Source organism: Dipteris shenzhenensis, chromosome 24, assembly GCF_047967505.1.
Source record: "Dipteris shenzhenensis isolate YYH24624 ecotype China chromosome 24, Dip_SZ_1.0, whole genome shotgun sequence".
In the NCBI taxonomy this organism is placed as follows: domain Eukaryota; kingdom Viridiplantae; phylum Streptophyta; class Polypodiopsida; order Gleicheniales; family Dipteridaceae; genus Dipteris; species Dipteris shenzhenensis.
In genome coordinates this window covers 30,004,585-30,148,763 of record NC_141619.1, presented here as the reverse complement: position 1 = coordinate 30,148,763, position 144,179 = coordinate 30,004,585, and the positions used below count along the sequence as shown (strand labels likewise).

Genomic DNA, 144,179 nt, shown 5'->3' with positions numbered 1-144,179 from the left:
TTGCATAGGAGGGAGTATCACATCTATGAACTTAAGATATATGATGGTGAACCAGGGGTGAACCATTTCATGCATAAGCTTGAACAATGAGATAACTTTGCATTGTTTTGTTTATCATCTTCCCTTACACCAAGATTCCTACGTAGTCTCCATAATATTCAAACGCCAACAAAATATCTACACCAATTATCTCTACCTGTTGAAGAAGGTGTCTTGTGGGGTGACCATTTTTTCAATTCAATTGATATCAGATGTACTATTCAAGTCTTTCATTGTTTGGTCTCCACATAATACACGATAGCAATTTTTTAATAGGTTCCTTGCAGATAGCATGTGAGGACAGGCCTAGAAATGTACCACACTTTGAATTGATTGTACCTATCACAAAACAAAACTTATATATACAAAACTGCACCTTCAAGACTAATACGTTTGCTAGTGTAGATCTCAAATATCACACGCAAGTAACTTTCACAATAGCAACAACACACATGTGACAAAACTAGATATAAACCTGCACAAAATATTGAAATTCAACCAAACCTAAGTCCTTTAAAACAATGATCCAATGATGTCGATGCAACATCAACACCAGTCTTAAAAGAAAACACGTGAAATGGGCAGCTGAGAACAATATGTTACTACATGAAATGTCTAAAGAAAGAAACACAACACTCAAAGAATGATTTGATGAACACATTCTACAAGAAAAGAGTACTAGCATGAGTATAATATCACATAGGTGATTGCATGCATTTAATTTTTACATAAGAAAGATTAGCAAAAGTCCAACAATAGCAAATCAAGAGTAATTTGATTGATGCTTCAACTGTTCAAGTAGCTAAAAAGTTTACAGTACATCTTAAAAACAATAGGTTATCATCAGTGCCAATGGAAGAAGAAAACACAAAAGGGAAAAGTAGATGGTGTTCCCATAGTCCTAGATGATAACAGAACACTACTTACACTAGTGCTAGAAATACCAACAAAATCATACAAGGACACTGCTTATGCTTTTGTAACAAGCAAGGATCATAATGGTAAGGCTAAAGATCAAATCATTTGGGATGTTAAATATCTCAGCAAGACAAAAGCTACCCATTAGTCTAAGCATTTTAACTTTTAGTAAAAACAAAAGCTGTCACATGCTTCAAGAAGGCTATTGCGGATACCCCTACTTACCCATGCTACTATTGCCATAGACTATGTTTCTTGAGTCAAATGACAGAAGTAGATGATGACATAGTAGCTTTCTAGCCTGAAGAACCTATAATGTGCCAAACAATCTTGATGTTGTGCAATCAGTCCTACTTGGCCAACTAAATGATGACACAAGAATTGCCGTTGCAATGAAAAGGCATCCAGAATACAGAGATCCTTACACTATAGCAAGTGTACGTCTAAACTGTATTATGAAAGCATTACACAGTTTAGTCAATACACCTATTTTCAAAGAGGCAAAGATAACAATCTGATGTAGAATTGTTGCCATTTCACTTGTCACCTTCAATTAAAACAAAAAGTATTGAAAACAATGAAGATTACACCACGATGCATGTAGATGATTTAGATGAAATACATATCAACACACTTTTGCATGATTTCACAAGCTGTACATGCTATCTTTGATAATGAAATGTAGGTCCTAGCAATATCTCCCTCTCAAAACCAAAACCTGGTATTCACACTTGAGACAAACATTGTGAGGAACAAAATTATCCAACTTTGTTCTTTGGATATTGTGATGCCAAAAATTGATATTTTTTTATTTATTGTTTTCTTCTATGTTTGATAAGAGTTTGAGTATCAAGTGATAGCCTAGTGGCTCTCACTTATTTCTATTTTCTAAGATATTGTATGGGATTGAGAGGATGATTGGAATGGATCATTGTAAATACCATGTGTATGAATGATAAATACCTTGGTATGGAGTGACAGTTATTTATGTATGGGATATTATGGGGTTTTTAGAAAATAGGAAGAGTGAGTCATATAAAGAGGTGGGCTCATGTCCATGTGTTCCAATAATATAAGAGAGATCACATGCCAAGCATGTGGAAGACATGTGGAGGAGTGTGGAGTCGAGAGGAATCCTTCTAGAATTCCTATGTGGAATAAGGAGGATGTGGACATATGGAAAAGTGAGGGTCCCCATGGGCTTTATGTGGGGAGACTCTTGACTTTCTTAATATTTTAAAAATCTTGAGCATCTTTTGATGGGACATATGGCAAGAGTAGACAAAAAGGACATGGATGGTGACATACGGGCTTATGTGATTGATGGGGAAAGGAATCTACATGCTGTAATTGTAAATGGGTGAAGGAGGGTGACAAAATCTCTATAAAAGGAGCCCTCCTCTCCCTTGTCAGCATCTCTTTCACCATTAGGCCTCATGTTGCTGTAGCTCTAGTCTCCTCAAGCCTCTTCCATGAGCCTTCTCTCGCTCTTGTAGATATTCTCTTATGTAGACTCTTGAGTCCATCTCTGTCTAGTTCATTCTCTCTCTATGAGTAGTCTTGGAGCTTCTGCTCCCTCTTGTATGTATGAAACCTCTTCTTCTTCCTTGTGTTTATAGTATTTTGAGTTGCATTAGAGTAGACTCTCACTTTATTGGTAAAATGAAGGTCACTTCAAGTTCTCTCTCTTGAGTGTCTCTTCCCTTTTTTCATTGCTCTCTCTTCCAAAGTGCTCAGAAGTGTTGTCTATTTGGCTGCTCATTGCGCATACATGGTTTATCTATTTCCCAAGCCACAACGGGGGCTTAGGTAGTATTTACCCAAGTCAGCACCAGTAGAAGGAGTAGATGTTTTTCATGACAGTTTGACCCCCTGTCAGTATTTTGCTCATAACTTTTCACTCGGTGGTCCGATTTGGACGAAACTTATATCAAAGTGAAGCTCTCTTCAAAGAGCATCATCTTATGTCTTCAGTTATTATATTAGATGTCAAACCAAAAATCTATGACTCTCTTCGTGTGTGACTATTTCTTTTTTAGATAGTATTTACCCCCGCCCAGTAAACTGCCCATATCTTTCTGACCGCTTCTTTGTTTCTTACAAGAGTTATATCAAAGTGAAGCCCATTTCAAGGCGCATCTTGATATGTGTTTGAATATTTGATATCATGTCTCTACTGAAAGTTATAGGCCTCTATGTCTAATGACATTTTGTAGAGTGTTTTGAGCTAATTGTAAAGGTATCTATGAAGGAGGTGCAATGTTTCCCTGGAACCTACCCATCCGACCCAATCAGCCCCTTCAAACTCCTCAATATATATCAGTTCATGTCATGTTGAGCCGCAAGATCTTCTTTCAACAATGTATCGCTCTTCTCTTTGGCACAGACCGGCTTGCTGAGATTATGGCTCTGCTAATCCTTTCCTTCTCCCTATGCTTGAGTACAACGTTACTTGGGATGTTACCATTTTCATTCTCATATAAGAGAGGATAGTATGGTGTGGTCTTTTGGTATAAATGATTCATGAAAGCCGCCTACCGGCTTGGATCATTACTTGAAAGCCACCAATTGACTTGGATCCTTACGTGATACGACTAGCAGTTATCTACGAAGGTTTTCACTGGTAAGCTCGGGTATGGTTGCTTTTGTCTTGATTGTGTGTATTCTCTACGTGGTGTTGACACGACTAATAGAATTTCTCTCTTTATCCTTCCTTTGCAAATCAATAGTTTGTTCTTTTCTTCCTCCTCCTCTCTGTCTTCATTTCCATCATCTCGCTGTAACACTATCACGCACAACTCATGTATCTCACAAATAAAGACTATTGTCAAAGACAACACATAGCCGACCTGCACTATCTTCAACAAAAGACATTACAAACCTAATTGGTATCTCTTATTTCTTTGTTGAGGACCATACATGAACGTTGAGCGACCTTGAACATGATTGATTAACTAGGATGTTCGTGCATCCATTTTCACTTTCTTCTTTCTAGAGTTTTCTCTATGCATCTAAGCTTACCTTCTCTCTCCACCCGCATCTACAGTTTTGTTCTTCCATCAGCTTGGCATCTCTCGCACAAGGAACACTGACCCTTTGTCTATGTATGGAAAAAAAAAGGACTTTACTAGATACAATTGAATGTATCTAGTAAAAGTTCAGACTAGTAAAATTTGATTATTTCCTAGATCAACTATATAGCAAATAAATTCACTATATAGCAAACCTACAACTATATTAGATCTAGTAAATTTATCTATATAGAAACCCTTAGCATTGTCTATATAGTTAACAATTTAGTACATGGCAAAGGGGCTGATGTGGCCTATGATGTGGTATGATGAGGTGCCATGTGAGCCCCAAGTGGCACTAGGCAACCTACTGATGTGTCCTCAGCAGTCACGAAGGCACTGCTAAGCATTGACAAGCACACATACAAAGCAGTGCTAAAGCAATGAGACCCACAAAGCACATATGGAGTACTTTGCATATTCCATGTAAAGCTGTCAAAAAATGCAAAGTAGTGACCATCTAGTTACAAAGCAGTGCTAAAGCATTACCAAACCACTCACAAGCAGTGCTAAAGCACTGCAAAAGATCTCACAAAAGTAAGCAGTCACAAAGCAGTGCCAAAGCAATCTAAAAGCAATGACTGTTTACATGGAAACTAGTTTTAAAAGAGGAAGTAGTGGTAAAGTTGTCACAAAGGACTGCTAAGCATTGACAAGCACACATACAAAGCACTGTTGAAGGAGTGAGACCCACAAAGCACATGTAGAGTACTTTGCATATTCCATGTAAAGCTATCTAAAAATGCAAAGCAGTGACCAAGAAGTCAAAAAGCAATGCCGAAGCACTACCAAACCACTCACAAGTAGTGCTTAAGCACCGCAAAAGCACTCACAAAAGCAAGTGGTCACAAAGCACTGCCAAAGCATACTGAAAGCAATGACTGTTTACATGGAAAGCAGTTTTAAAAGAGAAAGCAGTTGTAAAGCAGTCACAAAGCACTGCTAAGCATTGACAAGCACACATACAAAGCAGTGAGACCCACAACGCACATGTAGAGTACTTTGCATATTCCATGTAAAGCTATCTAAAAATGCAAAGCAGTGACAAGTAGTTAGAAAGTAGTGCCAAAGCACTACCAAACCACTCACAAGCAGTGCTAAAACACTGCAAAAGCACTCACAAAAGCAAGTAGTCACAAAGCAGTGCCAAAGCATCTTGAAAGCAATGACTGTTTACATGGAAAGCAGTTGTAAAGTAGTCACAAAGCACTACTAAGCATTGACAAGCACACATACAAAGTAGTGCTAAAGCAGTGAGACCCACAAAGCACATGTAGAGTACTTTGCATATTCCATATAAAGCTGTCTAAAAATGCAAAGCAGTGACCAAGTATTCAAAAAGTAGTGCCAAAGCACTACCAAACCACTCACAAGCAAATGCTTAAACATTGTAAAAGCACTCACAAAAGCAAGTAGTCACAAAGCAGTGCCAAAGCATACTGAAATCAATGGTTGTTTACATGGAAAGCAGTTTTAAACCAAAAAGCAGTTGTAAAGCAGTTACAAAGCATTGGTAAAGCATTGTCAAACCACTGAAAAACATTGGTAAAGCAGTCACAAAGCATTGTCAAACCAGTAAAAAGCACATTTAAAGCATTACAAAAATAGAAAAATAGAAAGGAATGGGCAACCGATCACAAAGTAGATATGCAATACATAAAAGACAAATAAAATAGGGAGTGAGGCATACCAATTGATGAGCCTAAAACCATCAATTTTGTTGCTGTGGGGATCTTTTCCAAGCAATCAACCACCCTACAATATGTATCTTCCAAACACAGATTTCTTGCGACAAACTCTTTGGGACTCCCAACAAAGCCATGGGCTACTAGCAAAGGAGTTCCCCGAGGGGTAGTGAGAATCATCATTATTCGAAGCCTATGTATGTTTGAATTGTGACTCTCTTTTATCCTCTCTTTTCGTCTCTTTTTGTCTCTTTTCTCCCCTCTTTTTCTCTCTTATCTCCTCTCTTTTTCTCTCTTTTTTCCTCTATTTTTCTCTTTTTTCTCCTCTCTTTCCTTTTCTTTTTTTCTCTCTTTTATCCCCACTTTTTCTCTTTTCACTTTCTCTCTTTTTCTCTCTTATCTCCTCTCTTTTTGTCTCTTTTTTCTCCTCTCTTTTCTCCTTTTTTCTCTCTTTTTTCTCCTCTCTTTTCCTCTCTTTTCTTCTCTGTTTCCTTCTCTCTTTTTCCCCACGTGAAGCTTCAATAGCCTACCATTGAGCAAATAGATACAGACTTTTGTCACTCTAATTCAAAGAATGCAAGAGTCTGTAAATGCTTGCTCAATGTCAGCCTGTAGGATTCTAAGATTGCTCAATGTCTTACAGGTATTCTAAGCTGTAGGATTAGTGCCATGACTTCTTTGTTGCTTTGAAAGAGGGAAAAAGAGAAAGAAAAGGGGAAAAGAGAGGTGAGAATCATCATGTATGTTTCAGAATCATCATTATTCAAAGCCTATGTATGTTTGAATTGTGATAGGTTGCTCCAAAAGATGTTGCCTGCACCAAATACCATGCCTGCATCAAGAGATGAAGCGAAGAAGATGCTAACAATGGTGGGTATGGATTATGATACCATCCATGCTTGCCGTAATGACTATATTCTCTTTCGTCGTGAGCATGGAGATTTGGCTAGTTGTCAGAAGTGTGGGGAACAACGATATAGAGATGACTTGCAGGGTGAGCAGATACCGGTAAAGGTCTTGAGACACTTTCCCATCATTGCAAGAATACAACACATGTTCTGATGCAAATCCATAGCGGAGTTGATGATTTGGCATGCATCTCATCGGTCCATTGATGACACATTGAGGATTCCTGCAAATTGTGCAGCTTGGAAGCACATAGACAATCAGTGGCCGAACTTTGCGAGGGAGCCATGTAACTTACATCTTGGGCTCACCATGGACGGCGTGAATCCTTTCGACTGCTCGCCATGGATGGTGTGAATCCTTTTGGCTTATGCTCGACATCTTGGTCGACATGGCCCATAGTCTTGGTGAATTACAATATCCCACCATGGCTAACAATAAAGAAGGGACACCTCATGCTTGCACTACTTGTGCCGGGGAAGTACAAGGCCAAAAATATGGACGTGTACATGGCACCTTTGATAGAGGAGTTACAGATCTTATGGAGAGGAGTGCAGGTCTTTGATATTTCCATTGTTCCTAGACATACCAATGATATTTTGGTCAGGGATATCTTGATGTGGATCATGCATGACTACCCGAAATATGGAGAGTGCGTAGGTACGTGGTTGTGTCTTTTCATGTATAATATAGGATTATGCTTTTATGACTCTCTTTCACATGCATGTTTTATACTAACACATTCATGCACATGTGCAGGACTTGTTACAGGTGGGTACCATGCTTGTCTTGTTTGTGGACCGGGTTTGAAATCAAGGTTTGAAATCACTTGCACGATACTCCAAACATATGAGGAAAAATGTTTATGAAGGTCATGCTCGATACCTTCCACTAGACCATCTCGCACATGGAGGTCAGCTTAATCCACCACCACCATATTTGAAGGCAAGTGACTGGATTCACGCTTGGAGGGAGAATGGAGAGGAACCTCCTCGTGGTATGAAGAGGCTATCAATCTTTCACAAGCTTCCTTATTGGGGTCAGTTACAAATCAATCATCTCTTGGATCCCATGCATATCTTCAAGAATGTGGGGGCTACTATTTGGGCACACTTGGTTGGTTCCAAAGACTCGAGAGGAGTGTGAGAAGACTTGCGTGCTATGAATAGGATGTCTCATTTGTGGCCCCAAGTGCGTGCTTCGGAAAAAGTTGTCCTCTCGAAAGCAATATGGATCCTCTCCATGAGAGAGGAGGCAACGGTCAAGGCAGACATTGCCTCTTTTCAAACACCCACAGGGTACATGTGTTGCTTGAAAGGAGCATTTTCAAAGGACAATAAGCTTAGTGGGCTCAAGTCCCATGATTGGCACAAGGTCTTACAGGTATTCTAAGTTGTAGAATTAGTGTAACGATAATCGTGATGTGTTTGTGTAATTATGATTATGTTATATTATTGACATGACTTCTTTGTTGCTTTGATAGTTCATCCTCCCAATTACAATAAAAGGGTGCTTACAAGAAAAGAAGATGTTAGAAATGCTATATTCAAGATCAATGGTATTGTGAGGTATGCTTTTATTTTTGAAGAGCAGAGAAATGGTGGTGCATCTTATTCAGGAGGAACTTCAAAAGAAGCTATCTTCTATTCAAATGCTGGAAGAGGTAGAGGCAGAGGTAGAGCAGGCTATGGCAGAAATCAAAATATGCAGCAAATTCAAGAAAACCAGTCCTACGGAGGAGGACATGGTAACTTTAGAGGTAGGAGGAGCTAAAGAGGTCATGGTGGATGGTAGAGAGGACTTCCTAGGGGAAACCCTTATGAACTTTTGACCTTCCAAGTGCCCCGGACATTCCATGTAGAAGCCTAGTGACTCACTTCCTTCTAGAAACCACTGCAACTGCAACCTCAATGTATGAGGGAGCAGGCTTCATAGCCCCAACGTCAGTACCGACAACCCAATGGATCCTACCACTAGGTTAACTCTTAAAGCCACATCTATGACCCATTAGGCCCACAATAATGCCACCCCCACCAAGTTCCCAAACGGTGCTATTGAATGGGGCAATGCGCATCCTAGTGGTGAATGCACAAGGCTCGCACTAGGAAGGGGGGACACCCCACCCTTGGCCACTTCTGTATTTCCAGTAGGGATCACCAATCCCTTTAGGAGTCAACCCATACCCATCTCCAAATTGATAACTAAATTACTTGGGGAAGGAGATCCGGTCTCCCATGTGGAGTGGTTCGAACAAATATGTGAAGCATTTGGTGCTCCAAGAGATCTAGAAATGGTTAATGCTTTTGGTGGATGGCAAGGCATGTCAATGAGGTATAGGTCCCTCAGACTGGAAGACAAAGTCTAGGAGGTGTTACGGAATGCCTTCATCGAATCCACTCTGATGTGTGGACTACTAAAGCTGCATCGATTGGAGGCTATCATTATTTTGTCACTTTTATTGATGACTATAGTAGAAAAGTTTGGGTGTATTTTATGAGAAAGAAAAGTGAAGTGTTTGGGCATTTCAAAGCTTTTAAAGCTATGGTTGAAAAAGGAACAGGCCGGTAAATAAAATGCCTAAGGTCAGATGGAGGGGGAGAGTACCTCTTAAATGAGTTTGCAAGTTTCCTGTAAGCACATGGCATAAAGCAGCAATATTCATGCAGTCATACCCCATAGCAAAATGGACTTGCAGAAAGGAAAAACAGGCATATTGGAGAGGTATCTCTGCCCATGCTCAATGAAAAAAACCTGCCAAATTATTATTGGACTGAAGCAGTTGCTACAACAGTCTACATAATGAACATGCCTCCCATTGTAGTAATACATGGCATGATGCTAGAGGAGAGGTATACTAGTAGGAAACCAGATATTTCTTATTTGAAAGTTTTTGGTTGCATCGCCTATGTTCATGTGCCAAATGAGTTGAGATCCAAGTTGGATCCAAAAGCTGAGAAGTGCATCTTTATTGGTTATTCTATACAACAAAAAGGGTATAGATGCTATAACCCTTCTACTCTAAGTTTACAGTGAGCAGAGATGTTGTTTTTGATGAGATGAGAAGTTGGTATAAACCATTAAATGTGATTGATGATGTAGATGCACAAAATGGTAATACTGCACAGAATTCATAGCAGCAATCACAAAATATTAGTGGACCTATAATGTCCTATAGCAGTGGTTCACATACTTTGCCATGGACAGGCAGATTGAGATCAGGAGGATCTCCTCAAAGCAATGCCGATAATGGTATGCAAGTATCACAAAAGGAAAAAGAGAAAGTAGGTCAGCCCATGGTTGATGTGAATGCAGGTCACTCTTATGTGGATGGTGAATCCAGTGGCTCAAAACAGAACCTTGATGATGAGTTGGGTATTCCTTCTATTGTTACACCTGGAGTAAGGAAGACAAGGGATGTGTTGAGAGCACCTAGTAGTGAGCCTATTTTGCGCAGGTCTACCAGAGCTAGGTATCCTATGGATAGGCTGAAATATGATGGATTTATAGCCAATCACTATGCCTATATGGTCAAAGTAATACATGAACCAAAACCCACTTCTTTTGAGCAAGGCATGGGAAAAGAAAAATGGGAGAAAGCCATGGATAAAGAAATGGATGACTTGGAAGTAAATGCTACATGGGAATCGGTGCCTTTGCCTAAAGACAAGAATGTAATTGGCTGCAAGTGGGTTTATAAGGTGAAGCACAATGCAGATGGTTCTATGAACAGATACAAGGCAAGATTAGTTGTCAAGGGGTATGCGCATACATATGGCATTGATTATGAAGAAACATTTAGTCCGGTTGCAAGGATGGCAACCATAAGAGCAGTCATTGCTATGGCTGCATCAAAGGAATGGTCTTTACATCAGATGGATGTAAAGAATGCTTTCTTGCATGGTGATTTGCAAGAAGAGGTCTATATGGAGCAGACACCAAGTCATGTTCATGCTATTCATCCTGAGTTTGTTTGCAGGTTGAAGAAAGCCTTGTATGGCTTGAAGCAAGCACCCAGAGCATGGCATGACAAGATAGGACAGTATCTTGTCACTATCAGATTTCAGATTTCCAAGGCAGATTTCTCACTTTATGTGAGAAAAACAGAGAAAGGAATTATACTGCTTTTCATTTATGTTGATGATTTGATCATCACAGGTGATAGTGATGAAGATATCCTTCATGTGAAAATGCTATTAAAGCAGAAGTTTGAGATGAAGGATTTGGGAGAGTTGTGTTACTTCTTTGGGCATTGAGGTGATTAGATCCACAAGTGGGATATGGCCCTTGCAGAGGCAGTATGGATTGGACATGCTGTCCAAATATGGGATGATAGGCTATAAGCCTATTTCAGTTCCTTTGGAGCAGAATGTGAAGCTGAGCGCAGATGCAGGTGAGCTTCTGGAAGACCCTACTATGTACAGACGCATATAGTAGGAAGTTTGATTTATATGACTATTACCAGGACAAATTTGAGCTATGCTATTGGGTTGGTGAGTCAGTTTATGCAGGCTCCAAGGAAACTACATTTGGATGTGGCTAGATGCATACTGAGGTATGTGAAGTCTACATTGCAGTATGGACAATTTTATGAGACTAGTGTTCAGATATAGTTGCATGGATACATTGATGCTGATTGGGCTAGTAGTATTTCTAATAGATGATCTACCAGTGAGTATGTGTTCTCTTTTGGGAGTGTTGCAGTCACTTGAAGCAGTAAGAAACAGCCTACATTTGCTTTATCGAGCATAGAGGCTGAGTACAGGGGTGTAGCAATGGTTGCATGTGAGGCAGCTTGGTTGCATAAGCTACTTTATGATATGCATCAGTCTACAGATGGGCCAATTGTCATTTATTGTGACAACATGAGCAATATACACTTGGCAAATAACCCAGTCTATCATGCTAGAACAAAGCACATTGAGGTGCATTATCACTATGTGTGGGAGAAGTCTCTAGTAGGTTTTATTGATCTAGTTTATGTCAACACAGAGAATCAGGTAGCTGACATATTCACAAAGGCATTGGGCGCAGAGAAGCTGTGCAAGTTTAGAGACCTGCTTGGTGTGCAGGAATTGGGATTGAGCTCGAGGGGGAGTGTTGAGATATCGAGCTCCACTCGTGATATGCCAGGGTGACTATTGTGCATTTATGTCACCGACTTGTTAGCTGCAGATGTAGTTGGTACACCGCCCATGAATAATAGCTGGATGACAACTATCTTTATGTACTCTAGTTAGTAACTCAGTTAGTATGCCACCTTAGTTAGTTGAGTTTGGTTTGAGACCCACATATAGGGTTCACCTATTCTTTTGTACTAAGAGAGTTCTTTTGGCTTTCACAACTAAGAAAAGAGAAACTATTTTTAGCCTCCACCTTTGTGTATATTCCCCCATTATGTATGTGAGAAAGCTGCAAGTGAGACTCCTTTCTTCTCTCCCACTCTCTTCACAGGTACCAGGTGAGTCCACATACCTCTCCATTGGATTTGCATTATGAAATCTTTGGCATGATTTAATGAACTCAAAATATGGTAATATTGTCAACTTTGAGGAGGACTTGGTGGTGTATTATCTCTATTTCTTGTAATGTAGGAATTACTACTGAGGATCACTCTTAACTCTTTCTGTAATTTGAAAAATTTATAAGTATGAATGGGAATAATTGTGGACTCCCACTTTGATACCTTTTTTGAAGAGGTTGAATATGAAGGGATTACTCTTTGAAAAGGGCAATGGTGTATGTTTGCACTTAGATTACTATAATATTGGAAACTAGTCTAGTAGTGTAGTAGGCTAGATCGTTTGATATGACAAATACATACTCTTCCATTTTAACCTTCCTCTCAAAAAATATATACATTTTATATTCCCCCCCCCTTCTTATATCTTATGAATTATGCTCCCCCCCCCTTTTTTTTCCCTTTATAGTATGTGAACCCTAACCTATGAATTGTGCCTAACCCTAACCTATCCCTCTTATGTCTTATGAATTATGCCTAATCCTAACCTAGCCCCCACAACCTTTCTCTTGAAACCCCCACAACTCCCCCTCATTCACACTTTTAATTTTTGGATGCTTCCTAATTTTTGACACCCCGTTAAATATTTCCCCACTAACCCCTTAAATCCCCCCCCCTCTTTTTTCGTATATAAATAAATAAATAAATATATACATATATATATATATATATATAATACACACCACTCTTTCCTATCCCTTAGCCAACTGAACCCCTATAACCCCACCTAATTATTTTTGTCTCCCCATAACTACATAAAAGGGTCCCCCTCACATATAAGCCTTACTACATAAAAGGGTCCCCTTCACATATAAGACTTTGCATGTGTGTGCATGTGTGTTTCTATAGAAATTGTGAAGCTACTAAGAGGAAAGACTAGTAAGGTGTCACTTGATTAGACGAGCATGTAAAAGATAGACTCTAGAGCCTAACTAGCTTTGAAAGCCATCTTGTCCCAAGGTTTACTCAAAGTGGAAAACCTTTATAAAGTACTTTATATGCACTTTCATGTCCACAACATGGTATGCATATGTGAGGGAAATGTTAAGCACTTTCATAATGAATATCTCAACAAACCCAAAAGTAGAGATCACAAAATTTAAAAAACATACAAAAGTAGGTGAAGGCCCTATGCAATGATAAAATATAGAAAAAGGTTACTTTCAAGAAAAGATAGGGTGAGAGATAAGATTATGTTTGGGTTTTGAATAAATTGAACATGGGATTTTTAAAGAAAGGCAAAAAATATTTGTGCAGAAAAGAAGATAAGATTGAAGAGCATACCTTTAATAGGTCAACTCAAGTATCAATTATCAAGGCTAGTAAAGTTGCAAATTGGCCATTAAAAACACTTTTATCCATTACATAGTTGAGGGGGGACTTTAGCTATGGTCTTATGACACATGCATATTGAAATATTAACAAGGATTTGTTCAATCTATCTAGCCCCCATGTATCCTACTACATATTAGTATGTTGCATAAATTTAAAGCTTTGAAACTGAATATTCTATAGCACATAAGTACCCACCATATAAGGTTCTAGTTCTTTTCAAGTTTGGTCAAAATGTTCAATTGCATAGTTGGAGTGGAGGAACAATGAAATACATTGCTCATTTTCCTTTGACCTTTCCCCCAAAATGAGATGAGTTGCTTTGGATGCCTTTCTGACATACATTTCTAATATTTTTCAAGAAGCATTGGCTTCAAGGATATTGGGAGGAAGGGGGTCGGCCTTGGGAGGGATACAAACGATGCATATGTTCTTGAAAGTGTCCCCTTATTATGGAAATAATAAGTGTTGGGCATGAGAAAAGGTTTGTAATTAATGGGCTTGAAAGCACGTTGGTTAGTATAAGAGGAACCCGACATGGAAAGCTTGGTTTATTTTCATAAAATGCGATGTTGAGTGCGCTTGTCCCATGTGATGGGAAAACAAGTTGCAAGAACCCTTAAAGCTTGCGTTGGGAGTAGCGTAAAGCTTGCGTTGGGAGAAGCCAAACAGCTTGCGTTTGGAGAAGACTTATCAGCGCGCGAATCGAAGTTGCAAGAAGAGCCTAATGTCGACTTGTCTTACGGATGGACGTACGGCGTAAACTCTACCATACAATCGTGTAGCTGCCTGCGTTCGAGATTTTGAAACATCGCGTGTCACTTACAGGCGCAAACCTAGAGGACGATGGCAATCATCAAATGACTGTGCTAATGTTTATGAGTTAAACCAAACTGCATCGTGCTATCGGAGATGGCAATCCCAACTTCCCAATCCCCGATAAACTTTCACTTAAAGGGAGCCACGACGTAACAGAACATGTTTTTAACATAATCAAAGCCGCTAAGCCGCTAGAAGGAAGCGTGGACTCTCTGTTTCTTAGCTGTAAGGTCGAGCAAGCGACGAACAAGGAATGCATGAATTTTGTATAAAAGCACGTCCAAGGAAGGCATCCTGCATGTGTCAACTTTCTCAGTTGCTTATCCGCTGTCGCCTCTCACACTAATACCGCAGCTATCATGGTATTGCCCAAGCTCTTACCTTCCCCTTGCTCCACCATATTCTGTATGTCACTCTGCATCCTCCTTGCCTCCTTCGTTAACGGTGGTTCTGGTGGTCCTGTCCCATACAAGAAGCACAAGCTTCGGTACTATGTGCAACTTTACCTAGCCCTCCCTGATCTCGCAGTTCTCCTGCCTCCCATAGATCCTAACGTGACTGCCTCATTCGGGGAAATGAGAGTCTTTGCGTTTAACATCACCCGGGGACAAGATCCCTTAAAGTCCAAGCTCTTGGGGACCGCTAGGGGATTCTCCCTCAACACCAGCTATAATTCACTACAGATGATCATGCTGAATATAATCGTCTCGTACAATGACGGGATTTACAACGGAACCATCACATACGATGGATTTGATACTAGCACTAGCAATCCCGGCGCCGAACTGGCTGTGCTCGGGGGCACTGGAAGCTTCAGAGGCGTGAGAGGGTATGTCACACGAAATCTCGTGCAATTGGATAGACCTAATCTCACATATCTTCATGAGCTTCACTTTGTCTCACGGAAGTGTGAGCGTGAGGATTGAAAGGCCAAGTTGTCGTCTTAGTGTGGAGGCTTCTGTGGTTTGAATGCTGCAGCCTATCTGCAGCACGCGTAAACACTAAGCTTTCATCAGCTGAAGTCAAGGGTTTGCATGTTCTCCTGCTTCAGTTTTATTCATCCAGTTTTATTCAATTTGTCCAGTTCATCGTAGGAAATAGCGTTGTAGTTGGATGTCGAGCGTAGAATGATCGCTTAATCATATATCCTTCCTGTATTCATGAATTGCAACCCTTGGCTAAAAAGCACTTGTTCTCACTTGATCTTAAGCAAGAGTAATGAATGCCAACGATCTTGTGCTTGACAACTCGTCATTTCTCGCTGTTCCTTTTGCAACGTACTACTCTTGATTATCTATAGTTGGGTCGACGTGTTCAACAAATACTTTTCTATAGATTTGTTCATCCCAAAACATAATCTTCACATTTGTCTCTCATCCTATCTTTTGTGGAGTAACTTTGTCCCATTTTTATGATTCCAAAATATTTTTTTCCTTGTTTTCCATTTGGTACATTCGTCCAATATTGTTGTCTCCAATTGCTTGGGATCTATTCTCTATTCCGAAAATGCTAAAATAATCACATTTGGTATTCAATCTTTTTTTAAAATCCATATAAAGACTTTTATAAAAAGAAATAATGCGTAACTGATATATTTACCTAAAATAGATGTGGCTCTTGGACTTCAATGGAACATTAAAATTTATGATATTTTCTTTTAGATTTGTTAAAATATTCATAATAGAAATGCTTAATATAAAACTTGCACATGCATACCATGTTCTATATACTTGAAAGTGCATAAAAAGTAGTTGAAAAAGATTTCCATTGTGTAAATTTGGGAAAAGGTGGAGATTAATGTTAGTCATACTCTAAAGAAAGAGCATTCAACATTGTGTGGCCCTAAGAGCTACTGCAGTAGCTCGCACCTTGACAAAGAAGTTGCAATCTTCTAGAAAAATCCGAAGAAGATCACTTTGGAAAATTCTCGGTGTAAGTGGAGTAGAGTCTTCAAGAACACATGGTGATGGAAGTATAAGTATTGCAGGCTCCCATGACAACACCTTGTGTGGACACTAACATGCAAGATAGATTTTTACCTATGGCTCGAGTTCAACGAGATTGGAAATTGAGACTCCTAATTTCAAGCAGCCAACAATAGTTGAGAGCCTCCGAATTCAAGATTTAGAGAATGCACAGCATGCTCTTGGTAGATCAGTTTTGCGGTTAGGATATCCACTGAATATGGTTGATAACGATGATATGTGAGCTGCATGGAATTATATTGCTAACTATGAACCGGGCTTCAAGCCCCCTTCATACCACACATTGCGTAAAATATTGTTAGACAAGGCATATGCAGAAGAGAATGATCACCTAAATCATAGCATTTTTAAACTACTGCATAACACCGAATGCACAATTATCTCCGATGGGTGGACAAGCATAAAATGCCATGCTTTATTGAATGTGATGGTTATATCACCACGTGGGGAGGCCTACCACACATTAATTGATGCCTCACATGTAGACAAGTCAGGGACCTATATAGCTGGTGTATTACCAAAGGTTATAAGAGAGTTAGGCCTTGCAAAGGTTATGCAAGTTGTCATGGATAATGCCAAGAGTTGTAAAAAGCGGGTAGAATATTGCAAAGGAAGTATACCAATCTATATGCATCTACATGTTGCACGCTTACTTTAAATCTTGCATTGAAATTTTGGTATACATAAGTGCCATGGTTTAAAGAGATTGTTTGTAATGCTTGAGACATTGTAAGTTAATACGATCGAAGCAATGTCTCAAAGAAATCTTTATGTCTCATGATGGTTCTACCATGTTATGATTGCCAACAACCCGCGATATTTTCCATGTACTTAATTTGCACTTTGCAAACCTTGGTGAAGAATAGGAGATTTATTATAGAGACATTTCATTGTGATGCATTTGGATGATAGATGTTAGAGTTGACAGATAGGGTAACAAAGGAGAAGATGCATGGCCCAAAAGAAACATTGGGATCCCCTACACTATGGAAATGGTTTGAGGATGCTGCTAATGCTATGAAACCTACATTATATGCATTTAGGGCTTTGGATTGAAAGACTCCAACAATTGCAAAAAGCATGGATGCACTTTTGGAGTGTTAAGCAAGCCCTTATTGCTGGAAATCCCCCTACTCGCCCATGCCAATAGAATGAGAGAAGCAATTAATGCTACAAAATGCAAGAAATTGTGGAAATTGTTTAGGCCTTGATGGGAGCAAGCTCACTTGATCCCTTGCATAGAGTTGGGTACCTTTTATACCTAGAATAGTAGAATATGAGTCCCAAAGAGATCCCAATTTTTATGCATGACTTTCATAAGGTCATGCGACAATATTATCCCCAAAGCCATGATTTTGCAATGTGTTGCAATGCATTAGCCAAGTATCGATGTAAGGAGGGGTTGTTTGCATCGAGCGATGTTCAAGAATTGGAAGAAACTACATCTACTTGGAAATAGTAGATGATGAATGGTGACACGTGCAAGCTCCTACACCCAGTTGCAATGAGGGTTCTATCTCAGACATGCTCAAACTCAGGCTCAAAAAGAAACTGAAGTCATTGTAAGTACATTCATTGTACTTTACAAAATAGACTTTTACAGGATTGGGCTGAGAAGATAGTATACATCTATGCCAATCACAAAATTCTAGAGACATTAGGAGATGTGGGATATGATGAGAAAGTTCCAAAATGGACCTATGATATCCCACCTGATGTTATCCAACCTGAAGCCGTTCCTCGTTGCAAATCCCAAAACCACAAGAAGAGGGAGAAAGGGATTGACGGTGCGACATCTAAGGAGGTGATGGGGAGGATCAAACAGATGAAGACAAAGGAAATAATATTCATCTTTCACATGGGTCTGAAGATGAGGATATTGATGATGAACATGATGAGGATAGTGACTCATGAATTATGGCAATGATGGCAATTATGATGATAGTGGGTTTTGAATGTCTCATTGTACTCTAAATGTCTTATTCTTTTCTGATTGATGGTTTTAGATTTAGGGTGGGATAAGAGTTTCACATTGTGATTAGCGAATTTTGGAGCACCATCTCAAGCACAACATGCATGCATGAATAGGTTTCAGGCACCATGTTGTCGATGGGTGGCAGGATGTTGTTGTCTTATCATGCATTTTAAATATCTTGTGTTTGGGATTTGGGCTTCGAAGATTTGATTCTTCTGCATCACTATCACATAGGCCTATGGGTGGTAATGCCAATTGTCTTGTCGTGCATTTTAAATATCGTGTTTGGGATTTGGGCTTTGAAGATTTGATTCTTCCATGTCACCATCGCATAGGCCTATGGGTGGTAATGCCAATTGAAGTGCTCTTAATCAGGTCATTTGCTCAAGAGCACACCAACTAGCCTTCCACTCACCATCATATGCAATAGAAGCCTATAAGAATGACATGAATATGGGAGAAGAATATGCAAAGTATTTATTGCCTTTGGTAGCATTCTTTTTGGATCAATTTTGAGATTAGTTTTAATTGCACGCAAGAGAGAGAGAGAGAGAGAGAGAGAGAGAGAGAGAGAGAGAGAGAGAGAGATGTTAGAGCTATATATAGCTTGCCCTAACTTGAAGTAGGTCTCACCTATATATGTGTAACTAGTGATCAATATGAATCAGCCTTTGGGAGTCTATTTGGTGTGTCTATCATCTCTTCTTCTTCTCTCTCAACATGGTATTAGAGCTACAAAGGTTTTGCGATTGTATGCTCACTGTAACAAAGAAAGACACGAAGTATTAATTGTTGATTTGATTACATAGTGCTTTCAGTATCTCATCGCTTGTTTTCTCTTGTCAATTTTGACATGTCTAACTTGATGTGGCTTTTTTGGAGGTCTTCTAGTGCAAATTTGAGAAAGTAATCGGTGGCAAATTCGAGAACATGTGTCTCGTTGTGCTCTTCATTCAGAGCACTTAAACGCCCCAATCGGACTTCAAAGTGAAAAGTTACGTCAGTTTTTGTGCCGACTACTTTTTTCTTGGTTTTATGATTGGCACGCTCGTAGTGCTTTTTGCCAAGAATATTGTGGCTTCATGATAAACGTATTGGTTTCATGATCGGCATGATCATAGTGCTTTTTGCCGAAAATATCTTCATTTCATGATCGAGAAGCTCTGCTTTTCTCCAAAAAAAATAATAATCGTGGTTTCATGATCAACAAGCTCAAAGTGCTTTTCTTTGCATGTATGCTATTTCTAGCATACTCCCATCCCACATTCTATCAATTTTTGACATATCTCGAGTTCTATATTTTCAAAGGTACCATTGTATTCTCGATCATTGATGTGAGATCTAACACACATATTCTCTCGAAGCATGATGGTAATGTTTATAATCATCAACAGCTTTCCTTTGGGCCAACAATCTGTTCCTTTGTTTCAAGGAGAAGGTTTTTCTGGTTGGAAAGTGAAGACGCTATTGACACTTGAAGGCGATAATCTTTTGGATATTGTTCTTGGTGATCTCATTTGTCCCTCCCAACTTGTTGATGCAACTATGAATCATGCTCTTGTGACTCAAGGCCCTTTGTTTAAGCAATGGAGATCTGACTCTGTCAATTGGCATTCTTGTGATAAAGCACCTCGTCGGTATATTTTATCTTCTCTACATGATTCTCTTATGCTGGATGTATTTGACCTTCCTTCTTCTCATGCAATATGGGAATATCTCATTGCTACTTTTGAGAAGAAATCTGTCACATAAATTCTTTATCTTCGTAATCTTTTGAGCACTCCATACAAAGTTGGAGCTCCTATGACAACTCATATTGAGTCATTCAAGAATATCATCAATCAACTTGCTGCTATTGGTGCACCTCTTCTGTGAAATCAATTGGTGACCTATCTTCTCGAGACACAGTTTAGGATCCATTATATGATAATATTGTTACCATCCTTTCCAAAAAAAAAGATATTTATTTTGATCAAACATGTATTTCTTTGATTGAGTATGCCCAACGACATGAACATCATAAAGACCCTCATGACTTTGTCATGATAACAATGGATGATGCTAATTTAGAGACAACTTGTGTTGCTCACAAGCGTACTTTCTCCAAATATGGACGTGGTGGTCATCGTACAGAGGTGGTAATTCTTCTCATCTCAAATATCCTGAGAAACATTGTTCTTATTGTGATAAGCATGGCCATGTTATCTTATCTTGCTGATGACACTACTTGTCAAGTCATGGGTGTTGGTGATTTATATCTTAAGAAGAGTCTTGCAAGGCGTTCTCCATGTTCTAGATCTTTAAATAAATCTTCTTTCTATTGCACGACTTGTTGATCTTGGTCTCTTTATTGGCTTTGACCACACACAGTGTTGGATTGAAAAATATAGACATACAATAGCAGTTGCTCCTCAGCATGGTAACCTCTTTCAACTTTCCTTAAATGATGATATTGATAATGTGGTTACAGCCCCTGTTGATCTAGACTGCAAACTATGGCATCATCGTTTTGTTCATTCAGATTTTGTCAAGCTACTTTCTATAAATCGTCATGATCTTGTGGATGGTATGAATCTCCTAGCTCATCCTCCTCACATGGGCCTCTGTGAATATTGTGCTCTTGGCAAGCATCATCGAAAATCCTTTCATGCATCTACTTCAACTTATTCATATGCTTTATTGGATCTTGTTCACACTGATATATGTGGACCTTTTCCTCCATCTAAGTCTTTCTACAGGTATTTCATCACTTTCATTGATGATTGGTCAAGATATACAACTGCATTTCTCTTGTGACATAAGTCAGAAGCCTTTTCCGTATTCAAGCAATATAAAACTGCTGTAGAACTTCATACTGGTTTTTGGATCAAGACACTTCATAGTGACAATGGTGGAGAATATATTTCTAATCTTTTTCATGATTACTGCATTGAGTGTGGCATTCATCATCAATATATTGTTCCATACTCTCCTCAACAAAATGCTCATGTAGAGCGTAAGAATCACACTTCTCTTGATGCTTTGCGAAATATGCTCCTTCATTTTGGATTATCTTGGAGCTTTTGGGTGGAATCACTCATGACATCCATCTCTATGCAAAATCATCTTCCTACAATTGCACCTTTTGGTGAGATACCATTGGATAGGGGAGACTCCTTTTGTATCACATTTTCAAACTTTTGGTTGCATTGCTTATATTCATGTACCAAAAGAGACACAAAAAAAGCTAGATCTTCTTGGCAAAAAGGTCATATTCATTGGATATTCTCCTAACTCTAAAGGTTATAAATTTTATGATCCCTCTTCTAAGAAGGTGATAATCAATCATAATGCCATATTCAATGAGTAGTTAATGGGAGGGACATGGTCTACCGAGGATGTAGAGGACACTGAGTCCTTACTTTTTGCCTTTCCTTTTCTATTTGATAATGATTCCACTTCTAATGTCATTACTTCTCCTTCATCTAATGGCATCACTCCTACTCCATCTGCAGAGCAATGTGTTGACAATCTTGATTTGCATCCTGTACATACACAAACCTTTGATGATAGTGTTGATGTTTATTTTGATCTGCCTATTGATTTTGAACATGGTTCTAGTCATGATTGTGTTGATGATTTTGAAATCATTGATCATGCAATGGTTGCTCATGAAGACCCTACTACTTATACAGAAGCTATCTCTTTTGCACAAAAGAGTCAATGGCAAGAGGCAATGGAAGCTGAATGATCTCTAAAGGTACATGGGTTCTTATTGAACTACCTCCTGGTCACACTCCTATTAAATGTAAGTGGGTTTATAAAACCAAAACCAAAGCTAATGGTTCTTTTGACAAGTTTAAAGCTCATTTGGTTGCAAAAGGATGCTCACAAATTACAGGAGTTGATTATCATGATAATTTTCACCCATTGTTTGTAGCACAAGTATTCAGGTACTCTTGGCTTTAGCTACTCAATTTGATTTGGAGATTCATCGAATGGATGTGAAAACTGCTTTTCTTAATGAAGATCTTAAAGAGGAGATTTATATGGAGCAACCAGAAGGGTTCATACTTCCTGGTCAGGATCATCTTGTTTTCACCTTCATCGTGCACTTTATGGTCTAAAATAAGCATCCTATTCTTCGTACATGAAAATTGATAAGTTTCTAACATCTCAAGGTTTCAACTCTTGTTTCTTTGATCCCAACTTATATGCCAAATGTGATGGTGCTCTTTTTGTGATCCTTGCTCTTTATGTGGATGACACCATACTTGTTTCCAACAATCTCGATTTCCTACAACATGTCAAGAAAATCTTATCCTCAGCATTTGATATGGTTGATCTTGGTGACATTCATTCATGTCTTGGTATTCAAGTTCAACATTTTTGTGACAAGGGAATTCTGCTACTTTGACAAACAAAATTCATTCAAGATGCAATTCAAAAGTTTGGCTTGACGAATGAAACCAAGCTCAAAGCACTCCTAATGGAATACCAAGATTGCCTAGCATGGCCGTACAAGGAAATAAAATAAATTTCACTAGAAGTGGCAGTACACACGATACTTATAACGGAAGGTGCCCACCCTAAGTTATGTGGACCTGATCGAATAAATCCAAAATATGGCACCATGGTTTATGACGAACTAGAAAAACTCTTAGATGCCATATTCATCTATGAGATTGAGCACACTAATTGGGTTTCACCCATCATCATCATGCCTAAACACGACAAGAAGCTAAGAATATGTGTTAACTTGAATGTTAATGCCACCACAATCAGGGATCACTATCCCGCTTATAAAAGAAAAAGAGAGAAAAAGAGATTGAAAGAGGGGAAAGAGGGGGGGAAAGAGAGAGGAAAGGAGGAAAAGAGATTCAAAGAGGGGAAAGAGGAAAAGAGGAGAAGGAGAAGGAGAAGGAGACATATGCTCATGCTTATGCATGAGCATATATAAGCACAAAAGAAAAAGAGAGAAAGCTTAAGCATAAAAGAGAAAGAGAGAAAAAGAGATTGAAAGACATATGCTCATGCTTATGCATGAGCATAAGAGAAGGAGACATATGCTTATGCTTATGCTTATCTCGGTGGGGTCACTCATCATATGTAACCCTATCACGTGAGTTCAACAGAAGGATATTTTCTATTTCTAAAATTTACAGAAATAAATATACATAAGGGACTATTTAGAATAGTTTTGGGAAAATTTTACAGATTTGTATAGAAAAGGGGTACATTTCATTAACAAAATCTTTTACAGATAAGGGATTTTAAATATAGGCCTTGAACGCACGTGATATAGAGGGTTTATACATAGTGACCCCCCCGAGATGCTTATGCATAAGAGGAAGAAGAGGGAAAGGAAAAGAGATTGAAAGAGGGGAAAGAGGGGGGAAAGAGAGAAGAAGTGGGAAAGGAAAAGAGATTGGAAGAGGGGAAAGAGGGGGGGAAAGAGACAAGAAGAGGAAAAGGAAAAGAGATTGGAAGAGGGGGAAAGAGATTGAAAGATTGAAGGAGAAGGAGAAGGAAAGGAGGGGAAAAGAGATTGAAAGAGGGAAAAAAATGAAGAGGGAAAAAGAGATTGAAAGAGGAAAAAGAGAAGAGAAGGAAAGGAGGGAAAAAGAGATTGAAAGAGGGGGAAAAAGAAGAGGGGAAAAGAGATTGAAGGAGGGGAAAAAGAAGAGGGAAAAAGAAGAGAAGGAAGAGGAGAAAAGAGGGAAAGAAGAGGGAAGAGAGGGGAAGAGAGGGGAAGAGAGGGTTCCTACACCCATCACTGCAGCTAGCACTTAAGGTGCTAGCTACAGGCCAATGCAAATAACAAAAATAACAAAAGGAAAAAAGAGGAATCACTTTCTTACCTGGAATAGTCTCGCTCGTTGTTTTGTGGACTGGCCCTACAAAAGAGAGGAAACATACCATTTTTCAAAAACTAGGTAGAGGAAGGAGGAGTTTAAAGAAGCAACTTCTCAAAGGGATTGGATTGAGGAGACAAGGAGAAAGAGAAGGAAGAGAAATACAAAAAAGACTAGAAGAGGTAAATCTTCTTTCTTTCACAAAATCTGGTTTTTTGTCTTCAATCCTTGAAAATCAAGCATGAAAACTAATACATAGCCTTAGCAATATAAGGAGAAACATGGTTCAATACACAAAACAAAATCTCACAAAAAATGAACCTATGTTGCTCAAAGAGACTCACCTTCTTGAAAAACTTCTTTTCACACAAGCAAAGAGGGAGAAGGGTGGAGAGGGAGCGCAAGTGTTAGAAGAGGGGTGAGTAGTGGTGAGGAGTGGAGAATAGAGTGGAGGAAAGCGAGGTCATTGGATATAGGTGGGAGGAGAGATTGCTTTTCTCACAATAGAGATTGCTAAAGAAAGCACCGTGTCACGAGGTTTCGAGATTTTTAGGAGCACTAGATCCCATGTACACATGATGTCAGAGTCTGAGGTCAAAATGCAAGTTGCAATCGACACAATTGCACGAGGGTGCTAGGACATCTAAACTACGTGCTTGTCTCTCAATCTTGAATCTGCAAGTAAAGTATGGGTGGTCAGATACAAGTGTCTCGGCCTTAATGAGGTTAGCTCTTGCATTAATTTGACTCATTATTTGGACATTGTTTGTTTTAGAATCATCATGTATGGATTAATGTATCGAATTATCATTATTCGAAGCCTATGTATGTTTGAATTGTGATAGGCTGCTCCAGAAGATGTTGCCTGCACCAAATACCATGCCCGCATCAAGAGATGAAGTGAAAAAAGATGCACATAGACAATCAGTGGCCGGACTTTGTGAGGGAGCCATGCAACTTATATCTTGGGCTTGCCATGGATGGCATGAATCCTTTCGGGTTACGCTCAACATCTTGGATGACATGGCCCATAGTCGTGGTGAATTACAATATCCCACCATGGCTAACAATAAAAAGGGGACACCTCATGGTTGCACTACTTGTGCCAAGGAAGTACAAGGCAAAAAATATGGACGTGTACATGGAACCTTTGATAGAGGAATCATAGATATTACGGAGAGGAGTGCGGGTCTTTGATATTTCCAGAGCTCCTAGACATACCAATGATATTTTGGTCAGGGGTATCTTGATGTGGACCATGCATGACTACCCACAGGATATGGAGAGTGCACAGGTACGTGGTTGTGTCTTTACATGTATAATATAGGATTATGCTTTTATGACTCTCTTTTCCATTCATGTCTTATACTAACACATTCATACACACGTGCAGGACTTGTTACAAGTGGGTACCATGCTTGTCCTGTTTGTCAAAAAATGTTTATGATACTCCAAACATATGAGGGTACCATGCTTGTCCTGCTTGCACGATACTCCAAACATATGAGGAAAAATGTTTATGAAAGTCATGCTCGATACCTTTTGCTACACCATCTCACACGTGGAGGTTAGCTTGATCCACCACCATCATATTTGAAGGCAAGTGACTGGATTCAATGTTGGAGGGTGAATGGAGAGAAACCTCCTCCTGGTATGAAGAGGCTATCGATCTTTCATGAGCTTCCTTATTGGGGTCAGTTACAAATCAATCATCGCTTGGATCCCATGCATATCTTCAAGAATGTGGGGGCTACTATTTGGGCACACTTGGTTGGTTCCAAAAACTCGAGAGGAGTGCGAGAAGACTTGCGTGCTATGAATAGGATTTCTTGTTTGTGGCCCCAAGTGCATGCTTCGAGAAAATTTGTCCGCCCGAAAGCAACATGAATCCTCTCTACGAGGGAGGAGGTAGTGGTCAAGGTGGACATTGCCTCTTTTCAAACACCAATAGGGTACATGCGTTGCTTGAAAGGAGCATTTTCAAAGGACAGTAAGCTTAGTGGGCTCAAGTCCCATGATTGGCACAAGGTGTTACAGGTATTCTAAGCTATAGAATTAGTGTACCGATAATCGTGATGTGTTAGCATATTTATGATTATGTTATATTGTTGACATGACTTCTTTGTTGCTTTGATAGTTCATCCTCCCAATTACAATAAAAGGGTGCTTACAAGAAGATTTTAGAAATGCTATATTCAAGATCAGTGGTATTGTGAGGTATGCTTACTATCAAATCGCATTGATTGCATTTTCTTCAATTTAAGTTGAATAATCTGTAGACTGATTATGAAAATATCTTACATGGGCATGTGAAATAGGTGGATATCTCAAAAAGAGATCTTGATATCGAGCATTGAGAAGGCTAGGGTGGAATCCATTGAAGATGTATGCTTGCTTGAGAAGCACTTTCCCTCGAGCATTATGACAACTCAAGTCCACTTGCTTGTGCACATAGTTGATGAGGTGGCTATTGCAAGTACCGTTCATAATCGGTGGATGTTTTTTCTCGAGAGGTTTATGAAAACTTTGAAGGGATTTTTAAGACAAAGAGCAAGACCAAAAGCAAGCATGGCAAAGGGATGGCTTATGCAAGAGTCATTAGTATATATCACGGAGTTTCTTGCATCCACAGATCCTGATATGCCACAAGCTTGGCATAACATGGATGATGATCGCATCGTTGGCGAGATTCCCCAACGAAAAGTGATTGAAAGAAAGATGAGTGAAGAGCAAATGGAGAAATTCAAAAAGTTTTGTATCCTCAATAGCCCTGAGATGTAGAAGTGGATTGAGAGATATGAAGTGGCCAAAGCAGAAAGAATAAATGCAAGGACGAGATTTAGAGTAATGTACAGGCAATCGCAAACATATCCACGGGATCTGGCTCTTCTCCCCACTCACATGTCACTTGATTGGATACAACTGGCTCTACGTAAAGCCGAACACGATGGAGAGACAATGAACAAGCACGAGCGAGAGTTATCATCTAGATGTATGATGCATGTAAGTTTCTTACCTCTTGATGTAATTAAGTAATTATTTGTGGCAATATACACTACAAAATAGATGCAGCTTCATTGTTTTAATGATGCTCTTTTACAGTACAAAAAGTATAGTACATTATGGTCATATGGACGATATTTTTGCATGGAACACATCGATTCAAAGAGAGTTACATATGATTGTGGAGTCATGGCTAACTTCACACAAGATAGCTGAGCAAGTGCTTCGGATACCAATCTTCTCTCCTCACAGTTGGATTATTGTGGAACCATATGCGAAATCTATGAAGTTGATTTCAGACAATTTAGTATTTTCATTCTTGATGTAAAATGGTTTAGAACTATTTACAATGGTCCCCATGCGACACTGAGAAAAGATAGTAGCGATTTCTTTGCAATAGACTCCATCAAACATTGGACCGATGAAAGTGATACTTTTGTTCTTCCTGAGCACTGTGAGCTGGTGCATACTAATGATTTAATTATCCGAAGCTTTTGTTTTTAAAGATCCATTGATACATGTACTTAAGCATAATTTCATATATATAATTGATGACATTTGGCACCCATCTTCAATATAGGTGGTTTTTCATCCGGATCGTTTTGATCCAAGATGGTGGTATGTGATCCAAGTTCCATGAAGTAAGAAAATTTTTTAAGATAGATATGTGGATATGGAGATGCCACTACCAATGCCGGATCCAATTGATCCCAATGAATCTAGCGAAGAAGATGAAGATCACAATATGAGCCAAGAGGAAGATGTGCATAATGACATCACACGAGAGGAAGATGGAGATCATGATATTGAGGAAGAAGGCAACGATCATCAAGAATCAACACACTTTATTAAAGAAGATGATCAATACTTTTAGGTGAACGTACGATGCTAAAGTACGATGATGATATAGGAGATTAACTCGGTATAGAGTTAGAGATATACTTGTTTGGCACGTTAGACTCGGCTTAAGATGAATCGGTTGATGTAAATGCTCTTCATTGATTTTTTTCATCTCAAACTTAGACATGAATATATGAGCTTCAAAGGCTTGATGTACATGCTCTCATACTTTTATTCTCTCAAAAGATCAAACATGTATGAAAATTTTAAAAAAATTTTCATTGGAAAAAACTAACTTTTAAGGTCTATATAAGAAAAAAAGCTCTCTGTAAAACGTTGGTATAAAAAAGTATCTCAGTGTCGCTATATAGCAACACTTACAATTCTGATAAACGTCGCTATATAGCAACTTTAGAAATGGTCAATATATAGTGACGCTTGTCTAAAGTCGCTATATAGCGACGCTTTATGAGACACACTTCCAATATCAACAATTAGCGCCCCACGTGCACTAAACATTGGTACTTAAACATCACAATAGGATCCATGTGTAGTAGTCCATCACTTTAGTATTACAATGTGTAAGTTTGTATTTATAAGATGAGAAGTCCACCTAGATTCCTTTTATGAAGTATATGTTGGCAAAGTACATTGCCAATTCATTATGGTATAGTACCTTCCCATATATGTCGATATATAATTCCTTGACATTTTTTCAAATCCACTCATCTCAATAATTTTTTATCTTCCATCTACCAAGTTGGTCCAGAGCTTGGGTTGCGGTGCTTCCATATTCATCCATTGTTCTCCTACGGCTCCTATCTTAGATTGCGGTGCTTCCATATTCATCCATTGTTTAGTTAACCTTAAGCTAAGATCTAGTTAAGACTTTGCCACATGGTAGCCTCATCCATTGTGCCACATCAGTACCTTATCGTGCCATGTCTGAGTAGACCACCTACCACATCATCAGTCTACTCACCATTGCCATGCAAACTGCTACATCATCATTGGCCATCATTTGTCCCCCCTTGTCACCTAAGTAGTGACACCTCAATTTCCCACTCAGCAACAGTACAGTCAACATGCCCAATTAGCATGCCATGTGGTGCACCTTGGAGCAAGGCACAGTTGATGGCCACACTAGCACACTTTTGTAAATAGCATGTGACCCACATTGCCACATCATCACTGTGCCACCATTATCATTTTGGTCCTCTCTTGTGATCAATCCTTTCAGGAGCCATAATTTTTTTTCTCTTTCTCTCTCTTCTCTCCTTCCTTTTCTTGCTCTTCCTCTTTCTCTCCTCCCTCTTTGCTTTCTCTATTTGTTTCCCTCGTTCTCTCCTCCCTTTTTCCTCTCTTCCTCTCCACTCTTTTCCTCTCTTTCTTTCTCTCTTTCTCTCGTCTTCTTATTCTCTTATCTCCTTTTTCATTTCTTCCTTTCTTTATTTCTCGTTTCTTCTTCTACTTATTCTCTACTTCTTTTTATCCCATCTTCCTACTCTAATTATCTTGTCACTTGTCTCCTCTCTTTCACTTCTTCCTACTCTTGTTCTCTTCTTTCTCTCCTCTCTTGTCTAGTCTCTCTTTCTTTCCTCTTGCTCCCTATTCTCTTTTCCCTATTTTTTTCTCCTCTTTCTTTCCTCTCTTTTCACTCATCTTGTATTTACATTCTCTCTTCTCTTTCTCTCTTTTTTTCTCTCTTTCTGCTCTCTTCTCTCACAACTTCCGTTTCTTGCTATTCTTATTTCTCTCCTCCCTCTTCTCTTCTCTCTATTTCTTTCCCCCGTTCTCTCTTTGCTCTTTTCCTCTCTTCCTCTCTACTTTGTTCCTCTCTTTCTTTCTCATTCTCTCCTCCTCCTATTCTCTCCTCTTCCTCTTTTCTCGTTCTTTCTTCTATCTTTCTTTTCTTTTGTTCTCCTTTCTTCTTCTACTTATTCCCTTCCTATCCTCTTCTTCTTTCTCTCCTCTCTACTCCTAGTCTCTTTTTATTCTCTCCTCCCTTCCTCTTCTTCCTACTCTTATTCTCTTCCTTCTTTCTTTCCTTTCTTTCTCCGTTCTTCTTCTACTTATTCCCTTCTTGTTCTCTTCTTCTTTCTCTCCTCTCTTTTCATCTCTCTTCTTTCTATTCTTCTGTCTCTCCTTCATTCTTTTCTTTCTTTTTCTCCCTATTCTCTTTTACTATCTTTCCCTCCCGCTTATATTTTCTTTCTTTCTTTCCTCTTATTCCATCTTCTCTTGTCTCTCTTTCTTTCCTCTTCCTCCCTCTTCTTTTCCTCTCTCTTCTTTCTATTTTTCTTTCTCTCCTTTCTTTTCTTTCTTTTCCTCCCTCTTCTCTTATACTCTCTTTTCCTCCCTCTTATATTTTCTTTCTTTCTTTCCTCTTATTCCGTCTTCTCGTGTCTCTTTCTTTCCTCTTCCTCCCTCTTCTCTTTTCCCCTTTCTCTCTCCTCTTTGTCTTCTCTCTTTCCCTCTATTTTCTCTCATCTCTAATTTTCTCCCTCCTATGTTTTCCTCTCTTCCTCTCTATTTTTCTTTCCTTCTCTTCTCTTCTCACCTTTCTTATTTTGCTCTTTATCTTCCTTCCTTTTCTTTCTCTTCTCTTTCTCTTTTCTCCTTATTTATTCCTTCTTTGTTTTCTTTCTTTCTCCTTTCTTCTTCTACTTATTCTCTTCTTCTTTCTCTCTTCTTCTCTTTTCCTACTCTCTTTTCCTCTCTATTATTTATCTTCTTCTTTCCCCTTCTTTCTCTCCTTCTTCCTTCATTTCCTCCATCTACTCTTTTGCTCTATTTTGCTCCCTCTTCTTTTTTTCTCTCTTTTCCTCCCTCTTCTCTCTTCTCTCTTTCTACAGTGTTATTCCCTCTTCTCTTGTCTCTCTTTCTTTCCTCTTTGTCTCTCTCTCTGTTCCCTTTTTTTTTCTCATTTTGCATTTCCATCTTTTCTCATGTTTCATCTTTTTCGCATTTCCTTCTTTCTACCAAGGATACACAACAACACAAAGCAACTATAGACGCACTTGATAGACGTGCAAAATAGCGTGTGCATCTATAGGCATTGCTTGAATAGAGAAATTATGGGCGCGTCTAACAACGCGTCTATTTGCATGTGTATTGATGCCTCTATTAGCACATCTACATTGAGAAAACACAGGCGCATCTAACAGTGTGTCTAATAGCACGTCTATTTGTGCATGTATTAGCACATCTATTAGTGCATCTACACTGAGAATTAGATGCAAAATAGACAATACAGAAAGTGAGATTTTGGTGTAGGCTGGTAAATGTACATCACTGCTTTCCAAACATTGCCCATGATCACCAAGAAGCTCTTCATTGCGTTGGCGTTGTTTAGTGTGCTCCACATCCTCCACATGAAGTGTCTCTATAGGATCTTCTTGAACCACCACCTTGTTCCTTCCTGACTCATCTCGATCAGCACCAAGGCAAAGACCAAAGGCCACTCCTTCCACCTCACCCTCTGAGTTGGACTCCTCGGAGCTACACCCTGTCTCTTCTTCTTCATCGGTTAAGTCAGAGCTTGAACTCTCTGATGTTGAAGACTCCTCCTTGACAACTTCCTTTTTGCGGCTTCTGATGTTGTAGCACACCTTCTTATCATTTCCCTGCAAAATCAATTCTCCAGTATCCCACTTTTGAACAGCCTTCACCTTGCGTAGCCAAGGCCTTCCCAAAATCAATGGATAGGCATGTGCATCTGGCTTGGTAGGGATCACCTGAAAAGTAGTCGGCACAGAAATTCCACATACATCCACTTCTAGATTCTTCACAACTCCCAAGGTCTTAACCCTAGTGTTGTCAGCCAATTTGATGCGGTAAGGAGAGGTAGTACTAGAGTATTTTAAATCAGCATCAATCATGGTCTTCTCACTCATGACATTAATCGATGCACCTCCATCAATGTACACATTAGAAATCACTTGACCATCAATGATCACATCAACCACAGGTACATCATCACCAACATCTATATCTACCTTTTGAACAACAGGATTGGCACTTTTCTTCTTTTTCTTCTTTGACACCCTTGTGCTTGCTAGTTTTCCCCATTCCTTTCGTAGTTTTGGAGACAAAGCAAGTAATTGACCAAAGGTGATATGAGCTTCCTTTTCTTTAAGGTCGGACAACAAGTCATAGCTTCCAATTCCTTGTCCTAAAGGAAAGTCTGACTAGTTAATTCTCCTTCTAGATGCCTTCTTTTTCTTACTACGGTGTTCCTCTTCCTGATGTTTCTCATCTACTTCTTCCTTGCTTTCTTCTTCTTCTTTTGCTTTACCACGCCCCCGTTTAGCCATCATTACCTCTCTTTCTTCATCCCCTGAAGAAGCTTCTAACAAGGATACTTGTTTTTCTTCTTTCTTTCTCAATCTAGGACACTCAGGGCGATAGTGACCTTTTTCATTACATTCATAGCAAGTGACCTCACTCCTATCTCGAGGCCTATCTTCACTCTTTGGTGCTCTAGGTTGTCGTGCATTAACCAAATGCAATTTCAAATCAGCAAACTCTGCCATCAATTGGGAGATATTATGATCTAACTCAGAGGATTTTGGTACCTGAGGAGTGCCCATTACCTCCACCTTAGAAGTTGAAGCTGTTGAAGACACAAAAGAGGATTCGATCTTTAGAGAAGCTTCTTTCTTGGTCGCAATGCGAAGCGCCTCCACGTATGTTGTTGGATCTTTACTCATTACTTTTGAGCGAAGACGAGGCTCCAAAGCCATAACAAATTTGCTCATCTTTAAGTGCTCCATCCCTGAGAGACTTTGAGGGGCCGATGATGCCAATGCCATAGCTCGCAAAGCTGCCCTTTCATACTTTGTCCATAAAGTTTCATATCGGATTGCCAATGCAGAGACCAACTCACCCTCTCCTTGACAGAACCGGTCCAACTGCAACATCAAAGCATTTGGCGACTCCACTGCCCTAAATCTCTGCTTCATTGCTGCCACCACTTGGTCCCAGTCCTCCTTGGTAGAGTCCGGCAAGGTCTCATGCCAACTCAAGGCTACACCTTCAAGAAAATCAGGTAAAATCTCTGCCCGATCCTTCATGGACCATCCAGAAAGCCGGCATCCTCGAACAAAATCCCGAAGATAAGACTTCGGGTCTTCCCCTTGGGTCCCTCGAAACACTGGAATCTTCACCATGATGAAACACAAAAAAGGAAACACCAAGATCCAAATAATATCCCAAACAAGATCCGAACAAGATCCCTCAAAGCCTTAGTATACCAAGACCGACTTATTATGCATCACCACTTGTTGAAAACCCTCCACAATGTGATCCTCAACAAAATCTTCAAAAATAAGTGACCAACCAGCACCATGAAAACATTGTGTATACATGCATTCTAGAATCACCCTTCTCACAATAGGAAGTGCACATGAAAGCTTCAAGATATTGTAATCTTCATCATTTGCATAGCAAAAGAAGTCGAAAGCATTAAGAATCACCACTCCACTGTTATAGTCGAAAACTACCCAAAGACTCAACTCTTCTTCACACCAAGCTGCCAGTGCATAGATCAATCCCCAATTTATCATTGTGCCTACTGCCGGCGTTGTCGATTCACCAACATATTCAACACTGCAAACATAAAGGATATGATCATGGTGACTGTGCGAATAGCTTGAGCATCACCTTCACAATCTTCAAGTTCTCTTAAACGGGTTGCAATCTCTTCTAACGGAGTTCTTCCAGGCATCTTCTTTATCTCATCAAACACATGCCTCTTCTAGGCATAACATGCAATCAAGTACACCCGAGACCGTTTAGTAAGGTGGGATGAATCCAATACCAAACGTACCCGGCGTCTCCACCAAAAGATGTGACATGAAGTTGGGGGTAATAAACTTCACGCACCTCTTAACTTCCTCCAGCATTCGAACTGACTGCTAAAGATACTTATCATTGAGAATGAGACATTAGAAAGAAGCTTTTATGCCAAGATACCACACCATACTTTCCTCCCTTAGATGAGAATGAAGATGGTAACATCCCAAGTGATGTTGTAGTCAAGCATAGGGAGAAGGAAAGGATCAGCAGAGGCCATAATCTCAGCGAGCCGGTCTGCACCAAAGAGAAGAGTGACACGTTGTTGAAAGAAGATCTTGCGGCTCAACATGACATGAACTGATATATATCGAGGAGTTTGAAGGGGCTGATTAGGTCGGATGGGTAGATTCCGAGGAAACATTGCACCTCCTTCATAGACACCTTTATACTTAGCTCAAAACACTCTACAAACTATCATTAGACACAGAGGCCTATAACTTTCAGTAGAGACATGATATTAAAGATTCAAGTACACAAAGAGATGCACCTTGAGATGGGCTTCGCGTTGATATAAGTTCCATTGAAAACAGACAGACGGTTGAAGAGATATGGACAGTTTATTGGAAGGGGGTAAAAACTATCATGAAAATAGACTGCCAAATACAGAGACTCATAACTTTTTGCAGCTGTATCTGATTAAAGATCTGATCACATATAAACATGCGCCTTGAAGAGAGCTTCGCGCCGATATAAATTTTATTGAAAACAGACAGATGGTTGAAGAGATATGGACAGTTTACTGGAAGGGGGTAAAAACTGTCATGAAAACAAACTGTCAAACACAGAGACTCATAACTTTTTGCAGCAGTATTTGTATTTGATTCAAGATCTGATTATATACAAACATGCTCTTGAAGAGAGCTTCGCGCTGATATAAATTTCATTACAATCGGACTACCGAGCAAAAAGTTATGAGTGAAACACTAACAGGGGGTCAAACTATCATGAAAACTATCCTCCAGCTAGGCTAATTTCGCCTGAGCAGGATGCTCCCTCAAGACTCCACCTTCATCAACGATCCACCCCTCATAGATTTCGCCTAGAAGAGGGGAAGAAGTTTGCATATTGGCTCGGGAAACAAATGGACCATGTGTGCACACAGTGAGCAGCCGAATAGAAAGAACTTTTGAGGCTTTGAAAGAAAGAAAAGGGAAGAGACACTCAAGAGAGAGAGAACCTGAAGTGACCTTCATTACAAATAGAGTGAGAATCCACCTCAACACTACAAACACAAGGGAGAAGGAGAGGTTTCATACATACAAGAGGGAGCGGAAGCTCCAAGACTACTCATAGAGAGAGAATAAACTAGAGAGAGAAGGACTCAAGAGTCTACATAAGAGAATATCTACAAGAGGGAGAGAAGGCTCATGGAAGAGGCTTGGGGAGACTAGAACTACAGCAACATGAGGCCTAATGGTAGAGGAGATTCTGATGAACAAGGGAGAGGAGGGCTCCTTTTATAGAGACTTTGTTACCCTCCTTCACCCATTTACAATTGCTGCCTGTAGATTCCTTTCCCCATCAATCACATAAGCACGTATGTCACCATCCATGTCCTTTTTGGCTACTCTTGCCATGTGTCCCATCAAAAGATGCTCAAGACTCTTAAAATATTGAGAAAGTCAAGAGTCTCCCCACATGGAGCCCATAGGGACCCTCTCTTTTCCACATGTCCACATCCTCCTTATTCCACATAGGAGTTCTAGAAGGATTCTGCTTGACTTCACACTCCTCCACATGCCTTCCACACGCTTGGCATGTGGCTTCTCTTATATTATTGGAACACATGGACATGAGCCCACCTCTTTATATGACTCACTCTTCCTATTTTCTAAAAAACTCATAATATCCCATACACAAATAACTCTCACCCCATACCAAGGTATTTATAATTCATACCTATGGTATTTACAATGAGCCATTCCACTCATCCTCTCAATCCCATACAATATCATAGAAAATAGAAATAAGTGAGAGCCGCTAGGCTATCACTTGATACTCAAACCCTTATCAAACATAGAGAAAAACAATATCAATGCCAAGTTAAAAATATCAATTTTTGGTGTCACAACACACATCTCTTGTTCATGGTATTACTCACTTAGATGGTGTAACTCATGAAGTTGATGGAATAATAGAACAAGTGAAGCCCTTAAGTATACCTGAAGTTGAGGCAATAGAAGAAGAAGTAGGGCGATCTAAAGCAGTTCACATTGAGCCCCTAAAAAATAAACCTCGACGTCAAATGCAAAAGGCAAGTACTTCATGAGCTACAGTTCCAAGTCCTATAACTGGAAAAAGAGGTCGTTCATATACAAAGAAAGGGCAAAGAAGAGAAGAGGAAGAACATGAAGAGGATGCGGAGGGTCTTGAAATGGAGTCAGATCTAGAAGCAGAAATGTTATCAATGAAGAACCTAAATCTTCGCTTGAATGAGGCTGTGACAGATGAGGATCTAGGATATATATGGGGCCAGAAGACTCAAGTTATACATGCTTCAACAGTGGTCAAAGCAAGTGTCTTCACCAACAGCAGGACCTTAGATATAGCCTATGCTGAAAAGATTTTTCAGGCTTTGATTGATGGAAAAAAACCAGTTGTTTCTAATTTGGTACTCCATCCAAGAACATTTGGGCCAGTCATGGGAGATTATAGTCAATCCATCAATTTCTCTCAGCCTATAGATTTTGAGATGCAATTCACTAAGTTCCTTGGAAAACAAGTTCCCTCACTTCAAGAAGGACAGAGTTCAGTGAATGACCCAGAACGACATATAAGGGATGCCAAGAGAAATTTCTTAGCTCATTGTACATTTGAGGCAATAGATGGTCAGCACTATGCCTATTCTTGTAATGAGCGCTCTAGAGATGCATACAAGAAAGGAGAAATTACTTATCAAACCTTCGCGAGTGTGCCTCAATTTCACTACTATTCTGCATGCATTTGTATCTTCAAGAATGAGAAAAAATATTTGATTGAGTCGGAAAGACTTAATCATGACATTTATGCACTACAAAAAATCACCTCCACTTCAGAGATGTTGCTCACAGCTAGGACCATATGGAAAACTTTTAATTCTCCTTTGACCACTCTCAAAAGAACTGCAACTAAAGTGGAAGCGGATAATCTTGTTGACTTCTACACATGCTTGAGTGCCATTGTACCAAGGGGAAAGCATGAAAGAGCAGAGGTGATTACAAGCTTTAAGACAGTAAGGGATAGGTATCAAGACTACACAAGCATACTTTTCCGTAGTGATGAAGTTTTTCATCAGATCAAAGACGTGTGTCTTGCATGTGAGAAAGGAGATGTCACATATGAGGCTCCATCATTGATTAAAGAGAAGGCAAAGAAGATTGAGAAAAAAGAGATGACAGCTCGGATGTGGAGGCCTTTAAGAAACCTACCAGACAAATACGCAAGTCTTGCTGCAGAGAAATTAATGTCCAAAGAATGGTTTTTTAGCAAAAAGGATAAAGATCATTGCATGGAAGATTGCATCATCCAACAGGTCAAGCGTGATGCAGTAAAGAGTGAAATTGAATATTTATTGGGAGAAAAAAATATTCCAATTAGCCAATGTAAAATTGATCATAACATTGTGAGGCAGATGGCATCAGCTTTACCGTCAGCTAAACAGAAGGCTTGGGCGCATAAATGGGTGAAGGTAGAAGATGATGGATCTGAAATTACTCCCTCTATGAGAAGTGACATTCCGGAAAATGTGTATGCATATGCACAAAAAGTCATCAATAAGCACACTCTCAAAAAAGAAAAAACTTTGAACAAGGGCTTTTATTTCATACATGAAATCATTTCAGAGTCTGGAAAGAGTGTTGAGTGCAAGGGAGTTTCATTGAATGATTTTTTGTTCGACGACACTGCTTGGGAGAGACCTCAGCTTTTCTTTGTCTATGAAATATCACCGGATGACATCCGTCAACTCCTTGACAGAATATTACATACCACCATTGGTAGAGTGGGACAATGTAATATAGTCATATTTGCTGATAAAGATGACAAGGAACAAATGTCTGCTACCCTAGAAAACAATATGGCAATGAGCTCAAGATTTACAATGGGATATACTCAAGAAAAAGGGACAAGAGAGAATGCGGTCTCAAGATACAGAGTCTAGAAACCTTTTTCTTGTGCATGAAGAGCCCTTACAATGATCACTCCTTACAAAACAATATAAGAGGGAATGCAAAGAGATTGCAACTACTACTGGAAAAGCATGAAGCTCCAAGTCCCCTCCATCGCAACGCAAATCACTATGAAAGGCCAGCAAAAAGTGCTGATCTTTTAATTAGTATGATGGAATTTTTGCTACCGTCCGGATGGGAAATCACATTGTGTCGAATGGGACATCTGTTTGAAGCTCTTATCAGAAAAGGACACAATGTAAATATTATTGAGAGCCCTGCTTGCTTGGAATACCTTGATATCGTGGCTTCTCTCACAATAAAGTTTGATAAGAAAGGTCCGATCTCATATGAAGAGGATGACATAGAGATGATCATGTATGATGAGAGCAAGAAAGATGATGAAAATAATCAAAGCTCTGGATATAATAGTGAGGACACCAGCGATAGCAAGGAAGCAGAAGAAGATGGATATGACACTGACCTTGCCTCTGAAGGTTACATAAAAAGACCACGAAGATATGTAGAGGTATGAAAACTTATGTTTAATTTTCTTTATTCATTTAAAGGTCTTTTTAAATTTATAATTAATTTAAAATTTTGAATCTCATAATTATTTTATCCTTTTATAGGAGAAGGGAGAGGAGGAGGATGAGGAGGACATAGCTGGAGCAGAGAATATAGAAAGCTCATCTCAAGAAAGCAAAGCTGCTCTGGCTATCCGTCGGATGACTCTAGAAAATAATCATACATTGCAGCAAATGGAGAAGTCATTTCAAGTTAGGTTTCAAGTTCGAGAACAACCTCTTACTTTTATATTCGATGAAGAGGACATTTCAATCCTCATAAACTTCAAGAAAGAGGTCAATGACAAGGTCATAATAGCCATCCTCAGGTTTGACACAAACTTTTTACTTACTTTATGCTTTTGTATTTCCATTGGATCAAATGAACTAATATTCTTTTCTTTTTATTGCAGTTTGGTTTTACAACAGCTTCCCCTATATATACAAAGATGTGCATATATGGTCGATCCTCTTGTTTCTAGTGTACTTAGCAATAAGCAGAAGACCATAGATGATGTTTTTAAGTGGTTGCAACCTATTGATTTGACTGCGGCACGAGTTATCTTTACCGCATATCACGAGGAGTGAGTATCAATCCCTACCTAGCTTATCTCTTACATTGTGGAGGATTATATCAAATAATAATTATTCTTAATTGATAATGCAGCTTGCATTGGAGCTTGGTAATTGTGGACATCTTAGCCAAGCAATGCTTCTTTGTTAATTTAATAGCATCTATCCATGGCAGTGTGTCAGAGTAAGTATAACCTACTTGTGTCATAATTATGTCAATGAGATGCATCCTATGCAATGCGCACATTCATTTATGTTTTCTATTTTGATGTGTAGATCAGCTCGAAAGTTGGTAGGTGCTATAGATGCACTTATGCAAATGGAGGGTGACTTGGAAGATCAAATAGAGTATGTAACATGCCCTGCAGCGAAGCAGAATGATGACCACAGTTGTGGGTGGAGAGTCGGATATAACTGCTTTTTGCTCCTTGCTCAAATTTTTAATTTGAGAGGCAGTGAAACCTCATTGTCGACATATACAGACTTGCATCTATATGCATTTATGTCATCTATCATTAAGGCATTTATTGATAACGTGGTGGAGCATCCAGAGGAAACATTGGTTGCTACGCCCATAAGTTGTCCTGATGTAACCGCTGTATTGGACGAAATGGGGAGCTCTTCTGAGGTTAGGGTCATCATTAGCAAGCAACCTCGTGTTTTGACTTTTGGTAGCGAGGAAGTTACAATCCTCTCCGACCCTTTGAAAGAGGCTAATGAAAAAGTCATGATGGCCATCCTCAAGTTTGATATGAACATCTCTTGGCTTGATACTTCAATCATTTGATTCAATCTGCTTCTAACATTTGTTTATTTATTGCTGCAGTACGGTTATATCTCATTTTCCTAGATCAGTACAGAATCGCGTCTGTATGCTCGATTCTCTTCTTTCACTTGTACTTAGTGATACCAAGAAGACAGTAGATGATGTTTGTTCAATTCTACAACCGTTAGACTTGGATGGCATACTACTTGTCTTTATGCCATACTATGAGAAGTAAGTATGGTCTCAATCTTTCTTTTACTCTCTTATTTATAATATTGTGTCAATTAATACTTAATATTGTGATAAATCTTATCGCTCTTTATTGGTGATGTAGTTCACATTGGAGCCTGATAGTATGGGACCTTGATGACAACCATTGTTGGTTTGTCAACTCATTTACAGGCTTTCACGGGGTGTTCAGGTAAGTGTTCTTTTATCATATAATTATGAACATGCATCTTACTATTTACTACACAAATTCACTTTGTCATATGTCATGATGGACAGGTCTACAAACAAGTTAGTTTCTGCGATTATGAAAATCAGGGAGCATCAAGACCAACCAAATTTCCAGACACGCCTCGCAGTGGAGCAGAAAGACATGTTTAGTAGTGGGTGGAGAATTGCCTACAACTTCATGTTGTATCTCAATGAAATTTTTGAACATGTCTCAATAGAAGCATATACCAAGCTCGAGCTACAAGATTTTGTGGCTAAGACTGTTCACTATCTAACTGCTATCATTGGGAAACAACATGATGGACTCAATGAAGAACCTGGGGGAGCCAAAGAAAAAGAAGAGACAATTCAGTCTCCTTCTGTATCACAGCCTCAAGTAGAAGCATTACAGTCTACACTTGAATTAGAGACTCAATGCATTCTTCCTACACAAGAAGTGGAGACTCAATGTGCATCTACAACATCACATCTTGTAAAGGAGGAAGAGATTAAGTCTATCCCAATTGCACCAGAAGTAGAATCTCAATGTACACCATCCACACAAGTAGAGACTCAATGTACTCTTAGAGAATCACAGCCTCAAGAGGACTCATCAGACTCTATTCAGTTGTAAAACACGTAGAAAGAAACATGAGTCCTTGAAGATTTTTATCTTGTTTGTATTGATTAATGATAGTGTTTTTAAAACTTATGTTAAATGTTGCAATACATTAGGATATTTTATGATATTTATTCATTACAATACATTAGGTTTTACTTTTTTGAAAGTCTAATTTATTATGTACAATAAATATCTTATGATGAGAATCTAATAATTATATCATTCTTATGTTCCATCACTTTATTTTATAGATTTCAATGTACTCAAAATCTATCATTTATTATGTACAGCAAGTCTAACTTATATTATATTAAAAGAATATCTCATGATGAGATTCTAATAATTACAAACTTATATTATATTAAAAGAATATCTCATGATGAGATTCTATTAATTATATCATTCTTGTGTTCCATCATTTTATTTTATAGATTTCAATGTACTATCACTATCTTACATGTCTCAAATGTCTCCCATTATGGTCTTGCATCCCATCATTTTATTTTATAATGTCTCGCATTACGGTCTTGCATCTAGTCATCTCGCATTACGGTCTTGCATCTGTAGTTCTATAAATTCCCTAGTAGTCGTTCATCTTCTATATCTCACCCACAGCAGACACTTCTTCCACTTTGCTCTACCTTCCTCACCTCGTTCGTCTTCTATATCTTTCCTCACTCTCGTTACCTTCCTCACCTCGTTCGTCTTCTATATCTCACCCGCAGCAAAAACTTCTTCCACTTTACTCTTCTTACCTTACTCCTCTCCACACTTCTTCCACTTTACTCTTCTTACCTTACTCCTCTCCTCAAGCTTGCTCCTTCCATCTTGCCCGCAGCCTTACCTCCTCTTCTCAAGCATACTCCTTTCATCTTGCAGCCATTATGGATCTTTTTAAGGTAATCGATTCTGTCGAGCAAGCCATTAGCAGCCTCAAAGAATGGATTGCCGAGAACCAAGGAAAGAGAGAGGAGAGAAAGCAAAATCCAGCTCCATTAACCCAGTACGAGAAGGATGACTTTGCTTGTCAGAAGGGCTTAGAGAAGGAAGAGGAAAGAAAAATAAGTATGGCTACTACTGAAATAGATAAATTGCAGTCATACAGGAGAGAGTTGATAGACTTTCAAAGTGAGATATCTTCGCGTGTGGCTCGTTAATGGAAGATTTTCCCCCGAGGAAGCGCAAGCCATTCAAAATAAACAAAGTGTTATGCAGGAGAAAATTCATCAATCCTTACTTCTCTTCTATAATTTTAACTACATCGATGAGGAAGCGATGAGCTCAGCTCTTGAATGGGTTGAATTTAGGCTAAGGACTTGAAAATAGAAAATTCATCAAATTGAATGGCTGTAGTCTTGAAAATCTCAGGCTTAACTTTTGAAGGTGTTTATTAACACCATTAAATATTAAGAGAGTTTACAACAACCGAATCTTATTTTTTCATGTAACTTATCTAGGCTGCGTTAAATTTTATAATTTAGTTTCATGTCCTTAAAAAATATATAAAAAAATGCTTGTTTTTATGTTTTTATATGTGCTTTGAAGATTGGGTTTTTCTTAAATTTTATCTGAAAACTAGTCCAAAAGTATATGTAAAAATGAATTTGTACATTGACAAGTCCAAAATTAATGAAATAAGTGTTGTCTTTAATAGTTGCAGTCGCGACAATCAGACTGGAGATTGAACTCCAGAGCTAGGGGAAGCCACAGGATGTGGGTAGTGGTGGAATTGGTGGAGAATTCTTAGGAGAGGCAATGAAGACAGGCAGTTCAGCTGGGGACTATGGTGACATGGGCAGTGGACTGAGAGCCCGGGGGGGTCACTCTTCATAAAACCCATATAGCACGTGCGAGCAAACATGTATTTAAAATACCCCTACTCTTTAATTTTTTCTTTTTTTAATGTAATTGATTAACCCCCTCTTGCATGTATACATTTTTCCATCTTAAAATTTTAAGTCCTCCTATTAAAAAAATACCCCCCCATGCACTAACGTGCTATGTTACATGTTTGCGAATGACCCCCCCAAGACTAAGAGCTGCGATGGGAGGAAAAGTTGGAGCTAGTCTCAAGCTAGTGGTGATTTCTCGGGACAACAAGAGCTGTGGAAAGGTTGGATAGTAGGAGGAGACGCAAATTCATGAGCCATTGCTCCCTAGAAGCCAAGAACAATACAAAGGCACAAGAGTAAAATTGATGTCGAGCTATCCATGCTGAAATGCTTGCGGGAGGTAGCAAGCTAAGGGTGTCCACTTCTGGACCACTTTTGGGTGAGTGTGACACCCGCTTGAGTGAAAATACAAAGGTTTTGCTTCGGTGTGCAATACCTCGATCGAGTATTGTCTCCAATGAAACTCACACACGAGGACAACCGAGCCAAGCCAATACCTCGATCGAGGTCCTAGACTTTTTTTCACCGAACCGAGCCTATACCTCGATTGAGGTCTTGTGGCATGCCACCTATACCTCGATCGAGGTATCATGGCAAGCCTTATACCTCGATCGAGGTATTGTGGCAAGTCCACATACCTCGATCGAGGTATCGTGGATAGATGACTTCGATCGTGTCAAATACCTCGATCAAGATATGTGCCATCCGATAGGGCAAATGACATACCTCAATCGAGGTACTGTAGCAAGTCCAAAAACCTCGGTCTTGGTATGCTCGATCGATGACTTGGCCACATGTTCGATACCACAATCGAGGTATGTGGCATCCGACTAGCAACTGACATACCTCGATCGAGGTATCGTAGCAGGTCCATACCTCAATCGAGGTAGATGGACTGATGTGTATGGGGCATGTCGAATACCTCGATCGAGGTATCGAGGTATGATCGAGCGATGTGTATGTGGCATGTCAAATACCTCAATCGAGGTATCGTGGCATATGTATACCTCGATCGAGGTATGATGGATCAATATGTATGTGGCATGTGAAATACCTCGATCGAGGTAGTGAAATCCTAAATTTCCATATATAAAGAGAGGGACCCCCCTCATTCTTCATACCTCGATCGAGCTCCTCCTCATCGAAATCGATGGATTTGCAGGAGCTCGACAAAATTGTGGCAGCGATGGAGAACAACCGACGAACAACGACGGAGATGGACGGAGCGAGAGATTCCAGGTAAGGTTTTTTTAATGTAGCTTTTTTTTTTTGCGAAAATTTATTTAAATTTTAGTTTATAGGAATATCTAATTTAATTATAAAATATTTCTAAATTTCAAATGCATTTTAAAGTTTTTTTAAATTATTTTTTGAATTAAGTAATTTTTTATTAAAAATGTAAAAATGTATATATTTTACTTTTTAAAATCATCTATTTTGAAAAGAGATTAAAGTTATTTTTCAAATTAGTGCTTTTTTTATTATTTAAATAAAAAAACGTTTAAATTTTATTTTTTAAAATCATCTTTTTTAAAAAAAGAAAATAAGAGTTTAAGGTAGCTCTTATGTTATTTAAGTTAGTGAAGTTTTTATTTAAATGTCAAAAAGTATATATTTTGTTTTTTAAAATCATCTTAAAAAAAAAAAAGAGATTAAAGTAGTTTTTATGTTAATTTTAAAATTACTAAAGTTTTGAATTAAATATAACGTTTAAATTTTATTTTTAGAAATCATCTATAAAAAAAAATAAAATAAGAGTTTAAAGTAGCTTTTATATTATTTTAGTTTATAGGAATATCTAATTTAATTATAAAATATTTTAAAATTTCAAATGCATTTTAAAGTTTTTTTTAATTGTTTTTTTAAATACGTAATTTTAATGTGAAAATGTATATATTTTGTTTTTTTAAATCATCTATTTAAAAAAAGAGAGATTAAAGTAGTTTTTATGTTATTTTTTAAATTAGTGCTATTTTTATTTAAATAAAAACGTTTAAATTTTAGTTTTTAAAATCATCTTAAAAAAAAAATGAAAATAAGAGTTTAAGGTAGCTTTTATGTTATTTAAGTTAGTGAAGCTTTTATTTAAATGTCAAAAAGTATATATTTCGATTTTTAAAATCACCTATTAAAAAAGAAAGAGATTAAAGTAGTTTGCATGTTATTTTTTAAATTACTGAAGTTTTGAATTAAATATAATGTTTACATTTTATTTTTAAAAATCATCTATTAAAACAAAGAAAATAAGAGTTTAAAGTAGCTTTTATATTATTTTAGTTTATAGCAATATCTAATTTAATTATAAAATATTTCAAATTTTCAAATGCATTTAAAAAAAAAAAATAATAATTATTTTTTAATTACGTAATTTTTTATTTGAAATGATAAAATATATATATATTATTTTTTAAAATCATCTATTTAAAAAAAGAGAGATTAAAGTAGTTTTTATGTTATTTTTCAAATTAGTGCTATTTTTATTTAACTAAAAAAATGTTTAAATTTTAGTTTTAAAAATCATCTTTTAAAAAAAATAAAATAAGAGTTTAAGGTAGCTTTTATGTTATTTAAGCTAGTGAAGCTTTTATTTAAATGTCAAAAAGTATATATTTTGTTTTTTTAAATCATCTATTTAAAAAAAAGAGATTAAAGTAGTTTGCATGTTATTTTTTAAATTACTGAAGTTTTGAATTAAATATAAAGTTTAAATTTTATTTTTAGAAATCATCTATTCAAGAAAAAGAAAATAAGAGTTTAAAGTAGCTTTTATATTATTTTAGTTTATAGGAATATCTAATTTAATTATAAAATATTTTAAAATTTCAAATGCATAATTACGTAATTATTTATTTAAAATGTAAAAATGTATATATTTTGTTTTTTAAAATCATCTATTTAAAAAAAGAGAGATTAAAATAGTTTTTATGTTATTTTTTAAATTAGTGCTATTTTTATTTAAATAAAAAAATGTTTAAATTTTAGTTTTAAAAATCATCCTTTTTTTAAAAAGAAAATAAGAGTTTAAGGTAGCTTTTATGTTATTTATGTTAGTGAAGCTTTTATTTAAATGTCAAAAAGTATATATTTTATTTTTTAAAATCATCTATTTAAAAAAAGAGAGATTAAAGTAGTTTGCATGTTAATTTTTAAATTACTAAAGTTTTGAATTAAATATAACGTTTAAATTTTATTTTTAGAAATCATCTATTAAAAAAAAGAAAATAAGAGTTTAAAGTAGCTTTTATATTATTTTAGTTTATAGGAATATCGAATGACTCTCGCTCAAATATCCAATTTAACTATAAAATAATTCAAAATACTTTAAAATGCTTGGATTGGAGAGCCATTCGAGAGTTGTTTGAGCGAGAGTCATTTGAGCGAGAGTCATTCGATATTCCTATAAACTAAAATAATATAAAAGCTACTTTAAACTCTTATTTTCTTTTTTTTAATAGATGATTTCTAAAAACAAAATTTAAACGTTATATTTAATTCAAAACTTCAGTAATTTAAAAATTAACATAAAAACTACTTTAATCTCATTTTTTTTAATAGATGATTGTAAAAAACAAAATATATACTTTTTGACATTTACATAAAAACTTCACTAACTTAAATAACATAAAAGCTACCTTAAACCCTTATTTTCTTTTTTTTAAAAAGATGATTTTTAAAAATAAAATTTAAACATTTTTTTATTTAAATAAAAATAGCACTAATTTAAAAAATAACTTTAATCTCTTTTTTTTTTAATAGATGATTTTGAAAAATAAAATATATACATTTTTACATTTTTAATAAAAAATTACGTAATTCAAAAAATAATTTAAAAAAACTTGAAAATGCATTTGAAATTTAGAAATATTTTATAATCAAATTCGATATTCCTATAAACTAAATTTTAAATAAATTTTTGCAAAAAAAAAAAGCTACATTAAAAGAACCTTACTTGGAATCTCTCGCTCCGTCCATCTCTGTCGTCCGTCGGTCATTCTCCGTCGCTGCCGCAATTCCGTCGAGCTCCCGTAAATCCGTCGATTTCGATGAGAAGGAGCTTGATCGAGGTATGAAGAATGAGGGGGGTCCCTCTCTTTATATACGAAAATTTAGGGTTTCACTACATCAATCGAGGTATTTCACATGCCACATATATATCGATCCATCATACCTCGACGATCGAGGTATAGACATGCCACGATACCTCGATCGAGGTATTTGACATGCCACATACACATCGCTCCATCATACCTCGATACCTCGATCGAGGTATTCGACATGCCCCATACACATCAGTCCATCTACCTCGACCGAGGTATAGACCTGCCACGATACCTCGATCGAGGTATGTTAGCTGCCAGCCAGATGCCACATACCTCGATCGTGGTATCGGACATGTGGCCAAGTCATCGGTCCAGCATACCAGGATCGAGGTCTCTGGACTTACCACGGTACCTCAATCGAGGTATGTCATCTGCCCTGTTGGATGGCACATACCTCGATCGAGGTATTTGACATGATCGAAGTCATCTATCCACGATACCTCGATGGAGGTATGTGGACTTGCCACAATACCTCGATCGAGGTATAGCTGGCTTGCCACGATACCTTGATCGAGGTATAGGTGGCATGCCATGAGACCTCGATCGACGTATAGGCTTGGTTCGGTGAAAAAAAGTCTAGGACCTCGATCGAGGTATTGGCTTGGCTCGGTTGTCCTCGTGTGTGAGTTTCATTGGAGACAATACCTCGATCGAGGTATTGTACACCGAAGCAAAACCTTTGTATTTTCACTCGAGCGAGTGTCCCACTCACCCGAAAGTGGTCCGGAAGTGGACACCCTTAGCTTGCCACCTGCCACATTAATAACAAAGTCCCACTCTGGACCATGTGACTTACGTTTTTTCCCCTATTCACATGGAACAACTCTTTGAGAGGATTGTGACACCCGCATAAATCCTCTCCCCTTATCTTGGTTAACAACCTCACAAGGTGGATCAAGCGTTGGGGTAGTGCCCATTTCGGCAATGAGATCCTGTTCTGCAACTCCTTCTTCAACCCCAAAACATTTTCAGGCATTGCCCAAGTATTCGGTACTTCCGGATGCCTAGATGCTCGCTGTGTTTTTGGATTATTGGTTCTTGATTTACAGGATCTTTATGGACCGTCTCATTGTGTTGCTATGGCTTTCTTACACTACGCAAGCGACATTTCAGCCCTAGCTTTGTAACCATCTCAAATCGCCCCTACATATTCATATTTAAAGTGGCCGAAGCAATTTTTCATACATTCATCTTTGGTACAACCAAAAATGAGACTTGAATAAATTTACTTTGTTTGTATACATCGCATGAAACCGGTCATTTTAAATGAATGAATTGTGCAAAACATGAAGGCATGATTACAAAAGTTTGAGCAGGTTTGACCAAATTGAAACAACAAGCTCTCCTATTCAGCTGAAGAGCTCAAACATCGAACTTGAAGATCTCAAGCCTTGATTATGCATCATTACTATGTCAAACAAGTTCACATTTCCAATATAACAAGACAAAGCAACTATAGACATGCTTGATAGATGTGCAAAATAGTGGGTGTGTCTATAGAATTAGTGAAAATACGGGCGTGTCTATTAGCATGTCTATTAGCACATCTAATAGTGCATCTAATAGTATGGTTATTAATGCGTCTAATAGCGTCTCTACACTGTCTTTTAGACACGTATTTAGATGCATTTATAAATGCACAACAGAGAATACAGAGTAAAATTTTGCTGCACGCTGATAAATGTGCATCACTGCTTTCCAAACATTGCCCATGATTACCAAAGCACATAATTTTAATAAGAATATCAATGCTTTTTGGCAAACCCACATATACAAAAATTAAGTGAGGTAAGGAGAATGAGACAATATATAAAATAGTTCTACCAATATCAATGATGGGCTATGGTTCAATCTCATCCTCAATGAGATCAACCCTTGCGAAACTATCTACTTCAAAATCCACACCAATGTTGCGATCTACAAATACATTCAACCCACTACTACTTGTGCTACTATGCTCATCGAAATCAGCATTACCAATGGCAGGCTCGTCCTCATGGGTGATGGCCTGAATATCTGTATCTCCTATCTCATGATCATCCTCCTCTCTCGTATCACGATCATCATCACCTCCATGGCCACGATCATCCTCCATACAGTCCATATTAGTAAATATACTATACATCACTTTGGAACATGGCGTAATAGGTATGCCATGCCACCACCTATTGTTATCCACCATTGCTTTTGATAAACAACCTAGTTCAAACACAATACAATCATGTTATTTTCCTTGCATTGAAGGTATCAAATACTAAAAAGGAGTATTTTTATATGTGTATAGTATCTATTCACATTGTTGTAGTAGTACTAGTGTGTCCTTCTTGCTTTGCCAAAACTTTGTGGAGTCAATAGTTACAAAGCCACTTGCATGGCGTTTGATTGTTGCATTAGGACCTCTTTCCACCATGTCCTTAAACCACTCGACATCCAAAACATACAGAAAGAAGCATCAAAAGTCAAGCTTAATAATATCTTGGATTATGCCACAATATTCATCCATGGCTCCATTGGCTCCCTCAAAGCTAGCAATGATGCTGCAATCTTGTGTGTTTCTCTTCTCATCAATCTGTTGTGTCCGAAAATGCTTGCCCTCACACCATATAGCATTGAACATAGTACACTACACCAAGACAAAGTCAATTGAATAAGCAATCTAAATTGTTGAAAACCCCTAACTTATGCATAATATTCTATATACCGACCTTTTGCATGCATCCTCTAGCATACTCCCATTCTTTCATTGTGATATGCATCCCCTCATCTCTCTCTGCTCTCTCCATTTTGTCAAATAGCCAATCCACATGAATATACTTTGGAAGTGCTCTTAGATGCTGAGGGTATGGCACACGAGATCCATGGTGTATATGAAAGAGAGCCCTTTCTCCTTGTCTTCTTGCCTTTGCATCCTCGTATCTAATTGTCACCCATCTTTCCATTTTCCACACATACTTTGCACCGTATCATGCACCAAACATAGTACCTATAGTTTGCAGTATACTATGGACAAGTGCTTGTCTTATGTCTTTATTCTATCCACATGCACTTTGCATTATATCATCGAATATTACACTATATCATTCAAATTGGCCTATGGCCATCCTTTGTGTATATATTTTCACAAAGATATATATATAGTGGATTGGGTTTTTTGCTTGTACTCCCCAAGGGTTTTTTCATTTGTAGCTAGAGGGAGCTATATATAGCTTGCCCTAACTCAGCCTAGTCCTCAACTATATATGCACCTATGATCTATGAATAGAATCACTTCCTTGGGAGAAACTCTTGTGTCCATCTCTCTCCTCTTTCTCTTCCTCTCAATAGGATTTATTGCAACAAGGACTAAAATACCAGTAAACTAGAACTACATTTTCCTTGGTTTAGGACCAAAATAGTGCTATTTAAAAGATCCAACAACCTACCACGGTGGTTGCATAGAGATACATTTGGAAAAGTACAATTAAACTTTTAGAAAATGCAATTGAAGATATGGCCCTTGATGGGTCCCCTCTAGGGACAAGGGCCATATCGACATGCATTATATTATATCCAAGATGCCACTAGACAGATATGGCATGTCGATATGGCCCTTGCTCCTAAAGGGGACCTCTCAAGAGTCATATCGACAATTACATTTTTCTTCATTACACAGGAAAATACATTTTTCTTGGTGCACTAACATATAACTCCATGAACCAGCACGATGGTTGTCATAGATCTCCTTCTATTCACCAACGCAATGGTCATCATACATCTCCTTCTATAATAAGTAAAAATAGGTAACTCCATAACTCCAAGAACCAGCACGGTGGTCGCTCTAAGACAACCTTGAATTTTCCTTATCTGCATGGATGCACTACTCTGTGTGACAGGTGGCAAAGCTACTATAAAGATTGGGTGATGATAGATGGTTAGGCAAGAGACTACGCTATGCAAAGCAAGAGAGCTTTAGTGTGTCGAGCTCTGTGGTGTTCAAAATGATAGATTGTGTCTCATTATTACGCCAAGAACCAGCGCGGTGGTCACTCTAAGCCAACCCTAAATTTTCATGATCTACATGGGTGCACTGCCCAAGGACAAGTGGAAAAGCTATGGCAAAAGGTTGCATGATGATAGGTCGTCATGCTAGAGACTCGGCAAAGATTTGTTTATTTTTGTGTTGTCTACAAGAAAATGTGATTATAGTATTCAAAAGTCTAGTGGACCTCTTCAAGTGTTTAGACATGAAACTCTCATGGCAAGCCTACTACGAGGCTCTCATTTGGTTATCTTTGTTGAGAGGAAGAGAAAGAGGAGAGAGACAGATACAAGATTTGCTCCCAAGGAAGTGGTTCTATTAATAGATCATAGGCATATATATAGTTAAGGACTAGGTTGAGTTAGGGCAAGCTATATATAGCTCTAACGCCCCCACTCAAACTAGGCCCTCTAGCTATGGATGAAAAAAATCCTTGGGGAATACAAGGGAAAAACCAGAGCCACTATATATATATATCTTTGTGAAAATCTATATACAAAGGATGGCCATAGGTCAGTTTGAATGATATAGTGTAATGTTGGATGATACAGTGCAAAGTGCATGTGGATAGTAAAAAGGCATAAGAGAAGCACTTATCCATAGTATAGTGCAAAGTATAGGCGCTATGTTTGGTGCATGTGAATAGTACAAAGGCATAAAACAAGCACTTGTCCATAGTAGAGTGCAAAGTATAGGCACTATGTTTGGTGCATGATACACTACAAAGTATGTGTGGAAAGTGCAAAACTCTACCTGGAAATGTGAACTTGTTTGACATAGTGATGATGGATAATCAGGGCTTGAGATCTTCAAGTTTGATGTTTGAGCTCTTCATCTGAATAGGAAAGCTTGTCATCTCCAAGTTCAAACCTTTGTAATCATGCCTTCATGTTTTGCACAATTCATCTGGCACCTAAAATGACCGGTAATTTCATATAGTGTATACGAACATAGCAAATATTCAAGTATCCTTTTCTATTGTACCAAGGATGAATGTATGAGGAAATTGCTTCAACCAATCCAAAGATGAGTGTGCAGGAGCGATTTGAGATGTTCACAAAGCTAGGGCTGAAATGTCGTTTGCGTAGTATAAGAAAGCCATAGCAACACAATAGGAAGGCCCATAAAGATCCTACAAATCAAAAACCAATAATCCAAAAACACAACAAGCATCGGGGCATCCAAAAGTACCTAAAACTTGGGCATCCGAAATTACCAAACAACTGGGCTACCCGAAGTACCAAACAACCAAAAATACAATGAGCATAAGCCACACACGTATGACAATAGGCAAGCTGGTGTGGATTATACATAGCTTACATAACATAGCAGAATTAAATAACAACCTCTTTGCATCTGGAAGTACCGAATAACCAGGAAGATGAGCATCCAAGATTATGAAGAACATCATGAAGTAACCGAGAAAATAGGCATTTGGGAACACAGGTTAAAGAGAAGCAACAATCACAGTGATCACATCCAAATGAGTACTCAATAAGTAATCCATATGTGCCACATCCAAACAAGTACTTAATAAATAATCCATATGCTCCATGTCCAAATGAGTACTCAAGAGGTAATCCATATGTGTTCATGCATATTGTCACCTTAAAGACCTTGAACCTTGCCACATCCAAACAAGTATGCAATAAGTAATCCATATGTGCCATGTCTAAATGAGTACTTAATAAATAATCCATGTGTTCATCGTGAAAGATAGATAAATATATGTCACATCCAAATGAGGACTAAGGAAGATACAAGGTGAACCAATAAGTAAATACATACCATAAGTCATTAATAAGTTAATCAAGAAAGAAGAAACAAACCACTGGTCTATCAAGACCTTGCATGCACTCGTAAATATAGATGAGTATAAAAAAGAAGGCAGTTAAACTTATCATGCAGGTATGCAATGTGCATTTAGTCCATTGGATTGTATCTAGACACCTGTGCAAACCTGCATGTACTCGCAGACACAACTGAGTGTGATAAAAGAGAACATATGAGCTCAGCCTGGAAACAAACGAGTGCCTTCAAAATGACAAGGAAACATGTGAGAAGAGCCTTCACATAAGTGAAGTAATGCATCGAAGAGGTAATTATATCAAATCTAAATAGAAAAGAAACATTGAAACAAAACATGCTAGCATGTTAACAACACAAAATATCCGGCAAGTCCTGTTCTTCCATAGGATGGATCAACTTGTGAAAGTGAAGCTAGTGTTGAATACATGATGAGCAAGTCAAGCCAAATGTAAGCTTATAAGAGAGAAAGAAACGTTAGATCTATATTTCTTTTTACATATTAAGCACACCTACATGATTAGCAAGTCAGCCCAGAATTTCAAAAAAAAGTTTAGGATGAGGAACCTCCAAGTAGTATAAATGAAAAGCTCAATATTAAATCTTTGCCCTGCTCCAGATCAAATACAATGCATGGTCTATACACACACTTGATTGACAAAAGATTAAAGATAACCTACTTTCAAAATCATAAGATAATCGAAAGTAACTCTCACCAGGCTCTCACCTTCAAAATAACACAAAACATTTAAGAAATCAATAGTAAATGATAAGATAATCGAAGAAAATCTAGCCTTCAAAACAATATAAAACATTTTGGGACCTCCTTTGAATCAATGAGCTCGTGTTGAAAGTATAGAATATTTGGCAAGTCTCTTTAACCAAGATTCATGGACACTTCAAGCTATAACTAAACTTGTTAGTAGAAAATAATACATGTATTATCATTGCGAATAAAACATCAAGCATATGAATGTACTGGAATACAAATAACATAACCTTTTAAGTGGAATATCAAGGACAAAGCATTGTACTTAACTACAATGGTATCATGGTTCCCAATCATGTACAACATTAGAGGAAGTTGGTTTATCTCTATACCAACAAGCAAAGAAAAGCTCCAACATATAGATGTATGTCATATTAGTTGGTCATCTTGGAATTAACCATTGTCACCTCATTGAAAATCAATCAAGTTTTGTGAGGTACCCGAGTATAGAATGCACTAAATAAGAAGCCGGTCATTAAAGGATGCACTAATAAAAAGTAGTTTAATAGATGTGAAGCATCATTGGCTTTTATTTTGCAAAAGCAGCAAGAAACCATAAGTGCTAAAGCACTAAACTCTTCTTTTCACACTGATGATGTAATAGAAAGCATAAATTGCTTCCATAGGGTAGATAACCTTTTGTCCAAGTGATTTTTTCAATCAACTTTCTACACAACAAGACAAAGCACCCATAGATGCGCACACAGACGCATTTACTGAACTGAATAAAAACTTACGGGCGCGTCTATTTGCACGTCTATTTTTGCATCTGGAGATCCGCGTCTACCAGTGCGTCTATATATCAGACACACGCGTGTATAGATGCACACGTAGATGCTTAAATAGATGCGCTTATAAATGCGTTTATAGACGCAAAAATAGAAGCTTGTATATCAGACAGATGCGTATATAGATGCATTTATAGAAGCACTGATAGACGCGCTTTAAAAAAAAAATAAAAAATTACAGAATGCTGTATATGTTGTGTATGCTATATAGTTACAAAAATCCCATATCCACATTGTGTAATTCAATTCTTACAGCCAACCGCATTTTAATTACAATTCCAAATAAAACATTACAACTCCAAAACGCAATAAAATTAAAAGCTCAAAAAGTGCTTATATATACATATAGCATGAAGCTAAGCCACGTCAGGTGCCTTCAAGTACAAAAAATAAGGAAGCTAAGCCACGTCATGTGGCTTCAAGTACAAAAAATAAGAGGAGTGTATATACAAGAGGCACGAAGCCAAGCCAGTGGCTTTAAGTACAAAAAAGAGTAGCTAGCACTACTACGACTAATCTATGTTCTCCAGGTCCTCGCTCCCTTCCACGCTCCCTTCTGTGCTCCCTTCTGCGCCTCCTTCCTCGTCTTCCTCGTCGTCTTGTGCACGGGCCTGTAAACAAGGGACAACATATATCAATGTATGAAAAATCAAATCTTTACTTATAATTTTGGCATTATTTAATTACTTTCAAATACCTCAAGGGTGCTCCAGTAGCCTGGGTATACTACTCCTCAGTAATCAACCCGTCATCATAGAAGTGCCTCCATGTATCTCCTCTGCGATGGTGGCGGTGGTAGGCTGTCTCCACAGGAGTAGGGTATCTTCCCACGATCTCAAGTGCAAGACGACACACTTTGCGGAGGGATTAGTACAAAGAAACAACCTCCTAATAGACTACATAAGCAATATAATTTGAGATCAATACTTACAAATTGGGCCTCCCATGATTCAACACCCCCTGCTCCAAAATGTGTGCTTCCATATTCCTCCATCTGGATCCTTCATTCCTCCACGTGCTGCAGACTGGGGTCCTCCCTCGCTGACTTCATTGCTTTCTTCCACTCACGCTTGTGAGCGGTGTGGTGCAGGCCCCTTGGTGGTTGACCTCCCTCAAGCCTGGCAAGCTCCGCTAGTACCTGCCTCTTAAGCGAAGATCTTTTATTGCCAAGTATCGTAACAATCTTTGACTTGGCCCATTTATCTGTGAACTGGCGATTGGGGAGGTTAGGATACCTAGAGCGAACAACATCGAGGGTCTCCATTTGTAGATCTAAACACTTGTTTGGATTTTGAAGTAGATAGTTTGGCAAGGGTTGATCTCATTGAGGATGAGATTGAACCGTAGCCCCTATATTTGACATTGGCAAAACTATTTTACATATTGTCTCATTCTCCTCATCTCACTTAATTCTTGTATATGTGGGCTTGCAAAAAATTATGTGCTTTGGTAATCATGGGCAATGTTTGGAAAGCAATGATGTACACCAAAATCTCACTTTCTGTATTCTCTGGTTTGCATCTATCTATGCGTCTAAATGCACGTCTGAGTCTCAGTGTAAACGTGCAAATAAACACACTAATACACTCGCAAATAGACGCGCTGATAAACGTGATGTTAGACGGGCCTGTATTTTCTTAGTTTAGACGCGCAAGTAGACGTGTTAATACACGCACAAATAAACGAGTTGTTAGACGCGCTTTTAGACGTGCCCGTAATTCCTCTACTAAAGCAATGCCTATAGACGCGCTCGCTATTTTGTGCATCTACCAAGCGCGTCGTGTTGTTGTGCTAGTCTGTTGAATGTATATAATTATCACTGCAAAAGCATATTGTAGATTAGCCACCTTACGCTTAACGACAAGATTGAGACTCTACTTGGCATTAATTAAATAAGATCTTCATCCCTAAAGATTGACTACGGTTGCAACAACAATCATGCGCTCTTGGTTTTCTTGGATATGACCGATGGGCATTGAGTCTCCTCTTCATCTAAATTTTTGTGGAGTCATGTAGCTAAAGAAGTTTGCTTTATGTGATTGAGCCTCTTATTTCTACATGTGGGAACGTAAAAGCATATGCCAATGTGTTACATCCAAAGGAATGCAAATACTTAGTGCAAGATGGTGTGATCAACTGGTGGAGATTGAAAGTGGGATAACGATGCTATATCAAGAAGCTTCTTATCATTAAGTCTAATTTTTCATTGCTTTTGCTTTTACTTCAAATATTATTGCTTCTATAAAAGTATGCACCTTTTCCATCCTCATGCCCTAAATTGCCAATTGTAGTGCTTGTTCATCTCAATACCTTGAGAGTCTATTCAATTAGAGTTGCAATGAATGTGGTATGCATATCTATGCTCTTGGTCATCTTTGCACTACTTATGCAATCAAACTAGCTTCACACTAGCTTCTACATCAAGTTGTGTAACTAACCTTTCATTGTAATTCCTTAGCCAAAGTGGATTCCAATCATGATGCTTCTTGTCTAGTTAAGCCAGTTCTCAAAGGACAAAGAAACCAAATGAATTACAAATCTTTCAAAAAGTCATTCCTCAAAATGCATTCCAATCAGAATGCTTCTTGACTACCTAAGTCGGTATTGAAATTGCAAAATGAGACTAATTACAAATCATTGAAAAAATCCCTTGCAAAAACATTCCCAAACCATGAGGCTAAAGACTATTAGAGCTATATATAGCTCGCCCTAACGTAGCCTAGTCCTTGAAACTATATATATGCCTATGATCTATGAATAGAATCACTTCCTTGGGAGCAACTCTTGTGTCCATCTCTCTCCTCTTTCTCTTCCTCTCAACATGGTATCAGAGCCTCGCTATGCTCTAGCGTGAGTGTGAGAAGGAAGCAACATGAATTTTGTCAATCTAACAATGCAATCATTCACAGAACGTTCTTTCTGATCATTTCGACCATGTGATTGCTAGGTTTTGAGTTGATATGCAAAAGTTATCAAAGGTGCATCACAAATCAGTGCTGTGATCATGATTGATGACAATGGCCCATGGCGGCTTGTTCAAAAAGTATGCACCGGTTATTTTGACTGGCTGGATCAATATATTCCGTTTTGAGGTAAGAAAGTTATGGTTATTTATTTTTGCTGCTTGCTGTCAATAAACTGGTAGAAGAGTGTTTGGAGAGGCAGATGAACACCCATAACCAGAGAGGACTTGATCAGTACATTTGTTTGTAAGGCTCCAGATCAAAGGACAATTCAAACACACAAAGTCATCTCCACGGCTTGGAGCACTAGTCTAAATGAATCACTAACCCAGTGAAACAAGTGTTGCTCTCTTCTCCCAAAAATCTAGCTTGAATCCTCATTGGTGTCTCAATAAGAGAGACCAAATAATTTTTTGTGACATTTTCATGAGGTCCAACCATAAACTATGGAAGATGATTCAATTATGGTGCCTTGTGGAAAAGTCATATCTAAGGTGCTCACTATGTAGAGCACAATGTTGAGATGGGGTTGCCTGAAGAGGTAGAAGGTTGTCTTGGAGAAGGAGCAGAAGCATCCCAATTACGAGATTTGAGAGGTCTTTGTTTGAGAGGCACCGTCTTCTTTGCAGTCTGCCAACCCTCGTGAGAAGATGAATTATTTTCCACTAACTTACTTTTTCCTTTATCCTTATTTTGAGCTGAATTACTATCAAATCGCATTGATTGCATTTTCTTCAATTTAAGCTGAATAATCTGTAGACTAATTATGAATATATCTTACATGCGCATGTGAAATAGGTGGATATCTCAAAAAGAGATCTCCATATCGAGCATCGAGAAGGCCACTAGGGGAGAATTGGGGTCTCCAAAGGACTCCCAATTAGTGTTTCCTAATTTCAAAGGATTAGTGAGGTATTTGAGGTGTACCAATGGGAGTGCTTCTTTTTGTGGGGCAATGCCATGTTGAGGTGGAGGGTGGGCAGACCTGCAAACAGCCCCTATTGGCTACTCCTCTTACACTGGGGACCACTCAAACCATCCCCCCCTCCCCTCAACCCATGTTTGGCCCTTCTCCCATATGCACCTCCCCCAAACAAACCTACAAGTCATTCAAGAGGTGGTGGGCCCTTCTGGGTGAAATTTCCCCCCCTCTCAGCTTGTTACAGGCCTGCCCCCTCCTCTTCTCTGGTCCAGCTCCATTCTCCCTCCATTTTTCAAACATGGGAACTCATTTGGCATCTTCTCTGCCCTGTCTTACTCTGGTCCACTGTGTTTCTCCCTCTCCAGCACCTCCTGTAGTAGCTGCTCATTCTCTCTCCATTCCTAGCTACAACACCTCCTACAACAATAGCTACTCATCCCCCTCTGCTCTTTCTTCCTCCATTCCTAGCTATAGTACCTCCTGTAGTGGCTGCTCATCCCCCTCTGCTCTTTCTCCCTCCATTCCTAGCTACAACACCTCCTGGAGCTGCTGCTCATCCCCCTCTACTCTTTCTCCCTCCATTCCTAGCTACAGCACCTCTTGGAGCTTCTCTCAACCTTCAGTTGCACCCTCTATACCTTGTCCCTCTCTAAGAACAATGCAATCATACAAGGAAAAGATTGCAAAGGATGTGGGCATGGCCATGAAGTTTACATTTGGCTCTTAATGGGTAAGGTTGTCTTGGTTTATGCCTCTGCACATTTTTGCTTCTTGTTTTCATAATATCCAGATGCACAGAACAAAAACCATGTGGTCATGCAAGTGCCTCCATGAGAATGCCCTTGAGGAATTTCTTGGGGTGAATTGGGGAAGTAAATTAGGTGAACAAAAGGGTGATCTGTTTTAATGCCATGTATGTAAGGACACTGTGGTTGTCAAGTACCACATCTCCTGCCAAATGTTATATTTTGCTTTCCAATATAGGCGATGGAATAAAACAGGTGGCAATTGGCTCCCCCTTGACTCTAACGATGATGATAATACAGGGGTAAGTTTATGTATTGGTTCTCATTTAGGAGATGTCAAGAATGTGATTGTCACGTCACAGTGGACTCTTAGGGACATGTGGGAACACCTATTGGTCATGGAGGATGGCATGTCTGAGTCCTTTCACTTTATTTTAAATGGTGAAAAGGCAGGGAAGCATGCAGAGAAGCTCATGCATAGTGCCACTTTTATCCCTCCTGCAATATTGAAGATTGTCTAGAAAATGTGGGGTGGAACAATTGTGGATTTTGACATTTTCCAATTAATAGTGGTGCAATTAATTTTGATGTTTTAATGGTTTTGTTTCATGTCAATGTCAAGTTTTTCCCAAAAAGTTTATAATTCTTTTTATTTTTTATATTTAGAACATTTGGGTATATATAGGTTATAAAGTTACTTTAGTTTCAAAGTTTCACTATCATAGCCATAGTTCTCCTAGCTACCAAACTACCATGGATTCTGCTCGATTTGCCTTCCACGATTTCATCTCCCATACTCCAATAATTGATAGAGAGGAGGAGTTATTTCCAATCTTTGATAAGAGCATAGATGTCCTAGGCACCTACTGGGGAGCCCGAGACGATTTTGAAGACCTCATCAAGTACATGCAAGACTATATCACAAGTTTTGCATATCAACTTGATGAGTCTACAAAAAGATGGGTCCCAATTGATTATTTGAAGTACTTGTTCAATCAAGAACCCAGGTTCGTGAAGCATTTAGATTGCTTTCGAGCCCAGCTCACACCCTAGGGTTTAGGGAGGTGGACACTGATGACCTCCTAGCATGTGGATTCATCGAAAAAATAGGAAATAGGTTCCTATCCTGGGAAATGATCTTTATTTTCCTTCTCCAGGAGGGACAAATGGAAGAGGAGGCCTCGACCTCAAGCCTTGACCCTGCTCCTGCCCTTTTCGATCCTCTTATTTTTGTATTTGAGCCCAACATCTACAATGAAGAGCCCATAGATGAAGAAGTTGAGGAGTGGGAAGCTGCATTGGCCCTGGAAGTGCTCCAGCGACCTCCTGAACCCCATTCTGCTTCTCAAATTCCATCCACCTCGAGCACCACCTCTGTTGATCCCACAACAATGATATGGTTTCTTGCTCCCCTTCTTGTCGATGGAGAACAATACCTCTTTCTCCATGACATAAAGGTTATGTTTGGTCTCCAGAAGGATGAAGCTCTTGGTATCCTGTGTGGATACGAGGTGGACACGACTATGCAAGAACCTGGGTTTTTGGGAGTAGATGATTCAATAGAAGAGGTTCTTGCTTTAACACTAGCCCAAATCAAAGAGCAGAGACATCAATATACTCTGACCTACCTGATGTTCCAGAAGAAGCCTCCACATCTCACTCCAGACAGCAGGAGGTCTCTGGATCCATCCTCATTCACAAAGAGGAAGGGATTGAGCATGATGACTCCATAGTGGTAAGAAACTATGAGCTTTGAATTTCTTCTCTCTTGGTATACTTTTGCTTTAATGGAATTCTAATGTAATGTTGGACTGTTGCAGGAGGCATTTGAGGTCGAACTATTCTCATCTCGACAATGCCTTGTTTGCAGTAGCTTCGGCCGAGATCACTCACTGGCACATTACCTTGGCCAAGCAAAAGGGCGCTTTGTGGTTATCCACAAAAAGTTTTCTCCACATGGCACTGATGACCTCCTGAAGTGCAAGGCCTTGTCAAGAGTGATTGGTCATGCTGACATCAATTGCAATGCTGACAAGGTCATTTTGGTGAACTGCATGGCTACCCTCAATGCCTTTGGAACTAATTTTCAAGGTATGGCATTGACGGCAGCAGCCATGCCCCTGGTCAGCAATGACAATAGCATTGACTCTCTATCGACTAGGTTTAGAGCTAGGAGTGTATTTGGGAATTCAAAGCCCGATGTTCTCAGTGTTTTAGAGAAGAGAGAAAGGCTCTGAAGCCTTATTGCATAGAAATTTTATTTTATATGAATACAGCTATACTTTTTATACAATGCCCCATTTTGTGTTCTTTTACAAAATTTATTTTATACTGTCATTGTATTTTGTAACTTTAATTGTTGTTGGCATTAATATTTTCATTCACTATTCTGTTGACATGCGTAGAAACATGCCCGTGAAATTAGATCTCAAAACCTCCAATTTCGGCTAGTTAGGACTAACTTAGCTAACTGGGGCCAAACTGGCAGAATGGCTAAAATTAGATGGCGGTGCCTCCTGAATTGCCCACTGTGGATCATGATGTTCTTTGTTCATTCTCTTTCTCAAGCCTCCCACACATGGTACATAAACTCTACGTTGCTTGAAATAGATGACTCCATCACATACCTCAATGTGTGCCTGCTTTGCTTTAGTCCCAAGTATCTTCTTGACAAATCCATCCTCCCCATACCCTGTTTTGATGTCTTCCAAAACTGTTGACCCATGCAGAATTTGGATTGCAGCCAAGTAGGGGATTCAAGAGAGGGCATTTGCCACTACATTCTCCTTGCCGGGCTTGTACTTGATCTCGAAGTCGAAGTTGGCTAGAAAATCCTGCCATCTTGCTTGCTTGGGAGACAACTTGGGCTGTGTCACGAAGTAGGAAGTAGTGACATTATCTGTAAAAACAGAGAAGTGATTGCCCAAGAGGTAATGCTTCCAAGTCCTCAAGCAATGCACCACTGCGGTAATCTCCTTGTCATGAGTAGGGTAACGGGTCTCCCTCTCAATCAGCTTCCGACTCTCGAAGGCTATAGGATGCTCGTCTTGTAAGAGAACACCTCCTATGGCAAAATCTGATGCATCTATCTGCACTTCAAAGGGCTTCTCAAAATTAGGTAGTGTTAGGACTGGCTAGCTGCTCACAGCCTCCTTCAGCTTTTGAAAAGCACTCTCATGCTTAGGGCCCCACTTCCATGGTGTATCTTTTTGTGTAAGATTGGTGAGAGGAGCTATGATTTCACTGTACATGTCAATGAATGTCCTATAGAAAGAGGCCAGCCCATTGAATGCCCGCACATCATGGACACTCCTTGGGGTAGGCTACTCCACTCTGGCTTTCACCTTACTCTCGTCCATCATAAGCTTTCCTTGGCTCACCTTGAAACCTAGAAAATGGACTGTTTCCCTTGCAAAATCACACTTGCTTTCCTTCAAGAACAGTCGATTTGTTCTCAGCCTGTCAAACACCTCCCTCAAGTGCATGATATGCTCCTTTATAGTCTTTGAATAGATGAGGATATCATCTAAATAAACGATTACACACTCATCTAGTAGGTCACAGAAAATACCATTCATGAGTGTTGAAAAGGTTGCCGGGGCATTGGTTAACCCAAAAGTCAACACCTTCCAATCATATGAGCCATACTTGGTCCTCATAGTTGTCTTTTCCACATCAGCCTTAGAAATTATGATTTGATGATACCTGGACCTTAGATCTATCTTTGTGAAGTACCGAGCATGCATTAGAGAATCAAACAACTCTCTCATGTTGGGAAGGAAATACCGGTTCTTAATAGTAACCTTGTTGAGTGCCTGGTAGTCCACACAAAGATGCAAGTCTCCTTCCTTGTTTTTGACAAAGAGAACGGGAGCTCCATATGGAGACTTTGAAGGCTGAATAAAACCTGCCTCAAGCAACTCTTGTAACTGAACTTTCAACTCCTTGTTCTCTTCTTGAGATAAATGGTAGGGTGCCTTGGCTGGAGGATCTGAACCGGGGTATACCTCTATCCTTTGATCGATCTCCCATTTTGGAGGAAGCTCCCTTGGAAGCTTCTCAGGTAGGATATCAGCATACTCTATCAGCAAGGCCTAAACCTCATGTGGTACATGTCTTTTGACTGCAACTAAGTCATCCTCATGCTCCTTAATTATCACTAGGTAGGCTTGATTTCCCTTCCTTACTGCTTTCTTTAACTGCATGGCTGAGAGGAGTTGGGGTAAAGGGCCTCCCTTTTGCCTTGATGCTTTTGTTGAGATATCAAGCTCTATCCCCGACATATCTCCTGGATGACTATCATTTATGTCACCGCCTATGTTAGTTGTACTCGTGGTGTAGTTAGACTACCACGTATGTTTTTGGTTTGGGTTCACATATGAACCACGTATTCTAGGTTTGACATATAGGGTATTTCCCTCTTCTATTGTATTGTTGTTGTGTGCAAAAGTGAAGAAAAGCTTCACCCTCCAACCTTGTGTCCTCTCTCTTTTGTGTGTTGTGAAGAAAGCTGAACTTGAGTCTCCTATCTCTCTCCCTATTTCCTTACATGGTATCAGAGCCTTGTTCGAGGTAAGGAGCTCAAGAAAGCAAGCCAAGTTTGTGGTGTCCTGGTAAGAGGACCAGTGTTGCTTTCCTATTTCGAGTTTGGGAGCAAATCTCTGCAGGTAGCATAGCCAGAAGTGCAGGAGTGCACTGTTTCAGATTGAGAGGCCCTTCGCGGTGTGGCGAGAGCGCAGTATATGCTGCGGGAGAAGGCTAAGCCCTCGGTGACTTTATTTTTTTGATTTGAGGCCGTTTCGGGGCCCGTTTTGAAGGCGCAAGTTCTTCGCAGGCACTCAGAAAAAGGCCCTGTTTTTGCTGTGCGACCACCGCGCGGCTAGTCGGTGGAAAGGTGCCATAGAAATTGCATCGTATGTCTATGTGCAGAGATATTGGGAGTTGCAGATTCATGCCTGTTGCCTGTTGATGCAAAATCGTCACGAGGAAGTGACTGTGTGGTGAAATACCACTTTCGTCAGTGTTGCAGATCTGCCCCTGTGAGGCTTTTTGCAGAAGTTTTGCTATTTGCCCTTGTGAGGCATTTGCTGTGTTTACAGGTTGCTGTTGCAATTCGTGATTTGTAAAATGTCTGAGAATCTGTCTACCATTGTCAGTGAGAAGCTTGACAAGAACAACTTCCAAGCATGGAAGTTAAGGATGACAAACTTCCTTATGGGAAAGGGAGTTTGGGATTACATCAGTGGTGAAACTACAGAACCAGTTTTGGGTGCTGCTCCTACTCCTGCTGAATTGAAGGCCTTTAAAGAATGGCATGAAAAAGCCAGAAAATGCTTGTATTGGCTGTCTGTTAGCATTTCAGATTCTATGATTGTGCATATACAGGATGTAGAGACGCCTAAGGAAGCATGGGACACATTGGTGAAGCTGTATAGCACAAATACCAAAGCACGAAAGATGCAGCTAAAGCAGGAGTTGCACAATGTGCAAAGGAAAAATCTGAATATAAATGAGTATTCCTTGAAGGTGAAAGGCCTTGTAGATTCTCTTGCCTCCATTGGAGCACCTATTGATGATGAGGACTTAGTGTCCGTGACCTTGAATGGTCTTGGGAAAGATTATGCACGGTTTCGGACATCCATTGGAGTCCGTGAAACATTTCCTGATTTTCAGGAACTTATTGCTCTCTTGCTGAGTGAAGAGCAAAGGAATGGTGGTTCAGCCATCTCAACTTCTCAAGAGACTGCTTTCTACTCGAATACAGGTAGAGGCAGGGGTAGAGGAAGAGGCCGTTTTGGTGGCCGTGTAGGAAATCAGAACCAACAGCAACAACAGGAAAACCAGTCCTATGGAGGAGGACGTGGTAGTTCTAGAGGCAGGGGGAGCCAAAGAGGCCGTGGTTCATGGCAAAGGAACCAGCAAGTAAATAGCAGCACAGAATGCTATTATTGTGGAAAGCCTGGACACAAGGAGAATACATGCTATAAAAAACAGAATGACATCAAAAGTGGGAAGTTACAGCAAAGCAACTATGCATCGTCAAGTGGGCATGGTGACGACAGAAATGAGCACCTTTTTGTGATGCAGCATATGGTTAACTCCATGTCAGGAGATGCTGCAGCTTGCAATGATGTTTGGTATGTTGATTCAGGTGCCTCTAACCACATGACCAGTCATGGTGAGTGGTTTCATGATGTTAGAAATTTGGATAAGCCAGGTTATGTTGAAACAGGTGATGATACTGCGCACCCAATTACGCAGGTTGGTAAAGTGCCATTGGCTATGCAGGATGGCAAAACGAAGTACTTGGCAGATGTACTTCATGTCCCAAAAATCACTAAGAACCTGGTTTCAGTTGGCCAGATGGTTGAGCAAGGTCTGCAGGTTAGATTTAATCCTGATGGATGTTTTGTTGAGGACTTGAAAAATAAGTGCCGCTTGGTTGCGAAAGGCAGTAAAAATGGCAGAATGTTCACCTTGGATGTTGATATGCCTGAGGTAAAAGCTGCTATGTTTGCGCATGGGAGAGGTGTCATTGCAGATATTGAGATATGGCACAAGCGCATTGGGCATGTGAATATACAAAGGCTGAAATCTATGCAAACGAAAAACATTGTTGCAGGTTTGCCTAAATTCAGAGTTGAGGGAATGCAAAAGGTATGTGAAGCATGCCAAATGGGTAAGCAGGCCAGACATGCATTTCCCAAAAATGCTAAGGTGAGCAGAAGACCTTTGGAAGTGATCCATTCAGATGTTTGGACAACCAAAGCTGCTTCTATTGGTGGATGCCATTATTATGTGACGTTTATTGATGACTACACTAGGAAGGTGTGGATTTATTTTATGAAGCACAAAAGTGAAGTGTTCAGCCATTTCAAGGCTTTTAAGGCCATGGTTGAAAAAGAGAAAGGTGTGCATATTAAAGTGCTAAGATCTGATGGAGGGGGAGAGTACTTTTCAGAAGAATTTTGTGAATATCTGAAAGAACAGGGAATTCAAAGGAAGTACTCATGCAGGTCTACCCCTCAGCAGAATGGGGTTGCAGAAAGGAAGAACAGGCATATTGCAGAAGTAGGACGGGCGATCCTAAATGAGAAAAACATGCCTGATTATTTTTGGGCTGAAGCAGTAGCAACTGCTGTTTATATTATGAACAGAACCCCCACTGCAGCTGTCCATGGCATGACGCCTGAAGAAATGTATACAGGCCAAAAACCAGATATTTCTCACTTGAAGGTATTTGGTTGCATAGCTTATGTTCATGTTCCTGATGAGAAGAGAACAAAGCTGGATCCAAAGGCAGAAAAATGCATCTTTATTGGATATGCTCAGCACCAGAAAGGGTATCGCTGTTATAACCCTTCCACCCGCAAAATGCAAGTGAGCAGAGATGTTGTTTTTGATGAAATGAGCAGCTGGTATGCACCAACTGTTATGGTAGGAGATGCAGATGCAGGAAATGGGAATGCTGCAATAAATGCAGAGCAGCAATCTCAAGCCTTGAGTGGACCCAGAGAGTCCTCTACTAGTGGATCTAATGCATGGACAGGGAGATTGAGATCTAGTGAATCGTCACATGGCAGTCCTGATAGTGTTGTGCAGGTATCACATAAGGGAAAAGAAAAAGTGGACCATGCTCCAGTGTTTGATGTGTCTGCTGGTAGCTCTCATGTTGATGGAGAGTCAAGTGGCTCTGAAATGAGCCTTGATGAGGAACTTGGGATTCCTTCTGTTGTTACACCTGGTGCAAGGAAAAGCAGGCATGATTTAAAGACTCCTTCAACTGATCCAGTTGTACGGAGGTCCACTCGTATTAAGTATCCAGTTGATAGGCTGAGATATGATGGGTATACAGCACATCACTATGCTTATATGGTCAAGGTTCTAGAGGAGCCAGAGCCCACATGTTTTGAGGATGCAGCAGGGCATAAAAATTGGGAAGCAGCTATGGATGAAGAGATGGCTGCCTTGGATGCAAACCACACTTGGGATTTGATGCCTTTGCCTCATGATAAGAAGGCTATTGGCTGCAAGTGGGTTTACAAAGTAAAGCACAATGCTGATGGGTCTGTTAGCAGGTACAAGGCAAGATTGGTTGCCAAAGGTTTTGCGCAGACATATGGAATTGACTATGAGGAAACTTTCAGCCTAGTTGCAAGGATGGCAACCGTGAGAGCAGTAATTGCTATGGCTGCTGCAAAGGGATGGTCTTTGCATCAGATGGATGTGAAAAATGCCTTCTTGCATGGTGATTTGCAGGAAGAGGTTTATATGATGCAGCCAGAAGGTTATGAGGATAATGCATACCCCAATTTTGTATGCAGGTTGCGCAAAGCCTTGTATGGCTTAAAACAGGCGCCGAGGGCATGGTCAGACAAGATAGGGCAATATCTTGTCACTATTGGATTTCAGATTTCCAATTCAGATTTTTCACTTTATGTGAAAAGGACAAACAGAGGGATTGTGCTTATAGTCATCTATGTTGATGACTTGATTATTACAGGTGATAGTGATGCAGACATTAATGAAGTGAAGCTGCTGTTGAAGCAGAAATTTGAGATGAAGGATTTGGGAGAGCTGCGTTACTTCTTGGGCATTGAGGTTATTAGATCCCCGAGTGGGATATGGCTATTGCAAAGGCAATACGGTTTGGACATGCTGTCCAAATATGGGATGACAGGCTGTAAGCCTATTTCTGTTCCATTGGAGCAGAATGTGAAGCTCAATGCAGAGACAGGTGAGCTTCTTGAAGATATTACTATGTACAGGTGCATAGTAGGTAGCTTGATTTACATGACTATAACCAGACCAGATTTGAGCTATGCTGTGGGGCTGGTGAGTCAGTTTATGCAGGCACCGAGGAAGCCACATTTGGATGCGGCTAGGCGCATACTGCGGTATGTGAAGTCCACATTGCATTATGGACTGTTTTATGAAGCTGGGTGTGCACTACAGGTACATGGATACACAGATGCTGACTGGGCTGGTAGTGTCTCAGACAGGAGATCTACTAGTGGTTTTATGTTTTCCCTTGGGAGTGGTGCCATCAGTTGGAGCAGCAAGAAGCAGCCAACAGTTGCCTTGTCGAGCACAGAGGCTGAGTACAGGGGTGCAGCAATGGCTGCATGTGAGGTAGCTTGGTTACGGAAGCTACTTGCAGATATGGGACAGTCAATTCATGCAGCAGTTGTCATTCATTGTGACAACATTAGCAGCATCATGCTTGCTAATAACCCAGTTTATCATGCTAGAACGAAGCACATTGAGGTGCATTATCACTTTGTGAGAGAGAAGGTTCTAGCTGGTGAGATTGATCTTGTCTATGTCAGCACTGAGGAGCAGGTGGCTGATATTTTTACGAAGGCATTGGGTACCGAGAAGCTTCGCAGATTTAGGAGCTTGCTTGGTGTACGTGAGATGGATTTGAGCTTGAGGGGGAGTGTTGAGATATCAAGCTCTATCCCCGACATATCTCCTGGATGACTATCATTTATGTCACCGCCTATGTTAGTTGTACTCGTGGTGTAGTTAGACTACCACGTATGTTTTTGGTTTGGGTTCACATATGAACCACGTATTCTAGGTTTGACATATAGGGTATTTCCCTCTTCTATTGTATTGTTGTTGTGTGCAAAAGTGAAGAAAAGCTTCACCCTCCAACCTTGTGTCCTCTCTCTTTTGTGTGTTGTGAAGAAAGCTGAACTTGAGTCTCCTATCTCTCTCCCTATTTCCTTACAGCTTTCACTACCTCCCAACCTCCATCTTTGCAGAAAAGCAGTTGCTCATCATGGTTATTGATGAGTACCTTGTTTGTTCTCAGCCATGTTTGCCCAAACATGAGCTCAAAGTCATCCATTTCCACTACTAAAAATTTTGATCTATTGGAGCAGCCTCCCACTTGTACACTCACCCCTTTGGCCACCTTTGCCACTGCTTGGCCCGGGGTGTCTACTATTTTCATGAATTTACCTTTGCTGATCTCTGATTTCAGCCCGATCTCCTTTGCCTTCTTGGAAGTAATGAAGTTGTGGCTGGCCCCACTATCCACCATAGCCCGTAGTTCACAGAAGGAGTTCCAGTCCATTCTTCTGAGCATCAGATGATCAGGGAACCTTTAAGAAGGTGAAGGACATTCAATGAGGAGGAGTTCCACTCAACAGCTCATCCAAAACTCAGTCAAGCCGATCTTTGGATCTCGGTAGGGGACCAACCCGGGGAGCAAAGGAAAAGAGAAAAATTTAAGGTGAGAACTTTGCCCTCGTGATAGTGGTATCAGAGCATAGGCTTGCTTTGAGCACTCTAATTTTTTTGAAGTAACATACGTGCCATAGTGGGTTTTACCATTTTTGGGCTCCCCGCATGATGTCGCACACATTTGCCTTCTGTCGCATGGTGAAAAAACATCATTTGACCACTCAAATTGAACTTGCATAAACTGATGGAAAGCATCACGTAACATGTATAATAACATGGGGACCATAATAGAACATAAAGATATCTTTTATTCATTGGCCTCAAAGGGCAGAGATTTACAAAATGATTCAGGTTACACCAAATGAACCTAAACAACATCTAGGGCCTAAGGGAGGGATCGGAGCAGATGCGCTTGGCGAGTGCAAGGTCCTTGTCCATCACTATTACTCTTTTGGCATGGATAGCACATAAGTTCGCATATTCAAAAAGACCTATTGTCATATGCTTCGTTGCCTCTTGAATTGCACCCATAGCACCTAAAGTGAAATGCACATCACTCTTGTAATGTTGTGCTATTTCACATACAACACGCTAGAAGGGTGCATGGGGAATGAGATTGTCCATAGTGGTTTGGAACTTGCGGATCTCTTGAAGTGCCTTCACGCCTGATTTTTTGCACCTCTTAATCTTTGGGGGACCCTGCACTAGCCTTTGGACATGGCTCCATGGCCGCTTGTCCACTTTGAACTTCTTTTACCTCTTCTCCCTTGCAACCACCTCTTCAAACTCCTCTTCCTATGTCTGGTGGGTTATTCGAGGTGGCTTCTTGTGCCTAGGGGTCTGCTTTGTTGTCCTTGGCTCTTTTCCTTTTCACGAGATTGTGAGACAGTAGGCTGAGGCTCTTACTCACCTCGTACTAGAGGCTCCTCATATCTGATCATCTTGAGGCATAGAGGGTTGATGGTGCTCTTCCATGCGGTCTGCTTGGTTGGAGGATTGGGGCCAAGGTTCATTATATCTGCGAGCCCGCCAAATACTTCCTCTTGTTGTGGCCCTTGTAATCTCTCCATCTCCTCTCTTTGCCTTTCTTGCTCCCCTTGTTTGTCTAGATGCTCCATGCTAGGACCCCATGGAGCAGGGAGGGGCAGTTGATCAGGATTGACTGGACTATTTTGCCCCTCTTGGGAGACCTCTCTACTTCCACGGTTAGTTGTGTGGAAGGACTGAGATCCTTGGGATCCCCCATGAGAGTCGGATGGTGGGGACTCGCATTGCTTGGACTCCTGATGATGAGAACCCCTTTCAAATCCCTGGTGATCATTGCCCTCTTGGCCACTAGGGCTTGCAGTGTGTTCGGAGGCCATGGCATTCTGAGGAGGACAACGGGTAGCGTCTAAACGACGTCCAGTGGGTCTAGCAGTTTGTTTAACTCATGCCATAGAAATGAGGGATTTTAGGGTTTTGAAGTGCTTTATATAGTCTTTTTTAAAGCACTTTAGGGTTTTTCTTTTAAATTAGGATTTTTTTGAGTCGCCAGTTCAATAATACTTAATCTTCACCACCCTCCCTCCCAACCCACTCACCCCTCCACCCTGCCATGTTGCACATGCAATTCTGCAATTTCCAAACAAATTTGTGAATTTTGGAATCTATAATTGACTCAAAATAGTGTTAAATTTATTCATCAAACATTTTACATTTGGGGCTCTCTTAGGACCCAATGCTTTCCTTGTCTGACTCTATGTTGTAACCAAAGAGCAGCCCCTTGGCTCCCTATTAAGGACGTCCAAGCAGCACATCTCCTTGTCTTCTTGACATGTTGAACCACTTTTGCGAGACTTGAGACCTCTACCTTATCGCGCTTGAGAGTCCTGGCCTCTAGACATCTATAAAACCAATCGAACATTTCTTGTAGTGCATTGCTTCATGCAATACCACCCCCATGCCTTGTATTCTTGAAGTATGCTGCCTTTGCTCTGTAGTGTGATTTCTCCATTCCTTGAGTATTCCAAATGGACAGAGGGCCCCATTGCTCCACAAACCATGGTGCATGTGCGTAAAGAATATGCTGTAAAGAAAGACATTGTATTCGAAACATAAACTGACTCAAGTTTAAAGCACAAAATTTTAACCTAAGGAGGACTACCATGAAATGTGTAATATGTGACTCCCCCCATGCTTCTACCATCAATGTTATGAATTCTCCCAATGCTGTCCTGAATCTCTCATAATAAAGTTCATCTGTTTGACCTTGTCTAAGCAACTTTATAAATGTATCAAGCTTTGTCCACAGTTTTGCTCTTAAAGTAGCAATTCGTGGATGTGAAGCTTGATTTGTGGTGCACTCACACAAATCTTTCCAGCACTCCCAACCTAGGGTGCTTTGAGCCAATGTATGTTTTTCTTTATCAGCATTGTGGTTGGACAAGAACCTCCTTGCCTTTCCTCCACCCATGGACACTTTAGCAAGAAGATTTTGTGTCTTTCCTGATTGTTTCTTGTCCTGCTTAAGCTTCACATTACCTCCGTGAAGTCCCATTAGTGAGAGGAGTTCTTCAGCTTTTGCAATGCATTGTGCAGATACTTGCTGTGGCCTCAAATTTCAAGCATAAACTAGATGGAGATAGAGTAACTTATCAAGTATATGTAGTTTAGCATGCAAAGTACACACGTGTACCCGCTCCAATGGAATTGGTAGAATGGGGTCCCACTTAGGATCGTTTATGTGACGATCAGGGGCTGCACTTTGGTTGCAAGAAAGGATGCCATTTTTCCACTGTAGGCTTCCCTTTTGCATCTTCTAAGAGTGGGTGCAATACAAGCATGTCCATTTTGCATCTGCACCTATATCACAACCATACAAGCACTTGAGGGTCTTCAAATCACTAGCTAGATGCCATTCAACTTGAAACATTCCATGCCCATCCACAATTAATGTTTGCCCTACCTCTTATCTTTGAATAATTGATGGGATGCTGGTTCTCTCCAAAACCCACTTCAATGTCTCATGGCACTCCTTCTCAGATTGGACTAAGAAACCATGCTCAACTTCCTTATCCCCTTGAGCAAAACGCAAGGTGTCATTCATAATACAAATGCTCACCCTCTCTAGCTTGTGCTCTTTTACCAACTGAGCTTCATCCATTTTTATAACAAATACTAGCTTGCCATCTATACAATGAAAGAGAAATTCAGTAAGGATATAGAAATTAGAAGAAATAAAGTTGAATGTGAAGAGGGAATTTCTCTTACCTTCTTCTCTCATCCCATAGAATTTGACCATGGCTCTCTGCAAATTCTCTACATCCACGTAAACATTATTGAAGGCATTCATCTCAATCGTTTGGATGCCAGATTTCTTTTTACTCTTCCAAGTCATTGTGCCACTTACACAATGGTATCCTCCAAGCTTTTCTCTAGCACATTGGTTTGTTTCTTGACATATAAGCCTTACAGACCACGGTGTTGGCAATGGCATTGTAGATATCTTATACTTTTCCTCCATAGCAGACTTGAAAATTTTAAAAACAAAGTTGTAAGCTTCACAACTTACACCAGCAGCATCACAAGCTCCAAGCACCTCCTTTGCTTGGACGAGGCCCTTGAAATTCTTCATTACCTCTCTAGCAACTTGTTTACATAGCCCTTTTTATCTAGGGTCCTTCAACACTTCCATGACATCACTTGGCTTTATTAAACTTCTTAGAACATATGAAGGATCACTATCATCCATTTCCATTGTTTCCATCACATCCTCCATGAAATTTCTAAAGTAGAGTATAAATGAGTCTTAGTGGAAAGAATGCAACACCACAAATATTTTGGGGTAAGAAATTTCATTGAAAATTTAGGGAACTAACCTTACAGCCCGTATTCTCCTCTTTTGGGCACCACTACTGGTTGATAATGCATCCATAGATTGCAATTGTCTTTTCCTCTCCTTCAGTCCCAAAGGTGTTCCCTTTAACTTTTGTACTCATTCTATCGACTTCTCTCGTTCCTTCTCCATAGCACATTGAACTCGGCCATGAACTCGGCCATAGATAGGCCTTTCCAAATCTTATTTGCTTTCAACAAGCTTCTGGATTGATTCTTCCAATTCATGTCGCTCCAAGTCCAATCCATGTGCTTTGTCACTGAGTTCTTTGTTTTACAATTGGAGATCCTGCATACTATTATGCATTGCCACAATAGTAATATTTCCTAAATGTGCAAGTTCTTCTGCTTGGGCTCTCTGCACCTCGCTTGCTTGCATAGCCAATGTCTGAGAATGGTTCAATCGATTGTAATAAGCGAGCAATCCAGCATGTCCCTTGCCAACAAACCGAACAACATCATGCACTGTATGAAAAGGAGGACTCTTTTGGGTCGCAGGGTCTAAAGGATACAAGTGTTCACATGGTACTTGTTGGATATGTCCTCGAATGGTGCCATCAGTACTCAAAGAGAGGTATCAGTGATGCAGGCTAAAATGTAGGGGAGAGCTGGCAAAGATGGAGCAGTGAGAGGGAGAGAGTAGCAAGGAAGAGGGAGGAGGAGAAGCAGATGAGGGCAAGAGGAAGAGGAGGAGAAGAGTAGGGCGATAGGTGTAGAAGGGAGGGAAGGAGCTACTGTAGAAGGGAGGAGGAGGGGAGAGATGCTACAAGAGGGAGGAGGAGGGGAGAGATTCTATAGGAGGGAGGAGCAGAGGAGAGGGATCCTAGGCAGCTGGAGAAGGAGGGGAGAGGAAGGAGGGAGGAGGAGCCAGGAGGAGGAGGAGGGGAGAGGGAGGAGGGAGGAGGAGGAGCTAGACAGAGGAGGGGAGAGGAGGAGGGAGGGGGAGAGACGGAGAGGGAGAGGGAGAGGGAGAGGGAGGAGGAGCAGGGAGGGAGGGAGGGAGGGAGAGAGAGGAAGGGAGATTCGAAATTTGAAATTCAAATTTCAAAAAGTGGCCTCCACCCCTCATTGATGGGGGGAGAGGTGGGCTCAAATGTGGGCTTAACCCACCTAGGTTGGGCTGGTTAGGCCTCTTTGGGACCCTCCAAGCCCCTTGCATTAGCCCACTAAGCATTCCCTAATCCATTCCTTATGAGGCCCTTTTGAGACCCCAATTATCCCCTAATGTAGGGTGGAAGCCATCGAAGCCGTATGCTTGCTTGAGAAGCACTTTCCCTCGAGCATTATGACAACTCAAGTGCACTTGCTTATGCACATAGTTGATGAGGTGGCCATAACAGGTACCGTTCATAGTCCGTGGATGTTTTTTCTTGAGCGGTTTATGAAAATTTTGAAGGGATTTGTAAGACAAAGAGCAAGATGAGAAGCAAGCATGGCAGAGGGATGGCTTGTGCAAGAGTCATTAGTATATATCACGGATTTTCTTACATCCACGGATCCTGATATGCTGCAAGCTTGGCATAAAAAGGATGATGATCGCATCGTTGGTGAGGTTTCCCAAGGAAAAGGGATTGAAAGAAAGATGAGCGAAGAGAAAATGGAGAAATTCAATAAGTTTTGTATCCTCAATAGCAAGGAGATGTAGAAGTGGATTGAGAGATATGAAGTGGCCAAAGTAGAAAGAATAAATGCAAGGACGAGATTCAGAGTAATGTACAGGCGATCACAACCATATCCACGAGTGTGAGTGAGAGTTATCATTTGGATGTATGATGCATGTAAGTTTCTTACCTCTTGACGTAATTAAGTAATTATTTGTGACAATATATGCTATAAAATAGATGCATCTTCATTGTTTTAATGATGCTCTTTTGTAGTACAAAAAATACAGTGCATTATGGTCATATGGACGACATTTTCACGTGGAATGCATCGATTAAAAGAGAGTCACGTATGATTGTGGAGTCATGGCTACCTTCATACAAGATAGTCAAGCAAGTGCTTCGGATACCAATCTTCTTCCCTCACAGTTGGATTATTGTGGAACCATACGCGAAATCTATGAAATTGATTTCAGACGATTTAGTATTTTCATTCTTGACTCTAAGATGGTTTAGAACTATTTACAACGGTCCCCATGCGACAGTGAGAAAAGACAGTAGTGGTTTCTTTACAATAGACTCCACCACCAAACTTTGGACTGATGAAAGTGATACTTTTGTTCTTCTCGAGCATTGTGAGCAGGTGCATACTAATGATTTAATTAATTGAAGCTTTCATTTTTAAGGATCCATTGATATATGTACTTAAGCATAATTTCATATATATAATTGATGGCATTTGGCACCCATCTTCAATATAGGTGGTTTTTCATCCGGATCATTCTGATCCAAGATGGTGGTATGTGATCCAAGTTGCACCATGAAGTAAGCAAATTTTTGAAGATAGAGATGTGGATATGAAGATGCCACTACCAATGTTGGATCCAATTGATCCGAATGGATCTAGCGAAGAAGATGAAGATCACAGTATGAGCCAAGAGGAAGATGCGCATAATGACATTGTACGGGAGGAAGATGGAGATCACGATATTGAGGAAGAAGATGACGATCATTAAGAATCACCACACTTTATTGAAGAAGATGATCAAGTCTTAGGTGAACATATGATGCTAGAGTACGATGATGATATAGGAGATCAACTCGGTATAGAGTTAGAGATAGACTTGTTTGGCGTGTTAGACTTGGCTCAAGATGAAGCCATTGATGTAAATGCTCTTCATTGATTTTTTTCATCTCAAACTTGGACATGAATATATGAGCTTCAAAGGCTTGATGTACATGCTCTTGTACTTTTATTCTCTCAAAGGATCAAACATGTATGAAAAGGGAAAAAAAATTATCATTGGGAAAAACTATCTTTTAAAGTCCGTATGGAAAAAAACACTCTGTAAAACGTCCCTATAGGAAACTGTCTCAGTGTCGCTATATAGCGACCATTCACAAGTCTAATAAGTGTCGCTATATAGCGACCATTTACAAGTCTAATAAGTGTCACTATATAGCGACGCTCTTTAAACGTTGCTATATAGCGACACTTGTCTAAAGTCGCTATATAGCGACACTTAACAAATCCCGCTTTGGTTACCGACGATTAGCACTCTGCACATGCTAAATGTCGTTGCTAAAGCGTCGGAATAGGTTCCGTGTGTAGTAGTGTTTGGGGCTTCTACTTTGAATCCTAGGATCTCCAATGTGTCCGTGAACAAGGCAATGTTTGCCTGCAGTTTTTTGAAATGCTCTGAGTCAATTGAACGAGCCAAAACTGATATTTCATTTTGTGCTACTTGGAGCTTATGGACTGTTGTCGGCAAATTCTCTTGGCATAGCCTGTCTTTCTTGGACTAATCTATTGCATTTACAACTGCGTCCACCTCTTGACTTGCCTGGTCAAGTATCATCTTCGCAATATGCAGGATTTTTTGACTATTGACTAGCTCGGGCATTGTGTAGTTTACAAACAGTGTGCCATGGCCATGTGAGATTTGGGCAGACGAAGACCGTGGCCTGTGACAAATAGAGTGCCACTGCAATTCCCCCTCCTTATACCTCAAGGCACTTTTAACATCTTCCTCCATTGCTATTTCGGAGGGATTAGCTGATAGATTTTTCTTTTGTGTGAATCGTTCAATTTTTCGTTGGAGCTTACCTTGTTGTTGGACCGTACAAACCACGCTTTCGACGAATTCAGCCCAATTGACAGTGAAATTATTCTTTGTAGGGGCATTTTTTACATCCTTGCAATGCTCAAGGATAAAACCCCAAGCAAATGCAATCCCAAACTGCATATTGGGGGGTGTCTCCTGGTAAACCCAAAAGTGAAGGTCTAGAGCCTCTTGTAGAAGGTTCAAGTTCTGAAGACTTTTGGCCTTCACCCTATAGTCCTTTAACTTTTGTTGTTGACTGAATACAGTGAGCCATTCTCTTACCGAAAGGTTGTTGTCTGTAAGCCTTCGCGGGTTCTTCCCAACCATGCTAAGACCATAAACGTCATGAAAATCCGCAGCAATATGACAGAATCTCTTGGCTTGCAGGTCTGTGGATGATCAAGACATTCTTGTAGCACTCGCTCAAAGAGGCAGAGACGTGCAGTAAAAAAGAGAGTGAGAGCTGCAACAGTTGAGCTAGAGGACCTGCGAGGGTTTATTGGCACCACCTTCTTAGAGGTAGAATTTCCATGTGCAATTTTTGTGTAAAATTTAAAAAAGTTAAGTTGTGTGTTCTAACTATCATTTATGGAGATCATCTTACAAATATTTCCTTTTAAGTAGTCCAACTATCTTTAAAAAATCATTTGCTTTCTCTTTTGCATCTCTTTACACCTATACTAGGAAACACTCCGCACATGCCTAAACGTGCAGTGTTCCATATGTACATATACAGACGTGCACTCTTCTTGCCACTTATGTGTTTTAAAGAGAGAGAGAGAGAGAGGGCGGGAGCCCCCAAAAAAGTCAAGCCCCAACTATATACCTTGTAATCCAAGAAACCCAATCTGGTCACTGCCCGAGTAGAATCTTAGAATCAAGCATGGTCTCCTTGGTGGAAATACCAAGATGAAGATGACGATGATTCCTTCGAGACCTGGCACCTGGTGCGCCGGTGGAGTGGGAAGGATTGGAACGAAGAGCCGTTCCAAACGATGGAGGAGCTTAAACAAGCTCAACGACTTGAGGAACGTGTACTGAAGATCGAGGCCGGGAGAGTGGACTGGAAAGACCTCCATGACTTTCTGTTGAGCTCCCCCAATCCATTGCTCGCATTGTGGATTTCCGGAGACGGTTGGGACTGGGAGCAGGTTTTTCTAACGCTTTCCACCTCCGAATGCACAGTATCAATGCTCTTTGTGCATTACGACCGCTTCGACCATGGTATACCAGCTCTGACGAAGTGTCTGCAGACTCAAACCAAGCTTCGATATTTCAGCGTTCACTGTGAATCCGTAATGGAAATCGATGCTCATTCTAACCTCGGGGAGGCTCTGCGTAGTCGCAATTGCCCTCTTAAAGGTCTTCAAATAACATCGCCACCAACCTATGGGATGGTAATAATTATTTACAGATTTTGAGTTTGGGAGATTACGCCATTTCTCTAGACTCTATAAAAAGCCTGGCCAAATCGCTGCCCAAGCTGTCCAAGCTGTCTAAATTGCTGCTCCTTGGCAATAACTTCGGTGAGGCGGAGCTTGAACTTTTGGCAAAAGCTATTGAAGATCTCAACTGTAAGCTGAAGGCGCTGCACCTCAGGAGCAGATTCAACTTTACTAACTGTTATATCTCGAGCAATGGATTGCAACAGCTGTCGCGAGTCCTCTGCAGCGGTCATTGTAAACTTCAACGCCTGAGGTTGCGCGGCAGCTTGCGTAGGACGCGGATGGGGCTTAAAATCCTTGCGGACGCTTTGGGGAGCGATCGTTGCTCACTGTCCTCAGTGTATCTTTCCGACAACGGCCCTGACTGGCAGCCTGAAGATGAGAAGCTATTGATCCAAGCTTTGGAGAGAAATTTCAGGTTGACCACGTTCGTATGGGATTGGAAAGACGGGGGGCTCGCAGCGCGCTGCTCTTTTCTGCTGGAAAGGAGCCGGTCCATGCAAAAGGGAGGACTCATAGACGAAGAACGACGGGGAGGTGGGTGAAACTACTCTTCGTAAGAATTTAATCACGGCAGGTGCTTCGGCGACATGTTGCATCAAGGCAAGCAATCGACTCCCTTCGTGCAGAGAAGAACCTCGGACCAGAGAATATAGAGCTGGACACCTTGTCTCTGGGGGAAAATCAAGTCCTCCTCTACGATCTTGGTACCTCCAACCGGCCTTTGGATCCTCATGGGGATCAACTAGTACACCCCGTGTCCACATCCAAGCCTTAGACATAAGTCGTCTCATGATCTACATCGAGTGGGCACTTACACATAAGTTGTCTCATGATTTACAGCCAACGAATTGACGTGGGTAACACTCACTTTTTAAAAAGCTTGAATTTGCTCTAAAGTTGGAGATGCTTTTCACTTTTCACTCCCTTCTTTCTACAATTTAAATCAATCCAAGATCGATGGTCTATATTTAAGACACTTAGCTCAATGAGGGCAAAAAGCTTCTCATATTTTTTTGGTGAAAAGCTTAGCTACTGCTTTTGCAACACCGTTAGATCAAACCAAATCAAGGGCCTATATCTCGGACACGTGGCTCAAGGACAAGTTGTAGTTTAAAAAAAAAAGATAATAACAAGTGTGCATGTATGGACAAAAGCAATGGCTTCGGCTTATGAGGCTAGACTATCAACTAAGGCTCTATATAGCCAAAAGAAATTTAAAGACAATTTTCGCTTCCATGTAGCTGAAAAAATGCAAGGTTACTTCAAAATGGGTAGCCTCTACTTAACCATGAGAGACACACTTATCATCACACTGATAGCTCTCTATATTTTAGAATCCTTGGTATGTCTTTATTAATTCATTCATTGCTCACTCGCTATACTTCAGGGTTTCTTTTTTATCATGGAGCACATAACTCCTATCTTGAAGTGGAACTGGCATCCGACCATTTTAATGAAACTTTCCTAAAGGAAAAAAAGAACAAAAAAATATATAAACATGAGACATGACATAGCACGACACAAGGTCCATCAAGGACCCGATCCTCCCTCTACAAATGTCAAAGGTAGTGTTTTATTATTGCCTTGGTGATGTGCAAAGATTTGAGTCTTTTGGGAATTGGGATGTTCGCAGAGAAGAAAGACCATTTTCGATGTATACTTACTAAAGAAAGTATAGTAATAAGATATCAAGTAGTGCGGAGTATTTGCTACATGAGATATGCTTACAAACGTTGAAAAATATAATCATGGCACATCGAAACTTATGGATTGTGATGTAGTGCACACTGGCACAAAGGTAGATGTACATATGCCCAATGGGGAAATCCAATATCTTGAGGTCACAAATAGCTGGAGCTTGAAGCACATTCGAGAATACATCACGGTCACCTTTGATGATAGTGATTTTTTCTTTACATTAAATGGGAAGATAGTGAGACTTGAGAAGGCGACTTCAAGAAACATCAGTGCTCGACAAAAGCAAGCCTCCTTGTAACTTGCCCATTCATACTAGTATTAAATAAATGTAATAGTTTTTGAAGTGTGATGTCATTTGTACTGGCAACAATGAGTCTATACTTAATAAAATTAGTAGTTTTTGAAGTGTGTTGTAATAGTTTCGAAAATATGATATAGTTTTTGAAGTGTGTTGTAATAGCTTTTGATTAAATGTAATAGTTTTAGAAGTGTGTTGTAATATTTTTTGAATCAATGTAATAGTTTTTGTTAAGTGTGATTTCATTTGTACCAACACAATAAAATTAGTAGTTTTTTAGTTCACAGTTTATGGATTCGTGCAATGAGGCCACATTATCTTTATGAATCTTTTAAAACATTGATTTCTTTTGTCAATAGTGTTGTGCTAAATTATCCTCATGATTTATAGTATCAAATCATGGTGATGGATTTGAACTAGATCTATTAAAAAATAAGCCAATATATTACATTGTCCAATATTTTATTAACTAAATTGTAGTAGACTTTTAAGGGTCCTTAAAGAGTTTGAAGTTAACTATATAAACGGCCATAGGTATGAACATAGCCTTTATTGTGCTCACCTCCTAGACACAACCTCTCCTTGCTCTTGCCATCTTCCCACAAACCTCCAATGGCCACACCCTGCAAGGGATACCATGACTTCATCACTTTTACTCGTTATTCGAGTAGAGAGGTGGAGTTGTATGAGATTTTTGATTGCAAGATATATGTCATTGGCACAGTCCAAAAGCACCTGGATCTAATCAGAGATGTGGTAGTTTACATTAGAGAGAAAATTAAGCCTTATATAATCCAGCTAGATATAGATAGAGTAGAATGGGTTCCCGTCAATCTCCTCATCCAATGTCACCAGGCTGATAGTGTCTTTAGGCATAGGTTGTAGAGAATTTGTAAATCCCTTAGTCCAAAAATTTTTAGAAGAATTTCAAAGGATGAAGAGTTAGATCTGCAAGTAGGTCCTATAGGAACACGTATTGTATCCCTGGAAATAGCCTATTGTGTAATTCTTCTGGAAATGGAAGACACAAATGCACCTCCATTCATCAAGGTAGAACCACCTCTTCTTCTAGCAGTAGAGCAAGATGTTGAAGTTGAAGAGAATCTCAAGGTGGTTGCGGCAGTCGCCCTTGCTCTAGAGTGGTCCAGTGTAACATTGGACAAGGGAAAGGACACAACAAAAGTGGAGCACACGGAAGAAGTAGGAGGAAAATCATCCATGGGATAGCCAGAAGAGGAAGAAGAGAAGTAAGGCATGACAGATGAGGTTTTGATGCAAACCCTTTTGTATGTTTTAATTGAAAGTAGAGAATATTTGTTTTTTATTAACATTCAGTACATCAAAAAGTTAAGAGAAGATGAAGTACTAGGGGCACTCTCTCCTTGGGAGAGTAGTATCGACTTAGACTACCCAGAAGAGGGGTTGGAAAGGTGCATAGATTTGGCACTTGCAAACACTTTGGAGCATCTGATCTTGATTGTGTGGGAGGAAATGCATGACTCCAGTAATGCAGCAGTTATAGAAAGGGAGTTTCGTGAGGTCCAAGAAAGATTGGAGGCAAAGAGGGAGCAAAAATGCCAAAGAATTAAGACCAATGTGGCAGCCTCATCATCACCACCACCTCCTATAATTGATGAGAACAAAAGCTCCATCAATATTTCTCAATTGGGATATGACAAAAAAGATGTTGCCCACATTGCAAGTTCATGATATTTTGTCAATATGAATGATTTTATGTTCTTAGTTTGACATTAAAAAAGATTATTGATGTTATCACAACTTTCAAAATGTCATTGAAGTTGATACTTTTGTGACACGACGTGGGGGTCAAGGTGACAACATCGGCATGGATTCAACCTAGGACACTACATGGGAATGCTCCATTGCCATAACCTAGTGTGCTTCCATACTTCATTCTATCCTTATGGGAAGGAGATGATAAAGTGCAGGGCACTTTCAAAGCTAGTCTCCTTTGTGCCTTTACCCCCATTTGGGCGCAGGTGTATTTTGGTGAGGTGGGATTTGGGACTTTCCACTTTGAAATACTAGAACATCATATTCGGGAATTTGGGAGAAAGACTAGTAGCAGAAAGACTTATTGTAGTTACTATTTTGGGTGCTTTGATAGGTGTTTACGATGCCATGCAACTTGGAGAAACATTCACAGAACCCATTGTCTTGTCATCTCAGAGAAGAGCAGCAATTTAGTCAAGCAAAGCAAGCAATTCTTTTGTAAAAAGTGCATCTGTTGGAGTATGCAAGAAATATTGTATATACATATCAAAATTTAATATATATACTTCTATTTTCCCCTAGATGTTGGGTATATTGCAATATCATTGAATTCGACTATGTAAAATTTTTGTGTTCTCATTGTAAACAAGTAGTATACATGCTTCCCCCAAAAGAATTTCTACAAAAATGCCCCAGATGCATGCAGGTGCGAATTTGAGCAAGACAAGGACCCATGTAGATCCATGCTTGAGAGTAAAGCTTCGACCCTTGCTATACATGATGCCGCTGTCTCCTTTGGTTTCATGTTCCATACATATACAATGTGCAAGTAAAGCAATTTATTAGTGAGCGGCATCTCCGCATGCAACATGGTGCATGCATGATTGGGTGGACTTGATAGCTGTGTCCTGGACATCACTAGCACAGTTGTAGCCACCGTATTGCTACTTGGTACTACAGGGAAAGCCATGCAATTGGAAAACGATATCTACTATGTATAGCTTTGAACATGTGGAAAGCTGCTAGCAAGTTTTGAGTTCTCCTGCCCCATGGTTTAAATTTCGCTCAGTTGGGGATTCTCTCTCTACATCTGCATCTGTAGCTTAGATCTCTCTCTCTCTCACACATGAGATCTCTCTTAGATGTGATCTATCTCTCAGATCTATCTATTCTCCCTGCACATCCACCTCACACTATTCCCTCTCGACACAATGTTCCCTCTCCAAGACCTCTCCATTGTGAATCGTTGTGCGTGGCAACATCATTAGTAGCATTCTCTCAGAACAGCATCAAAATGAGAGGTTTGTACCTTTCTATTTAGCTTGCCCTCATTTCCAATTCTATAATGTTGGCTAGTTCGTTTCATAAAACTTACCATTATTTCCTTGTGTAGTGAAACTCCATGCTAGAGACACGAGCTTTGAAGGCATTTTCGTAGAAAACATTGAAAATGCAGGCATGTAAAAAATGTGGTAAGAGAATGTTCATCGCATCGACAAGAGACAATAATTTTTTGGAATCGTTGTTTGTATTTGCCTCTTTCTAATGTAGTAGTGCACTTATGATGCCAGACAAATTTGGGCGCAGCTAAAAGAACCTAAAAGATTTTGATTATAGGCACAAAGATTGTGAAAATTAAGAGAATGGTGGCTCACTGGAGTGTGAAAATTAAGAGAGTGTGATGAGTCCATCAACAAGATTCCTGAGAACCTCGAGATGGATGTGGCTTAGCTTGTGTTCATTTGAAGATATTAGACCATGTGACTCAAAATTGCTACACTTCAGGATGCTTCCACTATTTTGGTTTTTTGGTTCTCTTAGAAGACTACCGTGTATGGCCTGTGTAGTGAATGCTATGACCATTTAGGAATTATAAATACAAATACCGTCATTTCTCTACAAAAGAAAAAAGGACTACTCCTCACTTTTGCAGCTATACAATCGTGGGGATCTTGTTTCCGCTTTGACTGATTTCATTGCAAAAATGCATACCAAGATGAACTTATGCACTCTGTGTCAATCTGGTGGCTCATTGGAATGTGGGACATGCAAACAAGCTCTTATCAAGGAGTATGAGTCAAAGAGAAAGTGCGAATATTGACTTAAGGTGAAGCTACAAGCAAACTCCATGGACTTGAATGTTGCAAAGTGTCATAAGATTTCTCTTGATGTTGTGAGGTACTTCAAGAAACATACACAAGGTCTACACAAGGAGCCAAAGGTTGAAATTGCCAGGAGTGTTATTGAGCACCCAATATTTTGAGAGTTGCAGGGTTCATGTTCATAGGCAATTGCAGATCATGAACAAGGTTTATTGATAAGTACACCCTCACGTACATGAAAATCCCAAAAAGCTCTAAAGAGTTGCTTTTGAAGAGGGCGAACATGATGATGGTTATGAATACCAAAGCCCAAGCCAGGAAACCAAATATTGTAGCTGTGTCAAGACGTCTAGGTGCATCATAGGAACTTCTATGCTGCTAGATCTTGAATGTGTCAGGAGATGATACCACTACGTTTGTGTGAATGATAACCACGCATAAAGGGTGCAATTACAGAAGATGTGAAGGATTTAGTGCTATCATTCTAAACTAGTAGTACACGTGTCTCACCCAATGAAAAGGATTTCTATCAAAAGCGTACAGGGAGAAAGACTTGCAAGAAACACCCATTGCATTTTCTTGAGTAGCCTCATGTTGGTGATATTCCTTTAGGTTGTATTCCTTCAAGAATCATAAGCTCATTCCTTACTTCTCTATGGTATGCTGCTAACAAGCTGTTGGTGGCTTTTAGGTTTTGTTTTTGCTAGCTACCTGTTAGCTACCATTGGCTACATGGTAGCTACCATTATGACTTGCTGCGAATAAGTACATGTTCATTACTTTTGTGTTGTTAGTCGATCATTGTTCTGCCTTTGGGTAGCTACATATGGTGGCTACCATTGCTTGAATTGCTAGGACTTGCTATGACTAGTTATCGAATGATGCAATTAGCTACCAAGTGCTACTAGTAGCACTCAACTTGGAGTTAGTTGAGTGGTGGTTACGTAGTAACTAACTAGTAGCTACCACCTCTATTAACTATGAATGCTATGATTGTTGTAGCAAATCATAGCCACCACTAAACGAATTGGTATCTATCATTAGGCATCTGAGTGCTACCAACAATACTCAAGTAGGAGCTCTATAAGTGGTTGTTAAGAAATAATTGAGTAGTAGCTACCACATGTGTCAAGTATGAGTGCTCTTGTTCTTGTAGCAAATGGTAGCCACCACTAATTGGCATGATAGCTGTCATTAGGCGCCCATTGCTTACCACCATTACCATGGATGGTGGCCAATTGCTTGAGTGGACGATACCATTTGCTGCCACTAATCAAGAGCAGGCAATTACTTGAGTGCAAGCTATGACTTGCTGCCACTAAGTGAGAGCAATAGAAACGGAGCACTTGCTACCACTTGCTACCAATTGCCACCAGTAGCTATCAATTGCTACCACTAGAAACAATGTCCAAAGAGCCACCAGTCCATTAAATCCATATGTGGTATATACCAAATGATTGTGTGGTAGCGACCATATAGTAAACGGGTAGATAATGCACCACATAGTGAAAAGCAAAAAAATTTAGTTGGTAATCAGGAACAAAGTCAGCTTTGAAGAATGCTGACCAAAGGTTTATCTATGTATCTCCAAAGGTGACCAGATTAAACATCATTGGAGGGAACATGTTACACTCAATATTCAACACTTATTTAAAAATATAATTTATGACATGCTTTCATCAACTATATTGACTGAGTACGTGTTGTCACTCAATACGTGGTAGTTAATTTAGGTGATAATTATGTGGCAATTGAATAGTTGCTAGCTATCATGAGAAATCCATTGCTGCCACTTACCTACCAAGTGCTACTAATAACAATACTCAAGTAGGAGCTCTTTAAGTGGTTGTTCCAAAATAATTGACTTGTAGCTACCACGTGTGTTGAGTCTGTGTTGAGTATGAGTGCTCATGTTCTTGTAGCAAATGGGAGCCACCACTAAATGACATGATAGTTCTCATCAGGCACCCATTGCTGCCATTACCATGGGAGGTGCCCAATTATTTGAGTGGAGGCTACCATTTGCTACTCTAACCAAGAGCAAGAAATTTTTTGAGTACAAGTTACCACTTGTTGCCACTGAGTGAGAGTAGCCATAACTCGAGAAGACAATTAAGTTCATAATCAGGAACTAAGTTAGCTTTCAAGTATGTGACCAAAGGGTCACTCAAGATGCAATGCCTATTACAAAAATCCAATTTTGGAGATGCTTTCATCAGCTACATTGATTATTTAAGTGGAGCTACCACTTGCTACCATGAAGCAAGGCAATTATTTTAGTGGAAGCTACCACTTGCTGCCTCTAAGCAAGGCAATTATTTGAGTGCAAGCTACCACTTGCTACCACTAAGCGAGGCAATTTTTTGAGTGAAAGTCACCACTTGTTGCCACAGAGCAAGAGTAGCCATAGCGTAGGAAGATAATTTAGTTGGTAATCAGAAACAAAGTCAACTTTGAATTATGGTGACCAAAGGGTTTATCTATATATCTCCAAAGGTGACTAGATTAATCATCATTGGAGCGAACATGCTGCGCTCAAGATGCAACACCTATTTAAAAATGTAACTTTGGAGATGCTTTCATCAGCTACATTGATTCTCTAAGTATTAGTTACCACTCGTTGCCACTAAGAGAGGGAATTATTTTAGTCGAAGCTACCACTTGCCTACCACTAAGCGAGGAAATTATTTGAGTGGAAGCTACTACTTGTTGCCACCACTGAGTGAGAGCATCCATAACTTAGAAAGATGATTTAGTTGGTAATTAGGAACAAAGTCAGCTTTGAAGTATGGTGACCAAAGGGTTTATCTGTATATCTCCAAAGGTGACCAGATTAAACATCTTTGGAGGGAACACAATGCACTCAAGTTTCAAGGCTTATTAAAAAATGTAACTTAGGAGATGCTTTCATCAGCTACATTGATTGAGTACATGTTTTCACTCAATACATGGCACTTAATTCAGGTTATAGATATTGAATTTGCATGATAGAACAGTAGCTACTCATGTGCTTATTGGTGGCACTAGCATAGTGCTAGATCCCTATCTACAACTGCTTGCCACTAATAAAGCAATGGTAGGTATTCTTTTGCCAGTGCATACAACTACAAGAAAAGTATCCCTTTTATGCTTTTGCTTATCAAATACAAACTTGAAACTCCCTATCTGTTAATGTTTTCCAATAAGTTTAATGAGTACTAACAAACTAATATGTTTAATGTAGGTGGAGCTCTTCCTTGCCTTCAAGCAGAGCCACCTGGAGGTACAGATTCACCAAAGGTCCTTTGAGAAGTTGAAGCCCTACTTTGTGCGCAAGCTTAAGGATCGGTACACTTCTTGTTGCATCACACATGTGCAGATGTCACTTTTGAAGGATGTTGTAAACCATGTATGACAAGTCTCTTTTGGTGTGCATGGAGCATAGTGCAATTGCATATGTGAAATTTGTGGTTCAAGTGATAGATGCAACGCAAGTGTGAAAACTTTCACAGGCGTAAGTGTGCTTTAGGAATTTGTCCTTTGCCCGAAAGCAATCTGTGCCAGCTACCATGCCCTTAAGTGCTTGACGGGACATTGCTCTTCATGTGGAGTAGGAAAAATCGCATGCTTCCCAAGGGAAGAATCATTTAGTGCACGTACAGTGTCTATAAATATATTTGACGATGTCCAAGTTGGAATCATACTTAATGGGAAAAAGAAAAAAAGGAAAGTTCTTTCATTTAAAGAGATGCAATGCAGGGAGCTTTTGGTAATGTTTAAGGACAATTTGAACAAGTTTATAAAGCATAACTTTGTCTATAGATGGCAGGCATAGCAATTCAAGGACTATCTTGTTCGCTTGCCCGAAGAAGTGGTGGTATATGTCGTAGATTTTTCAGAAAACTACACTTTCAAGAAATTTTGGAATCAATCAAATACATAGGAAGTGGAAGACGAGCACCACTCCTATGGGGGGAGATTGCACCCAGCGCACTTGTCTTCTTTTCCATTTGTGAGCTTTGAAAGGTCACACATATTCTTGTGTATAGTTTACACTATGTTTTTCAATGATTGTAGGTTCCGTGAGTGATTCTTTTTGTACAATTGGTGATTGCTTCCTCGAGTAGGCCTCCCAAAGAAAACTTGTTGAAAAATTATCCAATCAAGAAGACTCCATGACGCTCTTTGAAAAATTCTTTCCAAGAAGTGGCACAAGAGGCTTATGCTCAAGGTAACTATATTTCTATGTTTAACTTTGTTGTCTTCACAAGTAATATTTTTTTATTCGTCTTCTTCTTCTTTTTGCATTTAGTGAAGAAGCTTATACGAGAAAATCTAGAGTATGTCAATTTTAAGTCAACAATTACCTCTCATGTGCAACACGTTACTAAATCTGTGATGTGAGACATTCAATGGAGAAATCCTCTCCATCAACAAGAGGCATATTTAATGTTATGAACATTTATTCAAACTAAGCAGGTGTTGAACCAATAAGTGTTGTTTTGTTACAACGGCATTGGATTTGAAAAAACTTTATGATATAAAATACCTAGGTTTTGCTACAATGGCATTGGATTTGAAAAACCTTTATGATCTAAAATATTTAAGTTTCTTTGTTGCAATTTATAAAATCTTATTGATTGTATAATTTTTAAAATTAATGAAATCTTAATAATTATAGAATTTGCAAATTTGTGTCTTCATAATCATATAAAAAATTTGAGGAAAAATGTAAAATAGTAATGTCATTTATGTTATTATGTTGTTAATAATGTGTTTCAATGTATCTTTATATCTTTTGGTGTAATGTAGTTATGCCATAAGAATGGTTAAATGTTATGGTTTTACAATTTACTATTAATAAACAAAAATTTCGTATTATTGAACATAAACAAAGACATTTGAAGTATATTCTTTGTCATAAATGTTCTTCTCATATCTGTATTTGCAGCAAGCAAGCAAATTTTGTCCAAAGAAGAAAATAAGGAAGTTGACTCTTACAATGGAACTAATGAGGCTAACAACTTCTAACTGTCAACCCATAATTTCCCTTCCATTGCAAAAGCCATTATTCCATCCAAAGATAACTTTGTAGGGGGAGGCAATTCATTGTTGTTGTTAAGCATTACTCAACTATCAGATTGTGCACCATATAGATTTGTTTCTGAGGGGAAATTACTTTGCAAGTATGGCACATCCAAAGTGACAAATACAAAATATCCCACATCCTTGAAAGGATACTTGACTGACAAGTTGTGTTCCCATACTATCACGTTGCTCATACGTTCTACTTACATTCACCAATTTGTCAATTTCTTACAAATTGGAGAGTTCTATAGAATAGAAGGAGAAAGCATTGTGTCAAGAGGAACAAGTGAAAGTGGAACTTCAAAATTCTCTTTACTTGTTGAGTCTATGAGAGGAGAACCTTTTGAAGGCAACCTTCACTTGCTACCCGATCACTCAATTTTGCACATATGTTCTGTGGGCTGCTGAGATGATCAACTATGGCAAATTGACAATATCTAGTGTGATGGGAACACTTGCAATTGTAATTATTAAACTTGCAAGTGAAGAAGTCATGGAAGACCAAATCATTGTTGGGGACGGTCCAAGAGATGAGGACAGAGCTACAGTAAGTTAGATTGTTCATTCATCACATTTCTTGTATCCATTACATTATTTTTTTGTTCATTACAACTTTCATGCTTGTTAACTTGTGTTGTTGTAGTTGTCCTTTGTGAATGAAAGAAAATCCACTTTCACTCAGCTTATACAAGAGTTTAACAAAGAGGGTTTTGTTATGTACATCTTGAAGAATGTGACATTCTTGAAGGCCAAGAGAACAATTTGTGTCTTTTATTTCACCATCTTAGCAAAAATTCCAGATGGTCCAATCAAAGATGACTTGAAAGCAGATTTTGTTAGCCAAGTGTCACGACTAGGCTATGGAACTAAGGTAACAATCTTGACTTGTAGTTTTATTTTCTTTTTTTGTGACATGCATTAACACCCAACTTATTAAATTGCAAGTATTCAAGAAATTTTTGCACCTTACCAATGTCAATGTAGACTTGCTTGACTACGTTTGTGAGGCTTGTGGAGGTGTTCATGTTAGCAGAGATCACCTTCGTCCTTATTGCTATTCTTGCAAGAGTGCTCAAAACATTGTCTAAGTTCCTTCATTAACTGCAGATATTGTCCAACATGGTGAGGAGCAAGTACCAATACACATTCGAGGACCATATGTTGACATTGTTCTTCGTTTGCCTGTTCCCTTCCTTGAATTGTATGAAGAAGATCTTATGATGGCACATAGCAGACTTAAGACTTCCAAACCTAGTGGAAGCTTTACTATTAATAGCTCTAGCTTTGTTATTGCACTTGATACAAATGCATGATGTACTCTTCCATTGTAATAGCATGCTACTTTAAAACTTTCGCTACTCGATTCTCCAATTCTTTGTAAATTTACTTCTAACAATCTAAAGTTTCAAACTGTCAAATTTCTATTGTCATTGAAGAAGTCCAATCAAGACACTATGGACATACAAGAGCATTTGCAAACAAAACAGTTAGCAAATAATTCGAATTTCAACTTGAGATATCCTATGAACACAAATGTTGTCATGTGTCTTCTAGAGTTCTTTCGTGCTCTAACATATCAACTATTGCTAAGTGCCATATTTGACAATATCATGTCTACATCATTTGAGACAATTAAAACTCCATGGCACATGTTGATAACAATGCATAAAGATGCATTCTTGACAATTGATAATGTTCAAAATTTAGCCCAAAATTTCTCTACATATCGTGCATTGATAGTAGATATCCTTCAACATTTTCATTCCATGTTTGGAACATCATTTACTTTGTTATGCTATGATGGAATAAAGCTTTCAAAAAAGACTACAATAGGAAGGAGCAAACAACGTGTTACAAACACTTTATTGTTGGATGAGTCAAGCCACCTTTTCACAATCACCCCATTGATTCATTTGGATGGTAAGCATGCCTACAGAGTATGGACTAAGCAAGATGAAGCATAGCTAAAAGAGCTTGTCCTACCAAACCTGCAAAATATATTACATGTCTATTTAATAGCCATTGGTTGCAAATTGATTATACAATGAAAGTTACTTTAGACAAAATATACAAGATAAGGAGGATTGTACTTGTACCTATTGGTGTTCCTAACAAAAAAACTCACCAAAAGAAACTCCAACATGCAGCATAAACCTTTGTGCACACTAAAGAAAAAGGAATCACAATTCTTGTGAAGAACAATATGCAAAAGAATTTTGGATACTCCAAGTTTCCCATGTATCTTTTGTGGTTCATTGAAATTCTTTCCACATGTAAGAAAATAAAAGGCAGACATGGGAATATTTCTCCAAGCTAATGGGTTAAATATATTGAACACCCACTCATCACAACAAAGTTTTTATGTTCCCTTGCTATAAAGATATCAAAAATGAGAAAGTTCCATTAACATGAAAATGGTTGAACCTAAAAAACATACAATGACATTGAAGAATGCTTAGTCTCCATTAGAATTCCATTTGCACAAATTCAAGAATTAATATATGAAGGTCAATATGGTCTACATGGAAGTGTTGTAAATGTATTTGCAGACGTTGACAGAGCCCAACAGGTGTTGCCAAGATTCTTAAGCGAACATGACACTATTGTTGCAATTAAGTGGAAACTCTCATACAAATATAGTTATATGAGTGGCATAATGCGAGTAACATTCACAATGCTTGCACTAAATGAGCTATTGCCAACACCCCTTTATAAAGAATACAATGTCAATGTAAATCCTCTTTGGGAAGACCATATAAAAGTCATACAAACACAAGACAAAACATATCGAAACAATGGAGATGGTTATGAAGAGACACCAAAAGAAGATCTCTAGATAGATACTTTGGTTCATGGAATATATACCAGTCGACATGTTGTTGACTATGAAGATAAGACTATTGCCATTGCTCTTTCTGAGGGCTTCTCTCCATTAAGCATCTTCAAAGACAAATTTTGTGAAGAACTAGCATTCCCCAATCTATTATATGGCAGTCAACAAAACTACAACATTCCTGAGTGTACTTCATACCAAAAAATTGTGTCTGTGAAGCTAACCAATGTGAACCATTGATTTGCATTATCCATAGATAACCTCTTCTTCAAAATAATGAAAATTTTAGTACATTAAGTACTATCCTGATCTTGGGTTTGTATGCGCAAAGCCTAGGCAAAAGGGAGAGCACTACAAGTGAAGGATGCTCTCTTACATACAAACATTGAAAAACTTATTCAATCCAACATAGGCTATCGAGACTTCTCTCATCTTCAAACATCAACTGACTACAAGTACCATCTCAAAAAAAACCTTTTTGCAATGTTAAGACAATTGGGGTCCCCATCTTTCTTTGTCACACTATCTGTCGACCGCTGCTGTCGAGAAACTATGGCAACCATTAATAGATTTTCTTGAAAAGCTAAACTCAAGAGCACAAAGGAACAAACATTCTAATCCAAATGTAGAACTATGACACCTAATTTGATTAGACCCAGTGACTATCGCACAATATTATGTTCATAGATTTCAAGCCCTTAAGAACTTGCTCAAAAAAGATCACAACATACTAGGAAAGTTAAAATGATCACTTCTTTGTTGCATAATTTCAAAATAGGGGGAAGTCAACATGACCATGGTCTTCTTTGGATAGAAGACACACATGTTTTTGGTGTGTCCACAAGCACTCAAATTGAAATGTTTGTTGATAAGTACATTTCAGCAAACATTTCTTTGTTTCCCTTCAAGTGAAGAGAAATCCAAACACATAAACATTGTAAAACATGCTACAAAAAAGGGAAAAAATGCAGATTTTGGTTTACACAACCACCTATGGCAAACAAGTTAGTACTACTGCCACTAGAAGTTGACTCCAACGACAATGTCCTAAGAAAGAACATGAAGTACATTAAATTATTGTTGATGGAAGATAAGACATTGTCATTTAGACTGTAACTCTTTTTTAACTGCACATAAGTTACAAAATGGCAATATATTTTGACTCTACGAGCTTATGTTTTGTAACCAACATTGTTCTTGAGAAGGGAACCCAAATACATATACAATCCATCTTTGTCAAAGTTTTGGGTTGTACACATCGATGTACATTTTATATTGTATCCCCATGGAGCTACTGCATACTTCACATCTTACATAACAAAAATAGACAAAGAGACCACAGAAGTAGTGAAAGCCACTTTGTCACAAAGCATAACTTCCAATGCAGCACCAAGTGAGCATATTAGATGTGTTGGAAATGCAATCTTAAATACCCAACACATAAGCTCACAACAAGAATGTACTTAGCTCTATCCTTACCCCACTGACAAGCTCGTTAAGACAATTTCAATATATTAACACAAATGAATAAAGAGAAAAAAAGAAAAAACTTAATTAACTTGAAAGAACTTGGTAAATGAACTAAATAAAGTTTTAAATTTTTTTTTTAAAAAAACTTAAGAAAAGGGGGGGGGGGTTAGAAGGTGAGTTTTAAGGGGAATTAGAAGGGATTTTAGAAGGGAAAATTTAGAAGAGAAATATAAATAGAGAAGGGCTATGGAAAAAAAGAAAGGGGGAAGGGATTAGACCCATTAAATCAATCAATAAAAAATAGGAATAATGAAAAAAGTAATGAATAAAAGTAAGAATAAAGAGAATAAATTAAAAAACCTTAATTAACTTGAAAAAGCTTAGTAAATGATTTAAATAAAGTTTTAAAAACTTTAAAAAGCGGGGGGTGGTTTAGAAGGTGAGTTTTAAGGAGAATGAGAAGGGATTTTTAGAAGGGAAAGTTCAAAAAGAAAACCATAACTAGAGAGGAGGGAGGGGGAAAAAGAAAGGGGGAAGGGAATTAATAACTAAAAAGGAAAGAAGGGGGAGGGGGGAGCAGGGTAAATTTAAAGGAGTAAAAGGTGGTTAATGAAGTAATTGAAAGTGAACCTATGAGTCCATAGTTTGGAGAGGAAGGGCAAGGGAGGTTGCATTGAAATGGAACCGAATGGTTTTAGTTTGATCACGGTTGAAGAGGGGAACAAGGTGATGTGATGGAAGGCCTTTGATGGCAGTTGCCTAGTCAAACACCTTGAATGCAAAACCCAAGAATCAATGCACAGAGGTGTAGATAGTTCGGTGGAATAGGGCCGCGAGGAGACCACAGTCATGTGTAGGAGGGCAGAGAATGGAGGCAATGAAGTTGCAAAATGGGGGAGGGAGAGCAGACCGCACAGTGGGCACAATCAGCGCGTGTACGGGTATGGAGGTAGCACAAGAGTAGGAGAGATTTGTGAGGGGGTACATAACGTGATGGGGTTTAAATAGATTGGTATTGTGTCGGGGAAGTCAAATGTGTGAGTAGATGGAGCGACCTTCTCGAGGGGATTTAGATAGTCAGGAAAGAGTGAAGATCGAGGGTCGAAAACCCTAGTGCTAATCACGGGAGAGTCGGAGGCCTTTGGGGGGGGATGTCAAATGGGCTTATATTAAAAAATGACGCATTATACTTGGGATATGAAAATAAAGGGAGGATGTTAACGTTAGAAATAGGAAAGGAGTGAATGAATATAACTTAAGCTAGGGAGAGAAAAGAAAAAAGGCAAATACTTTAAGAAAGATAGATGTAGAAAAGGAATATAGATAGTAAAAAAATAGAAAAATAAAGAAAATTATGAGAAACTTTAAAAAATGAAAAAAATAAAAAGGTTTTTTTAAATGAAGATAATAATAGTAAGCAACAGGTAGGAAAATAGTAATAATATTAAAGGGAAAATTTAAGTAGAGCAAAAAAAAAAAAAAAAAAGAAGATAAGAAATAAGCAAAAATTACACAAAAAATAAGGAGAATTGGGAAAATTAAACAAAAAAGAAAAATTAAGAAAAGAGTAAAAAAAGGAAAAAAGGAAAAAATGAAGGAAAATATTTTTTATCTTTATTAAGAATTAAGGAAATAAGAGGAAAAGGAAATAATTGAGGGAAGTGGGAAAAAGGGGGGAGGGAGGGGGGGGGGGGAAACAGAAAAAGGGGGGAATAAAGGAGGAAGGGATCGAAAATGTGTATATGTGCATGTGTGTGTGTGTGTGTGTGTGTGTGTGTGTGTGTGTGCATGTGTATGCGTGTGCACATGTGTGTGCACGTATATGTGTGTGTGCATGTGCGTGTGCGTGTGCATGTGCATTTGCATGTGCATGTGCATGTGTGTGCATGTGCACTTGCGTGCATGTGTGTGTGTGTGTGTGTGTGTGTGTGTGTGTGTGTGAGCATGTCCCCCTTAACGAGGATTCACAAATGTCCATACATCCTCCAAATGATTTAGCCTTTGGTCACTATTTACTTTAGAGAGTGTGGACATTGTTTTGTTCAGCTCATAAAGGATTCTTGGTTCAATGGCCCACTTTTTCATATGTCCACACCTTGGGTAGCAGCCTAGGGAGGTTGCCCTAGTGGATAGGAAAATCTTTTTGGATGTCTTATTAAATACTGCCATATTCCTATCACAGATCCATGGGAAGATGTTTGTGAATCCTACCTTAGTGACATAGTCTATAGCCACCAATATGTATTTTTCATGGGCCTCTTTGGTTGGAGAATAATGGGGCCTATAAAATCAATGCCCCATATCTTGAATGGTTTGAGTGGAATAATAGGGTTCATAGCAATGTTATCATGGTGCATGGGCTTACTCATAGGCTAATAGACATCACACATAAGACCTTACAATCCCATAACACGTGAGGCCACCAAAAGCTTGCCAATATATCATTCAACTCACGGCTAGGCTATAAAAATGGCCTCCACACACATCATCATGGTAGCCATGGGTGATCATTGGGGCTTAATGAGATAGTATATAATGATGGCTAGACTTGACTGTATGGTACAACCTCCTTTGCCAAATTTATACATTTTGTTGGTATTCGTCCTTGAAGGATATGCCCCTAGCTAAAATATTTTGCAATTCCAAAGTCCCACTCATATATTGCTTCCAAAGTATATTGCATTTGCTAGAATAAAGAAGTAATAGAAAAATTATCACACCCATTTCTTTATCTTTGGTATCGTTGGTCCGTCAAAGGTGGTCAACTAATTGATGTGGCTTTCCCTAGCTTGAGAATCTTTCTAAATTGGAACTCTTGCAATATGAAAAGCCAAATTGTAATCCTTCTTGTTAAGGTTGGTTTTAAGATTAGATAGTTCAAGGCTTTGATGGTCTACATTGAACACAAAGGAAATGGCTAACAAGTAGTGCCTATATCTTTGAACTGAGGCTTCATCAAATGATGAGGACAACTATTGGCTTTAGACCTGCTATTTATGTGTAGCTGTTGTAAGCCCAAATAGTCATAAAAAACCAGAGATGTTCAATACATTGTACTCTAGGGTAAAGATTATAGTGTATGAATCCCATTAGGCGGTAGCATCATGCATTTTAAATAGAATTCATGAGTAACCATTGCTAGTCTCAAAGCCAATAGCATAAATAGTATGTCAATTGTTACCAAGGCTACCCCAGACAATTCCCAATTTCTATGTCTATCTAGACCTACAATTTCTATTCAACAATCTATAGCATGTTTTTTAGAGGTATTCATAGCTAAATAATTCTTATAGAACAAAAGCAGGATTATAGCAGAGGCTGCTTCATGAGAGACACTTGAATTGTTCATATGTCTCAGTGCCAATCTAAATGAAAAATCTATAACAAAAATAAGAAAAGCACCAGCCTGTGCAAAATGGAACTTGCAAGGAAAAATTGATTCTTAATCAGGGAAAATCACTACAAGATAGTTTAAAAGTTTTGAGCCACCCAAAGTAAAATATATTCTTTTTGAAGTTTGAATAGCAACACTAGCACAACCCTCAATAATAACAGCTCCAAAAAAACTTGTAGTGATTTTTTCTATATCAATATTCTATTCATGTGTGAGGTTGCAACTTTGTGTCCACCAACCTCAACACTTTGAGATATGTAGCATTAGTGAAATTGGTTTCCTTGGTTGGAAATTTCAATATGCTCTATAGAAGAAACTGTACCAATGAAATATTTGTTTGTATCAGAGTGTCCTACCACACCCATGAGCCACAAAGACTAAAACAAAATAGGTTGCTAAGAAGGAAGATTAGTCACAATAGAGGCCCATTAGATTCTATTTCGTTGATAGTAGTCACCTCTATGTATTCACTCAAAAAAATAATTTGCTTAATATACTTAAATTCCAAAGACTTCTGAGGCAAGCTAGTTGCTTAATAAAAGTCTCTCAATTGCCCTATTCATTAAGTAAAGGGTCAAGCAAGATCAGCAAGATTTTGTTTTGAATCTCTTCAGGAATCAAAAGGGTTGAAAAGCACAAGCTACCTCCTAATTCAACTTGAATCAAGAAGAGGATTTGGAGCTGCAAAATGACCAAGAAAGATCATAGTTCATACAAGCATGGTGACTACATGGTGTGGAGGATTACCAAAAAGCGAACGAGGAAAAGTGAGAAACCCAAAAAAAGTGAGTAAGAAAAAGTGAGCGAGCAAAAAAAAAAATCAAAATAAAACAATAATAGATTGACAAATCCTTATTTTAGCAACAACTGTCTAAGTTCTTCAAAAGTCCATGAGAGAGTTGGACCTATGTCATTGCCAAGGCATCATTAGTTAAGACGCACCCTATCTTCGCTCACTTTTACTCATTCAATTTTTTGTAATCCTCCATAATCAAGGTCTCTGTCTCCACCAACATAAGTGAGATCACCAGTGAAATCTTCCACACAAGTTAAAAGTTTCATACGACTTCTTGAATGGAATAGTCCACATTACATGCATGTGCAAATGCTTGGTTTTTGAAACTCTATTCACTCTCGGAACAAAACCCATGTTTTTCTATTTGCAAAGAACCCTCCCTAATGAATCACTCTTACATCCCACCAATCCAAAAATATATAAAGACTAAGTACATCCCTTTCTTTAAAATGAATTAAATTCCAAAACAAATAAATCTTTGCTTATAGAAGTCAATGGTAGAAGCCAAAATAGACAACATATTGACATGGTCCCTATTAGGTAAAATTTCCTCAAGAAATCAGCTAATTGTTTATTAAATTCACATTTTGAAGCATGAAGTTTTACTAAATGGTGCAAAAGGTCATGATAATCATCTAAATCATGCCTTGCCATTTGTTTTGATATGTAACATGACCCCATTTGGATTTGTAAATCAAAAGATACAGGACGTCAAAATTCTCACCTTTTGGGCCAAAAGAGGGAGCGCGTTACCCTCTTTTGGCCCAAAAGGTGAGAATTTCGATGTCCTGTATCTTTTGATTTACAAATCCAAATGGGGTCATGTTACATATCAAAACAAATGGCAAGGCATGATTTAGATGCTTATCATGACCTTTTGCACCATTTAGTAAAACTTCATGCATCAAAATGTGAATTTAATGGAATTTTTGCCAGTTTGTTGCACCAAATTTAGAGCAAGGCCGCTCATGATAGGAGCATGTTAGAACTCTATTTATATATTGGGACAAAAAAATCAAATGTTTTCTATGCAAGTTCTTCTGATAAAAATACATAGAAAACTTTTACCAAGGTAGACTTTCAACCTACTTTCAATAACATGTTATGATCATGTTCGATGTTGAAGTTTTTATTGAATGATGCCCTACAACTATATACTACTTGTTGGTAGCCAAAGTATTTCTATGCAAGCTCATCTCATGAGAATAAATAACACTATCACTAATGTAGACATACAAGCTTATGTTATAATAATCATCTTCAAAATTATGGTGATATAATAAAGCTTTATTAATAACGATCACTACATACATATAGTTAGATTATGTTTTTCTCAAGTGATGCGCTTCAACTATATAGTACCTATCGTTGATAGCCAAAGTATTTCTATTTAAGCTCATCTCATAGAATATAGAACACTATTACTAGTGTTCACTTGTAATATTCTGTTATAATCATGTTCAATGTTGAGTAAGCACTATAAATCTTTATTAATGATGAGTACATACATACAATGAGATTATATGTGTTGGTAGCCCAACCATTTCTGCTTTGCTCGCTTTTCCTCGCTCGCTTATTTGGTCTTGCTCGCTCGACATCGCTCGCTGGATTGACTGCCTCCATAATTTTGAAAGATTGTTATAACATAAGCTTGTAAGTCTATATTAGTGATACTGTTATTTATTCTCATGAGATGAGCTTGTATAGAAATGCTTTGGCTATAAACAAGTAGTATATAGTTGAAGTGCATCATTCAATAAAAACTTCAACATCGAACATGATCATAACATGTTATTCAAAGTTTACCTTGGTAAAAGTGTTCTATATATTTTCATCAGAAGAACTTGCATAGAAAACAATTGATTGTTTTTGTCCCAATATATAGATAGAGTTCTAACATGCTCCTATTACGAGTGGCCTTGCTCTAAATCTGGTGCAAGAAACTAGCAAAAATTCCACTAAATGCACATTTTGATGCATGAATTTTTACTAAATGGTGTAAAAGGTCATGATAATCATCTAATTATGCCTTGCCATTCGTTTTGATATGTAACATGACCCAATTTGGATTTGTAAATCAAAAGATACAGGATGTCAAAATTCTCATCTTTTGGGCCAAAAGAGGGAGTGTGTTAATGCGCTGCCTGTTTTGGCCCAAAAGATGAGAATTTAGGACGTCTAAATTCTCATCTTTTGGGCCAAAACAAGCAGTGTGTTAACGCACTCTCTTTTGGCCCAAAATATGAGAATTTTGATGTCCTGTATCTTTTGATTTACAAATCCAAATGGGGTCATGTTATATATCAAAATGAATGGCAAGGCATGATTTAGATGATTATCATGACCTTTTGCACATTTAGTAAAACTTCATGCATAAAAATGTCAATTTTATAGAAAATAAGTCGATTTCTTAGATTCGATCTAGAGGAAAGTTAACCTCATAGGGACCATGTCAATATGTTGTCTATTTTGGCTTCTACCATTGATTTTTATCAGCAAAGATTGATTTGTTTTGGAACTTAATTCGTTTTAAAGAAAGGGATGTACTTACTCTTTAGATTTTGTTGGATTGATGGGATGTAAGAGTGAATTATTAGGGAGGGTTTTTTGGCAAACAGAAAAACATGGGCTTTGTTCCAAGAGTGAATACAGTTCAAAAACCAAGTATTTGCACATGCATGTAATGTGGACTATTCCATTAAACAAGTCCTATGAAACTTTTGACTTGTGTAGAAGATTTCATTGGTGATTCACTCATGTTGGTGGAGAGAAAGAACTTGATTATGGAGGATTACAAAAAATTGAATGAGTAAAAGCGAGCGAAGATAGGGTACATCTTTACTAATGATGCCTTGGTAATGACCTAGTCCAACTCTCTCATGGATTTTTAAAGAACTTAGACGATTGCTCAAATAAGGATTTTTCAATCTATTATTGTTTTATTTCGATTGTTTTTTTTGGCTCGCTCACTTTTTCTTACTCGCTTTTTTTGGTTTGCTCACTTTTCCTCGCTCGCTTTTTGGTAATCCTCATAATTATGGTGATACTATAAAGCTTTATTAACGATCAGTGCATACATATAGTGAGGTTATGTTTTTTTCAAGTGATGCACTTCAACGATATAGTACCTATTGTTGATAGCCAAAGTATTTCTATTTCAACTCATCTCATAGAATATAGAACACTATTACTAATGTGCACTTGCAATATTATGTTATAATCATATTCAATGTTGAGGAAGCACTATAAATCTTTATTAATGATTACATACATACATACAATGATATTATGTATTGGTAGCCCAACCATTTCTCCTTTGCTCACTTTTTCTCGCTCACTTATTTAGTCCTGCTCGCTCGACATTGCTCACTTGATCGATTGCCTCCTTAGAGCTATTAAGTTTCAAATGCAAGTTGTGCCCTCAAAAAATAAGGGTCAAAGGCTCTTCAAAATTGATACAAACACTCACCAGCACACCATAGGGTATATCAAAAGTGTCAACACGACTAAGCTAGCCAGCTATTAAGTTGCTACAAATTAGTCATGGAAACTCTACCTCATGATCTTTCATGAAATTTCCATAATTATTCAATGTCCCAAGCTATAAGGAAGAAAACAAAGAATACATTATCAAAGCTAGGCCTTAAATATGAAGGGTGGCCTAGAATTTCATTTTGAAGGGTAATTTAGAAGTACTCCTTTTAGTTGATATGTTTTTTATCATGAAGGACAAGTCACATCCTAGGAGTCAAATTACAAAATCCAAATAATAAGGCTAGTCTACAAGGCCACCCAAATGAATACAAAATACCAAAGAAAAAAATTCAACGACAATCAACCATCATATCGGTAACAATCATCATAGCTGCAAAGTTGTTTCAAAAGGATATCCTTTCCTGCCTTGTGACTAACAAGGGTTGTACCATGGACATCATCTCCCTTTCTACATTCTTCACCTCCATTAGATTTTCCTTTAGTTGTTGCTTTAGGCACTTGATTCACTCCTCTACTCCATAGCTAACTTTTCAGCTTCATTTGCCTTTGCCTTGGCTGCCTTAGTTTGCAGCCATATTTGCAATTACCTTGTGTGTATTGCATATGCATCAGATTGTGCCAATTGTGCCTTGGCTTCAGCATTATCTTTGAGATGTCACTCAAATATTGCATTTGAGTGTTCTTCATCGGATCTCTCTGTATCTTCCTCATCTCCTCATCACTTTTGCATAGGTGAATCAGAGGGACATTTCCCCACAACTACATTGCAATCTCATTTGCCGGAGGCAATAGTGGAGACTTGCACTCAAAATGATTCTTTAAGTTGGCTAACAAGGTTCTAATTATCACCTTTCAATAGTAGACTTGAGTTCCACACATCTACTCTATTGCGACTTGAACTTGCTAGTACTTTGGGATTCCTTGATTATCTAAAAAAAAAAGGCTCATTTTCTTTAGTTCTTTCTAACTTCTTTTGGCAAGGTCAAAAATTTGACTCCACAATTGTTGCTAACCTACATAGGGGTGAATTCCTTAATGGGGGGCCAGTTTCTTCCATGGATGCTCTAAAAAACTAGCCTACAAACTGCCTTAGGGACTTTGAGCATGTCCTCAACTATCTTTGTGTTGATGTGGACTATAGCACCCCCACATACATTATATTTCTCCTTTGCATGAACTTCTCTCATGCATCTTGAAAAGCTATTGATTGAGGGATCATTGGCTGCATTGGATGTTGTGATTGCAAGATTAGCTAGAGCAGTGGAACCACTACATGTTGTAGAGGAGCTGATGCCTAGAGGGTACTGGACCTCAGAGTGTGCCTCTAAGATTAGTACAAGGAACAAAATTTGTAGGGAGAAGGCTTGGGAGGTACAAGGATTGCAACAAGAACATAGAAGTGTAAGGAGTAATCAAGAGAGGATGTAAGGCTTACAAGGAGAGTGCGTCTCTAATTCTATCCACCACAGCGGAGGGACCCAAGACTTGTAGGGTCCTAGTAGAAGGCTTGTGATGTGCAAGGTGTTATCAGTTTGGCTCTTACCTCGCCCTCGTGGGTCCGTCCATGGTAACACCTCACCATATGACCCTAGTCAAAGCCGTACTAGATATGCCTTTATGACTAGAGTAAGGCATGGATCTGGAGGATGGTTGAGTTAGGCCATCAGAAGGATATCTCCACATAGGAGTGGGAACCATCTTAGGAGCCACTTGTGCAAGTGCACTTTGGAGATGGAAGAGATCCATTGAGCAGAACCTTGGAGTCTATTATTTTATTGCATGTTCCCCCTTTTTGGATTATGGATTGATTGAGGATTGAAAGTCATTCATGTTTTGAGTTGATTCTTGGACTGGATCCTCTAGTTTTAATAGTCATTTGTCTCCCTCTTTCTCTCTTAGTTCATTACGCTTGGTTGGAAGGGAATCTTTTCCCACTTTGTACTCTCAATCTTCCTTTATCCACATCCTCATGAAGAATATTCTTTGCATTGGGTGCTAATCTCTTTATAACGATGACTTTTTGCACTATTTTGCAAAAGCTTCGCTCACAAAACGACTGTCTTGTAATAGTTGTGCAGCCAAACCTACATACCTTTGGTAGCCCCTCAAGTAGGCCCATGTTAGTTCCGTAGCCTTGTGATCCCTAGCCCCCCTCCTCTATTGTGTCATGCCATATCTTGCCGAGCTTTAGAACTATTTTGGTTGGGGTCATCTCTTCATCATCATAGGGGTGTTTGGGTGCTATTTGAAGGGGAGGCATGTTTTATTGCCATTGGTGTCATTTATGAAGCACGCTATAAGCATGAAACCCTTAGCACAAGTAGTTTAAGGGAGCTTATTTCCCACTTGAGCACTAATTGACAACAGAGGGGGACTACGAGAATAACTCTTTTGGCATGCCCTCTAGGGAAGGCCTTGGTAAAGTCACCCTCCCTTAAGAAAGGGAAAATTCATTTTTCCTAAATTTTCATTGCTTTTTTTGTGACCATGTGATCTCCTTGCTCCCATTTCCTCCCTATTTTTCTCTTCTTTCTATTTCGGGCAAGCCTAGTGCATTACATTCACTAACTTTCACATTTAGACAACTTCTCTTTTCCTATACTTAAGCTCACAGTTTGATAGTTTCTCTTATCTCACGCTTGGTTCCCTAGCCAAGCATAAGAGATCAAAGAAGAAAAAGAGAAAAGAAAGGCTCTTGTTGCGAAAGCAAAGGTCTGAAATAAGATGGAATTTGTTTGTGGGAGTTCTAGGATCTCTTTTTTGAGTTCCTGATATCTCTTGTGAGAATTGTGGTTTTGGCCTTTGTATCTTTGTTTGTGGAGTTCTAGGAACTCCTTGGTGGGTTCCTTAGATCTCTCATGAGAAATGTGATTTTGTTTTGTGTTTATCTATGATGTTAAAGTAAATTTATTTCTTTGTGTCTTAGTTTAATGGAGTTTCATTCTCACACTTTCTTTGAATGAATATTTAATATTATTTCAATAGAATGTCAAAGAATACAAAGAGTTTTAAAGGTGTCTATGAATTTAGAGTTTTAAAGGTTATTAGAACACTTGTGTCATTCTTACACTTTCTTTTGAATTCAATATTATTTCAATAGAATGTGAATGAATGATTTCCAATTTGAGTATATTCTTGAAAAAAAATGAATCCATGTCTCTTGATTTTCATTACTCATTCTTAAACTTTCTTTTGAATGAATATTTAATATTATTTCAATAGAATGTGAATGAATGATTTACAGTTTGAGTATGTTCTTTCAATAGAAATGAATATCCATGTCTCTCAGTTTTCATTACTCATTATTACACTTTCTTTTGAATGAATATTTAATATTCTTTCAATAGAATGTGAATGAATGATTTATAGTTTGAGTATCTTCTTTCAAAAGAATATGAATCCTAGTCTCTCAATTTTCATTACTCATTCTTACACTTTCTTTTGAATGAATATTTAATATTCTTTCAATAGAATGTGAATGAACCATTTACAACTTTAGTATATTCTTTCAATAGAATATGAGTCCATGTTTGTGAATGAATGAAATACAATTTGCATTTACACCTTTTTTGAAAGAAAATCTTATATTCTTTTTAAAAAATGTTTAAAAATGAATTATCATATTCTAGCGAGGATATAATCTAATGTGAATGAAATATAATTATTGATGAGTGAAAATAATCTTGTTTTTTGATAATGATATTTGAATGAATGACAATTAATATATTGCATTCTTGAAAGTGTTTTTTAAAGTATATGTGTTGCTTTTGACAAAATGTATATTGCAATATGTTTCTATTATATACACAAATTAATATTTTTGGATTTTGTTTTTTTTGCAACTTCACAAGCATGGTGTGTGGCAAGATTTGGTCATATGTGATGGAGATATGAGAAGTGCATGCCTCGGTCTCCTTCGTGCAGTGTAAATATTGTGAACAAAAGTTCACGGGCGGTTCTACTCACATCAAGCAACATTTTCTCAGAATTGGCACTGACATTGAAGCTTTCTCATGCACTCCTTCTGATGTTCTTCTATTATGAAAATTGTATTTAGAGAAAGTGAAAAAAGTGGTTAATCTGACCGTGATAAGGAATCATCCAAGTCCTAATGTGAGCACTGAGGTTGATGAGACTGTTGAAGGAGAAGCATCGATAGATGTGAGGGGTGTATCAATACATGAAGGTGATGTAGATTTGCTAGAAATTGGGTAGCAGGTGAGTTTTGACGTGACTAATGTCTGTCAGGTAAAGAAGAGAAAAAGGGGAGATCAATCATCTAAGGAGGATGGTTTTCTTTGACAACAAGTGCATGAAGAGCACTTAAGATGGACAAAAGCATTTGTAAAAAATGGTTTACCATTCAATGTCATGTGAGAGATGAGACATTTTGTAATGCCTTGAACTCATGTGCTAGACTAGGATTTGTTTTGCTGGATTATAATAAAATGCATACGGATCATCTTGATAGAGTTAAACAGACTACGGTAGACTGCTTTTAAAAAAAGATATTGGATTTTATTCCTACATATGGTTGCACTCTTGCTTTTGATGGATGGACTAGCAAGCAAGCCAGACTCTTGATAAATGTAATGTGCATTACTCCCAAGGGAACAATGATTTTGGAGAGTATTGATATGCCTCTAAAAGAAAAAACTTCACCATATATTGTAAAAATATACAAAAGAGCAATTCATAAAGTTGGTGGCAGTGAAAATGTTACTGCATTAGTAAAACAGATAATGCATTAAATTATAAGACCGTGGGTGAGATGACCATGGCAAAGTATCCCACTCTGATATGGGTGCCATGTGGTGCTCATACTCTCAACTTATTGTTGAAGAATATTGGACAATTTCCATTTGTGCAACAAGTGCTACAAGATGCTAATGCTGTAGTGAGTTTTATAAAGAGCCATCAATACTTACATGCAGTATTCAAAGGGCACTCTATGAAGCAACTAAAGCAGTTTTGTCAAAGTAGATTTGCCACTTCTTTTTTGGTTCTTGCTAGATTGTTGGAAGTGCACCAAGCTTTAGTCGAGACTATTGCTGATACATGATGGGCGAATTAGCTTAAGAAAAAGATGCAGTACAAAATACCAGGCAGTAAATGTGTATATCTTGTGCAATCAACAATATTCTGGAAAAATGTAGAAAGAATAAAAGGTGTGGAGCCATTTGTGATAGTGTTGAGAATGGTCGACGATGATGCCTTTGTTATGAGTAAAGTGTATTGGAAGATGTCTAAAGCAATAGGACAAGTTAAAGAATTCGTGCGCTTTGCACCTAGGGAAAAGAAACAAGTGGTGTATTTGGCCAATAAGAGATCAACCTCCAATGTGTGCACACATGCTTACAAGTCCTCAATCTCTTTGGCTTGAGTTGCAAGGTGAGCTTGTAACTCCTTAGCAATAACACCCTGCTGACGGAGAGGTATGGTAGATGTTGCCAAGTCAACAAGGTCACTATGTGCCTAGGGAGTTAGCATGGGAGGCCTTAGAGACACCAGTTCTCGGTTCTCTGTTCTTGCTCGCTTGCGCTCCACAAGACGTCCCTTTCCTATTCTTGACAAGTGATGCTTGTCCTTCCAATCCACACCTCGATGCAAGACATCAGTGACATACACCCATTGAATGAATGAAGAACATGGGTATCTGTTGGTTGTTTGGGATGCTCCCTTTCACCTCTATGAATCACCAAGAAGGATGTGTGCAAGGGTTTTGTGCCATAAGTTTGACAACTTGGACTGTGCAATATTTGTTTCTAGCATTTCCTAATAAAAGAAACAAGGTGTTTCTTACAAACTTCGATGGACAAAGCCTTTGTACTTGCCAAAGAGAGAGCGGTTTGCCTTGCATGGTGCATCCACTAGACTAGTGGCAAAAATACCCAACCTCTCCCTTCCCAACATCTCTCTTTGTGCTTGCAAGATAGATTGCTTGGGGCACAAATGAGGCTTTAGGACCCTCATGAAGTGGAGGTTCCTCTGGTTGGGTTGGATGCTATGGGAGAACGTTCTCTCCCTCCATGCTCATACTTAACCTTAAAAACGACAACAAGATAGAATTGTTTTATAACCTTAAATAATTAAATTCAACATGGATACTTATCGCATCATTCACTTATACAAACAATATTTAAACATTTATTATCTCATGAAATTGTACCAATTCCAAATATACAACTTGAATCATGGAGTGGAGACTTGGATGATATAAAAAAATAGCAATGTTACAAGTTATCATGTTCAGAAATTCATATTACAAATTGTCCAAGAAAGACTCAGTCATTTTTTGGTCTAAGTCCTTGTTGGGGAATGAGCTGTATGCTGCATCTAGGAGCAATATAAAAAACCCCACAAAAATCAACACTGCTTGGACGTCTATTTCGTCATGTAGACTTTCCCTGAATGGCAAATTGTCGCAGCTGCCCAAGTAGAGCTTTTGCGGGTCCAGAACTAGTCGATGATGCACAAATTCTATGATCTTCAAGATGTGATGAGACATTGTGTACACATCTTGTGCAGCATCGAAAGGTGGGGGATTGGTGCATAGGCACTCTGGAGCAACGTGATGAAATCTTAGACAAGAACTCCACACAATGTTGGGGATGTCACTGGGTAATGTTAAATAATGCTTGCTCGTGCTTGTCGGTGTCATCATTCCCCAATCACAAATGCCTAGACACACTTCCTCAGATGACTCGAAGAAATGTAGCATAATGTTTTGCACATGCAAATGGGTCAATATTTGCTTGGGTGTAGCCAATCGCAAAACTATTTTCGGGGCCATTTTGGGGCTGTGACGCGATGCACTCCTGGGTGAATATTTGAAATTTGCGCGAACCTATGCTTTCGTCGAAAATTTTTTCGACGTCATGAAGGTGCACTAGCGTAATAATGAGATGCATTCTATTTGTTCAGAACACCACATAGCTCAACACATGGCCTAACCACCTATCATCGTACAGCCTTTTGTCGCTTCTTTGCTCGCAGCCCATGCAAATCATAGGTTGTCTTGGAGAGACCACTACGCTGGTTTTTGGCGTAATAATGAGACAATCTATCATTCTGAGCATTGCCTCAGCGCGACCACCTATCATCGCCCAGAATTCAAGGTTGTATTGGAGAGACCACCGCGCTAGTTCTTGGAGTTATAGCTCCGTTACCTATTTTTACATATTACAGGAGGAGGTCTATGATGACTAGCGCGCTAACAAACAGAAGGAGATCTATGAAAGCCACCTTGGAGTTATATATTTGTGTACCAAGGAAAATGTATTTCGTTGTGCAACCAAGCAAAATGCAATTGACGATATGGCCCTTGAGGGGTCTCCTTTAGGGGCAAGGGCCATATCGACATGCCATTTTTGTCCAATGGCATCTTGGATATTGCATAATGCACATCGATATGGCCCTTGCCCCTAGAGGGGACACCTTAAGGGCCATATCGTCAATTGCATTTCTGAAAAGTTTAATTGTATTTTTCTAGATGTATCTGCATGCAACCACAAAGGTGGGGTCATTGGACTTACTTGAGCACTATTTTGGTCATAAACCACCAAGGAAATTATAGTCCTTCTTTCCTGGTATTTTAGCCCTTGTTGCAGTAAATACAAATGAGGGAAAAAGTATAATTTATCGAGTGAAAATTGAGCAAAAGAGATTACAATGTACATCTACGTCCAATAACAGGTTATATAAAAATTATCAACCTATACTGAGCAAAAATTGAACAGAGGATCTTACATTTATAAAAACTCGGCAATTGCTGAGAGCCTTAAAGGCCAACAGATTATAGGTAGCAGCCATAACCATTCAAATACAAATATAAAAGTTAACAACAGTGCATACTGAGAGCTTCAAATTGAACAAAAAGAGATTATATAAATGCCTTAGAGCAAAACATTACATTCAGTGAGCCAAAATATCGTTGTTGAGAGCCCAAAAGATTACATCTAGCCATTGCTGAGAGCCTTGTCTGAGCAAGAGGGAATTTGTACAACTCAATTTTTCGCTAGTCTAGCTTGTTGCATTAAAAATTTTTAGGGAGCCACAGGAGGATACGATGGAGAGGTTGAAGAACATGCACATTGCCAGGACTTAGATTACGGCCCCCCCAGCAAGTCGAGAGTACTCTACTCTGAAAATATTAAGGCCTTCGTCGACATCTAGGGGGAACCCATACATCACAGCCATAAAGAGGCCCTTTGTGATCATGCTATCCAAGGTGATGACATTCAGATGTGTGGGGAATCGCCTATGGGAATGAAGGGTCTCCACTAGTTCTAGAATTTCTACTCCAGGTGAGTGCAATGCAATCACCTTATATGAGAAGGCATATATTATTGGGATCATAGAGCATCGAGGGGGGGTGGTACTAGGCATGCTGAAGATGAGTGGGTGAGCAACAGATGAGCAGGGGAGCAGATGTAGTGCTGAGAGTTGGAGGAGGAAGCATGGAGCAAAGTAGAGCAGGGACAGAAAAGAGCTAGAGGAGGGGTGTGGAGCAAAGTAGAAGAGTGTGTGGAGCAAAGTAGTAGAGCATGGGTAGATCAGAGCAACGTAGTAAAATTCCAAATGCCATGGATCTTATATATGTTATAAAGTTCGAGCCAACGTGGTGGCTCGAGCTCGGGGTTCCATCCATATTAATTGTAGGCCATCACGGTGGAATCCCCCAGATAGGCTAGTAATCATGAAGAAGATGCCATGTGGTGCCACTCCGGTGGCTGGTAATTAACTGCTAGCTCGGTGGAATCTTAGACACGATAGACGTGGCTAATGAGAGCCACCACCACTGGGCAGTAATTCTCATTACCATGTATAATCACTCATTACCATGCACTCTAGTTCTCTACTGAGCATGCGAGCCCGATGACTGGTAATTTTTACTACACTCGTAGTGAGCATGCATGCTAAAGTGCGATGGTGGGTGAGCGGTGGCATGGTGGAATCATATCCCATGAGAGACATGGCTGATGACATCCACCACCATTGGGCAATAATTCCCACAAAAGTAAATCATGAAGCCTAATCACTTCTAATCCCTCATTACCATAATTTACTGCACTCGTAGTAATCATGCATGCAAGCCCAGTGGTGGTAACTAGAAGCGGAGTAATTGCAAGCCACTGCGGTGGCTAGTAATTAACTGCGAGCCCGGTGAATTAACTGCCAGACGTGGCTAGGAATCTTAGATTCCACCACCTCTAATCATTCATTACCATGAAAGTCAGTACTACCGCCTTGAATTATTCAAAATTTGGGCCAACCACCACGATGGCTCTCACCTTGAGAGTGTAGTCGCCACTATTTCATTCCCTTAACCATTTCCTCTTCTATCCCTCTCAAAAATTTTTGTTCTCCATTGCAATATCAAGCCTCTACTATTCCATTTTCTTCACTGCTTCATCTTCTATCCCTCTCGACCATTTCTTTCTCCCTTTGCAATCGGACTACAAACTCAAGCCTCGACTTTTCCATTTCCTTCATTGTTTCATCTTCTATCCCTCTCGACCATTTCTTGTGAAGAGAGTGGGAGAGAAGTAAGGAGTATCACTTGCAGCTTTCTCACATACACAATGGGGGAATACACACAAAGGTGGAGGCTCAAAATAGTTTTCCTCTTCTTAGATATGAAAGCCAAAAGAACTCTCTTTAAGTACAAAAGGAATAGGTGAACCCTATATGTCAGTCTCAAACCAAACTCAGCTAACCTAGGTGGCATACTAATTGAGCCACTAACTAGAGTACATAAAGATAGCTGTCATCCAGCTATTATTCATGGGCGGTGTACCAACCGCATCTGCAGCTAGCAAGTCGGTGACATAAATGCACAACGGTCACCCTGGCATATCACGAGTGGAGCTCGATATCTCAACACTCCCCCTCGAGCTCAATCCCAATTCTTGCACACCAAGCAGGTCTCTGAACTTGCGCAGCTTCTCTGTGCCCAATGCCTTTGTGAATATGTCAGCTACCTGATCCTCTGTGCTGACATAAACTAGAGTAATAAAACCTACTAGAACCTTCTCCTAGGAGCACATAGTGATAATGCACCTCAATGTGCTTTGTTCTAGCATGATAGACTGGGTTATTTGCCAAGTGTATACTGCTCATGTTGTCACAGTAAATGACAACTGGCCCATTTGTAGACTGATGCATATCATAAAGTAGCTTATGCAACCAAGCTAGCTCACATGCAACCATTGCTACACCCCTGTACTTAGCCTCTATGCTCGACAAGGCAACTGTAGCCTGTTTCTTGCTGCTCCAAGTGACTACAGCACTCCCAAAAGAGAACACATATCCATTGGTAGATCGTCTATAAAAAATACTACCAGCCCAATCAGCATCAGTGTATCCATGCAACCGTATTTGAACCCCAGTCTCATAAAATAGTCCATACTGCAATGTGGACTTCACATACCTCAGTATGCATCTAGCCGCATCCAAATGCAGTTTCCTTGGAGCCTGCGTAAACTGACTTACCAACCCAATAGCATAGCTCAAATCTGGCCTGGTAATAATCATATAAATCAAACTTCCTACTATGCATCTGTATATAGTAGGGTCTTCTAGAAGCTCACCTGCATCTGCGCTCAACTTCACATTCTACTCCAAAGGAACTGAAATAGGCTTACAGCATGTCATCCCATATTTGGACAACATGTCCAATCCATACTGCCTCTGCAAGAGCCATATACCACTTGTGGATCTAATCACCTCAATGCCCAAGAAGTAACGCAGCTCTCCCAAATCCTTCATCTCAAACTTTTGCTTCAATAGCATTTTCACATGAAGGATATCTTCATCACTATCACCTATGATGATCAAATCATCAACATAAATGACAAGTAGCATAATGCCTTTCTCTGTTTTTCTCACATAAAGTGACAAATCTGCCTTGGAAATCTAAAAGCCAATAGTGATAAGATACTATCCTATCTTGTTAGACCATGCTCTGGGTGCTTGCTTCAAGCCATACAAGGCTTTCTTCAACCAACTCAAGATGAAGAGCATGCACATAACCTGGTGGTTGCTCCATTTAGACCTCTTCTTGCAAATCACCATGCAAGAAGCCATTCTTTACATCCATTTGATGTAAAGACCATCCCTTTGATGCAACCATAGCAATGACTACTCTTACGATTGCCATCCTTGCAACCGGACTAAATGTTTCTTCATAATCAATGCCATATGTCTGTGCATACCCCTTGACAACTAATCTTGCCTTGTATATGTTCACAGAACCATCTGCATTGTGCTTCACCTTATAAACCCACTTGCAGCCAATTACATTCTTGTCTTTAGGCAAAGGCACCAATTCCCATGTAGCATTTGCTCCCAAGGCATCCATTTCTTCATCCATGGCTTTCTCCCATTTTTCTTTTCCCATGGCTTACTAAAAAGAAGTGGGTTCTGGTTCATGTATCACTTTGACCATATAGGCATAGTGAATGGCTATAAATCCGTCATATTTCAACCTATCCACAGGATACTTAACTTTGGTAGACCTGTGCAAAATAGGCTCACTACCAAGTGCTCTCAAAACATCCCTTGTCTTCCTTACTCCAGGTGTAACAATAGAAGGAATACCCAACTCATCATCAAGGCTCTGTTCTGAGCCACTGGATTCACCATCCACATAAGAGTGACCTGCATTCACATCAAACATGGGCTGATCTACTTTCTATTTTCCTTTTTGTGATACTTGCATACCACTATCTTCATTGCTTTGAGGAGATCCTCCTGCTGCCTGTCCATGGCGAAGTATGTGAACCATTGCTAGAGGACACTACAGGTCCACTAATATTTTGTGATTGCTGCTGTGAATTCTATGCAGCATTACCATTTTGTGCATCTACATCATCAATCACATTTACTAGTTTATATTAGCTGGTCATCTCATCAAAAACATCTCTGCTTAATGTAAACTTACGAGTAGAAGGGTTATAGCATCTATACCCTTTCTACTGCAGAGAATAACCAATAAAGATGCACTTCTCAGCTTTTGAATCCAACTTGGATCTCAACTCATCTGGCACATGAACATAGGCAATGCAACCAACAAATGAGAAATATCTAGTTTCCTACCAGTATACCTCTCCTCTGGCATCATGCCATGTATTGCTGCAGTTGGAGTCCTGTTCATTATGTAGACTGCTGTAGCAACTGCTTCAGCCCAATAATAATTTGGCAGGTCTTTTTCATTGAGCATGGAACGAGATACCTCTCCAATATGCCTATTTTTCCTTTCTACAAGTCCATTTTGCTGTGGGGTATGACTGCATGAATATTGCTGCTTTATGCCATGCTCCTGTAGGAACCTTGCAAACTCATTTGAGAGGTACTCTCCCCCTCCATCTAACCTTAGGCATTTTATTTTGCAGGCCTATTTCTTTCTCAACCATAGCTTTAAAAGCTTTGAAATGCCCAAACACTTCACTTTTCTTTTTCATTAAATACACCCAAACTTTTCTGCTGTAGTCATTAATAAAAGTGACAAAATAATGATAGCCTCCAATAGATGCAGCTTTAGTAGTCCACACATCAGAGTGGATTAATTCCAATGGCCTCTTACTCTCTTCTAGGAAATGGTTTTCTTGCCTATTTTCCAAATTGACAGGCTTCACATACCTTATGCATTTTTGCAACCTTGAACTTAGGCAATCCTGCAATAATATTTTGAGCCTGCATTAATTTAAGTCGTTGTACATTAACATGACCAATGCGTTTATGCTAGATATCAATATTTGCAACTACACTGGTCCCATGTGCAAACATTGATGCACTCAGTTCAGGCATGTCCGCATCCAACGTAAACATCCTGCCCTTCTTCTTCCCTTTTGCTATCAAGCGACCTTTATTTTTCACATCCTCAACAAAGCATCCATGAGGATTAAATCCAACCTGCAAGCCCTGCTCAACCATTTGACCAACAGAAACCAGGTTCTTGGTGATATTCGGGACATGAAATACATCAGATAGGTATTTTTTTTCCCATCCTACATAGACAAAGGAATTTTATCAATCTGCACAATAGGATGTGCAGTATCATCACCAGTCTCCACAAATCCTGGTCTTTCCATTTTCCTTGCATCCTGCATCCATTCTACATGACCTGTCATGTGGTTTGATGCACCTGAGTCAACATACCACACATCATTGCCTTCTTCTGCACTTGTCACAGAATTGGTCATGTGCTGCACCATAAATAAATGCTCATTTCTGTCATCACCCTGTCTACTAGAGGATGCATAGTTACCTTGGCTTGCGTATTTGTGCTATGCATTTTTGTCAAAGTATCCCACGCCTCCTTTAGCGTGCTTGCATCTTGAATATGCACAATCATAGAATCTGAAATACCGATAGATAGCTAGTACATAACTTTTCTGGCTCTCTCATGCCAGCCTTTAAATGCCTGCAACTCCTATTGATTTGGAACATTAGGAATAACTAGTTCTTATTTAGCTCTAGTAATAAACTCCCAATAGCCTTTTCCCTTAAGGAAATTTGTCATTCTAAACTTCCATGCTTGGAAGTTGTTCTTGTCAAGCTTTTCAGTGACTATCTGTGAAAGAGCATCAGATGCCATTACAGAACACTACAAAAATATTTTGTCACTGCAAAAAACACAACTTTTGCCTCACAAGGGCAAATCTGCAAAACTGACAAAAGTGGTATTTGACCACACAATCACTTCCTAGTGATGATTTTGCATCAACAGGCAATAAGAATGATTATGTCACTCCCAATATCTCTGTGCATAGGCATACGATGCAATTTCTACAGCAACTTTTCACCGACCTGCGGAACAGTGGTCGCACAGCAAAAAATAGGGCACTTTTTTGAGTGCCTGCAAAAAACTTCCGCCACCAAAACGGGCCCCGAAATGGCCTCTAATCAGGAAAATAATGTCACAAAGGGCTTTGCCCAGTCCTGTAGCATATACTACCCTATCGCCACACCGTGAAGGGCATCCCCAGTGCACTCTTGTACTTTTCGGCTGTGCTACCTGTAAAGATTTGCTCCCAAACTCGAAAAAGGAAAGCAACACTAATCCTTTTACCAAGACACCGTGAACTTGGTTTGCTTTGTTGAGCTCCTTACCACGAACCGAGTTTTGATACCATGTGAAGAGAGTGGGAGAGAAGTAAGCAGTCTCACTTGCAACTTTCTCACATACATAATGGGGGAATACACACAAAGGTGGAGGCTGAAAACAGTTTTCCTCTTCTTAGTTGTGAAAGCCAAAAGAACTCTCTCTAAGTACAAAAGGAATAGGTGAACCCTATGTGGGTCTCAAACCAAACTCAGCTAACCTAGGTGGCATACTAATTGAGCCACTAACTAGAGTACATAAAGATAGCTGTCATCCAGATATTATTCATGGGCGGTGTACCAACCGCATCTGCAGCTAACAAGTCGGTGACATAAATGCACAATGGTCACCCTGGCATTCAGAAGTGGAGCTCAATATCTCAACATTTCTATCCCCCTTGCACCCTTCCTACAACTTCTATCCCCTCTTGTAATGGACCCTACATAGTCCGGGAGCTCTTCACACAATCTTTCCTCCCCCTCTACAACATAGTGCGAGAGCCCCTCCTTCCCCTGATCTTGAAATTGTGACATATGGGAGCTCCTCTCTTGCTCTTCAAAAGCTCAATTTGGATGCTCTCTAAAACTTCAGCAGGAGGGTACAGGAGGTGAACGTGAAGGAGGGGCAACTCGTCTGTGAAGGTTAGAAGATTACCATTAATGAAAGAGTGATAAAAAATTCTCTAGGAATTTCTGGAGGCATTTTGCAAGCACACTTTTTTGAGAAGCAGTGGAAGAGATAGGATATTATAGATGTATACCCCAATGCTCAAATTAGTAAAGATGGTGAAGTCAAGATTTCAAGCTTGCCAACAGACCTCCAAAATGTGCTAAAGAAGACCATTCACTTCTTTCCAGATACGAGAGGAACTTGCAAGTTCTGGCAGGTTCAAGCAGCAGCAGAGAAATTGAAAGGACGTGATGTATCTTTCTCAAGGGCTATGTCCAAGAGCATGTTAACCAACCTAAAGAATTACATGGATGGCAAATCCCAATTGTCATCTTAGTCCACTGAAGTTGCAATGCACCTGATGGCATCTACCCTCAAAGGGGTGACTTTTCTACAAGAGAAAGCCTTTGATGCAGCAAAGGCATCGCAACTTGAGAAAAGTCTTAGGGAAGGTGTAGAAGCTGAGGTAGAGGAGGCACAAGCGAGGGCCTTGCAGGCACAAGAGCAAGCTGAGGCCGCTATAAAATTGGTCGACATGGAAAGGCATAGAAGAGAAGAAGCAGAGAAGCACATGAAGGAGCTCCGAGATATAGGCTCAAAGAAGTGAGAAATGATGGGGACATGGCAGACAAGGAGCTAGAAAAGATGCAAAAGGATCTTGAAGATCAGAGAGCCAAAAAGGAGATCTTTACAGATGGCTCTGCAACATGCAAAATGCATTGAACATTGAAAAAGACCAGATGATGGAGGAGCTGAAAAGGGAGAATGCAAAAACAAGAAAGGTGATGTAGGAACTACAAGAGAGCTTCAAGGCTAGGAAGGATGGGGCAGAGGAATAACCGGGGTGGAGAGGACAATGACGCAGATCCCCAGGCTAGGAAGGGTGTAGAGAGCAGCCACGGTGGAGCAAGCTCTCTAGCCACCACAGTGGAGCAAGTTCCACCACCGCGATGGAGCAATTTGCAGCAACCACGGTGAGGGCCCGGGGGATTCATAGGGGGAAACTTATGATATCACGTGAGTGTACAATAGGGGGTTTTTTTGCATTGAGGCATAAGCTTGTACATTAGGGGTGGGGGCCCTTTTTTTTCCCCAATATTGAATTTAAGCTAGGGGGACCATGTCATTTTTAAGAAGGGGTGACATAATATAGGTTATCTTGGGTAACTAGTCCAAACAAGTTTGATTTTGTGTATGGTTTTAAATAGTCATAGGGAAAGTAACCTAAATTTTCTTATTGTGTAATCTAAATGCTTGAGAGAGAATGTAGATTTAAGGAAAGGGGGGGACATAATGGAATTTTTGTGGTATCTTATAAGCTTAAATAGGGGTGTTTTATCATCCTACGTGGATCTTAAATAGGGGGTTTTCTTGAAGTTCATGCACGCAAGTGACGTCCCCCTTTAATGAAGAGTGAATCCCCCGAGGGTGAGAGTTGTTTTTTTAAAAAACTATTGGAAGCCCAAAGAGCAAGCTACAAGACCTTGCAAGTAGATCATGATAGATGTTTGCATGAGCTTGTCGTGGGTTTTGAGAGCTATAAAAAGCAGTCCATCATCCTGCGAGATTTCAAAACTAGAGTGGAAGTCTTGGAAACTGCCCATGAAGATGTTTTTCAGCAATTTACACAACTTCAACAAATGCTGAGGGATTCAGATGAAGCTGTTGCACACAGTGAGCAAAAAGTAGAGGAGATGAAGGAGAACATCCACATCCTTAGGATGAAGGAGGAAGGAATCTAGAAGTAACTTCATCATGTACAGAGCAAGACCATGGTATTGACGGCCACAATAGTTAAATCGGATGCCTATCCTGCTATGCACCAGGGTCCGAAATGCATGGTCTGCCATACCCCCCATCATAGATGATTGCTATATTCAATGGCATGCATGCTACCACCTTGTGCACATTTTTTGCTTTGAAGTGTTTTTGCATACAAAATCGCTATGTAGAGAATGCCATTTACCATTGCCCACGTCATAATAGATCAAATGTGCCTACCTACTAGAGCTATCTAGTAGCTACAATGAGAAAGTAGATGCTGTAGCTCAATTTGCCATTTGGGCAAAAGATCTTAAAGACAAGGAGCTCAAATTGAAGAAGGCCAAGACCAAACCTGACTACGAGGAAAAGGAGCCTGAAGGGAGGAACCAGCCCCCTTCAGGAAAGGAGCAAGAAGGGCCGAGCCTACAACCAGTAAGCTCAAATCAAGGAAAGAGGAAGCGACATGAAGGGAAGGGCCGACGGGCCCCTGTAAGAAGGAACCAGCCCCATTTTGGAAAGGAGCAAGGAGGGCCGAGTCTACAATCAGGGAGCTCAACAAGGATTCCTTGAGATGTAATCTAAAGTAAAGGAGTCTTTGAGATTGTAATCTATGTAATCTGTGTGTAATCTATTGAATTGTTAATCTTCTCCAAAGTTTACTTGGGTAATGTTTTCTCAACTATATGACTAGATAGTGTCCTTTGATCCACGCAAGTACAGTGATAATAATGAGACAAAAGATTTTGATTTGACAAGTAATGTGAGACGAAAGATTTTGATTAGATCACTAATGTGAGACTGAAAGATTTTGATTAGATCACTAATGTGAGACGAAATATTTTGATTAGACAACTAATGTGAGACAAAATATTTAGATTAGACAACCAACATGGGATTGAAGAATGAGAAGGTCAGGCTCAATGAACTCTCTCCCTATTTAAGTGCAGTGCAGGCAACTAAGAGCCCATTATGAAATCTAGCCCCAAAACTCTGTACACTGATTCAAACTCTGTACATCGATTCACCTGCTGCAAATCTATGGCATACCCAAAAGAGTTTGGAATGCTTTTGTTCTATCTGAAAATGATGTTGGATGGCATCCTTGCAGAAACAGACTTGGAGAAGAAGGAGAAAAAAAGCTGCAGGAGGACATGCTTTGATGGTGGGTGTATTACTTGGAGTCGGCATAGACAGTGAATATTAATTTCCTTGGCTATTGTTTTTTTTGCTCCTTTAAGGTACTTGTCAAGCTCATGATGTAGGTTTCTTTTAGCACGACATGATAGAGGCACAAAGATGTATAGAGCACAAAGAGTAGGATGAAGAGGACCCCCAACGAAAGGAGGAGTTACTGTGGGCGTATAAGTTGGCAGAGTCAAGTAAGCAGTGTGTAATTCGAGTGAAGAGGTCTGCCATTGTGCAGTAGACTAGCCTCAAGGCTGGGAGATGCTTGCTATAGAGAGGTTGATAAGATAGTTGGGAGTCTCAAATTTCCTTGAAAAAGCAAAATGTCATTGTGTTTTGAAATAATAAAAATCTTGCAGACATTTCTTGAACTTGTGGATATTCTCCTTGTGCTCGTAATACCTGATTTTGTATTGACCTACTTCCATGTTAGTAGTTAAATGTTTTAAGTAGCCCAGTGGTGAAATCAGACGGTTAACTATAACCAGTCTAAAGGGCACTAGCACTATGCAACAAAATTTTGGATAGCATGGTAGTAGTGTAGGGATAGCATGGTAGTAGTGTAGGATAAGTTATTGCTAGTGTAATGGTTGGTTGCACTAGGATATGAACATCCATCAGTGTAGTGGTTTGCTTCTATTATTAGAAGATGAATGGATTCATTATGGGAAACCAATGCGGTGGTTGTTGGGATATACTAAAAGCAAGCATGGGATGAAATCTGATGGTTAACAAAATGATAAACAGTCTAAAGGGCATTGTTTTAGTATAACACTGTGCAACAAATTTTAGGATAGCACAGCAATAGTGCAGCATTAGTGCAAAATAATTTATCGCCAGCGCAGTGGTTGGTTTGCACTAGGATATCCACCAGCACGGTGGTTTGCTTCTATTATTACAAGATGAATGGATTTGTAGAAAGTGTGGATTCATTATGGAAAACCAGCACGGTGGTTGTTGGGATATACTAAAAACAAGCATGGGTTTTACCGTTTGGGATTTACAAAAGCAATTTAATAAAACCAACATGGTGGCTGTTTGGGATATACTAAAAAGAAGCATTCTCAATACAAATTCCATTTTGTAGAACAAGTGGACATATTGTTTCCCTGCAATGAGGCTACATACATTTTCTTATTAGTACTATCTCAGTCGTCCTCATCCACTACTCCAAGACACCCCAAGATGTGCTCATGCATGTCTAAATCTAATTTGAAGGCACTCTTGCCCTTCTTTCATTGTGGCAGAGGTTGCATCTGGAACTTAATAGCTCTTACTAGATGAGAGTACACACATGTTTGTGGACTCTTATGTAGCAGTTCAGCCTCTCTTGGATGTTTTTTTCTACCAAAAATTCTCTAATTACTACATCCCAATTCTCATAGGTTATTCCCCAATTATCCTTAAATGTTTCCTCAACCTTGTACTTAGGTTTTGTGCACTGCAACATAAATTATGGGTCATCTTCCTTGTTCTCCCAGAATCTGCGACAACTGCAAAGTTATCCCTCTCTTCCAGATAGTCAGTGACGTCATCAAAACTCACCCCAAACTCTGGCGAGTGGTTTGTCTCTCCATTGTTTGTCACTCTATTTAAATGTAGAGGGAAAATTTGAACTCGCTCCCATGTCTTCCCAGTTGCAATGTTCTCATAGCCGTCATGATCCCCTATGATGCACGCAGTGCAAAAACAAGAAAGTTTTCTCATTTTAATCAGTTGGTTGTTTGAAAAGCCCCATATACTGTGCAGACCATGAACTCCTTTAATTTTCTCGCAATTGTGCCAACTTCTCCTTTGCACTTCATCCACTTTCACTTCATGGAACACTCTGTGTACTACAATATTCTGAAGGCTTTGTTTACTATATGTTGAATGCGCGCCTGTGGAGAGGTTGGTTGTAAGACATGTTATAGCATCATGGGCATCATTGAGTTTTTCTTGAGGGCATGCTAATTGGTGTTTAGATAGAGCTTGCTTAATAACAACACCGCATCCATCATGTTCATCCTTGCCATGGCTAGAGACCCGAAGAAATTCCACATCATGTCTAGACCGGTCAGGGATTTGACAAAGTAGAATCCATGTGCTAATTCAAATTGAGAGGTAGCACCATCTGACCACACCCAATGTTGTTTTATATTTTGTGCATGGGGATTTTCTTTTTTTAGCCATTCCCAATGCAATAGAAAAGCATGCTGCACAAATAGGGTGTCATGTTCCCTATCATGTGAAATGTAGAAATGTAAGTGCGTTGCACTGACCTGGACTCCTGTGAGTCAAGCAGATTAGAATCAAGTGTGGAAGAATCAAGCAAATGATTGTACGTGATATGCTCAAGAATTGTTATCTGCTTGTTGTACCAGTGAGCACTTTGTATCTCATCTTGTTCTTGAAAAGAATATTTTTTTGCAAAATCTATGACAGATACAATAGTGTTACGGGGAAAATTGGCAAGGCATGTCCTGAACTGCTTATCCTGCCAGCTGGCCATGCAATTGTGAAGCACATATTTTGGGATGGATTGAACCACATGACCTACAAGCTCCCTTGGCTGGGTGCTCTTATATGATAGTAGCCATCTCCTTTTATTGGATTCTTCAACATTGACATTTTCAAATCTCCTCCATTTTAGAGCAATGTGGTTGTCTTCCCTCATTTCATTTGGATAGACATTGAATTTCTTCTTCTTCAACTTCAAACTGCAATGCTTGTATGTGCCACGAATGCATTCAATCTTGTGCCACTCGCAGTCTCCCTTTGGACAAACCATTGGCTCCCATAGAGACCGTAGGCTACAAAACCCCCCCTCCCTTGCAACACATGATGAGGATCCAGGTGGTCTACAGACTACACATTCATTGGGGAGGTGTGGGCATCAATCCCATGGAGCAATGCTCCAACAGGACCAGATCTCAAGTCATTCATAGCTTGCTGGAACAGGTCAAAGTCTATGTGTTTTTTTGCAACAACAAACATTCCTATCTTTGAGTTTCCTGACATACTAGGGCTTACAATGCTCAAAGCTCCTCTGCCTAATTGAAATGTCCGGATTCCGATCCACAAACTTGAGATACAACTCCGTCTGCTAACCCTACATGCAGGAACAAGAGAACAATGAGCCCCCTTTTTGCTACTACTAAAAGAATACAAAACACAGTCTAATTAAAGTATATAATGAAGCAAAACAAATTTTAACCACCGTGCTAGTTTACGACAGTCATAATTTCAATCACTGAGTTAGTTTAGGACACATTTAGGACAGTAAACCACTAGGTTGGTTTAGGACATGTTTAGGATAGTCATAATTTTAACCATCGAGATGGTGTAGGACGCTGTCATAGTTTCAACCACTGGGATGGTTTAGCCTGATGGTCTCAACTTCACATATTAGACAATAACACGTATATTTCTTTTCATTTCTGAATTTCACCATTATTAAATAACAATATATTGCTTTTCATTTCTGAATTCCAAAATTTAATAGTGGTATATGATCCAAATAGCAAGAAATTAAATTTAATGAATTTAAGTTCTATGAAACACAATAATTTTAACCACCGAGCTGGTCAATAACTAATGTCTATTCAACCACACTAGTTTAGGACAATCACATAACTGGTGATTGAGCTGAAGCAGCCACGGTGGCATGATGTTCCAACCACTGGGCTGGTTTAGTAAAATAACAATATATTGTAAAATATATTGTTGTTAATTTCTACTCAACCATGCCACCGGGTTGGACAACTAATGTTTGTTCAACCACACTAGTTTAAGGCAATCACATAGCTGATGATTGAATTGAACCAGCCTATGGTTGCATGATGTTCCAACCACGGGTTGGTTTAGGACAATCACATTTAGTCCAAGCTTGGTTTAAGAAATGAAACAAGTAAACTATCCCAAAGCATAATCACAAACAACCACCAGACTGGTTTAGGCACCATTGACCTACGTTGTATCTAGCATGTGTATGATGTGCTCCTCAAACACCTTGCATCCCGTCTGCTTCTTACAAATGTTCTTTTTATTTGAAGAAACTCTCGTATTTTCCTACCAAAATGTCATCACTAGAGCAATGATTTTTGCACTTAGGTTGTCTCTCCTTTTCTTACATTCTCTTGAAGCCCTCAAACTTCTCGGATCGGGATGATCGTGCATTGCTTCTACTCTACGTTCAACCGCTGGAGCCACGTTGGTCCTTTTGATTGACAACATCTTTGACATTATGTGCCTAAGCCATTTATCCTTTGTTTCAAGTGACACTAACATAGCTAATGCTGCCCTCTTTGCAGCTACTTGATCTAAGCTGTGCACCCCTTTCACTTTCTATAGGCCATTTCTTAGGTTAGAGAGCATCGCCTCTTGGGCGTGCATCTCCCAAGGTGTTGGTAGGGTTGTTACTCTACGAACTTTAGGGTGCAGGCTAAAGCTTGTGAAGACTCGAGATTGGTAATCACCTGAATGGCCTGATGTTGCTACCTTGAATGCTTCCAATCGTGACACCACAGCTCGTGTTCTTTGCTCCGATGGTAATGATTGAATCCGTGCATCTACAATGCTTTCTTGTTGCTGCTCTGCAAGGAGTCTTCTTTCTTCTTGGTGTTTCTCCCTTCGCAAATGTTGCAAAAGTGTCTTCCATTGCCGATTTGATACCGTGACAATGGTTTCCTCGACCTGCACTCTATTTCTTGTGCCTTGACTTGGCTTTTTAGCTTTCCTATCTTGCAGCCTCTATCTACTTCTCTTGCAAGCCATGGCGAGCTGCATGTTGCCATCGATGCCATGGCCATGATCATGCCAGAATAGACCCAAAGAAGCTAGCTGGTGAGGCAAGCAAAGAATAAAAGACAACTTACCTGAAAGAAGACAATGGAAAACCAAAGTCTACACAAGGTCATGTCGAGGTGCGTGCGGGTTGCAGTGCAGGGGCAAGTTGCAGGTACTTACTCTTCCAAGATTTGATGGGTAGGATGTGTGAAAATTCAAAATTCATGGAAGTAGTGAAATTTCAGCCGCCGGTTTCTCCCCCTCCGATGATACACATCAACAGACTTGGATATCCCAAACAAGTGCAATGTGGCCTAAAATGCTTCAAAACACAAATAGGCCAAAGGGCATGCTATGGGGTTTGATGTTGTATATTATTAGATGCAATGACTTTTGGCATGATTATGAGCCATATAGCAAGCAAGTGCATGGAAAAAGAAACAATTCAAAATTGTAAATAGTGTTGGATTTATTAAAATATCTTTGCACATGCATAGATTGCACTTTTCCAACTTCTTTTATTTTAGGGTGAATCTAAATACCAATACCAAAAACTATAAATGTTTTAAGACCACCATGCACTAGTCCCAATAACTTGGATTCCAAATTTTCAATCCATTTTGGTTTTCAACAAATCAAATGAAAGTTATGGAGCGTGCCCTCAAATGGGTATGCATCACTTTAGCCTCGGGGGGGTCACTATGTATAAACCCTCTATATCACGTGCGTTCAAGGCCTATATTTAAAATCCCTTATCTGTAAATTTTTTCATTAATAAAATGTACCCCTTTTCTATACAAATCTGTAAATTTTTTCCAAAACTATTTTAAATAGTCCCTTATGTATATTTATTTCTGTAAATTTTAGAAATAAAAAATATCCTTCTGTTGAACTCACGTGATAGGGTTACATATGATGAGTGACCCCCCCGAGACTTTAGCACAACATTGGAGGCCCATTAACCCATGAATAATGATCTCATTTAGGTGTGTCCTTGGGTTGAGGAGAAGCTCATGTAGTGTATTTTAAAATTATTTCTTGGTTGCATCTATGTATAGAACAAAATTTTGATGTTTTTGAATAAATTGTTATATCCTATAGTATTTAGGATGCATGCTTCACATGCAACATAGCAATTGTAATGCTGTAACGGTCTCGTCCGAAATCCTTATTCCATAATTTTTTGATCTTATATTCAAGTTTGGAATGTGTACTACAACTTGAAGATAAACTTTGCTAAATTCCGTTGAGCAATGCATAGGTTATGGGTCATGCAAGATACCCATATACAGAAAAGTCCCTGAATCTCACCAAAAATGGCTACACCCAAGCAAACAATGACCCAAATCATTATGTAGGACATTGTGTTGCTGCATGTAATGAATAGTGTGAACAAGTGCACCTAAAATATCAAATACATGCTGACGGACCCGTGGAGCTCTAGTAGGCATTTCTACATCATCTCTGTGTCCCACCCAAGATCGTCACTTTCCATCATGTCCGAGGTAGATCAAGCATCTTTCCAAATGATTTCCATTCTAGAACAGAAATATTATCATTGGATTATCATCATGGACTAGACCTATAGCTCAGATGATGCTTGGATGTACAACATTGCCCAGGCACCTGGCTTTCTCCAAGGCTTTGGCCCTCAATGCATCAGTAGTAGGCACAGAATGCTTCAACACCTTACAAGCATAAATTGTGTGCGAATCAAATGGTGTGACAAGAAGATTGCACATGTTGATATTTCTACATGTGCATGTGCCCACAACTGCACTGGGTGTGAATTGAATGTCACGTCATTTGCTGAAGCAGTATGGGTCACATGGGTCTTGCCTCTAGTGCACGTTCATGCAGGCCATGTGATGTGGGTTACTTGTGTAGGAGAGAATGAAGGAGATGGAAATTGGTTAGCTTGTGCAGATAGATTGTGCATTCTTGGTGTAGGCGATCATGAAGGAGATGGAAATTGGTCAGCGTGTACAGTGGCAGGAGGCACAAATGGAGATGCAAAGTAGCTTGCAAAATTTGGGTGTGCATGTGATGGGAGACGTGGACCAGGTGGAGGAATTGCTTGTGGGTATGGAAGAACTTGGGAAAAAGGGATATAGGGGAAGACTTAGGCTGTGGTGGATCCATTGGTGCATATGCATGGCATGGATGCAATGATGCTTGTGGCTGCAATGGTGCTTGTGGCTGTGGTGGATACAATGCGGCTTGTGATTGTGGTGGATGCATTGATTCTTGTGGATGTGGTTGTGCTTGGGGGCATGGGTGCATTGATGGATGGGAGGACGAGGAAGATCCTTTGCCTTTGAAACTTTGCCATGCATTCTTAATGTACATGACCCTGGCTTCTACAGTGGGACCCTCCCACTTCATGTCACAGGAGGTGATGTCTCGATCTATTTGACCAAGACATCATCGACTCTCCAAGGTGAAGTGGTGCATGAATTGATCTATAGAGTCTGCTAGAACTACATTTGGATATTTTTCACACAAGGTCCTCACTCCACGCTCTGCCTTTGTCCTAGCCAAATTTTGTACACCGCTTTCACCATTGTTGAAAACTGTCTCAATGATGTCCTAATAGACATTCATTAAGAAGTGTACATTCTCATTTTTCAGCATCTTCCTCTGAGTCTTACTGAGATCAGGATGCTGAAACTTCCTCTTCTCACTGGCGTGAGCTATCTAATATGCAATAAGCTGCAACAAAAAATCCAAAAAAGAATTCAGTGCGCCAAGTGTGATAAAAAATTGATTAAGCCATAACAATTAACAATGCAAGAAGTTTCAAAAATGACCTAGGTATAACCTCTCAACTCATGTAATAGGCCAGGATATCAAATCACACAAAATAAGTGTGTAACCTTGACTAAACCCTAAATTGCAACACACAAATCTCATAGGAGAGATGAGTGCCAGTCTCAAACATAAATCAAAACAAACATTAAAAAGACTACAATACAAAAAAAACATTAGTTAACAAAAATAGACTGCAGCACACAACTCTCGCAAGAGAGATGAGTGCCAGTCTAGACACTAAAATACAATACAAAACAAACATTAATTAATAACAAAAGACTGCAACACACATCTCTTGCAAGAGAGATGAGTGTCAGTCGATGCAAACAAGGGCGAAGAAGGTACCTAGGAAAGGTGGGTGAGTTGGTAGGTACCATAAGAAAGCATGAGGTAGCAGGGCTAGCAAGCAAGTAGCTGAGGTGGCAAGGAAGGCAGGTGGCTATATTCATAGTACGAATACAAAAAATGAGAGTGGTTGTTTTTTTATACTACTTTTATTCATACAAATAAACTGTGTTATTCGTATGAAAAGCCAGTTATTCATATGAATAACTTATTTGTATGAATAAAATGGGAAAAATTCATTTGAAACCTTTTAAATCATAAAAAACGTGAATTTAAGCATTTTTTTCTAAGTAACAAAGTACAATATCCAAACAAAAGACTCCTGTAAAAAGGAGGAGTGCTAGAGGCAGATGAGGATTTGACAATGACCCTCAACGAAGGGCAAAAACAAGAAGAAGGGCAAACAAACCCTATATATGGTTGCCTCCCATTGAATAGAGGAGAGGGGCAAGGAAAACTAAAGCCCTTGCACGTCCAAAGTGACCATGAAGACCATCACTGGCCTACGCATGGAGACAAAAACATCTAACGACATGATTTCTATGATGAATCATTTCAATACTTTGGTACACACTCCTTTTGAAACCTTGATGACGATTCATTGTGGCATGATCCTGTAACATGATTGTCCAAAGCCCAAGGTTATTCCAAAGGTTAAGAAGAAGAATTTTCTTCTTCTTTGCCTTACGATTAGTACTCCTTTCCACCCCAGTGAAGCATCTGATGGACTAGACGTGGAAATTGTTCATGGTAGCAATCCCATGCTGATATCTACAAGTATGCATCACCAATATACTAACGACAAAAATCATCGTGAAGCAATTTCCCAACTGAACTAGATGAAGATCATTAAGAAGAAGGCCAACCATTCATTTCTACAAGGATGGATCAAGAAAAGCACACCAATTATCTTGCAATTGATGCTACCAGCAATGACGAGGTACACACGCATACTGCTTTGCATGTCTTGCATGAAAGAGGTGATTCCAATGAGAAAGATGAGGGAATTAATGGAAAAAAAGGCATAAATTGACTCTCATAACTGCGATGTTGATGCCCAAGAATGAGATGCAAATGAAAAGGACATATCATTGGCAAACACAATTGCATGCAGCGACGATCATCTTGACCAAGTCGAGGATGACAAAGAAGAGCATGAAGACAGCGATGATCAAGTTTTAGATAAAGAAGACCACAACCCAGGAAAGGAACAACATCCATATGACAAAGCCATAGACGAGGTCTGGAGGAGTAATGAACCAGATCCTGCCAATAAGGAACTTACAAAGAGTGCTGATAATGACAATCCTAAAGATGACAACAATCTAGATTTTGCCAAAGATCAAGCTACACACCAAGACAAAGCTAAGGATAACATGATGAGCTAGCATATGAGAGAAACAAACCAAAAGATTGAAATGGAGCTAACAACTCGAGATTGCCTTTCTACCGCTTTAGGGGGAGAAATGGTAATCAATGTCGAGAAATGCAAGAACAAAAAATTCAAGATAAAGCAATTGGTAGAAAAATGAAGAAAAAACTAATCATGTTGCTCATCATTCAAGCAACACTTGATCTGGGGTAGACTAGGAATGCATTTGCATAATCTGTTTCAGGGGTGCTATATTGGCTGGAAATAAAGATTGACCGCTAACACCAGCTTTTGTTTAGATACTCCATCTTTTATCATTTACCATATTGGTCCCACCTCAAGATCAATCACCTGCTTGATCCCATGCATATCTTCAAGAATGTGGCATCTACCATTTGGGAGCATTTGAATGGGACATGAGATTCCATAGGCATAAGGGAGGATATACGTACCACAGGGAGGATGCATGAAGCTTGGCCACAAGAGAGACGAAATGGGCGTGTTTTTTTACCTCGTGTACCGTGGAGGTTATCAAAGCTAGAGATGGTGGCGGTGAAGTGTGCTATTACTACAATTCGTACTCCCACTGGATGCATGAGGTGTTTGAAGGGAGCCTTTACAAAGAGCAAGAAAAGAGGTGTAGAGCAATTATATGGCTTGAAATCTCATGATTGGCCCAAGATGCTCCAAGAAAGTATTTTATGTGCATAATATCTTTTTCCTTTCGAATTTGTGAGTGAATAATTATAAGCAACTAATCAACCACCTCCTCATGGGTTCAATTCATACTACCTACTAGCATTTCTCGTAGTGCATCGGAGGACGTGAAAGATTGTATTTACAAGATGGGCGAGCTTGTGAGGTACTTTACATGATACAAAATATAATTGCTACATAAGCAATTGTTGTAGAAAGACTAAAATAGCTCTAAAAGAGGACTAAATTTTCCTTAGCTTAGAACTAAAATAGCTCCAAGAACTAGTAGAAATTGTTGCACAAGGACTAGTAGGACTAAAATAGCTTCAAAATAGGAGTATACTTTCCTTGGTTTAGAACTATAATAAATCCAATAACTAGCACGGTGGTTGCAAGGAAACTTCAAAATAGGAGTATATCCTCCTTGATTTATAACTATAATAACTCCGATAACCAGCACGATGGTTTATAACTATAATAACTCTAATAACCAGTGTAGTGGTTGCAAGGAAACTATCATAAATTGCAAATGTCTACATTTTCCTTAGCTTGGAACTAAAATAGCTCCAAGAACGTGTGTGGTGGTTGAGAAATTATTGCATAAGGAGTAATACGACTAAAATATCTCCCAAATAAGACTATTTTCCTTGGTTTTAGTTTGCTCCAAATTCCAACACAGTGGTGTCCCCTTTTGATATTGACATGCCACGGTGGTTTTCATGCCAACGTGGTGGTCTCTCCATGCCAACATCATTTCTCAAACTAGCACAGTGGTCACTGCAACAAAAGAGTGTGATGTGCAATGATAGATGGGAAGCTGTGCAATGACAGTTGGCAAGGCAAAAGTTTTGTAATGTAGTCTGGCCAACTTGGTTGTGCTTGAACTAGCATGGTGGTCAATGCAACAAAAGATTGTATTGCGTAGTGATAGATGGCAAAGCTCCATAATGACAGATGGCAAGGCAAAAGCTGTGTGATCACTATGATGTAGTCAGGAGCAACAGTCTTTGTGCCCATGAGTAAATGAATGTAGTGCCATGTGTTGAGCTTTGCGTTGTTGACAAGATAAGATTGTGACTCATTATTATGCCAGTGTGACAATCATGATGTTGGAAAAACTTTCGGCAAGAGTGCGGATCTGCGCAAAATAAAACTCACCTACACATCGCGTCGTGGCCCCAAAATGGCCCCAAAAATAGTCTTGTGATTGGTTACACCCAAGAAAACATTGACCTTGGTCATGAGCATAGAGATTAGCATGCACATCAAACCCACAAATATGTATTGAGACCCAATTAATAACAAGGTGTGCAACTATGTCATAAAACTACACCTATGTAGAGACTTGCAAAAGGATATGTAGCAACTACATCATAACTTGCCTTATGATAAATTTAGCGGATGTGGCAGGTCCCTACATTGTGGTCACTCTTTTTTGGTGCCAAAAACATCAAAAAACATACTTATAAACATATGTTTATAAATATGCCCCATATGTGCAAAAGAGTGTGCATGGTGTGATTGCTAGAGATTACGAATGTGCATAAGCAGGTCATGGATTCAATCCCCAAACATCTATAGTCTTTTGTACTTTTGTGCACTCAATATTTTGGTGATCGGCTAAGTGGGCCCTAGCGTATTCAATGCTTGGGATAGGACAACAAACCATATACCCCTAGATTTATCCTTAGACCTAGGGAATCACTCAAAACAAAAGAGTTGGAACCTTGAAAAAAGGGCGTATGAATAGAGAGTTTATATTTTCATCATTGCAAAGCTCAAATGGCTATGCTTTGCACCCCAACATTGGTAGATTGAATGGCCTATGGCCTTTTGAACGTGCTTTCTAACATTGGTGCCAAGTAGAAGAGATTGTTAGTAGCAACTTTGGAAAAAGAGAGTCGATGTGCATAGGTAGAATGAATTGTATTGATCAATGGATGAGATTAGAGGTATATGGCTTGAATCTTGCTAGCAGTTACACAGAGGCATACCCTCTCGAGTCTGTGTGTATAAATCTAGTGTGGATCAAGACCTTAATGGGTCTTACTTCCAAGACCTGTCCCTTAAGATTGATAAGGTCTTCAAGAGTAATAGAGTGCAAAGTTTTATTGAATTGAGATGTACCCTCGATTAGTGTGGTGCTTTGTCATACCTAATCTTTATGCTATAACTTGTACACTGGTGTGACTGCGCCATTTTGTAGCACATTTTGGGTCGTCTCTTGGACATTCTTATTCAAGTACTGATTGTCATATCTTGCTTCTATTCCAGTTCTTAGCGTGGTTTACATTTATGTGCATGTGTGCACATCTTGAGTAGGATCTAGAGTTCTTAGGTGTCATCTTGGAGGCGATTCATTTTCCAATGCGTATTCTAACATGGTACCAAAGCTAGGACTTGATCTAGACGTACATGTTCAGATATTACCCCAACGGATGGCTTCTTTCAATGAAGAAAGAGGTTTTATACATAGATGCCTCCAGATTAAAACTTACCTATCATGGGGAGCAGCGGATTAGGGCAACACTATGTGGCCTCAGATCCAGTACTAGTGGGCAGCGCCCTGCTATCCATGTATGTTGCAGTAAATCTTAAATGAGGGCATTTGTGAATCATTTTCACTACAATAACAATAAAATTTTCAACAGTCTCTTGTGCAACAATCCCTATGGTTGTAGTAAAATGTAAATGAGGGAAGAAATATGCCATTTGTGCTTCTTTAGAGCCACTTTCACTCCTGAAGTAACAACAACAAGTTTTGGTGATAATGTTACTACATTGAAATTGAAACAAAAGAAATTACATCCGATAGTTTTTGTGATAATAATATTACATCGAAATTGAAACAAAATAAATTACATCCAAAGAAAGCATTTAACAAAATAGATTACATCCAAAGATTCTAGCACTTTGTCTTTGTGACACTTCTTTAAACACTTTTAGCACTTGTCAACACCACCATTGTGGTGGCAAGACCTAGTGTCACTTTTTGCCCTTGTTAGCACTTTCTTACACTTTTGACCTAGTGCCTCATATGTAGGGGACAATATGAGCACCTCATAATGCTATCATAGTTAGGACTTTCTTACAATTTTGACCTGGAACTCCTTGTATGCAGGGTTCAATACGAGCACCTTGTAATTGAATAGAACCTTCTTCATAGCAACTTCTTTCAAGGAACTGGCAGAGAGAACTCAACTTGGCGGTGAGCTCAATCGAGCACAACATTTGACAATAGATAGGGAACTCAATCTGGTGGTGAGAGCTTTAGCAAACTAATGCATGATGTCAGTGTGTTACATCTTATCACCAAGTTGAGTTCTCCTTTCATAGTGCCAAATGTTGTGCTCAATTATGAGAGTCTTATCACCAAGTTGAGTTCTCTTCTAGTGCCTGACGAAACAACGATGACCCATTTTCATTGGCTCCCCATCCTGCAACTCTCTTGGTCATGGCTATGTCTAGTGGAGTGTTGCAGGATGGAGACTCAAGGCAAACAATGGATCCCATGACTTGGGCAGAATTATGAAGGGGCATCGAGATTGCAGTGGAAGATTCATCACAAGGATGGAAGGGGGCTTGGAGAGAGCATGGAAGGGGGTAAGAGATGGATTTTCCTAGGTGCAGTGAATTGTTTCTGTGTCCTTAAGGCCTTGATATAGCTAGACTTGCCACCCTCCCACTCTTTCCCCTTTGTTTGTTATGTCAGTTTGTGTGACTCTGGGTGCCTATCGCTACTAAGAGTACACAACCCACCCATTGGATTTTGTTGGTAGCCTGGCCTAGCCTAGGCGGTCATATACATCATCGTCTAGCCATGACGTGTGATTAGATGGTTGCCATGGGATAATTTCTCAATCCATCGGAGCCAAGATCACAATAATTCGATGGGATAAGGGGGGAGGATTAGTGGCACATACACTGAGCTTGCTACCTGGTAGCCCGGCCAAGCGTAGGTGGTCATATACATCATCGTCTAGCCATGATGTGCGATAATATGGTTGCCATGGGAGAATTCCTTTGTCATCAGAAAATTCTAATAGTATGATATGTTCTTACTATCTATCTCCAGCTTAATGCTAATCTAAGTGTGCAAATTAGATGGTCCCTGATGAAAGTCATTGTTATTATAGTCTGATTCTGACTCAATGCTAATCGGAGCATGTGAACTAGATGGCCCCTCATGCAAGGTCATTGTTATTACAGTTAACTAAAGAAAGGCAAGATCAAAATAGGACATTAGATTGTACTTCATCATCATGTAGCTCCCGAAGAAATCTCCGATCATGTTGCAAGTAAAAGTTTAGTCCATGTCTAGATGCATGCTATGTAAGTAAGGGTTTGGGTCAATTGGCTTAGAATTGTCTCTAAGGACTGCAAATACCACCTTGGCAAGGGGATATGAGCTAGTTGGTGAAGGAGACAAGGTGCACAAGGAGGTTGAAGAACCGAAGGTTACAAACAATGGAGGAAGTGGGTCTCCTCCCCATGTTTATGAAAAGGAGGGTGGTGAAGCAGCCACCTCAGTCTCGGTACTCCCAAACTCTAAGGTCCAACCATCCCATCCCACATTAATGGAGCCCTAGATGGTTGTGGGATGGAAAGGAAGGTTCATCATCAAAAACATGATGAGGAATGGATTGCAACACATGCATGGCGCAAGCAGGCATGTTGAATGATGAAGCCAAGGATGGCCTTATACAGGATTTGGAGACAGAATTCATTTCACAAGTAGAGGATCCTCAACTAGCCAGTCATCATGAAGAACACAAGGAGGAAAACATGCCACTCGCCAACCATAAGAAGAGGACCCATGAAAAAAGGCCTCAGCAAAAAGAGCAAATGGAAAAGAAGGTGGAGAAATGCATGCCAATACATTATCGTAGCCTTTGAAGAAAATCAAGTTCTCTCGTAGAGTTCTCCTTGTAGAGCTCCTTTTATCCTCCGATTTGCTTCAAAAATACCCTCATTTGGAGCTATTCATTTCCATCAATGAGAAAGAGATTGATTATGTGAGAGAGAGTTATTTGATTGATTTTCTCTCTATTCATTTAAGTTGTAAGGTCTCAGAAAGAGAAGGTTCTCTGCTCTCCTCCTCAAAGGTTCAAATATGGGCTTGAGTTCTATGGTCTCCATGGATATCGTTGAGGTACCTCTGGTCCCATAGTTTGTAAAACCAAGAGGTAGCCAGCCTGTTGGCTGAAGCTACATCTCAACTAAAGATTAACTTCTACTCAAGCCTCTAGAAAGAAGGCCGCAATGACTTTATAGAGACTCTACTCCATGCTTATCTCTTCTTGTGCACCTCATCATATCAAGAACAAATTTCTTGCCATCTCGTTCAACTCAGAGCATCAGAACAACAAAGACAAGGGACATCTTTGGGGCTACTTCATGCTTGGATTTGGGTCTCATGAAGTGATAATAGAGACGCGAGATCATGATATCAAAGTTGTCCTGCCTTTTTGTGGAGAGTACAAAAGAAACATTGAAGGGATTTCACAATAGAATCAGCCACTTTCGAGAGGATAGTTGACTCAAATACATTCTAGTCTTCAAGTACCAAGGAAATGTAGCTAGAGAGTGCTGACTAGGAGGGCCATTATCTTCTTCAGCCCACTGCAATGCAGACCGCCTCAAATCGGTGACTTCTGAATCGCCATGCTCACGGGCTCCCTCGACACACAATCTATTCCCATTGACTTACTCAAATGTTGTCAGCTCCCATCTAGAAAATTTGCCCAAACGGCCCCGACCGCATGCTATCCATGGAACTTGGCTTCAGATCCATGAGCATGGCTCTAGGGACATAGCGCTAGCCATTGGCTTTGACAGATGGCTGAGCCACTCAATGGACTCCAATGCCTTCAACTGCAACACGTCTAATGACTCACAGCATCCACGACTCCTCAGACGATCCCCACACTGGGACCTTGATCCTTAGAATGGCATCCAAGCCAAGATGAATGGTTCCAAATGGCACTCACGTAGCACGTCGACTCGACTCAGCCAACTCTTGCCCAAAGCAATGTATTGGCTCAGTTGCCTCACAACAATGCATGGCATAGCTTCTAGACAAACAAGCCTCCGTGCACAGGCAAACGGAGACCGCAATACATGTAGCCCTTTACAGCTCCTCGATTGACCAGATCTACATAGCTGCATGCTCATTGGCGATCACACAAAGTAGCCAAATCATCTACTAGTGAGCAGGCTAGCCTCAAGCAAACAACCAGCAAATCTAGAAGGGCAACAACGAGCTGCCCTCAACCTCCACAATGACCCCGCAATAGCAACATCGAGCTTGTCCAACACAAAGGCCTGGGGTGCCAACTCAATATATAATATGTTATTATTCTTGTCCAAAATCCATGGTATGGGGGGACAAGGCCCATATATAATATGCATGGATTTCCTTTTTTAAAAATCAAATATGCAAGGGAAAAGTATGAAAATTTCACGTCCCCCCTCCAACAAAATATAAGGTATGTACCTTGAAAAATATGCAAGATTTTAAGGTTTGTACATATTTTTCCTAATATGTGAGGCCCAAGGGGGGGAGGTCTTTTGGATGAGGGGGGGTAATTCAAAAAATACACTAAAATATGAAAACCCATATCCTTTCATATTAATGTAACTTTCCATATCCTTTCATATTAATGTAACTTTTTCATGTGTTACCCAAATTTCAAGGTGTCAAGACATATTTGACGCTCCTTTAGTGTAGAGCACGACCATGCTAATTTGAATAATTTCTATTCATGGCATATTGTTAAATTCATCTCATACTCAAGATTTTGATAGGTTTTCTTACTAAAGGGAGTTGGCACCCTAGGCACAAAGGCTCCATTACAGTCTTAAACTGTAGCCGAAGAACTTGATGCCTTTCCAGCCTCTTGCAACACGCGATGCAGCAAAAGGGCTCCTCCAAGACAAGGAAGAAGATGGATCGAAGATTTCATCTATAGATTTCGATGATTCCTCAAAGATTCCATCTCTTCTTATAAGATTCTGTGAAGCATCACTTAGATTTTAGCACCTTTTATCTCCACAAGACGGTCACACATAGCCATTCGCAATCTCGACACATGGTAAAACCTTACCCACTTGAAGTATGGTCAACAAGCTACCACATTAGCAGTACATAGAATCCTTCCAAATAAGCACTAGGCCACAGTGCCACATCATCCTCTCTGGATCCGTACCACATCATCATTGCTATGTCTACCATGTGGCACAGTTGCCTCTTCACAGGCACACTTTGCATTTGGCATCTGACCTCTCATTGCCACCTCACCTCAGTCTGCCACATCATCATTTTCCACCATCACCCTCTCTTGTGATCAAAATTTTCCTATCCTTCTGGGGGCCGTATCTTTTGATCCAGAGGGAATTTTGGAGCATTCCAAAAAGAAAAATTGATCACCACCTTGCACTCTACATAGTTGTCACATCAAATTTAATATCTAAGATTTTCACAAGTAAGTATTATTAAAACCTCATCATCGGAACCACCTCCTGGTCCATTGCAGCATACCCAACACTTAAAATAAATTAACATATAACTCATTTGCTGCATTTTGTGATTCAATGTGTAGTCTAGCTGTAGACTAGCATGGCCGTAGAGGAGATCCAACTTGACCAAGCCAAGTCATCCATTGCAATATTACCTAAATAGCTTCCACGGACGTTAGTCCCTTTGGATCTATCATCGGATATACATTCACACACTGACACCATCTCCATCTCTGGCAATTGGCACTTTAGCACCTTAGTGTGACACTTGGTAGAGTTCTCCTTCTCGAATTATGGATTGTAGCATAGATCTTGGATGGACACATGCCACCCATGTACAATCAATTTGTTGACTGTTTTTGGAATTGGTTCCCGTACACATACATCAGCCTTATGCAGCCTCTTGGCTACTCCAGGCACCACATAGTTGTCATCTTAATTTTACTACAAGCTTGATCCTTGGCACATCATAGCTCTCACATGACTTGTTTCTAATAGTTTAGCGTAAGTCCCTCGGTGGTAGCTCACACATAGTGTTCTCATGGGTAGACACTCTCACTAGTACACGGGTAAGCCTCTTACACAAAGCACTAGACCACCACCTCTAGCATGAAGTTATCCACATCATACACTTGATACACTAGTCATGACTCTAGATGAGATCCGTGAGTGGAATGAGAACCTTCTTCAACCATTTATTGCCACACGATATGCATTAGGAAAAAAGGGAACTCATTTTGGGGCCTTTTAGCCTGGAAGGAAAATAGCCATCCACCAATCAAAGGAGGGCCAATGTAACATTGAAAAAATACAAAAAGAAAGAAAAAAGAAATATTGTCAAGTTTGCATTTAATGAGGATACTTGAGCTACTTTATTCTATCTGAGGATACCTAAGCCAACCTGTCAAATCACTTTCTTTAGTACACTTTTTTTGCGGGGCGTTTTTGGCCTTTTTGGGCCTTCAAGTGCTCGTTTTTAGTGTTTCAAATGTTGTTTCGAGGGTTTTGGCCCGCTCCAGACATGCCGGTGATGTCAAAAGTATTGAATTTTGCACCGTGTGTTAGTGGAGTTATGTCATATTTTAGTGTTTTAGAGGAAATAAAAATGAAAATTTTGTGAATTTCTCTCAGGGCCCCAAAATGAGCTCCCTTTTTTCCTAATGGACCAGTCTATGATGTTGACTCAAGCCTGATTAGCCTTGACAGATCAGATGCAGATGTTTCAAATGTTATCATGGATGAGCCCATAGTTTTTGATCACACACATTATTTGGTAAGCCCTCAGCTTGAGGCACATTTGATAGTAAGTCCTCAGTCATTGGCATAGTTTGATTCTAGTGATGTACAACCATCACATTTATGCATGGATATGACTCCATCTTTTGCCACAAATGTTGATACTTAGTAGGAGTTCACAAGTGATCATGCAATTATTTAGTAGATGAGTCCTCAGTACGAGGCACTCACATCTCCAGCCGTATGCAAAGATTTATGCCATAGTGCATCCAACTCTTCAGGTGATTTTTCAACATCCATCATTGTTAACACAGTATTAGATAAAGTGGGACGAAAGTTGCATTTTGGGAATTTCAAAATTGGGTGGATTTCATTAAAATTGGGAAAGGCTTCATTAAATTTGGGAAAATTTCCATTAATTGTGGGAATTTTACCAATATTGAATAAGCTAATATTTGGAATTCCAATGATTATGAAAAACTTCATTGGTTGTGAAACAGTTCATTGCGTATAAAAATCGGAACAAAGCATTTGTGGCAGAGTTTGAAAATCATGTATTTGGTGGTGTTAATAAACACCGTCTAGGGACAACATGTATATTTTACTTGAGGTGTTAATAAACACCAGTTGGTGGTGTTAACAAACACCATGCATAGTGAGTTCCACTAGAAACAAAGTAGTTGTTGGTGAAGGTCAGCTTCTGAAAATTGTCATATTAATAATATGCAAATACCCATTGACAAGATAACAACAATTGAGAAACATCACATGAGAACACACCTTACAATGGAAGTTTGGGAGATTCAGAGGGAGAAAATCGACACCATTTTCTATGCTCTGATACCAAGCAAGCTCTCCTGTGCTTTGATACATACGCTCTGTGGAATCTTGATCTTCTTGGGTCTATTTATGGATTTTGATGTCCATGACCAGACAATTGCATCAATACACTCCCATACCTGTGGATCCAACCTATTCTCTGCCCAATACTTGTTCCAGCAATCAACATAGGCATCTGCATCACTGAGCCCCTTTCTCTTAACTGATGGTGCCCAATACTGAATTAATAATTTCTTGAAATTAGGAGAAGCAGCATCCATCTCGGCACTTGATATGGCAACCCCAAGCCATATGGGGTATATAGGATCTGATGGCCTCACCAAGACGAAGTCACCTTGCTTAACATCCACCATTGGTCTAAACTCTTCCCTCGGCTTACCTTTTAGAGGCCCACAATAGTGATCATTCCATTCCTCATAGCCTTGGAAATCATTAATGCAAGCATCTATATCATCCTCCTCATCAGGAGATTGTGTTCTTGGCCAAAACTCTCTGTACACTCCTATCTCTGAGATGTTTTCCTGTTCGAGCTCACCGATCATGGTTTTCCAATAGTCTATCACTGGCCTAATGTAGGACTCATAGGATGCATTCTTTCCACTTGCACATTTCTCCCAAAACTTAATGTAATCCTTTATCCCTAATATTACTTGCAAATGATCTCTCACAAATGCAGCCATTGGCAGTATATCCGGACAACCTGTTGGCAACAATGATCGACCCTCACTATCTTTCTTCCATAGCTTAATTCCCCCTTCAATGGGCATCCAATTCGGTGATTTTGGATGCACCTTGTACTGCATCATTGGTATGTCACCTTGCATGTAAAATCAAAATTGTAATGGCTTTGCATGTCCAACTAGCATTTCTTGCCCATCACATAAGTAGCCATCTACATAATCCTTGAAGTTAGGAACCCGTGTAAGAACAAATGGTGCCAGTGAAGATGATGTAAATTTTTTGAATGTATCCATCAGATGCGGGAAAGTGAATGTTTGTCCCACCCGCAAGCTCTCAGAAAACCTGCTGAACATTGCATCAATGTCCTCATGTGTGTGCCCTACCATCAAGAAGCCCAATTGAACTATCTTGAAAATGCCCCTTGCTACAAGAAGAGAAAGGTATGCAAACAAGTATCTATTTTTGTTCTCAGACCCACAATTATCTAGTTGGAGTAGCAAGTTCTCTGGCAACTTTTGGAATGGTGGCTCAATAGCAACACTCCCCTCTAAAGAGGGTGGGTTTTCTCTTGTATTTGACGGAAAAATATTCACACGTGTGTCTGTAGCCCTTGCAATGGAAGTTGGCATGGCCTCCGTGACAGACTTCGCGCCACTTTCCGATACAGTTTCTAGATTTGCATTTGTGATCGTGACATCCACATTTTCAGACAAGCTAGCTCCACTTGTGGAAACATGTGCACCTTTAGAACTGTAATGGGAGTCCAAAGCGTTTCTTGAACATAGAGCATTCAAAAGGCGAGCATTGCTTCTAGGAATCCCATTGGTAGCAAGGTCTCCAAGGTCATGCATATCCATCCTCTCGAGGTGGCGCAAACAAATTGAGAGTGATCCAATCGTCAGGTTGGGATCAGATGGCCACAAACCATTGAGGGTGAAGTGTCCATAATGACCGTTTCCATGCCCATGGGTAATCATTCCAATGAGTGAAACCTGTAATTGCCATGCAAAATCGAAGTCCTTGGACCTCACCCGAAGTCTTGGAATTGCCATCTTTTTTTGGTCCATCTTATCATGGATTATGCATACATACTTTTTTGGATCCATTTCGGAGTACCTACGCCATGCATAGTATAAGTTCCTACAACTTTGTTGCTGTATCATATGCATCTTTCTCTCTTCCATCAGCAAATTGCGCTCATCTTGACTTTTTGTGGCTACCAATTGAGCCTTGATCCGGCTGCATAAGCTACATTTAGAGAATTCACTCGTCTTAGCAAGGGCTACATTTTTTAAGTCTGATTTCCAAATCCTGCCAAATGTGGATGTGGATAGGCTCTGATAACCACGTTGATTAAGTGAAGTGTTGACCTCACACGTAGGATGTCTATCTTCTTATACACTTCAGGTATCACTTGCTGTGTCTCTCTAGAACCATCCTGCATGGTTCTACTCTTGTGAGGCATATGCTCTGTGCTATTATCCACAAAGTGTTGAATGAGAGCCCTTCCCATACCTATGTGCTCCCTGCTCCTCCTCACAATCCCTGAATTGCCATGCACATATCGCTGCACACCACTCTCAAATTGCTCCCTGTATCAATAAAATGATGTCCTTGGAATTCCATGCATCTCATACCATGCTCTACAATAGACATCCCGACCGTTTATCCTGAAGTTGTAGCATATCCTCCCTGTGTAGTCATGATGCCAAGCCGTTGACAACACATTGTATATAAAGTTTGTACGAGACTCCAAGGAGCTGCCCCAAAAGTTCTTCCTTAGATTCATTAAGAGATCTCGCTCTGCATGTTGGCAACACCTACTCCCACAACAATCGATGGAAGAAACCTGCTGCACCGAATCTAGTGACATTTTGTACATTGCTGTTGGAGGCTCTCTTTGTTTAGGCACCCTGTTAATGAAAGTGTACCTTCTTTTCTTTGATGTTGGATCGTCCCTTTTTAACATTTGATCATTGACCAACTCATTTATACCAGCAACGTGGTCCATGGGCACATATTGTTGCAATGGGCTTCCATCAAGTAAGGTAATCTGCTTGATGGGCCACTTTACTAAGCTGAGAGAGCCGACATCTTGCATAGAAGACCCTGAGTCACTTCCTCTAATTTGTTCTTTCTTTTCAATACCCACACCAATGCAATCGTTACCCAATAGGTCAAAGTTTATAGAGTCTCCCGGGAAAACATATAAGATCACACCTTCCCCCACGGTCTTTGTTTTGCTCTCATCCCATAAGACAACCTTTTTCTCTTTCCAAGATTCACGAATGAAATTGTCAGTTTCCAATGAAGAAACTGGCATTGCCTCAACATAAGGTCGCTCAGGCTCACTTGGTGCAGCTTCTTCGGTTACCGCATCATCTAAAGAATCACCAACATGTTTTAGAGAGCCCTTAGGCCACTTGACAACGCTCCAAATTGCCTCACCAACAAGCACTACATCCATAGTGGGAAATGGCAAGAGCATTTCACTATTGATAGACTTCTCCACTATCACCGATACATTTTCTGTCCCAATCTTCATACCACTATAGTAGGCCTCCAGATCTATTGCACACACTCCACCAATTCCAACCACTTCATTCCCCACCATCATCATGACCTTGTCCCCGCTTCTGATAGCCATCCTCTGTCATTACGATTACGGAGAATTAATTATGAACAAATTACAACCAAAGAATTTCATAAGACCATCAAACATGTCCTTCTAGATGGGAAGAATGGCATTGGTGCAAATCTTTATAAAGCATGAATGAGTCTATACAAAATTTTCATGAAAGCATGAATTATTTCCCTAAAAATTTTAGCAATTTGATAAAACTTTTTCTAAAGCATGAATTATTTTCAGCATCGTCATGACCTGATTCATGCATCTGATAGTAGCCATCCCCTCTCATTATGATGACAGGAAATTGATTATGAACAAACTACAACCAAAGGATTTCATAAGACCAACAAAGTTGTCCTTGTAGCGGGGGGAGAATGGCACCAGTGCCATTCTCCATGTGAATTTGGCAATGGGAGAATGGCACTGGAGAATAGGAAAATGGAGAATGGCACTAGTGCCATTCTCCCAATGGAATGTCCCAATGGAATGTCCTAACATTTTGGCTTTGTAATAGGAAAATGGAGAATGGCACTAGGAATAGGAAAATGGAGAATGGCACTAGTGCCATTCTCCCATTGGAAAATAGAGAATGGCACTAGTGCCATTCTCCCAATGGAATGTCCCAATGGAATGTCCTAATTTTTTGGCTTTGTAATAGGAAAATGGAGACTGGCACTAGTGCCATTCTCCCATTGGAAAATGGAGAATGGCACTAGTGCCATTCTCCCAATGGAATGTCCTAATTCAAAATTTTGGCTTCACAGAAGGTAGAAGGGCACCAATGCCATTCCACCATTGGAATTATTGGAATGTCAATCCATAGGTTTAGTGCCATTCTCCCAATGGAATGTCCCAATGGAATGTCCTAACATTTTGGCTTTGTAATAGGAAAATGGAGAATGGCACTAGGAATAGGAAAATGGAGAATGGCACTAGTGCCATTCTCCCATTGGAAAATGGAGAATGGCACTAGTGCCATTCTCGCAATGGAATGTCCTAATTTTCTGGCTTTGTAATTGGAAAATGGAGACTGGCACTAGTGCCATTCTCCCATTGGAAAATGGAGAATGGCACTAGTGCCATTCTCCTAATGGAATGTCCTAATTCAAAATTTTGGCTTCACAGAAGGTAGAAGGGCACCAATGCCATTCCACCATCGAAATTATTGGAATGTCAATCTATAGGTTTAGTGCCATTCTCCATTGTAATATGAAAATGGAGAATGGCACTAGGAATATGAAAATGGAGAATGGCACTAGTGCCATTCTCCCGATGGAATGTCCTAATTTTCTGGCTTTGTAATAGGAAAATGGATACTGGCACTAGTGCCATTCTCCCATTGGAAAATGGAGAATGGCACTAGTGCCATTCTCCCAATGGAATGTCCTAATGACAAATTTTGGCTTCACAAAAGGTAGAAGGGCACCAATGCCATTCCACCATTGGAATGTCAATCTATAGGTTTAGTGCCATTCTCCATTGTAATCGAAAAATGGAGAATGGCACTAGGAATAGGAAAATGGAGAATGGCACTAGTGCCATTCTCCCAATGGAATGTCCCAATGTAATGACCTAATTTTTTGGCTTTGCAATAGGAAAATGGAGAATGGCACTAGTGCCATTCTCCCATTGGAAAATGGAGAATGGCACTAGTGCCATTCTCCCAATGGGGAAGGGGGTGACAAAATATGAAGAGGGGAGAGGAGAAGAGTGGAGATGAGGAGAGAGGGCACAGCTAGAGAGCACACCACAAATGACTAACTGTACACTAGAATTAGTTGAAAAAATAGAACCCTTTCCTTTATAGCACTCTATAAGGTTAGTGCTATGCACATATGATCACGTGATGGTGCTATGCACACATGATCACATGATGTTGAGCATGAACTCTCAACACCTTCCCTCAAGATCAACATCATGAAGTAGGCCTTCCCTCAAGATGATGATTCTGGGGAATCGAAGAAGGACTGAGCATTACATTCCATCACACCCCTTTAATGGGAATGTCCTTCCTCTGCATCAAACCAAGAGCTAGTCGGTGTTTCTCGAATAGCTCTTTACCGAGTGGTTTGGTAAAGATGTCTGCAACATTTTCTTTGCTATCACAATGCTGCAGTGTGATGTCACCAAATAACACTCTTTCTCTGATGAAGTGCTCTCTGACATCAATGTGCTTTGTTCTGGAGTGATATACTGGATTTTTGGCCAATGCTTGAGCCGATTGATTATCACAGTATATTGTTGTTGGCTTTGACTCATCAAAGTAATCTATTTCTGACAATAGTCTTCTGAGCCATATAGCCTCACATGCACCTGTAGTGAGTGCCCTATATTCTGCTTCAGTCGAAGACAAAGAAACAGTTGGCTGTTTGTTTGACAACCATGATATAGCACCTTGACCAAGGAAAAATGCATATCCCTGTGTCGATCTCCTGGTCTCATGATCTCCAGCATAGTCACTGTCACAGTATCCATGCAACCGTGGATGACTTCCTCTGTATTCTATCCCAAATTGTCTTGTACCTCTGATGTATCTCAAGACTCTTTTGG

At 39.5% G+C, this 144,179-nt stretch overlaps 1 protein-coding gene across 1 annotated transcript; it reads left to right on the top strand.

Annotated features, from left to right (window-relative positions):
- Positions 1-14,647: 14,647 nt before the first annotated feature.
- Positions 14,648-15,414, top strand: LOC147886471 (dirigent protein 20-like). Its single transcript, XM_087395259.1, has 2 exons — positions 14,648-15,117; positions 15,267-15,414. The coding sequence occupies exons 1-2, from the start codon at positions 14,648-14,650 to the stop codon at positions 15,412-15,414; spliced, it is 618 nt and encodes a 205-aa protein (XP_087251385.1).
- The last annotated feature ends 128,765 nt before the right edge of the window (positions 15,415-144,179 follow it).

Coding starts and splice junctions, on each gene's coding strand:
- LOC147886471 (XM_087395259.1), top strand. CDS start 14,648: ATGGTATTGCCCAAGCTCTTACCTTCCCCTTGCTCCACCATATTCTGT. Junction 15,118..15,266: donor AGCTTCAGAGGCGTGAGAGG/GTATGTCACACG, acceptor TGAATGCTGCAG/CCTATCTGCAGCACGCGTAA.